Raw genomic sequence first — 144,179 nt, forward strand, 5'->3', positions numbered from 1 at the left:
AAAGTTGACTCATTCTAATTCAGGACAACCCCAATAATTGAACAGAAGTTAAACTAACTCTAGATTTCTTAACTAGATATCTCTGGATTTAAGGATTTCACTGCAGTTATAAATCTGAAATTTGAAGATACTCTTGATTAGAGATAAGTATTCCTAGTGATAAAAAGTAAAACATTATGGAATGATAAATGAACAACTGTTAGAAGCTTAAATATTAATCGAAGCCAGCTCCATTTCATAAATCAGATCACTGTGGATCAAAGGGTCATACATTTAGAACATTCTAATAGTAATGGTACAAGAACCAGGTCTCACTTTCATAATGGGGGATATTATCAAATACACCTGTGATTTTTAATTTTATACTTAAAATAGGAAAGTGATTTATGCTAATGGAGTTAGGCATATCTTATTGAATCCTTTCAAAAATCTAAATAAAATTATTGTCATTTTATAAATTAGCAACTATGGCACCAGATTAAATGAACAGGCGAGTGACACATCTATTAAACGCTCTCACACACCCACATCTGTACAATGTAGCCTTCTCTACAAAGGAGTCAAGGTCATTTTGAGGATGGAAATGTACAGAATCTTCTCTCTGAAATACTTTTCTCATGTTATTGTAATCACCCCAAACAGAAATGGGCCTATTTGAAGATGGCATATGAGCCAATTACAAATAAACCCTTGAGAAATGAAAGCAGTTATACTTAAAAAAGTGTTTTTAAACTCTTTTAATGTTAAAAAAATTAGTTTATGAAAAAATATTCCATTGCTTTATTGTTTTAACTAAATACTTCTGCCATTACCTTGAAAATTACTATATGTAGCACTAATCTGCATTCAAAATTGCAATATTAATTGTATTTTATGTCATTGAATGAGAAATTTTTAAAAATATTCATATCCCCACTCCTACTATACTTTATTGTTATATAACATATGCATATAATCATGTACATATACAGCACTTTTCTTATAGTATATGAAATTCATTTGTTATGTAAAAACCTTATTTTGCATCATTACAAACCTTTAGGTTTTCTATATTTTTTTTAAAAGGGAAACCACAAATTTTTTTATATGCTATGAAAATCTTTGGATAGACATGTACATTTTTATTTCATTTAAAATATTTCCCCAGCATGTGTAACTTGAAGAGAGATGGCTTATCCTATGTCTTACCATTTATTTTCTTCTTCACAAATATTGCCAAGTAAATTTTTGCCTTCTAAAAAGGCTTCATGTCACCAGCAATGTTCAGTACTACTGTACCTTTATCAGCACTGGGAATGCTCATGAAACAGATGAATGGATTTCACTAAAATATTGCCACCTGGTAACCATCATAATTTACTGTCTTCATTTGCAAGTGCTGAAATGTGTGGTATTTGTTGGCAAGTCCTACTGCTCATCTATACATTTTCTGTTCATGTTTTCTCTTTTTTCATTTAAATACTGGGTGCTTATCATGTTTCTTTCTCTTTACAAAGAGTTCTCAGAATAGGAAAAATGGATTGACTTTTATATTATCTACAGAGGATTTCCCACTATTTATTTTAAAAGCAACAGTTTGCGGTGATTCTTTTCAGTGCTGCTTCCTACCCTAACTTTTAGTGATTGGGTCAATTATAAGTTTATTTTCTCAATTTCTTTGTTTGCACAAATTTTTACTAATTTTTTAAAATTTATCTTTCAAATAAAATGTTTTAGTCTCAAAAATTGTGTGCACTTTTTTCTTTAGTATATAAGTTAAAAAAAAACAATTTGCAAAATAACCAATCTGCATACACAGGCCATAAAGCATATTAAGCTAACAATATGGCAGATACCTTGTAAAGATTTGCTTTACTATCTCAACATAACTTGGGTTACTTCTTTCTGCAATGTGTTAACATTTTTTTTTCCAGCAAGTAAATGAACAGAGATCAAAAATTTCTTTTCTTCTTTGAGACCCAGATGGAGAATGGCTGAAGTTCAGATTAAATGTTCCCACCAGCAGTATGCCCAGCAGGTGAGATGAGTTCTAAACCAGAGCATGAAAGAGATGGTAGACAGAAAAAATTGAAATTGCAAAGCTTACAAAAATCAATACCGTGTTATAGTCTGTGTGAGAAGCAGCAGAAAGTATTTTTAGACAAACTATTGGAAAGCTGTGTTCGAGGACAAATTAGCCTCACTTTTAAGAGCTAAATGGCTTGAAGGTATTCATTTAATACTTCTTTATTTAGGCTAGGTCTAAGTTAGCTAAGTAGTGGAGAATTAAGCCTTGCCCAACCATACATCCATTATCCATTATGCCTTGTCTGAAATGCTTTCCCTATGCTTTCAGGCAATCCATTTCTTTCTCTTCTAAAACACAGCTCAATAAGCAAATACTTCAAGAAACTTTCACTGTTTAAACTCATTCGACTCTAGTGATTTCTTGATGACATTCCTCATATATATCAACATACATAAGTATTCTATTTGTTATCTATTACAATACCTATAGGCTATTACTATACCTGAATATGGTAGAAAGGAGATAATCATTACAAAATATTTATATTGATAAGCCAGGTGAAACAATACTATTGCATTTCAAAATGGCCAAAAGCTACTTTGTGTTGAATTATTGGGATTATGACTGTAGCTCACAAGCTTGTTTTTCCATACATTTTAATCTACAGATTCTTAGGCAAACTTATTGGTAAAAAGAAAAAAAAAATGTGCCATCCCTTTATCCTTTTTAAAGTTTACTAAATCTGTCTTTAATGCAATGTTTACAACTAAGAGGATAATTTAACATAAAAAATCAAAATTTTGAAATACGGGCGTATGTAATGATTCACAGTTTAATTTTCTTTCCTTTTAGGTGAAGAACACAATAACAAACCACTGAAATTACATTGCAAACAACCAAAATAATAGTTATTTAGACTTCATTGTCATCAAGAGTTGGCCAACAGCCAGCATGTTAACTTTGGTTCTAATTTCTTTTGCTTTATTTTTTGTTTTCATCTCGGAAGTAATACGTGACTAAGAAAAGAAACATACAAGTGTTTCATCATTCATGCTATTTAACATGAAATCTATTTTTCTCTAGGTCTTATCATGCTAACTTTAAAATTCCCATTCTTTCAATTTAAAAGATAGTGAATGCCTATTGTACTCTCTAGCAGAAGTTAGTAGACTCTGGCCCACCACTAAGTGTTTGTGAATTATATTTTATTAAATCGAGTCAGATCCATTCAGTTAATCAATGGCAGTCTTCATCTGGAATATCAGAGTTGAGTTCTTGTTACAGAGTTGTCATGACCTGAAAATCCTAAAATATCCATCATATAACTGTTAAAAGGTTTTTTTTTAAACTATGCTTAGCTGTTCACTCTCAAACTTTACATTCTTATAGAACAGGGCATCAATTAAAAAAACTTTTAACAGTTTTTTGATTGAAGAACAAAATAGACCTTTTCCTAGTTTCTATGCTTCTATCCTGGATTATATGCCTAAAATAAAGAGAAGGGGTGGATGACTGTCACAGATTTTTTCTTTCATTAATAATTATTTTATTTATAGAATCATTTCCAGAATAGATACTTATTTGTGAATGACTTAAGTTTTATTTTGCTTTATATCTTGATGTATAAATATTTATTAATTGCAGCTTTTTTTGTTGTTCAAACTATTTCTATAATCTAATACTTTTTACAATTTTTTTTCTTCAATGGCTTATAATGTTAGATAACTACAAGAAGTAATGTGATAGAAATAGAAAACAAGAGCCAAGGAACATGAGGATACAGAATGGCAGTCATGATATCAGGTCATGATATGCCTTTAAATTTGACTCTGGGATTTCTTGAAATTATACAAAACAGGAAAATAGATTGCTAGAGAGTTCTCCAATTGGACAGAAGAAGCCAACCAAAATCTTAGAGTAATATAAAATTTCTCTAGAATAAAATTATTTTTTAAAGTCTTTTCCTCTGTAGTTAAAATGAAATATTTTAAGACTTTCATCTTCATTATCTTCGATATAGAAAAGTAAAATATTTTGTGTACATTTTTGTATATTACACTTACAAAAATATTCTTCCATATATTCCATATTATAATACACTTATGAATAGTCTGAATATCTATAAAAATATATACTTGACTCTTCCTACATAGCTCTTGCTATAATCATATTTATTTTTGTGATTTTTTTGTTTAATATCTGCCTCTATTTTAATGAGTGAAGTGGACACACACACATACTACATTATATTGTATTATCTTCCCACATTGAAAAATGTAGTTTTTTGGGGCCTCCCCTGGTGGCGCAGCGGTTGAGGGCTGGGCTGCGAAGCTGCCCGCAGCCTCTGCAGCACCGGTTCGATCCCCAGCCGCCGGTGAGGGTCCCACGTGGCGCAACAGACCTCTCCTGCTGTGCCTGCTGCTCCCCTCAGCAGTGTATTTCATCACTCTGCCTGTTCTGTTCCCCGCTCTGGCTCTGATGAATTCTCTCACCCTCCCATGCTTCTGACTGTACCCAGTGCTTGCATAAACAAACAAACAAACAAACAAATAAATAAATAAATCTTTAAAAAAAAAGAAAAATGTAGTTTTTATCTGTCAATGATATCAAGATAGAGGAAGATCTCAAAAATAACTGGTAAATTATTCTTCAATAGTTTTGTACAAGTTTTTAAGATGATACCACTTTTATGGATCCAAAGCAAAGAGCATCAGTGGCCTATTATTTCAATGCTTAGATTCTCCAAGATTTCATTGCCTAGCATATTCTAAAAGAGGCCTTCTCCATTAGCTCTAAGTTGGAAAGATCACTTTTCTTTGATTTTTTTTTAGTACAGAAATGAATTGCTTCTGGGAATCTGATCTGTACTATTAAAACAAGTATCACAAAGTTCTGCCATTTGTTTGCATTGAGTATCTATAAATGTTTTCATTCTCTTGCTTCAGATATAATATGTCAGAGAATCCATCATATTTTCCAACACTTTTTCTCCTCAACTTTAAAAATAAGGATTCCGGGATAATCCCTTCAGAGAAGCAGTCTCTTGAAAAGATCAGCATTCCCTTAAATAATATTAAATATAATTTGTGTAATTTCTTTTACTTTACATTTTGTGTTGTTCTTTCTTATAGATTAATTGCAATGATTTTTTTCTGCTTAAACTAGGAAGACTCCTTCAGCCTATATTTGAATGTGAAAATTTTGATTTATGGGGTAGCTATTTTTCATAGTATCACTTATGGCAGTCCAGAAAATTTAGACTAAAACCACGTTTCACAATAGAGCATTATTATTAAAACTAAACCAAAACAAACCATAGAAATCTGACTGAAGAGCAGAGGCTACCAGAAGGGGAGAGTAGAGTTTAAGAGCAGAGAGGGAACCCAACAGAAGGTAGTAGAGGGTTGTGAGTGCTTTGGTGGTGGGTATGGTGTGGCAACATATATTTGAAGAGGTGGAAAGCTATACCCCTAAATCATACAGAGTGCTGTAAATCAATGTTACCTCACTAAAAAATAAAATAGTGGAAAAAATAGAACATTTTTAAATAAATCAAGGTATAATGATATCAGAATGTTTAGTGTTTAGTAACATTAATATAAGGATCTCTAAAGACATATGAGTATCTAATGATGAAAGAAAATGTCATTTATGATGTGCCGTTTCTGTATGTGTACATATGTGTGTGTGCAAAGATTTTTTTTAATATCAAAATTAGACTCACTAAATACTGACTGGTAAGATTTTGATTAACAATTATTTTCTCCCTTGTACTTTTCTGTAGATAATAAATAAATATATTTTCCACCTGTAATAAGCGGATTTTTTAAGGGACAAATTGAATTTAGAAAATGATGTATTTAGGATACTTATTGAACATGGTTGTCATGTAGAATAAAACAACTCTGCTTGAGAAAAAGAGGTTATTTTGCTTGTAAGAGTGAGGAGGAAGGGTAGACACGATGAGGAAAGGATCAGGGAAGATATTGTGAGTACATTTAATTTCAGAAGAATGTACATGTTCACAGCATGAAATGTCATATGTTATTTTCAGAACTTTAAACAAATGATCAAGTTGGTTAAAATTCTTCGTGAGTTTATGGGCCCCCCTGGTGGCGCAGGCAATTGAGCGCCGCACTGTGAAGCTGTTCTCAGCCTCTGCAGTGCAGGTTCGATCCTGGTCTGCCAGCAAGGATCCCACATGGAGCGGCAGACCTCTCCTGTCTCACCTGTTGCTCCCCTTAGCAGTATATTTCTGTCATCTCCCTGTTCTGTTCCCCACTCTGTCTCTGGTGAATCCTCTCATCCTCCCGCACATCTGGCCTGTACCCTGGTTCTTGTATAAATAAACAAATCTTTTAAAAAAACAATTTTTGGTGAGTTTATACTTCTGTACAAACTGCTCATACTAAAAGATTTGGACCTGGTCTGGCTTGGAATAAAACTGGCACAACATATTAAGATTCATAAGCCAAGACTTAGGGACCCACAAGAACAGAAGAATCATGCAGAGAATCATGCAGAGAATATTAGAATCTCTCCAGATTATAGAATTAGTGATACAAGGCACTGTCTTCTGATCTGAAAGTTGCACAGGATCAGCTATCACCCATGTTTGATAGGCTCGTTCAAGAAATGTAAATTTAAAGTACACTTCCCTGCTTTTTGTCAGGTGAAATGTCCTATCAGTCCCCCAGATGAGCCTTGTCCCCATGACTATAAAATAGTAGGACATATGGATTTAAGAAAAAACAAAATGGCCCTTTCTAGGTCATTATGATTCTAAAATGGATGTTACTTATTATCATACTTCCAGTTTTGAGAGTTTGTTATCCATAAAGGTCAGCATTATACTCTAAGAAAAGTGACAAAATTTACAATGGTTTCTCCTGAAGAAGCAAAGAAGCATTGAGCATTAAGTGATACGTAATTATTACCTTTAAAAATGAGTTTTCATAAGTGAAGTAAGGAGGTCTATGGCTGGCATTTAACACCACCAATGGTCTTTGTCTTGCTTTAAGGACAAGACAGAGTTCCCTGGAAAATGGGTGACCATAATGGTTCTGTTGATTTTTCATTATTTAGAGTATTTTTCAGTAAGAAATCCAAGACATTCACATCTAGGGCTGTGTCATAGCTTGGAGACAAAGATTTTAATTTGGGAAGAAAACAGGATTAAAATATTACAGGCTTGATAGTTTGCAGAGATAAAGAAAAGATCATTGGTATAAAGTTTTAGAAATTATGCTTAATTATTATGAGGTCACAAATTTAGGAACATATCCAGCTCTTTCTGATAATTCCTGACCATACTCCTACTGGTAGCAATAATACAGAGTATCTCAGAGACTTGATACCCAATTTCTAACCACATTCTCTCGTCTATGTAGGAGAAAATACATCTGCAGGTAAAGTTAAATTTTTATAACCCCATATAGACTCACGATTAGTTGAAGCAACCTCAAAAGGCTAAAGTAAGGGAAGCAACATTAACTTCCATGTGGGTAAAGTCCCAGGGTAGAATTAGAACTGCAGGCATCTTTCACACTTGGAAGTTAATGCGATGGGTACATTCAGCCTCTGGAAGTTGAATACACAAACACAAGGTGGAAGGAGTCCCCACCTCCAGTAAGACAACCCAATAAAAAGAGCCTGTGCTGGTCTCAGATTATGCCCAGCCATTTGCCTTTCACAGGGAGAATATCATGAGGAACAGGATCTTCAGAAACAGTGGACATGTATCACCTGGTATTGGCAGGCTACCATCTGCAAGAGGCAGATGGAAGGAAAAGCACAATACTACCTAGTGCTCTGGTCACAGAGTGGGTGGGGTGCCTGTGGAAATCTCCATCACAATTGCTAAATGGCAAAGCTGGAAACAGAAGATGGGGTCTGGGAGAAGGAGACTTTTCTGGTCCCTTCAGTAGGAGATTCACATGCCTCATTCCCTTTGGCTCATTTGGGAGTTGGATTTAAGAGTTTGGTGTTCATTCAGTGATTAGAAATAGTGTGTTAAAAGATTCTAAACAGGAATTTCTCTTAAAATATTTTTAGACTTAGGGCCTCCCCTTGTGGTGCAGTGGTTGAGTGCTAGGCTGCAAAGCTGCCCACAGCCTCTGCAGCACCAGTTCAATCACTGGCCGCTGGCGAGGGTCCCACATGGTGCACAGACCTCTCCTGCTGCACCTGCAGCTCCCCTCAGCAGTGTATATCGTCAGCCTACCTGTTCTGTTCCCCAGTCTGGCTCTGGTGAATTCTCTCACCCTCCCGCGCTTCTGACTGTACCCAGTGCTTGTATAAATAGATAAATAAATCTTTAAAAAATATATATATTTTTAGATTTAAATATGAAATCTGAAATCTCTTTTGCTTGAATTAAATACATGTGTAGAATTTGCAGTTGGCTTCAGGCACCACTGGGCACTTAGACTGTTTCAGGTGGAGGGAAGCTAGTGGCTTAACTGGAATGCAGAGCAGCATCATTATGGTTAATTAATGCCCAAAGAGAAAGTTAGTAATCAACAGGAAAAATTATGAAAGCAACATTCTACTGGGCCATACACAGACCTTAGATTAGAAAGAAAGGAGATAGGCTGGGCCTAGTGATTGGACCTGTTTGTCATTGTGCTTTTTTTCTTTTACTCACCTAAAGTTCAAGGAGATTATTTTATAAAATAAATTTGCAGGGAGCTGTAACTATTTTGCTCATGGGAGAATGTAATGAGGGGGAAAATTGAGTTCTCATAGCTGTTAGGAAAAGTGACTTAAGGATCAAGCTGCCTTTGTTTGGAAATGCCTTGATTAGACCACTTGGGCAAATAAGACTCTGTGGGGCCTGGGTGTGACCTAGTACTAGGACTTCACAGACAGGAGGAGGAACAGAATTATAGAAAGGATAACCTGCTTTACCATGTGACCCTGCCGACCTCTACCTCCACATCTGTTAAGTTTTATTAAGTTTACAACAACTGTATGTGTGTATGTATGTGTATATGCATGCATGTATGCCAATAAAGAGGAATAAGCTTTGTATAAGGATCAGCATAAGATAGAAAACATGTAAAACAAAAATGAGACAGAAATTGAGGAGAACCATAAAACACATTTTCATAAACTAGCACAAATTTTGGGGATGGAAAGTGTTTTGAACATTGCCATACTGTTTAATTGAGGGTTTAAAATTATTCTACCTATATTTAATAAACTGAGAAGGTAATTTATTATGTCTAGGTTAAACCTAAGCAAGTATATCAAATTAAAAAATTTTCTAGTAAAAATTATTTAAAAAAAAAATCTGAAGGTATGTATTGTAATAAGGTCCATTTCCGGAAAAAGAACTGTTTGCTCATTTGTTCAATTAGTCAATACACAGAGCATCTACTATGTACTAACACTATTCTAGGTGCTAGGAATATAGCGAGGAGGCAGCTGATGGAATTTAAATCAGCTTACAAGGTATAGATGTCTGTACTTTAGTAGATGGAAACTTCAGCTATCGGTTGTCCTATTCTATATCTCAGAAATAATGGAGAATGGAAATTTAAGATAATAGCACATTTGATGCTATATCCAAACACCAATTCTCTGACATCAACTGGATGTTCTACATCTCAAATAAATTCTGACACTAACTATCCACAAACAGCACAGGCACCCCCAAGTTAAGGGTACATGACTGTCCCTACTTCAGACACCAGCTAAGAGAGGTCCTCTTATATTATCATCTGCCAGGCTGCTGTAACAAAACACTACTGCTGGTTGCTGCTGAGGGCTGTCTTACTGGCCATCACAATATAGGTTAAGCTTCAACATATGAATTTTTAACACAATTTAATATATAGTACACTTCCATCTTACTTGGCAAAATTCAGGGGTTTCCCTGAACTTTAAGTTCAAAAATTCACTAGAACTCACAGAAAACAGGAAAAGCTGTACTTGAGATTATTCTGTTATGTTTACACTCAGGAATAGTCAAGTGGAGGAAACACATGGGACAAGGTCTAGGGAGAATGTTATACAAAGAACTTCCATACCCTCTCCTTTTGGAACCCAGAATGTCACTCTCTAGCACATCAACATGTTCACAAACCTAGAAACTTCACTGAGTCTTACGGTCCTTGTTTTTATATGGATTTTATTACATAGGCACAATTGAGTAAAGCATGGGCTATTACACCAAATTCAGTATCCAACCTTTCTCCTACCATGGAGGATGGGAAGGAGATCTGAAACTTCCAACTCTCTAATCACATGGTTCATTATTTTTAGTGAATACCCCCATTTTGCAGCTACCTAACTAGGGGCCCAGCAGGCAACATCTCATTAGCATCAACTCAGAGAAGGTTCAATGGTCTAGTTATGAATAACAAAAGACAATTTTATCAGCAAATTTCAAGGGTTTTTGAAGTTCTATCAGGAACTGGGGACAAAGACCAAACATACTCTTTATATCATAGATATAGAGCTAAAATAAATCACTTCTGTGACCACAGAGCATGCTAGCAGGAGAGTTATCTGAGAGCTCAGTGAGGCAGCTCTGCCTCTGGGGAGATGCACTGATAAGAAGGTCAGATCAGGGCTTCATGCCTTTCCCTTAGAAGCTGCTTCACCCCTTCACACCAGCACCAGGAGGAGGACTTTCTCACCCTGCCCTGATCTCCTGAGTATCTTGTCCATTCCATGAGGAAGAGGCTGCAAATGGGAGTGGTCACCCTTTGTTCCTAAATTTGTTCCTTATTTGGTCTTGTTGGAACTATGTGTCTTTCCTTCTATTTTAGGAAGTTTGGTTAGTCTTCAATCTCATATTTCTTATGGTTTTAAGAAAAGACAGGCTCTCAAACATCATCTATGTGTGGTTAATATTTCAATTGGCAGCTTAAAGAGTTTGCTCATACTTCTTTCCTCACTTGATTCTAACAATGGTTAAGAAAGAATATTCAAGTAGTTTTTTTTTTTTTTAAGATGTATTTATTCATACAAGAGCTGGGTACAGGCCAGAGGTATGAGGATTCACCAGAGACAGAGTGGGGAACAGAACAGGAGGACTGACTGAAATACACTGCTGAGAGGAGAAGCAGGTGAGGCAGGAGAACTCTGCTGCACCATGTGGGTTAGCCCCTGGCCGGCCAGGGATCTGTGCTGCAGTGGCTGCAGATAGCTTCATAGTGCTGTAACTTAACCCCTTGTGCCACCAGGGAGGCCTGATTCAAGTAGGTTTGGATCACTAATCTATAGATAGTATTATTTGTGACATATTATATTTCTCAAGCATCCTAAATGGTAGTGTCTCTTGCTGTTCCTCATGTCGGGTTCCTTATCACCCAGTGCTCATTAGTGAAAAATAAAAGGTATCGCTCAAAGGGGAAAATAAAAGGGCAGAAAGACATATGTTTCTTTGCTCTCCAATCAGAGTAACTTACCCTCCTCCATCTCCAGAATTAGTAACTGTTGAAATAAATTTGTAGGCCCAAGATGGAGTTGCTCCTGCCTGGTATCTGTCAGCAAACCAAAATTTAGATAGCTTTCACGTCCCACCAAATGCTCTGCTAGACCGAAAATGCTGTATGTCCAGTCAGTCAATCCCCAAACACCAAACCAACTCTGAATTCTGTACTTATTTCCTTGTTCCTTCTCATTCTACATGGTTGACTATGTTGTCTCAGCAAATAAAATATTTTTGTTTTTCTTTTCCCTTATTCATTTTCTAAATGTCTCTTCCTGCTCATGAAGGATTTGACAGGAGCAAAACTACAAATGGAAGAACAGTTAAAAGGTTATAGTCTTGGCAAAAGAGATACTAGGGTGGTAAGCCAGTGGAAAGAAATTATAGATTTTGTTATTGTCATAGCAGGGGGCACAAACCTGAGTCAACTTCAAGAAATGTAGTAAGCAGTTTTGAGAGCCAATGTTATTTTTACGGTGGTGGCGACTCATCTTTGATAATTTTCACAAATTACATTTAACTACTCCATGCATACAGTTGATTTTTATACATTTATACATTGTCAGACCACTGTGAATAAAAGGAATGTTAAAGTATTGGCAAGAAATTACCCCATATTTATCTATAAAGATTTGGTTTCCTGGTAGTGATAGGTTTTATGGCTCTACTAGCAATTCTATTTTGCTGTTCACTTTCTTCAATCTAGGTATTTCCCACCAGTTGTATGGGTAATAGTGATTTTTTAAAATCTAATAGTATAAATGGCTTCAAATCTTTGAATTATCCTAGATTCTGCTTTTTTCTCCCACATTCAATTTGTAATCCACTAGCTCAGGTTGACATCTTGAAATTTCCCCTTACTAGTTCTTCTTAAAGAAAAAATATGATTGCAGAAGTAACTGTATTAAACACTCAAGAATTTAGCACTAGACATTATTACCCCTTCCACAAAAAATGGAGTTTATGACATGCATCTTCTGGGCTCAATATGTACTGAAGTTATATTTTAGATCATAAAGGAAATGCACCTTATAGCTCTTCAACACTGCAGTAAAGTATGTTTACACTGAATTTCTGCTTCAAACTTTTAAAACTAATGAAATGGAATTAAATTATAATATTCATGGAAACATTCAGAAACCATGCGACAGAGAACATACTGCTCATCTGCAAAATAATCTGGTGGCACACATTTCTGTATCATTTGTTCTTATATAAAAGCTACCCTTCTAAATTCCAGTTATGCTGACAATATGTTAAGTCAAATAACTTTTATGGTGCACTTATTATGCGCAAAGTACTTTGGCAGATATTGGGGAAAATGCAATAATCTATCATACATAGTCTCAATGTTCAAGAAGCCTATTATATATCTGAATTATTTATAAAATATAGATACAATAATGGCTTAGAGATTTTTAAAAAATATTTTCTACAATGATTCCAGGATAGGCTCTATGATGTTAACAGTAAACTATGCAATATGAATTTATTTGGAAGGGGGTTGGGGGAAATGAAACATCCACTTCAGTCTAAGATGGTGAACAGTTGCTAACTCCCCCCCACACACACACACACAGACACATGGCCCTGCAGACAGCACAGAAGTAAATATTTCATTTATACCAGTCCTAATATTTAAACTGCAAAAAAGTACTGATCAGCTAGAGGCTGATTGAGTCCTAATATAAATGCAGGAAATAATAATTTGGGTATAAAGGAATGGGTGCCAAATAGATCCTGCTGGTTGCTCTTCTGATTCTGATCTGCTTCAATAATTTATTTTTTCTGCTCTATTTGAGGGCAGGGAAACATCAGACTCTGACTAGGAATACTAGGGTAGCATCAAGACTTACTAATGATCAGATCTTAATAGTTCTACATTGTGTTTCTAGGTTGGCAGCTCTTGACCCCTCCTCATCTACTGCACAGAGATGATAAACCCAAGGAAGTTCTTTGAGCAGAGACTTGAACTATTAAGAGACTGCCTGAAAGACAAGGCTGGTTGGTGGGGACAAAGTTAGATGGAAAAGTGTTAAAACTATTATACATCGTGTATCATAGTCTCTGCATTTAAGCAAATTCCATCAAAGTCTCTTAAATAGCCAGAAGTAAGGAGGTTTTTACCTCACCTTACCTCCTTTGCTTCCCACTATTCAGTACTAAATAATTTCAAGGAAATAGGAGTTTATGGGATTAAATATCTAAATATCAAGAAGCATCACATAAAAGACCCCAATCCAAACAATAATTAAATTTTAAAAGATATGTTCTATCTCTAAAGCTCATCACTTTGCTTCTAGACTTTGCTCCAAAGATGATACCAAAGACCTTATTCTAATTTAAAACTAACACTTATTCTGCATTTTTTTTATTTATTGTGGTTCATATAACTTTAAGTTGACATTTATATGAAAAGGAAACTATGGGGCCTTACTGGTTAAGAGCAGCACTATGAAGCTAATGGGTTAAGAGCAGCACTATGAAGCTATCTGCAGCCTCTGCAGCATGAGTTCGGTTATCTGGCCGGCCACAGAGAAACACACACAGTGCAGCAGACCTCTCCTGTCTCACCCACTGCTCCCCTCAGCAGCGTGTTTTAGTCAGTCTGCCTGTTCTGTTCCCTGCTCTGTCTCTGGTAAAAACCTCTCACCATCACCCCTACCCCCCACACCTCTGGCCTATACCACAATGTTTGCATGCATAAATTTATAAATCTTTTTTTAAAGGAAACTATGGTAGTTATTTTAACTGCCTGCAAAACACAAGGGAAAATATCTTAAAGAACAGAGAAGAGAGTTATATACAGATAAAAGTGAAACATTAAAAAAAAAAAAAGATGAACATTTTTGCTGGAAAAAAATAGTACTACAATGTAAAAAGCAACATGAGGCAGAACTGCACAGGGATATAAATGAATTTTTTTTGAATAGTAAAAGAAAAATCTGTTGCTTTTCTAGTCTGCCACCTCATTGCAATGGGAAATGGATTTTGTGACTTGAAGTTCTCCATGCAAAAGGATTAGCATAAGAAGGCTCTGAGTCCCAGCCATGGAGTGCCTACTTGTGAGTACTGATGCAGTAAGTAATGACTATTCCAAGACTGCACATATGAAAAGAAATCTGAGACTTCAATCAAGGGTAAGGACAAGAAAAAAGGGAAGGTTCATAGATAGACCAGCTCTCGAGCAGGATGCAAAAACTACTTTATCAAGGATTTAAGGAAAATTTGAATCCATTTAATTTTGTGATTTCAAAGATCAGAGCAGAGGGAAATGAAGCCTGTGCATCAACATTTCCAAGAAATTGGTACAATGAACAATTTCTAATGGACCTATGTACAAATTAGGTGCAGATGAAGATGCTCACTAGTTTTGCCAGAGCTTTGATATGATGCCATTAAGAGCTGAACTAGTCAAACTTGGCTGGTAAATTCAAACTAAATGAATGGATTCTGAAGATTATATGTAACAATCAGGTAAGTGGTCCTGAGAGAAAAGATAAATTTTATTCATTTCTAATAGCAACTTTAATTCTTTTTTTAAAGATTTATTTATTCATTTATTTATTTATACAAGAACCGGGGTACAGGCCAGATGCACAGGAGGGTGAGAGGAGTCACCAGAGATAGAGCAGGGAACAGAACAGGCAGACTAACGAAATACACTGCTGAGGGGAGCAGCAGGTGAGACAGGAAAGGTCTGCCACGCCATGTGGGACCCTTGCCAGCCAGCCAGGATTGAACCGGCGCTGCAGAGGCTGCAGACAACTTCATAGCCCTGCATTCAACACCTGTGCCACCAGGGGAGGCCCACAATTTTAATTCTAAGAATAAAAAGTTTTTTCATATTCAGTGTATCATGTGAAGTTCAGAATAACTATTGATACTAGGTAGGCACAACTATTATTTCTGTTACCGCTTCTTAGACAACTGATATTCAAAGAAATGAGTGGCATGCTTATGTTAACACAACTTGTAAAACTTAGTGCAAAGTCTGAACACATTTCTTATTCCTGTTCACTACCAGTTGATTTGTTCTTTATCACTTATTTTGAGTGCCTAATAAATCAGGCATTTGTTAACAAGAAACAATAGTTCCGTACACTTCATCCTGCTCTAAGTTCCTCTTTCTGCTAATACTGTATTCAAAATATCTCTTTTTTTTTTTTTTAACTGGGCCACTGGCAATAGTGACTATGCATTTATTGCACAACTGCAGGTGATTTCAAGACCTCAATGGGAAGTCAGAAAGTCCACTTAAGTCTAATTGTCTAGTTTTGTGGTTTGATAGGATTCCTTCACCTATACCAACAGTATATTCTTTAGAATCATTTCAATGGCAATTAGCAGCACCATCAAGGAGAGGATAAGGAAATACAATGGAATTCAAGTCCATCCACTTTTCCATTTGTTAGTAGTCCTGCATGAGAATAGTAAGGAGGCAGCTGGGACTAACAACAAAATGAGGTTCTTGGATCATATAAGGATATAGATTGTTCAGCCTAACTTGCCCCTCCCTACTCCACCTCCATTTTTATGAGTAAATTTGGAACTTCCTCACAAGAACAGGATTATTTGCTTTGATCATATGTTTTCTCATTTTTTTCTTCTATGTGAAAAATTATTAGGGTCTTCTCAAGGATACTGAATTACTTTCATGTTTAAAAAAAAGCAAATGATTTTAATTAATGGTGGCAGTGAGAATGACAGATAAAATAGAGATTCTGGAAATGATAGACCAATTTCCCATCAGAGAACTAAGGTCTATTAACCTTTATATTTGTTTAAAATGGAAAAACAACATATAAATTATCATGATTATTTTTTTTACCATAGATCAGGAATCAGTCTAATGTTCTCAGTCCTCAAAATTGACTTCTAATGGGAGAGTCTACAAGTTTATTCTAAATGACAATTTTTATAATGAATGTATTGATAAAACAGCCAATTCACACAAAGTCTTTAAGAGTGAAGAACAAGTCTTTCACAATATAATTTAATACAAATGTTTAGAAACCTCTGTCATAAAAAATGGAAAATTGAATTTAGAGAGATTCTCAGAAGCTAGATCAAATTATTGAAGGTGTTGCTTTGGTCTCTGGGAATTGTCTAGAGCCTGCCATCCAAGTTCCACTATGATTCCAACAGTCATAAGCTATTAGTTTCCCAAACAAGTCATTGACAATTGGCTTCTTTAAGGAAGGCAGCTGTTAGAAAATGCTGGAAAGAAAATGTGGTCCCCTAAATATACTTCTAAACAGAGGCTTGTGTTGGCCTGGAAGAAAATTGCAACAACATGTTAGAAAGTAATTTCCTTCCTTCATATAATTTAGATTGCCTATCAAGCATCTATCTGTCTTCCAATTGGTTCAGTCTTTCCTGACCTCAAGCCAACCCATTAAAATGCTGAAGAAAGGAACAATGAAAGGAAAACAGGTATTATCACTCTTCTTTATTCCCCCTCTCTTAATTAGGATCTTGGTTGAACAAAATGTCATTATACTTGGGGGTAGAGGCAAACCTGAAGAGGTCTATTACAGTGGGCTGGATTAAAATACTCCATTAATCCCCAACAGAAGGTTAAATAAAGGTGTGCACACACTGGAAAATCAAGCTCAATGAAGTATGTGGCCTTGATGTATTAGGCAAATACTTCAAAGGGGGCTGCAGGTTAGAGAGATAAACACTAAAATGTCAAGTCAATTTAACAAAATTAATCCGGATGTAACCATTCACAGTGAAACAGATTTCTTCAATCAATCTGATGCAATAAAGCCATCAGTTCACGACAATTTAAATATAAGTCATAGGAAAACAAGAGAATTTAAGATCTACTATATCAATTCAACTCATTTGCATATCCCCATATAGGTGTTCTCCTTGATTTGACTTATTTTTCATTGTTTAGCTATATAAACAGAAGTTTGTTTTATGAAGCATTTTAAATAGAATCACTGATGTGCATAAAGGCAGTATTTTTGCCATTAAACTTCCCATTTTTATATTTTATTTCCATCATCATTATTCTACTTTTTCAGTAAATTCTAAAAATAGCTAGTTTAGAAAGAATGTCATCAGTTCTTATATGATATTCAAAGACAAATTTCTGGGATGTTTCTCAAAAAGTGTTTATTTCAGGATTAGACAAACTGATGTTGTATTTTCACTTTAATGTGATAACAACTGTCTGATTTTCAATTTTGATTCTAATAAAAGCAGGTCAGTGTTGACAAAAGTTTAATTAATTAGTTTCTTTCACTATAGGACATCCTGAATGACATTTCAGAATCAATCTTTTATTTATTGGCTAGATGTCACTTACTTTGATATTTCTTGTAGATATTTACTAACTGCTTTCTGGCATCCACACTACGCCATTTAACACATTTTGAATTTTATCTTCTCATTTTCCTAAGCAATTGCATTTTATTTTACTCAGCTAGACTTATATTCTAATTATACAATTCCTCTATCCTTCATTTCCTTCCTCATCCTTTCACTCCCTCCCTCCTTCTCTCACTTCCTATTTTCTTCCTCCTTTCCTTATTTCTCTAGCTCTACTTTCTCTTCCCCTCTCTTTTATTACCCTTACTTTTAAGTTTTTTTTTCTATAGAACTACGTAATGAATTATGTACAGGATGCTATGATTGATTCTGGTAATGCAAGCACCGTCCTGTTCTTGAAGATCAGTAAACCAATATCATGTTGATTTGATAAGACCACAATAAAATATGCACAGGTACTTTGGGAAGACAAGACAGCTCCTTGGAGGGGCAAAGGGTAGAAGACTTGCTAAGTTTTCATGTTAATTTTTTAGGAATTAGTTTTCTTGGAGTTTATCAGACAAATAAGAAAGGAATTTTAAGCAGAGGGGAAAGCAAAGATGCAGACATGTCATATGCATAGTGTCTTGTAGAATCTTGAGTAGTCAATACAAGCGCATGCAATAGATAAAGTGTCAGAGTTTGTGGCAAGGAGGAAATCAAATGTAGGCAGAGAATTTAAAAGCCTTCTATCCCCTGGTAGGCATTATGAATTGTTTTATGGATACACTCCTTCAAGGTCTTCAAGATAACAGAATGACATCTTTTACTTTTAAAAACTAACTCTCATACAAATGGACTAAAGACTCCAAGGAAGTTTATGAACAAATGAAAGTCTATTTCTTATATCTCCAATTCCTTTAATTTTATAAAAGCCTGTAAACCCAGGAGCATTTCCTGCCAGGAGTGCAGACCTTTTCTCTGGACACCACAATCAAGGCTGTGGAAGCCCTCACTATTGAAGGAGGAGATGCAAGGTGTGTCCCACCAGTGAGTGAGTCACAGCTATTCCTGAGCCTCTTTGCAGGAATTTCTCAGAGCTCAAGTCCCTCCCTTCAGTATATATTTCGAGTACATCCAATTTATGTTATCTAAATCTGAAATGGTAGGAGAAAGGGGATTCAAAATAATATCAGAATAAATGTATTCATTCAGTTCTCCCTTTCAGCCAAAATGCCTAGGGCAACGCATTGCTTCTTGAGAAAGATTTCAGTAATTTGTTGAGATTGTGATCCACTTTTAGTGGACGAAGGGACAGTTCAAAATATTTGCCATTGAGTATTAATCAATGTCGTGGGAAAATTGTGAACATCTCATACAAAATTGTGGTCATCTTCTCTGACAGCTTTAGCAGAAAAAGTGGGAAATTGCAGAAAATTGTTGAAAAAATTAGTTAAAATGGTTGACACTTACAGACAACCTCTATCTCAAGTGCTGTTATTTTATCATTTTCCTAACCTAATCTATGATTTCAGCTACTAGCTTAAATTTTGCTTTCAATTTTCTCCCTTGTTTTAAGACTGTATGGCCCCTTGCATCTGGCATTCCAGCAGTGAACACACTCATTCCTGATTACCAGACACCTGGGCAGTTACATATTCAGGTCTACAAGGTGCTGAATGCTTATTACATACTGTAATTTATGCACATGTTTTGTGATTTTCTTGTATTCCATTAAATTGCCAATATGTCAATTTCCCTTTTAAAATAACTATAGATATTTGGTTTCTACTCATCTAGACAAGCTATTTGCTTCAAAATTTATATACTTTTAAGTTATAGAAAGTTTTGCTCTGTTATTTACTACAGGATTTTTTAAAAACAATTCAATAATCTCTGGTCCTTGTAATAAAACTCCTTTCTCTCTCAGGATTTAGAATTGTGATGTTTGAGTCCACTTTTACTTGTCTCCTAATCAAGTATGACCTTGCATTACCTCTTTCTCCCTGCACAATTATTTGTGTTGCAGTTTTCCTCACCACAAGTCAACTAAGTTTCCAGACGCATAGAATGTATACCATTCTTTCCTAGGCCCCAAATCCCCAAGAAAACCTCAATTGTTACTCAAAATATTCTTTATTAAAAAGCTCCCATTAGGAGCCTCCCTGGCAGTGCAGTGGGTTGAACACAGCACTGTGAAGCTGTCCACAGCCTCTGCAGTGTGGGTTTGATTCCTGGCCGGCCAGGGAGATACCCACATGGTGCAGCAGACCTCTCCTGCCCCGTTGGCTTCTCCCTTCAGCAGTTTTTGGTCAGTCTGCCTGTTCTGTTCCTCACTCTGTCTCTGGTGAATTCTCTCACCCTTCCGTGCCTCTGGCCTGTACCCCAGTTCTTGTATAAATAAATAAATCTTTAAAAAAAAAAAAGCTCCCATTAGGATTAAGTATTTTGATTAGATGTTTGCTTTTCTTTTAGTGCATTTAATATACAACTCAGGATTTATGCCTAAAAACTTATCTATTTATTGTACTTCCTTTTTTCCCTTATATTTCACATGCTCAATGTATATTAGTTAATATCTACTGTTAAATAGATATCTACAAAATATATTTTAGGCAATCCCTATAATGGAATGTAGGAAAACTGGCAGAAACATGGGTCAGGTAAGGTGGATGTTAATCTTAAAAACTGAGTGGAAAAGCCAGGAAACAGGAAGGAAAACAAATTATTCTGGTCAAAAATTGGGAAAGAATTTGATTGACTTACAGAAAAGCATAAGCTTAGAAACAAGTTAGAGGAAATATTAAAAAGTGAGTTGTGATCATATGGAGAACAGAGATCAACAAAAATATTCTAAGAAAAGGGATCAAAGTAATAAAACAATTATCTCTTTAAACCTAGAACTGAAAAACCACAATGTGTAAATTATAAATGAAACCTTATAAACAAGTAAGAGATACAAGAATAATAAAGAATCATGCAGGTAGACCCAAGATATATATTGAAAAGGAGCTGATATTATTCCCGAGAGAAACATGTTTAAGAAATAAGATACTTTTAAATAATGACAATATTTTTCAATTGTTGGAGTTAAAAAAATAAGACATTTTGCAACATCTAGAAGGTAAGTGATTCAATATTATTTAAATCAGTCAGGTAAATAAATATTCTCAAACTTCATAAAATTTGTAGTCTATCCTCTCTACCTTATTCCCAACTAAAATATTAGCATACCTAAAGGAAGGGTAACTTAGGTTTTCAAGAATAAAATAGAGTGTGGGGAAGCAAAAGCTTTCCAAAATTTAAAACTGTCAGCACAGTAAAGATACACAATTCTTCTCTCCCCCAATTGAAGGCTTACAGCATGATGGTTTGACTTACATATATTGTGAAGTTACCCAAACCCATTGTGGGAATCACATCTGCTTTATCATAGACCAAAAAAAAAAAAAAAAAAAGAGAAAAGTCTTCTTGTGATGAGAATTCTTAGGATTTACTCTCAATTATCATACAGATATATAGATATTCGAGCTATGGTCATCATGCTGCACATTAAATCTCTGATAGTTTTTTTTTTTTAAGATACCCAACTCTTTTTTAAAAAAAAATTTTTTTTTTACAATATTGTTCATTTTTAAACAATTTTCTTCCCCCCATCCCCTCAGGTGTAGTGCCATAGAGTTTCCTTCACCAATGCACCCATGCACCATTACCTCAGTCCCCTGTACTCCTTCCTCCCTCCTTCTGATCCCTCTCCCTCCTCCTCCCCTGCAGGATGTCTCTGATTTATAATTGTCTGTTTTTGCTTTGTTGTGTTTTGTACTGTTATTCTTTTTACACTGATGTCTTATTTTGTTACACTGATGCCTTATATTCCTGCTATAAATGAAACCATCTGATATTTTTCTTTTTCCTTCTGGCTTATTTCTCTGAGCATAATTCCTTCCAGTTCCATCCATGTTGCTGTGAATGTCATGAGTTTATCTTTTTTGATTGCTGAATAATATTCCATCGTGTATATATGCCACATCTTCTTGATCTAGTCATCTATTTTTGAGAATTTGGGTTGTTTCCAGATTTTACCGATCATAAATAGTGGCTGCAATAAACATAGGTGTACAGGTGTTCTTTTGAATCAATGTTTTTGTGTCCTTTGGGTAGATCCCTAGGAGTGGAATTGCTGGCTTGTATGGTGCACTCGCACCAGCAATGTAGGAGAGTTCCTTTTTCAACACATCCTCACCAACATTTGTTGTTGCTTGTTCTTTTTATATGTGCCATTCTTATTGTTGTAAGGTGGTATCTCAATGTGGTTTTGATTTGCATTTCCCTGATGGGAATGTTGAACATTTTTTCATATACCTGTTGGCCATTTGCATTTCCTCTTTGGAGAAATGTCTTTTAAGTTCTTCTGCCCATTTCTTGACTGGATTGTTTATTTTGTTTTTGTTGAGTCCTGTGAGTTCTTTGTATATCTTTGTGATCAGTCCCTTATCAGTTGAATGGAGTGCAAAGATTTTTTCGCAATCAGTGGGGAAGATACCCAACTCTTATCCACAATAAATACTCTTATAAATTGATACTATCTTAAAAATTGAGTTCTAGAAGAAATTCACATTTTCTGTTTAATTGCTACATTATTTATTGCAAATCCTTTCCATATACATACCAATGTTCTAAGTAGGCCAAGGTATTTATCTTTGTTGGTTAGACTACCTAGAAATCAAATATTGGACCTCACCATCATTTCTTGAATTTTGCATGACAGTAGTCAACATTATCACTTATTGACTTAAATATTAGAAGATTCATTGAACTAGTGGAGTTTAATCTTCTCCCCAAGGACTGAGGAATTATTGTTTATATTATCTTTAGAGGTAGTCTTTATAGAACCTGTTTAGCCCTAGGCTGTGTGGATTGGGTGGGACTTTGGCTGTTATTGGTCCTGACCCTCTTAGTATATACACAAATGTGGTAAAACTACTGATATTGGTGTTTTTTTTTCAAAGGCTTCTTTTACTACAAGGACTGTATGGTTGTCCTTGCAGGATGGTGGATATATGAGGTCCCTATATATGAGGTCCCTCAACATTTCTTTCATCAAAACTCATACAGAGAATTCATGGGTCAAATGCATGTAGAAAACCCAATCTTTTCTCCTTTTCCTAGTTATACCTGCTTATATCCTCTTTTATCAGTTTAATATTTTTAAATAATATCATGAATCCAAGCTAATATTCTCTTCAATAATCAATGTGCTTAAGGATATAAGAACTAAAATTTCCCTATACAGTAGCAGTATGTGATATGTCTATCTATCTATCTATATATCTATCGATAGATAGATAGACATATCACATATATATATATCTATATATCTATCGATAGATATATAGATAGATAGATAGATATTATTATATATATATTTCCCCATTAAAAATTTATGTCAGGCCTCCCTTGTGGCGCAAGGGGTTAAGCACTGCACCATGAAGCAATCCGCAGTCTCTGCAGTATGAGTTCGATCCCTGGCCGGCCAGGGAGCAACCCACATGGCGCAGCAGACCTCTCCTGTCTTTCCCACTGCTCCCCTCAGCAGTGTGTTTCAATCAGTCCACCTGTTCTGTTCCCCACTCTGTCTCTGGTGAATCCTCTCACCCCCTGCCACATCTCTGGCCTGTACCCATGCTCTTGTATGCATAAATAAATAAATCTTTAAAAAAAATTGTCTCTGCTTTTTCTACTTTCATCCATTTCAGACAATATGAGGCTAAATTTCCTGATAAATGGTTCTGTTAAGTGCATTCTCATCTAATATAGGAGTTGGGAAACATAACTATATGATATAGAGAAGATGATTTAGTCTTAATGGGTAAGTCAGTAATTTTGTTCTGCACTCATTTAAAATTCATATATGAAAAGTAGGAAGGAAGGAAACATTCTCTATTCTGATCTGTCAGAAGGTTTTACAAATTCTTTTAGGCTATTTCTTTATAATTTTGAATGGTCTTTCATCTCCATATATTTTCCATAACCATTTATGTCAATAACTTAGCCTTTTCCTTGTAAAAAGTGAAATCTGGCAATGTGAATGCTATTGTGAAAATCGGATAAAAGCATTAAACACCAAAAATCCTTAAAAACAATGGTTGCAAACAGGAAGATTTGGGAAGTTATCTCACCAAGATCAGGGGTGGAACTGAACAAATTATTTGGTGAAAGCTTACTGGATAAGATATAATTTTGAAATTATATGTGTGCTTTGGAATATCTCAACATGTGGGAAGAATCTTGAGATGGTGTTTTTTATAATTGCATACATTTATGTACAGTTGTGCACTGGAATGAAATAAGAAGGTCTATGATTTTACAGCATTTAAAGTTCAGAAAGCATTCAAAAATACCATAAACAGAAACAAATTATTTTTGTTTTGCAAAAAAATGATTGTAAAGTTTCTCTGAATGGAGTCAAAAACCAATACCTGTGAAAATACTATAACTGAAATATTTATACATTTTAATATTTAAAATATTGAAAATGTTTTACCTAGCAGAATTTGTCCCTGCAGAGTGAATTATACCTCAATTAAAAATATGCTCTACAGATAAGAGTCAATTGAAAGTTTCAACAATTTCCATTTTTAGCCATAAATTTCATCTTAGAAGAAAATTACTATTAACATTGATGGACCTCCCAGGTGGCACAGCAGTTGAGTGGTGGATTGAGAAGCTGCCCGCAGCCTCTGCAGCGCTGGTTCAATCCCTGGTCACTGGGCGAGGTTCCCACATGGCACGCAGACCTCTCCTGCCGCCCACTGCTCCCCTCAGCAGTGTGTTTCATCAGTCTGCCTGTTCTGTTCCCTGCTCTGACTCTGGTGAATTCTCTCACCCTCCCACACTTCTAACTGTACCCAGTGCTTGTATAAATAAATAATCTTTAAAAAAAAAAATGTAAAAAAAAAAAAAAAAAAAGATTCCCATTTCCTAGCGCTTCCCTTCCAAGTAAGCACTCAGTATATGAAGTTTCATGTCTGGCTACTCCTGTGTTGTTTTGTACCTTCTGAGAAACAGAAAGGGTTCGTTCTCTCCTTAAAGTAATGGGTCCCACATTCCTCACATGAGTAGAAAACTCTAAGCCATTTCCTCTTCTATTCTACCAAACAGAGTCAGCAAGAATTAACCTCTCTGACAGAAGTCCCTCTGCACAGCTTCTTTCCCTGAGATTGTGACTATCTGGAAGGCAATTAAAGGGGTAGCACAAGAAGTCTGCAGGGAAGGGCCCATCTTCACCATGCTTCGCATTTTCACGTTTTTAATAGCACTAGCTTAGGCTTTATGCTTGATCTTTATTTTTTTTTTAAAAGTCCTATCTTGGTTGACATTTGCCCTAAATTTGATTTTTGAATCTCAAAATAGTTTTCTATTGAGAGAAGATAGTTTGGGGCTGATGTTTCTCTGAGAATGATCCTAAAGTAAAGATATAGGTCTTCTACAATTATCTTCCTATGGATTTTTACCTGGAGAAAAATAAATAGGAAGGGAAACTGAGGGCTCAAGAAGTTCTGATTTCCCTTGGTTAAGAAAAGTTGTACCCTATGTGGATTGCAGCTAGGTCCAAGCACTTTTCTGACTTGCAGTTAGATGAAAGATAGCATGAGTTTTCTTCAGGAAATATTGAGGTGAAAGTGGCTGGAGAGGCTGATTTATCTTGGGTGGCCTGATTAAAGTTCTATCCATTCATTTGAAGGTGGCTGTGATAAGAGATATGATTGCTAGAAGCCTGGCCTATCAGTCCCAGCTGTCAGACCATCCTTGCCTCCAAATCTCTTGGAGGAATATACCTACCCATCTTCTCAGTATTCTGTGGCCTATGTCATGACAAATGGTTCTACCACGGGATTAAATATAATTTTTTCTCTTGTCACTGTTTCAGCCCTTACCTTATCTTAACTGTTTAATCTCATTCCTTTCTTTACCATCAACTCAGATTTTGTACAGAGATAAACTCATCCTATATGTGTATACAAGTATATATGATTATTTTTTTTACTTTATAATTACAATTTACACATAGAAGTTTACACATATAATTAAAATGTACACTTAGAAGTTTTACCAGATTTGAGCTTCTTAAACTGAAGGGGCTATGTAAAGAAAAGAGAATGAACTGGGGGTAGGAGTGAAGTTCTATAGAACATGAGGGTATTCTGTTTTGAACAAACAGAATAGGAAAGAGGTCCTTAGAAGGGATAGAAAAAACAGAATGTATCCAAGCCAAAGTAAGACAATAATGGCATTTTGACCACAGGTTAGATAGTGTTATCGTGACAGGGAAGAAGATGATTCTACTCAGAGGAAGATGGGCTAAGAGTGGGGACATTCTTGGGCATCAGAATAATCTCAATGGAAATACAAGAAAGAGAATTCAGAGGCATATAAAATGGTATTTCTGCTTCTGTATTTTGGGCCTCAACTCAAAGTTAGTTTTAAACTGAATAGTCAAATAACTAATGTGGGTATACCATAATAAAAAAAATAGTAACATTAAAAAGCTAATTTCTCTAACGGTATTATTTTTGTGCTAATCTAGTTATGATGATACACCACTGTCATTAGAAACTTGTGTACACCATAAATGAGAACAAGATAATGGATAAAAATCAATTAAAAAGAGAGTCAATGGAAAGATTCTGATGGTTCAAAGACCCAGAGAAGTTGGTACATAGGCACGGGACAATGACAACTAAATGAGACTAAGTCAGTTTCCTACCAAGTTGCCCTGAGTGATAGTTGTAATACAGTGCAACTGCCAAGCAGCATCCCACAAACCTACAGCATAGACACAGGTGCAGCCACACCATGGAGTGAGTCAGTCAGTGAATTATATGCACAATTGTTTGCCTGATTCCACAGCTTTCCTTGGAAATTTAGAATATAGGCAGATTCCACTGTAGCTAAAGAACTTGATGTACTTGGAATCAGAGAAACAGGAATTCTCAGAACTATTATCATTAAACTCAAAATAAATACCAATAACAAGTATTTGTGTAAGAAGAGAAAATATAAGGGAAATTTGACACAGAAGAGAGGAAAGGCAGTGTGGTTTCAGGGGCAGAGAAACAAGGAGGCACTGAAGCAAGGAATTGAACTTATATTCCAAAATGAAAATCTAAAATGATCCTGTCTCATGCAAGACTATGAAGAAAATAAAAAGTGATATACTTTTCAATTCCTAAATTCTAAACACTGTTTCCTCTTACTGAGAAGCTAAAGTCAAAAAACGTAGATAATAGTAGACAAGTAAATATGAAGCATAAAGGCCAAACATTAAATTTAAAAATCTTTAAAAATATGAACCCATATTTTATTTTTAGCACATATTTTATTAATTTGAGAAATATATCATAATATTAAAAAGTTGTGATGTTGAGATGACAGTTAAAGAAAAAAACTACTGAATATAAGTTTGAGAGAAAATCATTTCTCTTTTAAATGTAAAAATTTTATTTGTTGTATCAGAAATACATTTCCCTGACAATATTTTTAAGTGATGAAGCCACAAGTCAAAAAATGCTGATGGGGGGCCTCCCTGGTGGCACAAAGGGTGTAGCACAGCACTGTGAGGCTATCCACAGCCTCTGCAGCAGAGTTCAATCCCTGGTGGGCCAGGGAGTGACCCTCATGGCGCAGCAGACCTCTCCTGCCTCTCCTGCTGCTCCCCTCAGCAGTGTATTTCAGTGAATCTGCCTGTTCTGCTCCCCACTCTGTCTCTGGTGAATCCTCTCACTCCCCCACACCTCTGGCCTGTATTCCAGTTCTTGTATGCATAAATAAATAAATCTTTTAAAAAATGCTGATAGTTACCAGAAGTTGGAACATATTCGCACAAACTTAGTGATTTAAAACACAGCACAGTTATTATTTTCTAGTAAGTACTCATCCTCTGCCTCCCTCTTCTACTTTTGCAGATCCTTTTGATTATTTGGAGTTATACCAATAATCTGGAATAACTCCCTATTTTAAGGTGAGCTGGCTAGCAGCTTTAACTTCATTTACAACCTTGAAGCCTCTTTGCCCTGCAATATAACATTCATAGCTTCAGAGAATAATGACATGGGCATCTTTGACCATCTTTAGTCTGGCTAGCCGTTCTAAAATGCACCCAAATTATTTTTAGGTTCTGTGTCACTTGAATAGGTAAGAAGCACTTTTTTCAGGAAACGTTTTCTACTTCTCAGTTTCGTGACTTCTTGTGCTCTTCTATCATAGTTGTTGATACCTTGAACTCTGCATATAGCATGCTGTATTTAAGACAGTTCAGTGTATTGCTCTACTTTCTGGAAAGTAACTCCTTCTAACTCTTAAATATAACTCTAAAAAAGGCTGCCAGTCTACTGTGATTCCATTTGCCTATTTGCATTTCAATAACTAATAATTATTTTCTCTCTCTTCATAAGTTTTCATGGTAGTTAGCTCATATAATGACAAGTACAGATATATTAAGGTTAATATTTATGGCATCTGAATTCAAATACACCTATTTCTATATATTTTGCCTTACCTATTCATTTCTAAGCTTTAAGAAATGGGAAATTCTAAATTGTCACTCTATTTAAGTGTTGGGTATAGAGTCCCTACTTATAATGATCAAATGCAGGTATGTGGTCCACATTGAAAGGGAGCACATTTTAGCAACATAGTAAAGCTGTTAGAGGATTAAAGAGTTCAGAAAAGATAGGGAAAAAATGACCCCTAGACATGAATAAGAAAAGATAGTGCCTAACTAGGTAGAGTTTTTACATGCACTGACTGGATAGTTAAACAAATATGTATGTACATCTCAACCAATTAACCTCAATCTTACCAATAAATTACTACACATTTATTTTTAATACATTTTAGAACAGATGTTTATGTAGACAGAAATCCCACAAAACAAAACAAAACAAAACATACCTAGGGATGTTTAATGTCTAGATCAGTGTCCTCTACTTCACTTCTGCAATCACATTTAAAACTATGAAGTTTTCACTATACTATATTCATACAATTTTTGCTGATTATATGGATTTTAGTGAACTATTGTTAGTTCCCTTCCTGAGTCTAATGGGGGAGGATAGGAGATACTGTAGGGGACAGAAATTTATCCTCTTTCACTCTTGGCAACCAGCATCTCTTCTTGAACAATCCCAACAGATGGGATTTTGCTCTCTCCCCAGAGGTTAAACACACACATACACACACTTGCATGTATATGTGTGTGTGTGTGTGTGTGTGTATATATATATGAATACATATGTGTATATATGTGTGTATATATTCGTGGATAGTGAAAATGTTGATTATGTATGTCAGCTAGATTGTTGTAATGAGAGATGAGAGAGTGAAATCCCCCCCACCCCAGGACTCGATCTGCCTAATTTAGAATTAACCAAATGAGATTGTCTAAAAGTATCTCTTGCTTCAAAATCCCTTGCATTGTTTTTTCCATATTTTATCTGTGTATCTTCTAGATAGTTAATTTAAAGCTCATGTTAAATGATAATATATTGCAGTGGTATATTAGAGCAGCTAGTAAGCATTTCTTTAACTAAAAGATGAACCCCTAAATAATTGTGACTAAACACAACAATGTTTATTTCTCACTCCTATAGGATACAGGTGTGGATACATAATTGGTTGGTAACCTTCATTAACTAGCCATTGGAACCCAAGCTGACAGTTTCTGCTTCTTATACCAAGCTGCAAATAGTAGGAGACAGAGAGGAAGAGAGATATAGAGGATTTTTGTGGAAAAAGGCTTGTATATATCATTTTCCCCTCATATTTCTTTAGTCAAAATTCAGTAGCAAGGCCAACCTTCAACTGTATTCCTAAATGCTATTTTCTTCTGCCATAATGGGAAAGGTAAGAGAATTAATCTGATACTCGTACTACTCAGTGCTAAATAATTTACCATATAAACAATAACAGGCAGAATTTACAAATGAGAAAGTTCAAAGACAGAAGTTTTGTTGATTTGGTAAAGTGATACACAATTAAGAAAATTCTGTCCCCATTTTCCTATGATACACCAAATAGGAGACAACATAAAGGTATTTTGGAGCTGGTAGAAGGGAAAAGCAAGAACACAACAGGCGTTGGAAATTTTCCTAAGAACATTCTTTTCCTACTTTTATATGGTCTCCCTTTTATACAGAAGGTGTAAGGAGTCCCAAATGATTGTGAATATCTACATGACAAAAGTCAATGCTTCCTTATATGGAAAAAATTATCAGATTTAAAGCTTTCCACTGATGGGGGCTACCATGAACACTTTGTCTGCATTCATACTTTTAACTTTCATAACTATATTTTGAGATATTTATATTTAGATCACTTTTACAAAAATAAAGTTGAAATTCAGAATTTAAGTGGACTGTACAATAATAACATACCAGAGAAAGTAGTGGATCTGGGAATATCTAGCAAAGTCCTATACTACTTCTTGTGATTTCACGAATATTGAAGCTATTAAACTTCAATCTAATTAATAGATATACACCTCCTTTGGGAAAGAAGAGAACTAAAGCTGTTCAACTTAAGAGAACTAAAAAACTGTTACTAGGTTGTACTCAGCAAGAATCAAATTACAAGTTTATTTTACTTTCTAAGGTAATTTATAAGAAAGCAGAAAAATTCAAATGCAAGAAACAAAGAATGTTTTAGAAAACTCCAATGTACTGAAACATCTCCCTATAACAGAAAATCTAAATGTACACATAAAATTTATCAACAGAACTCTATTACTCTGCAATACATGATTTTTATACATTTTTGCATATGCAATTTTAGAGGAGCAAAAATCTGCTACCCCAAAAACAGCTTTTTTGTCAAGAGATTTATTTTGTGAGACAGACTCCAAAGGCTAAGTGGAATTTGCTCTTGTATTTTAAACTTCTCTCTGTAAGGGCCTCTCCCAGGAAGATCTAATCTCCTTATCCCTTTTCACTGGAGAGGACAGAACTAAATCTTCCTGCCTCCTCAGTAAACATCCTAACTGAATTTCATCTTTCTTTCCCAACCTCCCTGTCTTAGCTAAGCTACTTCAGATGGATCTAATCCACTTGGGAAAGTTATATGGTCATGCTGGATCTCTCTTCTGTATACAGGAGGTATACATGTTATTATTAAAATTATTTTTGTTGTTTTTTTTCCTCTTATTAGTCTGATGATTATTAACCAGTCTAGAAGAATCCAGGAGTACAGGATAATTTCCTTTGCTCACCAAAATATTCTTAAACAATAATATTAAAAAATGAAATCTATATTGAATTTGTAGGGATAATTTCCTTGAAAGAGTTACTAACTTTGCTTTACTATAATCAAGATTACAAAGAGGGATTAATGAAAATTGGTGCATAGTTTCATGTGTACTACATTTGAAAAATTAATCCTTAACATATTCTACCCAAAATATATTTCAGAATATATATTTTTAATTATTTCTATTAATAACACATCTTGCTTTTAAAACAAAAATAGTGATTTCACTAAACATTGCTTTTTGCCTAAGTTAATTGAAAACTCAAAATTCTGAAGAGAGAAGAATATACACCCACCCCCCAAATATGCCACTTTGACAGAGAATTAAGCTAAAGGTAATTCAGAAGAAGCATATACAAGAAAAACTCTTTGCCTTTTCCCTATTTGCTCAAAAGCAGGAAATAAATGTCCTCTCTCTACCAGGAAGAAAGCAACCATGAGAAAAAACTCTAGATCCTTATCACCCAGAAATGGCACCAGAGAAATCTATTTAACCAGTATAACTAACCATCCCATGTCTGCCATTAGTTCTCCCATTTATTTGCCTTTCCACAATTTTTCACCCTTAGAAACTCAAAAGTCCTGGGCCTCCCTGGTGGCACAGCAGTTGAGCGCTGAGCTGAGAAGCTGCCCGCAGCCTCTGTAGTGCTGGTTCGATCCCCGGCTACGGGGCGAGGGTCCCACATGGCGCGCAGACATCTCCTGCCACCCACTGCTCCCTTCGCCAGTCTGCCTGTTCTACTCCCCACTCTGGCTCTGGTGAATTCTCTCACCCTCCCGTGCCTCTGACTGTACCCAGTGCTTATGTAAATAAACAAATTAATCTTTAAAAAAAAAAAAAAAGAAAAGAAACTCAAAAGTCCTGCTCTTTTGTCACTTCTATGACAATATACTTTTTTTTAAGCCCAAATTTTAACCAATACTTTGAGTTACTCACCACAGTGTACTTAGGTGTGTGTTTGGGCCACATATTAATAAACTTCTGTTTTTTCCTGTTCATTTGGTTTTTGTCTCTAATTTAACGGGCACCCAGTTTGAGCATCTAAGATGGGTAGAGGAAAGGATTGTTTTCCTCCTGGTGATTCAGACACATAAAATCCCAGAAGAGGTCTTCTAAGAAAAATTAATTTTGCAGAAGACTGGCATACTAATGGACTTCATTACCAGAAACATCAAATGAAATGCAAGTAGGTAATTCAGAGAAGGTTATGAGTAATAGTCTAAAATGTGAGATCTTGGAGAAGTAAAACTTCATTCTGTATGTTATTTATCTGAAAGATATATAACATAGGAAAGGTAGAAAAATGTGACAAAGATATTAAAAATGAAATTAAGAGTGCAAAACAGAATGAACATCAATGTTTAACTCAAATGGAAAGGCCAGAGGAAGCACCTAAATACTAGGGCTGCCAGAATACTGAAAACGCAGTTAAAATTGAAGATTATTTAAATACAAATTAATCTTTTAATATAAGAATGCCTTAAAATTACATGGATGAAAAATATTTCCTTATTTAAGACACAAATATAACTGATCATTCTTACTATTAGCTAAACCTGACAACTCTTAAGAACAGATCAATAGCTGTATCTCATTTTGATTATCATTAACTTATTCCCCACCTTTATATTTTAGTATGATGTTCTGATTTAACCTTCTTTTGCAGTAATTTATTTCTGCCTTGAGTTGGTACACAGAATTTTCAGGATGTTGTTGCCACAGGATTAACATTTTTGTAAGCATTTAGTTAAATACTTGAGCTTGGCTGCTTCAAGAAAAGAGCACATAGTCTTACAATGTGCTATGCACAGATAATGCGTTTTTAATTGTGAATGTATTTATTGAAGGCAAAGGAAGTATTAAGTGTGTTCTCATGGGTCAGTAATTGCAAATTGAGGAAGGCTTTTCCTAATCCTCACTTCTCATTCCATTTTAATTCTCCAGTTTTTCTCTTCCCGATTCCTGGATCTATCCCTTGCCAGCTCTCCTTTGCTTCCCATCCGCTACAGCTGAGCCAACAACTGGAAACTCTTAGGTAAATTTATTTCACAGTGCCCATCCTGTTGACCTTTTTTTGGCAGTTTCTCATTTATGTAAAGTGGCCCATAGTCAAAGCAATTAAAGTCTCTAAAAATGCAAATGTACCATTACAAATGTGTGCTGTGTTTAGGCTATTTTTCAGTCAAAGAATGGATAACAATATCTATTGGTTTAAAATATAATGGGAGAATGCTCAGAAAAAAAGATAAACTTCATGGTAAGTTTGCTTTTCAGCTGTGTCCAGACTGTAAGTATGGTCCGAAGCAAAAGGGGAGATTCCAGTTTCCCTGTGCCACCCAAAGGAGGATGGAGCTGAGCAGGGAGAAGAAACTGGAGAGGTGACTGAAGTAGGAAGGACACAAATAGAGAGCCAGAAAGAGACCTGGAAGATGCACATGGAGCAGAGAGACATGTGAAGAAACTACACTTGCTTCTTAGTCCAGAACTGGTTGAAACAGATGTGGGTGAGAGACCCATGGGGCGGTTAACAAAGGCGGCTTTTAGCTTGATTTTCATTTTGCTCTTTTTCTCCCAGACTTGTCTGTTTCTGATCCTTTTCTATGGGTCCCTGCTGAAAGGTACTTTAGACTTGCAGCAGGCTTTTGGGCCTTGATTTTGGCCAGCCCTGTTTGGCTTTACATTTACCCATGAGGGGATGGGTAACTTTAGGTGCTTGATTTGAAAACTATATCTATGTCTTTTCTGTATTGCACACTAATTGTATTAAAGTTCCTTTCATTAAAGGTCTATATGCTTTGTCTTGACGTGGTGGGTGACAGAACTTAGAGCAGGTAAGTGTGGGGGTTCTGGGGTGTCCCTCATCCTGCCCTATAACATACCATCTCACAACAGGCTAAGGTTGGAATAAATGTCTCTTTTATCAATGTTGTCTATACTCCCTATCTCGAGTTCCGCAATTTCCAATCTTTCTTGACCTCCATTCCTACCCACTCAATTCTGCTGCTACAAAGTCAGCAGGATGAACAGGACCTTAAATCCAGGGACATATTTTAAAATCTTTAAATTTTGAATGCTATGCATCATTTGACATTATCATTACTTGTTTCAGGAAACATTCACCATCAAATTATCCTCCTATGATACTTTTTTCTTTGAAATTATTTGTGAAATAATTTAAATTGTTAAGTGTTTGTAATACTAGGTGGAACAATTATGAGGTCACAACCTATCTTGTGAGTTAAAATATTTACAAATGCAGTTTACATGCCCTGTTTGTTTCCAATTGTATTTTTTTTCACTCCATTCCCTCTATATTCTCTTCCTTTATTTTCCCAATTTTTTTATGACATTTATATGTGTCCTTAAATAACTTCCTCTATTTGCAACTAAACTTTATAGAAATGGGGCTAAAATGTGTTTCTTGATAGCAGTTTCATTTTAATTTTTACTTCTTTTAATGAAAATTGTATGAGATTTATTCATATTGCCATGCAGGGTTCCATATCATTATTTTTTTAGTATATTCATTGTTTAAATATACTTGTTCACTACCTAAAAGACCTTCCAAAAAAGGCTTGTTGATCAAGGAAAGTTAAGTTTATTACCTTTACTGTGGAGAAAAATAATACAACATTTGTTTTCAAAGTATTTCTGAAGGAAGGAAGTGTTTAAAAAGGGAGAAGAACAGGAGAGTACTTACAGAGTTGTAAGTACCTAAGACCTGGGTTAGGTGGTTTTAAGGTGCGCCTTCTAAAACAAGAAACTGTTGGAACTGATGAGAGCTTATAATATACAATGTCTGGATTGGGGAGCACAGAGTGAGGGTCTTGAAGAGAATCTTGATTAAGTCTGATATCCTGGTGATGAGAGAACTACCAGTCTGTAAAGCAGGCTATTTTCAGTGGTTCACAGGCTTGTTTCCAGTAGTATTTCTTGGCACAAGTTAATTTATTTTGCTTGTTTTCAGTTTATCATCTAACAGGATAATTGTTAACATCTTTCAGTTTTACGTGACTGTGAGATAGGAAAGTATTGTTTAACTCAGCGTAATGAGATTGTAACTTAATTCTCACCAAAATTTTTTTTAAAGATTTATTTATTCATACAAGCACTGGGTACAGTCAGAAGCATGGGAGGGTGAGAGAATTCACCAGAGCGGGGAGCAGAACAGGCAGACTGACGAAGTACACTGCTGAGGGGAGCAGCGGGCACAGCAGGAGAGGTCTGTGCGCCATGTGGGACCCTCGCCAGCCGGCCTGGGATCAAACTGGCACTGCAGAGGCTGTGGGCAGCTTTGCAGCCTAGTGTCAACTGCTGTGCCACTGGGGAGGCCCATCTCACCAAAATTTTTAAAAATCTATTTTTTCTGTCATTTATTTCCAATGCTACCATGGACAATTCTGCAATACCATTTTTTTTCTTTTAAGATTATAAATCAAATAAATTGTTATAAATTCCCACTGGATCTTAAGAAAATTCTGTTTTCTGCATGCTTACCAAGACTTGTAACAGTTAAGGATTAAAAATTATCCCAAAAGATAAATGCTATTTTTCATAGGCTAGACCACTTTTCTTGGTTACCACTTGGTTTGCTCTCTGTAATTTTCTCTTCACATCTTCTGTCCTCTTTTCTACTGAGTCTGTTTTTTTTTCTATATTGATTTTATGTGCTCTATAGTTCTATAAAATCAAGTTATTGTATCATTATATATGATTGCAACTATCTCAATATTTAGCGTCTGTTTTACAGATTTCAATTCTAAAATGATTTTTCAATTCAGTAAAATTTATTATTTTTTCATTTATATTTATTTCATTCAAGAAATATTTCCCCACAAGAAATTTTTTTAAGATATCCTTCTATATTATTTTTTCTACTAGTTTTATAGGTTGGCATTAAACATCAGATCCTTAATTGACCAACCAAGATTAATTTTTGTGTTTAGTACAAGCCACAAATCAATTTCATTTCTGAAATATATGAATGACTAGCTTTCTCATCATAATAATTGAGAACATTGTTTCCAACTTTCTATTATATATCAAATTTCCATAAATGTACTAGTCTAGTCCAGCCTCCAAATTCACTTCCATTGTTCTGTTTGTCTATTCTAAAGCCAATACCAATCTTTCTTAATATACTATTACAATGTTTTGTTGTCTGGAGAACTAATTTTAAACATCTAGTTCTTTCTTCTTTGCGAGTGTTTTTTCCCCATTTGTCTCTTCCATATAATTTGTAGTCAGTCTCTTCCATATAATTTGTTAAGTTCTACCAAAAACAACAACAAAATTCTAATATCCTGTTGCCATTTTAGTTGGAATTGTGTTGATTCTCAGTTTGGAAAGAATTAGGATTTTATATAAAATCTATTCTGTCATGAAGATGAAATTGTATCACCATTCTTAACCCTTTGCACTCCAAACCATTTTACGATATTTTGATTTAATTTCTTGTACCATTTCAAGATAAAACTTCAGGGAAACATGCATGTCTCAAAAAGTTGCATTGAAATAACCTCAATTCCCCATAATCACTAATAAATTGCAATGTCTCCTGAGAGGGGACATCCGAGTGATATGCTAGAATTCCGATATCCCCTGAGAGGGGACAGCTGAGTGCAAAGGGTTAACTATGAAAATGCATTTCTCTGATCTCTTAGCTGACTGATGAAGACCTCAGTTGCTATTTCTCTGGATCCATCACCATGTCAGGCAGCTGACCTTGAACTTGCCCCACATTGCTCCAGCCAATGATTGAGCACAGAAAGGTACTGATGCAGGCCCATTCTTGCTTAATTCAGGTCTCCTTTGACAGATAAATTTGGTTCAGGGACTCCCCACTGGTCTGACAGAAACTTTCTTAGAAGTATTTTGTGTCTGAGCCTATACCTACATGAACCTTCTTCCTTCTCCCCACCCTTTCAAATATCAAACCTGAATCACAGTCTAAGAATCTCTTATATTCTTTCCCCTTTATTTTTCAGATGTTTTCCTAATAAATATATCCCATCTCTGTGCCTCCTTTTAGCAGACCCAAACACACACAGAGCCTTTCAAAGAGTTTTATAATTTTCTTCCAAAGTTACCTTCAGATTTTATGATATTTTTCATAAATATTTAAAGTTATAAAAGTCATATCTCTTAATTGTTGTGGGGGTAGCAAAATTAAACATAAGGACCAGCATATATCTTTTAGTACTTGCTTAATTCATGCTATTCCCTACCTAAAAGATGCAGAAAAGCAGCGTGAAGACTAACATAGCTGTGCTTCATTAGACTCCCTGTGGATACATGGAGTCATTTTGGCCATCTTCCACCACCCTCACACAGTTAGTATATAGGGAAAATAGCAGGATTCAGACACCTCCCTACAGAAAGAGCCAAGGAACAAGTTGAATAGAATCACAGAGAAACTGGCTAAGAGATGGCAAACATCTTGGTTCTGTAAATCTGGGACTGAAAAACTACTGTTCTAATGCCAGTGTCTTGGCTTCTCAATGTATCAGTCTCTGCATGTGAATTTTCTCAGAGTAAGACAGATTCTATGGATCATACCTCTGGGATTTTGGAGGTAGTGTGTCATTAATAACTAGCTGCCTAGATAAGAAACCACTGTAGTGTTAACACAGCCTAGGAGACACCACCTTAAAATTGACCCCTAAGTTGGCCTCCCTGGTGGCGCAAAGGGTTAAGACACAGCACTATGAAGCTATCTGCAGCCACTGCAACCAGTTCGATCCCTGGCCAGGGAGCTACCCACATGGCGGAGCAGACCTCTTCTGACTCACCCATTGCTCCTGTCAGCAGTGTATTTCAGTCAATCTGTTCTGTGCCCCACTGTCTCTGGTGAATCCTCACCCCCCACACCTCTGGCCTGTACCCCAGCTCTTGTATGCATAAATAAATAAATCTTTAAAAACAAATGGACTCTGGGACTTCCCTGGTGGCGCAAGGGGTTAAGAAGCAGCCTATGAAGCTGTCCACAGCCTCTGCAGCAGGAGTTCGATCGCTGGCCAGCCAAGGAGCAACCCATATAGCACAGCAGAGTTCTCCTGACTCACCCACTGCTCCCCTCAGCAGTGTACTTCGGTCAATCTGCCTGTTCTGTTCCCCACTCTGTCTCTGGTAAATCCTCTCACCCCCCACACCTCTGGCCTGTACCCTAGCTCTTGTATGCATAAATGGATAAATATTTATTTTAAAAAAAATGGACCCCTAAGTAATGAAGACCATTTTCTAAAGGCATGGTGGAGAAATACTTGATGAGTTTATCTATAAATCTAATAATGTATAAATCTAATAGGAAAGTCAACAATGAAAAATTTCCTCTACTTGTTGACAAAACAGCCTTTAGTTTGAGTACCATTTTAACTGTGAAGCAGGATGTTCTGAAACTATCTTCAGGCAGAACAGAAAATTCTGTTAGAATTAAATTCCTTCCTCTGTTAGCTTAAGCTGGGACATAGCAGCAGTGCCAACTCATTGGCTCTGGGGAGGTCTATGCTCACAGTCCTCCTTACTGCAGATCTCTGCGGCGCACTGCTTCCCAAGACTGAATGCTAGGACCCCAAGTTGCTCACCTCACGTGGGGTGATTCAGTTAATCTTGGATTCTGCCCCAAATTTACAGGCTCCTAAGTGGCCCAGAATCCTATGCTTTTGTTCCATTTGTTAATACCAGGATAAGTTTCAATATGCCCAAACTTTCTGGTCTGAAAACATCAACCCTATTACTGATGAGAAAATATGCTACTCACTAGTCCAAGGACTGAATCAGTATGCGATGCACAATATTCAGTGAGGCTACCAATGAGTGAGGGCTTCAGATTGCCACGGTTCTGTACATTAATTATATTAATACAAGAGATTAAGACCAGTGAGTCTAGGGAAGGTTGAATAATTTCCCAAAGGTTACGCAAATTAGTAAACTCATAAAATGCCGAGTCAGGATTTAAACCCAAGTTTCCTACACTTCAGATTCTGTGTCCCTTCATTATGCCCTTTTACCTTCCATGGTATTTCACATAAATTCCTCATTGCTCTGTTCAGTCTGTGGACTGAATTATTTTATTAGGTTATTTCACATGCCACAGTACCAGGTGCGTGACTAAGCTTTGACAAATCAGTCTCAGTCAGACCTACCACTTGTCCCATTCTGCCCTGCCTGGGGCCTAGAGCAGAGATGCTAACTTACACCTTTCCCACTGCTCTGACTTATTGATAAATAAATTCTGAACACATTACAACTCTAGGTAATTGACAATTTTTTCTGTTTTACATTATTTATATTTATTGCTAGTTTCATCTATTTCCGTTAATAAAAGACTACTGATTCAGAGATACCACCATTATTATTTGAGAAAATATTCAGCTACAGAAAAGTTTTACAGGTAATTTATTATATTTTCTGTCTACCATTTAAGTTGTAAATTGTTTTCCATTAGCTTTAATTTACTGAAATATGCAGTGAGAAGTCTGAAAATATTCAGAGTCCAGTTAATATGGCCTGGCACCAGCCCTCAAAGAAGGTTATACCTCTTCAGCTAAGCAGATGCTTAAGTCATTTAAAGACTCATTTTGAAGTTCAAAAATGAAATTACTGCACAGAGACATCAACAATGTGCTAGATAAAGGGTATGATTGGAAACCAATGAGTGATACTTTATATGAACAAATACCTTTTTATGGTCTATTAGCAATTCTATGCTTGATTTAGTAGTTATTCATATTATCTTCCAAATGGGACATTGTTCAGAAGCATTGGACTGTATATTATGTATTACATTACTGGTAGAATAAAGTGATTTAGAACTGTTTTCACATGATAGTTGAAAAGATTCTATGGGATCAATGATTTTGGTTTATAACAGGAGTGGGTGAAGAGCCCTATCCTTTTTGAATGCTGATGCATAAAGAGGACTAGTATTTCAGTTGGATGCAAATAATAAGACCTTACACCAAAATTCAGATGGGGGGTGTAGTTTTTATGATCTCTCTTGATACAAGCAGGGATACATCATGTTTACTGGACCAGAAAATATAGCTGAACCACAAGGGAGAGGTTGTAGGCATAGACTAATAGGACTCCTGCAGGGAGCGGCAGGAGAGGTCTGCGTGCCATGTGGGACCCTTGCCTGCTGTCGGGGATGGAGCCGGCGCTGCAGAAGCTGCGAGCTGGTTGGCAACCCAGCGCTCAACCGCTGCGCCACCGGGGAGGCCCTGTTATTCTATTTTTGAAATTAAACTTTAAGATATAAAAGAATATTGCTTTAGCAGTTCATAACAGATCCTCTTAGAAAGAATGGTAAACTGTTAGCTTAACATTTGTTGGTAGATTTAAAGGAGGAAAATAAGGCTACTTGATAGGAACATAGTAGATAAAAATGAAGTTCTATATCGCACAAGCAATTAATAGGGGCACTGGATACTAAGCTAGAGCCTGAGAATAAAGAGTTGAGACGAGACACAGCTGAGAAATGGGAGGATGAGCCACTGAGACATTCCAGTGGTGCAGGAATCAACAACAGGGACACTTCACATTTGGTTGTGAGTTGTTTATGCTACTAGTAATCTTACTTGATTCTCTGAATTCTAAGGTTTTGTGCTCATGATATGTTAGGCATAATGGAATTTGAGGATGGACATGAGGCAGTACTGGAAAGAAGTACACTCGGATGTGAAGTTGAACCCTAAATTTAACTCAGAAGCAGGAATAGGAATTCTGGGTAGACCAAATGCCAAATGTCTTTTTTTTTTTATTGTTCAATAAAATTCCTAGAGACACAGGGGGCAAGGGAGGTGAACAATCAAGTCTCCCTTGCTGATTGGGAAGGATATCAATCAGCTTAGTGTATATATAGAGGATTTGTTAAATTTACAAAGCTACCGAATTTTAGAACATTAAGAGCAAAATTTCTCTACACATGTTGTCTTCCTACTTTGCAATTCAGCATGTACCCAACTTTACATATATGTGTGCACGTGCATGCATACACCCTTTATAAAACTTTAGACCACTATGAAAACATACTTATAAGCCTTCATAACGAATCCTTCAAAATAGCATCCTACTGTATACCTTCATATCCTAAAAGTATATGTTTTAATATTTTAGGTTTGGAGAGTTAGAATTATAACACAGAAGAATTAAAATGAGTATAAAAACTCCATCCATTCTCCTCCTTCCTAAAGCTTTTAATAAAGATTGAGAATTTTTTCCAAATGACTTTTTATATAATACAAACCTGTAAAAGTTGCCTTCAATTGCTCTTACATTATTTTATAACTTTTTTTTTTAATGTAGAGGCATGTTTTATTTATTTATTTGTTTGTTTGTTTTTGTTTATACATGCACTGGGTACAGTCAGAAGCGCAGGAGGGTGAGAGAATTCACCAGAGCCACAGCGGGGAGCAGAGCAGGCAGAAGCACCGAAGTACACTGCTGAGGGGCGCAGCGGGTGGCAGGAGAGGTCTGCGCGCCATGTGGGACCCTCCTCCAGTGCCCAGGGAGCAGCCGAGGATCGAACCGGCGCCGCAGAGGCCACGGGCAGCTTCGCAACCCAGAGCTCAATCGCTGCGCCACAGGGGAGGCCCTATTTTATAACTTTTAATAAGCACATAAGTATTATCTTATCCCCATCTACACATGTGAGAAAAGTGATGCTCATGGATTGATGTTTATGAAATTTTATATGTGGTGGAAGCAGCACCAGACTCACATCTGACCACAACAGCTGAAGAACAGGAGGTAGCTGAAGAATAGGAGGTACTGGTAGGTGAGTCAAGAATCCAACCTGTATGGTTCATGCTCCAAATTCTTTTCTTTCCTGCAACTTTTCACACAAAGCTGTTCCATTTACATACCAAGGTGGGCACTGTTTATGCCTTTTTAAAAAATATGGAAATTAAAGCAACCTCTATTACTAATGATTCTGGCACCTGGCATTGTCATAACATGAATTATACAGTAAAGCAAGATAATTAAGCCAAAATGATTAACCAGACTACTAAGAAACAATAGTATTATTATGCATTAAAAATTCATCCTACACAAATGTATAATTCTAGCCTCAATATCCCAAACCAGATTCACTGAGTAGAAAATAGAATCAAATTCTCTCTACCTTCTCTTCCCAGATAGCAATAATAATGCTAATTTAAATGTTATTAGACTGTGCAGCTTATGTAGATTTTCATATCAGAATCTAATTTTATCACAATTTTGGTGTTGTGCAGGAGTGAGTCCAGTGTAAATGTCTGACTTTTTAAAGATGAAAAAAATGTTAAGCATAGAACATGTTACTGCCTTGCTTAATTTCACACCAATAATCAGGGGTATTGAGAAGTTCTAATCCAGATTTTGTGACCAGCTCCAAATTACTGTGGAGCAACAGAAAGGAATATCACTTTCAACTTAAACAAGCCCCATTGTCAAGCTGAACAAATGCCTGGTATTCTGTTCAACCAGTCCCTCAAGCCTGCAGATAACCAGCTTCTAGCACAATCATCATTAGATATTACTTCCCTTTCCATGGCTTTATAGCGGTTCCCAAATGCCTCTTAAATCCAATTAAAAACTCCTGAGTTGGAGTTTCTGTTCTTCTAGCAATTGGTTTGCTTGTTTTCAGCTGTAAGTGCTCACACTCAGGTTGTTAAAGTTTTATCCTTTTGGTGGCACTGCTTATAAATATCTCCTATATGCCAAAACACTTTCTTCTCTTTAGATCAGAACCACTTCCCCAGTAGGGCATTTCTTCCTTTTTCCCTGTGTTTCCTGCTTCTCTGTAACTTTCCAGAGTCTAACTGGGATGATTGTTGCTGTGTCAGGTGCTGGCTGACTGACTTAATGAGTAAGTGGTTTGGATTAAGACCTTGGCAGGCAATCGCTAGGACTGGCCGGTTTCAGTCTAACAGCTTTTAAATTAAACCCCAGGCCTTTACTGGAGTGAGAGGGGAATGTGAAGAAACAGTGGAGTTAGAAGAGAACTGATGTGAAGAGAGAAAAACACTCAATAAAGGGACTGAAAGTTTGGAAAACAGAGGGTGAGGAATCAGTTGGAGAGTGTTTTTGCCAATGCTCCTTGAGTTGAGATTTCTGCTATGGCTCCATTTATAATCAGTGAAAAAATTCCTTTTCTCCCCTTTCCTTTCTTTCTCTGAACTCTGATGAAGGCCTAGAGCTGGCCCTCTCCAGTGAGCATGTCAAATAACCCCAGACAGCCTTGGAAATGTCCTCCTGATCGTTTTTCATTTTATGAGATAATTCCTAGCCACATCCTATGGCCTAATAAACATTAGCCTTTTCCTAAAACAACACACTGCTTTCCTTGGTATAGGAGAAGGCATTTGGTAAATAGTAGTGAGCTGTTAAAGTTTTCCTCTCCGTGGGAGAACATAATCCATAGGCAGAGAACATTAGCTATTTATGCTTCGTCCTAAAATGCTACAATTTTCCTCAGTGTTAATGTTTAAACAGATATTAGAATTTTACTTTTAATGAAAAATTATCACATGGTGTTTAGCACAGCAATGTTAGTTTTCTTGTCTCCATGTGAACATAATTTGAGTACACAGTCACAGGCAGAAAAATTTTATACCATAAATTCGTTCACTGAAATTGCTTGAGTCCCTTATTAACTGCAATGTAGATTGAATTCTGTTTTTAAGTAGAAAGTTGACTTCAGAATTTGAATATTGAGATAAAAATAACTATAATATCTCTAGTCCCAAAAGCCTTTTCCCACAACTAATTGGTTATTGCATTTCTTTAGCATAAGATGTTTAAAAATACCAAACTGACCTACCTCGTAAATCCAGTGAAGTGATGAGAAGCAGCGTCGCCATTCTTTGGATTCCTCCTTCTTTCTTCCCTTTTTGTAGTTCTAAACTCTCTCAGGTTATATCATTTACCATCTAATCACTCTGGCAGCTGATTTGGATTAGAACGTGTTGTCTACAAGTCTGTGGGCCTTACTTTCCTAAGAGACCCTTATTAAGAATAACAGCTGTGTTTTTATTTTCTTTTGCCATTTAACTTTTAGAGTAGAACAATTTCATGCAATTTAATAAAGGAAAATAAATGAGCAATTTATGTCATTAACTTTGCTCACCTTTTTAGGGAAATGATGTAAGTATTAAGCATCAGAGACTTTTTGGGAAACAATTAAAATGCTTTACAGCAGGTTTGATTGAACTTATTTGGCCTTAGGATGGTTTCTAATGGATGATTAACAAATGTATTTCAGCTTTTCTTTTAATCCAGAATCTAAAATTACTCTAAACATATAAGTCATAAAGTTTTTCAATCAAGAAACCCAAAGAGCTTTAAGTTCACATTCAATTCTAGAGTTGTTAAAAATGATCTACAAATTTCCCTTTCATCCTGTGAGCATAATCTATAGCAAAATCTATAGCACTTAACTGTTAAAACCTGAACCCTTATGTTTCAATATCAGCATAGCTACATCCAATGGCCTCCTAATAAATATTAGCCTTTTCCTGAAACAACACACTGGCTCTCCTTGTTTTTGGAGAAGGCATTTAGTAAATAGTAGTGAGCAGTGTAAGTTTGTCACTTCTACAGAGAGAGCTTAATCCATAGAGAATATTAGGTATTTATGAAGCACAGTTCAGCAATCAAAATATTTAAAAATAATTTCATTTTTTACTTGGATGCTTTATAAACTGCAAGAGTCTAAGTATGGAGCTCATAACTACAATTAGTAAATATCCCATTTTCTCCTGTCCACTTTTCTGCCCACAGTCACAGTCACAATATCCCAGAGCAAATCTTCCTTTGTTCCTTCAAGATATCTGGTCTTACTTAATTGTGGATTTTGAGTGCTGATTATGCAGTCTCTGCAAGTCTGTTGTTTTGAGCCCATTGCTGGGTCATCGGATTCAGCAGGATCAACAGTCTATAAAGGGAGATGGGCTGGGCCCAGGAGACAAGGACAAAATGGAACCCATGTGGATAAGCTGGAACCTGCATTAGTTTCTCACTGTCACTAACCTTGGTGATTCCAGTGCTGGTAAGAGAAGGTGAGGAGTTCATCATGGACTAAATGTGCATCTGGCTCAGAAATTAGAGCTGTGAAAGGAGGCTCGAATAGGAACTTCAGGAGTTACAAAATCTGCCATTCTGCAAACCAAAAGAGCCAGTAGACCAGTGACAATCTGTGTGCTGTCTGTGTTCTGATACCCCTGCACTGACTTTCTGAGCATAAAAAGAACTATGCTTAGACCACTGATAAGCTCTCAGTTACCCAATCCCACATAAAATATCTTCTGTGGTCCATGATACCTGAGAACAATGGAGGAAAGAGAATGCCGGAAAATGTAATTCAAGCAGAGCTATGTTGATATAATACCCAGCATAGTAGTGAAGGATTTCGTGTTGGTTTTATAGTAGATTGGAAGAGGAGAAAGCATCATAATTACTTTTGTCATGCATCACTTATTTAACACTGCATAATACTTTGTTTTAATGTCATTTTTACTTGCATTTGTTTTTATATTTACTGTGGCATTTCTGTGAAGGAGACAGAGATCATTGACTAGTTTCCCCCTTCTCATGTTTTATACTTTCTGATACATAGAACTGCACTCAAGAAATAAACTACATCTAGAAAATTATCTGCTCAGTAGCTTCCAGACAAGTCTATGGGAGAATTAACTATACATTCCCGTATAGTTGAAAAAATGATTGGGAATAAGAAAATTTGGTATCTTTCTCTAAAAAAACTGAGTGATCTCTGATTAAAAAATGTATTTTACTGTTCTTTAAGTGTACCTCCTAAAAAAGGAAAACAATGGACTACATCATTTCTCAGTTCATTTTTCAAATTATAAAAACAATCTGGTTATATAAATAATACATGTTTATTGCAGGAATTCTAGTCATTAGCAGACTTTTACTGGTGTAGGATCAGGAATGACCACTGAACAGGTTTTCTGATCCAGCAGACCAGGTAAAGGAGGAGTCAGAGTCCTCAGTGGCTTTTGCAGGTCTTTCATTGGGATTTACCAGGTACACAGCAGCAAGGGTGCTGGGGGGCCGGGAGGCTGGCAGTCCTCCCAGGCCCCAGCAAGTCTTCACTCTATCTGGGCTCTCTGGCCTTCTCTGCTCCTCTCGGCTTCTGCTGCTTCTTTCTCAGCTTCTCTTCTGGCTTCTGGTGGCGTCCCCGTGACGCTGCCCTTAAAAGTCCAGTCTCAGCCCAGGTGAATCCCATCTACCTATGCCCACACCCTACTCCAGGTGCCCACCATCAGGCATGCATTCAGGACCGCAAGGATCCATCATCTATCCTGATGGCGGGAGGGCAGAAAAGCCTGATACCTTTTACCTACCCTACAACTGGCTAAAAAAAATAAATAAATAAAATAAACCCACAAAAAAACAAGTTACTTTCCTGTCCCTGTTACTTTATTTAATTAATTAAATTAATTAAACACCAGTTAATTTCTGGTGTTCTGCATTTCAGTTGAAGGACTCCCAAAAATATTTCTTATAGGTCATCTTTAGAGGTACTAAATTCCCTTAATATTTTGTTTAATGTCTTGGTCTCGCCTTCATTATTGAAGCACAGTTTTGCCAAATATAGAATTGCTAGTTATTTTCTTTCAGCATTTTAAATATGTAATACCACTGTGTTCTGGCTGCTTAGTTTCCTATAAGATTCTGGTTGCTTCTTATTGTGGATCCCTTATACATAATGAACTGCTTTTTCCTTGCTGCATTCAGATTATCTTTTTGTCTTCATCTTTCAGGTTTGATTATAATGTGTCTCAGTGTAGGTCTTTTTGAATCTATTCTACTGGAGCTTCTTGTCTTTGTATATTCATGTCTTCTAGTAGATTTGGGGCATTTGCCTATTATTTTTTAATTATTCTTTCTTCTGTTTCTCTCTCTTTATCTTTCCCTCACTCACTTGTATTTCTGGGACTCTAACATTTTGGTCCATTTAATGGTGTGCCACAGGTACCTTAGGTTCATTTTATTTTTCTTTATTCTTTTTTCTTTCTGCTTCTCAGACTCAATAATATCAACTGTCCTATCTTCAAATTAGCTGATTCTTCTGCTTGTTCAAATCTGCTTTGAAATCCTTCAAGTAAATTTTCTACTTCAGTAATTACACATTTAAGATTCAAATTTTGTTTCTTTGTTTATGGTAACATCTAACTCTTTTGATATTCTTGTGTGCTTAATACATGAATTTTGGTTTCCTTTAGTTATTTTTTGGATAATATTTAATCAGTTGTTCCAAGATGTTTGTCAAGTCCAACATTTAGACTCTCTCAGTTACCATTCCTGTCCCCATTTATTTTTTTTCCTTTCAGTTTATTACTTTCCTGTTTCTTTGTATGTCTTGTGATATTTATTTGTTGGACATTAGTCATTTAAATTTTATAATATGGAAACTGAGAAACAGACTCCCACCACCCTGCTCCAATATTGTTTGCACTTTTGTTGTTGTTGAAGCTTGAAGTAGTTTATTTGTTTAAGTACTTCCCTAAACTACCTTTGCAAAGACTGTGTTCCTTTCAGAAGGGGTTATTGACGTCTCTGTTCCTTAGTTTGTGTTAGGCTAGCATTTTTGAATGCTAGAAGCTAAAGAATCAACAACAAATTGACAAAAGAAGATAACCAAACAAAAGATAACAACAAAACTCACTGCTCACAGTATTTGCAGATTGGCTCTGTTCTGGAGTTCTCCTTCCACACTTAAGTCAGATTTGCCTGAACCTAAGTTTCAGCTTGTGATAAAATCTAAGGGTATTCTCCGGCCTTTATTGTATATATTTTGCTATGGGCATTTGCATGGTTTTCTAAATCCCCTGTATACTTTACTTTTTAAAAAATCCTAATTTCCCAAAGAAACTCTTTATGGTTTTTACTAACAGGATTTATACAGTCTATTGTAAATTTCAACTGCACTCTTGCCACATGCATTGGAAGGTTGTTAATTCATTTATGCAGTGTGTTCAACAATGCTTGCTACTTTTTTAAGTTGAGTTTCAGGTAAGGCAAAACAGAGATGAATGCTTGCTGCAGCCTTCATGTAACCCTCAAACAAGTTAAAAGCAACCTATTCAATCAATTTTTCAGAAGGGATGCTCTGCTTCCTCTGAAACAAGAGAGCTGGATCCCAAAATGGGAACATAGGTTTCCACAGATAAAAGCTAAGATATCTGCTACATCCAGAAGTGGGTAGGGCAAGGGTGAATAAAATGGCCACAAAACTTTCGTACTGTTTGAAGTTGCTTTTTTCTTGACTCAGCATTTGCTTAGTTGTATAAAATTCTGATGACTTTCCAGAGTCCTGAAAAAGTCTGTTAGGACAGTATTTACTTGTTTTTCTTTGTTTCTGTGGAGCATGAGCACAGTAAAATGCCACCATTTTACTGGTCATGCACCCCAATTTATCTTTTTTGTTTATGTTTTAAATAATTACCTATATCTACAACAAATCCTTTGTTAATAAATACTAAAAGTTAAAAAAAAAAACTTTTGAAAATGGCATAAATAAAATCTTACCCATAAAGGACTCTGTAAACCAAGAGTTGATGAGTGTTAGAAATAAGTTTAACATTCACTGTGTATGTGACAAGAAAACTGATTTGATTAAATCAATTAAAACAACTTAAATATCTATTGCTTAGCATTCACTAAAGAAAAAGTGGAAGGAAAATACATTGTTTTAAAAAGTCAGGTTATATTAAGGTTATATGCTTGATAAGAAAAAAAAAAACTATGTCTTGTACTAGTTATTCACAAAATTACTATATTCCATTTCAATGATTTTTTTAAAAAAAATCTCAACATGACCATCTCCTAGTTATACTTTCTTTGAAAACCCTATTAAATGTCTACTTAACATTCATTCTCTTCTTCCTTCTCTTTGTGAGGATCTTGATTTCATTTGGAAATGAACTTTATAAACCTTGAGCTTTTCCAACATAGGAAAGTGAATAATACATACTTGTATCTCCTGCTAGTGATTGGTTTGGATATAAGGATCACTACAATCCTGATTACACATAAATCACTGAAACTCCACTTGTTCCATTTTCCTCTTAATTACAAGTATTACTATATAATTTTTATTATACATTTTCCTAAATTTGATGCTTTACATGAGAATAAACTACCATGGTTGATAAACTTTGGAAAAAAGCTTTGATTGAAAGCTTTGATTCAGTGTATTTATTCAGATAAATAAGTGAAACAACTTTGGCTATCAAATATCAAGTATTCTTATTTTCTACTTCACTTTTTCTTCTTCCCTTTAGGAAAAAAAATTCTAATGATGACCAAATGAGTAGAATACAATTGATTCTGCTCCAGTGGTTTATCTGCTAGAATGCCCTCTCTCTCTGCCTTTCTTTCTAATAGATCACAAATCACTGTTTCCATCAGGAATTAATGCAATTTACCAAACTAAGTAAGTAAGGTTCACAAATTACAGTGGCTGAGTTAATATATTTCTTAGACTGCACTGAATTTAATAGATTAACTTAATTACAAAATAATTTTTATATTATTTATTAGTTTTAAAGATGCAAATGGGAAATCAGTGGGAAATCACATGGGAAATCATATCAACAGCATATAGCAATATAATATTCATAACACATGGGCACTGATCTCAGGTATCTCATACAAGCTGCTTATTCTTTTAATACATCTTTTGATTATATGAAGGAAATGCCTAGACAGTGGACTTGAGCACAGAGTATTAATATCTACCTGAAGGTAGATCCAAGGTCTGTAAGTCTGACTAGATTCAGAGTTCATTATCTTAATCAAAAAACTACACTGCTGGAGAAAATCACCAATTTTCCAACCAATAGAAGAATATAATGCAATAAAAGTGCATTTTCAGCAGGGCATTTCCAGTAGTTTCAATTCAGACAGTCTTGCTTTTGCAAGTGAGAGGACAGTGGGTCTATTATCTGCTTATTCTTTCTGAAGAGAGACCTCAGGATATAGAAAAATGCTTAAACACATACTTTTGCTTATCACCATTAAAGAAAGAACAGCAAAGTCACTTCATACTAGAATTACTTTCTATTCACATGTTCCTTTGGGATGGGTTTAGGAGACTTGAAAATTATGTTCTTCTCAGGGTTGAGATTAGATTCAGTTGGACTTCAAGAGAACGCACAGGACTTTCTGCCTGTAACCCTAGACAGCAGGTTATAGTCACTGAGTTCTGGGGTGCCCTTTCACATGCTGGTATGTGCCCTGTGGATGGGCTATTACTAAAGTACTATTTTGGCATGTTTAGGATTATTAACCCTTCAGCACTGAAGATGCCTCTCATTCTGTCTACTTATATTGTTGGACTTCATGAAAAACTCCAAAAAAAAAAAAAAAGGTAGTTGAAACGTTCTTCTACTACAAGACATTTGTAAGCTGTTAGTTAAATTGTAGTACTTAGTTAGATATATTTACATTTTAAATGCAGTGTCCTAGAACTGTAACAAGTTAATTATTGAACTTAATTTAAAATGAACAACAACAAAAATGCACAACCAATTCCATGTTGAAAATGTCAATTTTCATCTACCCATTACAAGGACATATTTAGCAATGGTGGGCCTGTGTCTTTTTTCATATGTCCTGCTTCCAACTCACTTTAAGATTCCATATAACAAACAAAAAATTGTCAATACATGATCATGTAAAGTAAGCTCCATGGCTAAAAGATATCCTTAACATTGCTATTTGACAGTCAAGTGACTGCGCATTCAGACATCTTAATAACCAGATAAAATTTTTAATTTAAAAATGTAGAGATTGGAGATTTTGTAAAGTTGGCACAAAAGAAATATTCCCAACCCTCTTATTATTCAGAAAGTAATTAAAATCAACTAAAAAGATTATAAAGACAAAAATTATAAACTTGCAGTAAAGATGCAAATTGGACTAATGATTGGTGTATGTTTCAATTGTCATTGTCATTTGTTATCTAGAAACCTTAAACTTCAGTATATTCAATTGAATATGTGTCATTATATTTAAAAATTCCACGTAGAATCCTGTAGTAGTGAAAACAGTTAAAATATAGACAAATAATTATGAAGTCATTCAATATTTATCCAGTGATTTTTGTTAATATTCTATTTCTTTGCACAGTAATCTTAATCATTTAAATATTCATGAAACTGATTTTAATGGAGTAAAATAATAAAAATCTTATTTGCAACAATGAGTGTACAAATGTAAGTGAAAATGCGATACATTATAAAGTGCATATGACTCCAGCATCTTCAGAATGTGTGCAAGTTCTTGCTCCCCATTGTTTAATTCTGCACTCTTCAATAGATGATTCTCTTCCAAAACAAAATACTTCACTCAGCCAAATTGGGCCAGACCCTGCAAAATCAAACAATAGAATTAGTAAATATACATTCGTGTTTATATTTGAGAGAGATAAAGTCATTATTTCATTCACTATCTTAATAAAAATGTGTTAATCATATGTACAAGTTCTGTACTCTATTGGGAGTGAAAAATTAATTGCCTGCCCCAAAAAACTTTATACTCTGTCAATGTGTAAACTAATAAAATACAAAGCAATAAGAATTCTACATACATAGTTCTAGGAAATCATAGTAGAAACAATGACTGGCTTTCTCTAAGGATTTAAACAATTAATTTTGTTTTGAAATAAGCTGGGAAATAAACTTTAATCATAATGGATAAGTGCCATGTCTTAATGACTGAAGTCTATCTGTAAAAGACATATCTGTCACATAATATATCCTAGAGTTCTGTCCTTAGCTGCCAATGGATTTCAGCTTACCTGTGGCTAGTTTACTAACTATAATATCTATTTTTAATTAAACAGACAAATACAATCAGCAATGGATTTACAAAGTAAAAAAAAAAACATGGTTTGTTAATTGTAAATATAAGCAAACAAGAAAATGACAGAGCTAATATATTTCTCATTGTCTGAGCTCTTCCTCAGACACATTAGAAGGAAAAACAATGTCTGCCACAGTAAGCTACCTTGAAGATATTTAACTATCTAAATAAATGAGCTAACTCACTTTCAAGATAAGGACATTATTTCATCAATGACTAAGAAAACAACTGTTTTATTGAAAGGAACTCATGCCAAAGAAAGATAATTTAAAAAATTAAAGTTTGGAAATGTTTTTCTGATATTCTCTGAGGATTTTCTAAGTGTATCACATATATAAAAGTTCTCTTTTCTTTTATACTTAATGCAATTGGAAACAAAACCTTTAAAAAACTTCTATATGAATTATTTCATTGGATTTTGTTAAACATACAATATCACAAATCTCCTGATGAGTTTTCAAGAACATTTCATGCCATCAAGAAACTGATGATTTAGCAGTTAAATTTCAATGAACACCTTTGCACAATTGGTAGAAGGTAAATATTATGATTATACTGTAAGCATAATCAATAATGCATTTTTTCCCATTTGGATCAATATGATGTTGAAAGGTTCTCCTTCCGTCCCAAGAGCTACATAAAACATATTTTTTAAAAAATCAACTTAGGGCCTCCCCTGGTGGTGCAGGCGGTTTAGCGCAGCGCTGTGAAGCTGTCCCCAACTTCTGCAGTGCCAGTTTGATCCTGGCCGGCTGCCCAGGGTCCCACATGGCACGGCAGACCTCTCCTCTCTGGCCCGCTGCGTCCCTCAGCAGTGTGTTTCTGTTCCCTGCTCTGTCTCTGGTGAATCCTCTCACCCTCCCGTGCATCTGGCCTATACCCTGGTTCTTGTATAAATAAATAAATAAATCTTTAAAAAAATTAAATAAAATTAAAAAATTAAAAAAAAAATTCAACTTAGAAACAGATCTCTGTGTAACTATAAAACTTAAATGAAGTCTTGTTTTTCAAAGAGGCATATATAATGGTGCAGTGATAGTCTCACTTTTTTTCCAAATATTCAGTAAGCTCAAATACAAGTTAACAATATGTATGGTTAATAATGTGCATAATTATATAGTAGTATGTACATGTAAAATATGAATAAATTAGCAGATATTGGAGTTTTGTAATCACAATATGGATAACATTAGAGCTAACCCAAGAAAATGGATAGATGTTTTCCATATATAAAAAGTCAAGGCTTTTCCTCTCCCACTGCTTCCATTATCCCCTGTCAATTTGAGCCAGTTGCCCTCTAGCCTAGCTTCTCTTTCAGCATCACCCTCTGTGTTGCTGATTAAGCATATGGTGACTTTTACTAAACAAGAAGCCAATGAGAAAGCAAAGAATAGATGTGCAGGCAGAAGAGTTCAACACTGAGAAAAGTCAGTTGGCACAAACCCAAAGACTGAAAATATTGAATATTATCAGAAGGAAGAAAAGCATGTTTAGCAGCAGATGAAAATTCAGATATCCTATTTGATGAATCAAGCAAGTTTAAAGTCCTCAGAGGAAGAAATGACCTTATAACAGACCTACTAACTGAAGCAAAATAGACTCAATAAGGTGGTAAAAGACATAACCAGCTACCAAGTGTTGTTAGCCCTACAGGGTTTGTACCAATCGTTGGTGCTCTGAATGACTATTCCTTGCAGGAAACAGTATATTCCTTTGGTAAAGGCTGCAGTGCAAAAAGCAATACCTATGTACAAAAGATATTAACCCCCAAATTCATCAAAAGACATACCTGTCAGAGGAAATAACTGGTGAAGTTGAGATCTAAACCTTTATAAAATAAAGGTTTCCAATACCCTAGAAAGATGGGTGGATCTCCTAACTCAGCAAATGATGCTAGAAGTAGAGGGAGCCTTGGTGGGTACAAATGCCAAGAGGAAATTTTTGGACTAAGACTTTGGGAAATGGAGTCATCCACTGCTTTACTCCATGATATGGAAATTTCTGATATTTAAAGAAACAAGGGTATCTCTATAGTTTCTTCCTTGCTGTGCTAAAATTTTGTGCTTGTCAGTGGATATCCTTCTGTAACTAATGCCCTTGGCCTAATTGTTATCAACAATTGTTCACTAATATATAATCAGCTTACCTCTTGCAAGTTATCTGCCCATTCTCTAGTTCCAGTTATCTAGTCTAGAGGGTGATATGCATGGTGTTCTCTGCTGTTAAATCTCTGCTCTCTAGGTTTAAAATGCATGTGGGACATACATACCTCTCAGCAGTGATAGCTTTCCTCTTATCTGTTTGGGCCTAGAAGTTTTAATATGTAAATGTGATTTAAAATCTAAGCAACAGGGGCCTCCCCGGTGGCGCAGCCGCTTGAACGCAGCACTATGAAGCTGCCCGCAGCTTCTGTAGCGTGGTTTCGATTCCTGGACGGCCAGGGAGATTCCCACATGGCACGGCAGACCTCTCCTGTCTTGCCCACTGCTCCCCTCAGCAGTGTGCCTTGGTCCTTCTGCCTGTTCTGCTCCCTGCTGTCTCTGGTGAATTCTCTAACCCTCCAGTGCCTCTAGCCTGTACCCCAGTGCTTGTACAAATAAATAAATTTTGGAAAAAAAAAATCTAAGCCACAAACATGGCTATTTATTACAACAGTTTTCAAAATCAAAATCAACAGGCAACTATCAACCAGAGACACACTACAGGATGGAGAGAAGGGAGTAGGATCAAAACAAGGGGGACTATAACCAAGATGAAAATGCACACATTGTGCAAAAATGAAAAATGATGTAAAAAATACATAAAATTTAAAAAAAAGAAAAAAAAAGAAAATTTAAAAGAAGTCATCCCATGTAATGGAAGCAGCATGAAAATGCTTGCTGTATGAAGACAGTTAACATTCTCAAGCATCTAAAATACTAAGTATATTAATTAGGGGAGGAGGAATCATTGGGGAAGTTGGATAGGAAGCTGGAATCAAGTTATAAATTTGCTTGAATTTTATATTGTGAGTTACCAAAATAAATGCCATCATCAGAACTACCATACTATAGAATTATTGTCTGGCAGAACTGTAGACCTTAGATCTAAGTAGAATCTCTAAGTCTGAAACCTGTAGTTACTAGATGTCTATATACACATTCTCTATGAAGACATGCTTTTATTTACTCTTAGAGTTACACAGGACATTTTATTTCTACATATAAAAGAAATTGGTATATCCAGTTACTTTTTGAATAATTTGTGTTTTTACTAGAAAGATCCAAATAAGAGTCAAATTTTATTTTGTTTTGTAGGAACATTATACATACACACACACACACAAATAATGCATTAATTAATATTATGTATATATTAAATCATTAGAACACAATGTCTCTATTTAAAAAGCAATGATTTTCCCAGGCTGATTGAAGACTAGTAATAGTAGTCTGGAGAATTCAAGCACTTACTGAAATGTTAATAATAGTACTGAACTTTTTTGACTTGAAATTTTAAGGCAGATTAAAAGAGAAAAGGTTCAGATAATAGGATCTCAAAATCAGAAGCTTTGCCACAAACAATTTATGCTTTCCTTTTTGCTCTTGCTAAGTATAGCAAGGTTCCTTTTGTACTTGTGAGTATTTGTGAGTATGAGCATGTTTGTGTATGTATTTCTTTTTAAATATATACAGTAGATACAGATTTTTGGGAAGCCTCAAAAGGCTACTCAAAGATATAGACAAATAATAATTGCTCAAATAGTAAAATTAATCCCATGTTCACATGGAAGGGACCCAAAGTAATGGGACATTTATAAATTGTATTTATTGTATTTATGGACATTTAGAAATTGTATAAACAGAGCAAAGTAAAGTTTTTCATAAAAATCAAGGCTATAATTGGGCACATGAGAAAGATATGACTCCATGATCCCTATACCCAGGGGACTGGGATGCTTTCACTCTACAATTTAAAGATCTAGTCACAAGTCACAGAGATAATGCATGATGGAGCCAGCATCCCCACACTGTGTCTTCACGTAATGATTTACCCAAATCCCTTCCATTGTTAGATTTAGTCATTCTGCAAATCTGTTTTGAATATCTACATGGGGGAACAAAATCAAAATTTATTCTCTCTTGGATTGATATCCTTAGTGAGGACTTCCATTTTAGGTAAATGAAGCAATTGAAGTCCACATGTAATTAGTGGCAAAGATGATACTGGCATCTGAATCCCCTACCTCCCATTCCATTGATTTTCCTACCAATAATACATGGGTGTGATAAATATGTTATGTCATTCATTAACTCTGGTCTTTTGCTATGTGAGAAAGATTCAGAGATTGTCAACAAAGTCTTATATTTTCATATAAATAGTCTAAATTTACTTTTTATCAAACCTTGTAAGGTAATGGCAACTATTTTCATTTTACAGGTAAACTGAGACTCAGGGAGGATGAATGACCTTCTCAAAATTACAGAGAATAGAGGCAAGAAGCAGAACATGATAACATTCAAATTTTTTTGCTGTTCATTGACTACAAAGTAGCTCAAGTAGAGTTATAAAAATAATTTCCAAAAATTGGCTGTTGTATTTTTATATTAATATGTTCAGGACTACTGAGCCTAAGGGGAAAATTTATTTAATAAACATTTTCCATCTCATTCCAAATTGTTTTCTTCATTAAACATTAATGTAAAGGTAGCGTTAAATTCATAAAATTTTATCTTCCTGTAAACCTCCAAGATTAAAAAATAAATTTGCGTTTACTTCTTGAGGTAATAATTGTTACTCAAGGAATTTTATTGTTCCTGCTATCACTGCACATTTTTGCCTCTAAATTATCCCTTCTATTAGTGTAAAACTATGAAAAAATGATGTGTATATTTCAGATGTATTTTTATTTCTTCATCTATTTATCATTTATCTACTAATCTATATATCTATGATTTCCTTTACAACTTGAGGGTTGCAAAGAAGACAACTGAGTTTCTAAAAGCAAATGAAAAAGTGTTGTCCATGACTTCTGTAGTTTTATGAACTTCATTTGTGATACTTGAGCATATTTGACATATAATATCATTTTATCTTAATCTATTTTTAAAAATGAATATAACTATATTTATTTGAAGAATTTGAATTTCTTTAATTTGATCTCAGTAACCCACCACTTTTATGAAAAACAAAGGTAATCAGCTTTCATGCATTAGTCAAGTGATGAGACTTGGGGATTAGAATAGAAAAGTTGCTGAATAGAAAAGTTCTGAGGCAAATATCACAAACAGTTAAAAGTCTCTGCTCTGAATGAATTTTAACTAAATCCAGTTATGGTTGGGTGTCATGAATTTGTATCACTTTTAAGACCTTCTATTGAGAAGTGTTTGTCAAGAACCTCTCCTTTCAGAAAAATATCACATTTTGGATTAAAGTTGAAAGTGAAATGGGAATAAGAGTAGAGAAAGGGTAAACTTAGACTATAGTTCTAGATTCTATTTTTGTGGTTCTGGAGAAGCCACTTGTTTTGCCTTAATTTTATTATATTTGCAGAATTCATGGGATAGATATAAAATAGCTTTAAGATTTCATTTACCTTCAAAATTCTACAATTCTAAGATTCTCAAGAAGAATGAAATTATTTTTAGAAATGAAATTTTAAGGATAGAAGGACATTCTAACTAGCAGAGTCAGGTTAAGGCATGAATCTTAACCATTCCCCACCAACCACTATAATAACAATTTAAGTTTGACCCCAATTTTGTGAGATCTCTGTCAGCTTTATTTTCCTTCTCTAAAAAAACTGGAAGTGTAATATGCATTTTTTACAGACACTGAAAGCAATAAATGAAATCATGTAGTAAACATTGAAATATTTATTTTTGAGATTATTTTTACTCCCACGTATGAAAGGATAGTTCAGTGATGCAGTTATATGTTTGGTTTCCTTCAATTTATTCTTGTATCTTTTAGAATTCTACTTAGAAACTGATTATGTAATGTGAAAGGGGTGATGTATAAAAGATGGCACGTAAGGATAGAATTATCTTCTGTTTCTGCTTTGAAGTTTGAATCTTCACAGCACAAATGCCTGCAAGTTTTGAAGACAAGAGAACTACTCCAGGACCTAGTCTTACTTCCTGCTTCAATGTACAGACCCAGATACACCTGGAACAAATTCTGGGAGCAGGTAGCGCCATCATCTGATAAAGCTCATTCAAGTTTACTACAGGGAGATCTCTGGGACAAGAAATTGGAAAGCCTGCACAGGGAAAGAAGTAACTCAGTTTCCATGCTCTCACAATGCTTCCTTAATTTAACATTTTGGGGGAACGGGGGTGTGGAGGGGGAGGAACAACATTCTACTTTATGCAAAAGGTGTATCAAAATGGAAGAATCTATTTAAAGGAACATACTTTAAGCTCTAGTCCTATAAATCATTTTGCTAGCAGCTGCAAAGCTAATTGTTCTTAAAGCTAACAAGGATTCTTCTTTGCTAAGACTGTTTTGTTACTTTAAACCAGGGGGGAAAGGAGAGGGAAACTGTGTATGGAAAACTGTCTTCTTTCTTTAATGGTAGAATTATACAGAGGAGATAAGTTTGAAAAAAATGTTTTTTGTTTCAATTTTGGTAATAATATATTAGATAGCATTCGTTTGATTCTTCTGGTTTTCCTAAGAGAATAACAAATAATTAAAACCGTAACGCTTATCTCTTTCTCTCCCCTTGCTTTCCACTCACATATTTCTGAGTACTTTTTCCATCTCTGTTCTGCATTCAGATTGTGTTTTCTTTTCCTACTGAATGAAACTGTAAATTTAAGGTAGAGAAGTAGGGAAAAAAGGAGGAGTGTAAACAGCTTTATATAAAAAGGTTGTTGGCCATGTCTAATCCAAAATCAGCTTACCATGTTAAGTCTGTTTCTTAAAATACAAGGCGCAATGAAGCAGATCATGAAATTAGTTTCTCAGATTCCTTTTTTCTTCAGAACAAATAACCTCAGTTCTATTATTTCTCCCAGCTCATTGTGCTTTATTATTTTAAAATTCGCATAATCATTCTTCAATTGTTTAGTACTGAACACTACCAATGAGTGCTGAAACAAGAGCTGGGTCTATACTGAGTGGGGAGGATATTAGAGATCCCCCTCAGTCTGCTTCTTCTGTTATACTTCTGTACAAAAGAAAATCACATTCAACTTCATGACCCTTGCAACATCATCAATATCACCCTATAATATCATGCTGATCTGAGATTTCTGTCTTTCAAAAAGGATGCAAATAAATTGTAATTAACAGTTTGGTATTGTTGCTGGCTGTGATCTTTGCCACTCTTGAGCAAGGTTATGAGTCAGGCTTTGTATTGGGCACTTTCTATATGCCAGCTCATTTAAGATTCAAAATAAATCTGCTGGTTTGGTTTTATTATTCTCATGATATTGAAAAGGAAATTGAAACTCTGAGATATAAGTAGCAGAACTAAGGTTTCAACTTGTATCTACTTAATTATAAAACTCCTAGTCTTTCCAATTCATTTCAGTAGGCACTCGAAAATGTGAAAGAAAAGACAAAATCCTGAAATACCTGCTTCTTTTATTACAATAAAACTCTAGCATAATGTATAGAATCACAGTCTCACTAAAAATGCACACTCATCTTAAAGAAGTACTCAGCTATCTGCAGCAAAAACGAGAGAATAGCTCCATGTAGCCAGCTAACTTCATGAGACTAAACTCTATTGCTTGATTACTTATTTAAATAGAAAACATTTCTTGCCAGTATTTCAGAATAGTTATTTCCTTCCTTTCTTACCAATGCTTTAGTCCAGAAATCCCTGGAGATATAAGTAAGCATGAATAAAAGCTGTGGGAGAACGAGTATTTCACTTGTGAGACTAGGCGTTAAAGTTAATGCAATCTTAAGACAATAGTCTCTAACTGTGTTCTTGCCACTGGTGTTTGAACTTAAATTGAAAAACACCTTTGAAGTCTACGGCAAGTCTTTAAGTCAGAGAAGAAATATAACTGGATGGGATGTCTTGTTCCCTATCCAACCTTAATGGTATAATTTGCCAAACCTTTTAAGATTGGTAAGGTATATGTACGATGATTGTTGCTCTGAATTTGTTTTTCTCATTGCAATAAATTAGAGGTTTACTTCATGATATAAGAAATTAATAAACTGAAAAATAAAAATAAAATAATAAAAGTTACCACCAGACCTGTTTTTTCATACAGAGTTAAATCAAAGTTGTCAACTCTGGATAATGTAAGCTATACAACAATTCACCTTGATGAGAGGTATTTTAGGAAAATTTCTCTTTTTGGATTGCACTGTTCATTTACTCCATATACTTTAAATTATATGAATTGGCAAATAACATTTCGTAAAAAAAAAAAAAAAAAAAAAAACCTGCACAATTGAGAAGTCAAACAATCTATATGCTGTTATTTCTGAGACTGAGGAATTTTTAGCCATCCACCACGTGAGTAACCATGGATGAGAATTACATGTCTTCTATTAGAAGTCAATATATGACTTCTAAGAATCATTTGAAACATTTATAGAATTAGATATCTAAAATAAATGGCCTTTAATGCTATGAATCTTAGTTACCATACAAATGGATTCTCACCCTGTATAGCATTATGGAGATTCAGAGTGGTAACTTAGTCTTTTAAATGACTGACTAATTTGTTGATTCTCTAGTGACCAAGAATTGGTCTTTTTTTTTTTTTCTTTTTCCCTTCTGCAGGGAAAAAAAGAAGTCAGCTTATTATATTTAAACTATTTCACTTTAGCTGGTAAATTTTAGAGGGGTCAGATGATTTTGGTGCCACATTTTTCAACCTGGGGGAAAATTTCTGAATATGTAGCAGAGGTGGAACATTTGGAAATTTCAAAGATCTATTTGGCTATGCCAAATGATGGATCTTTTCCAGTTCTTTTATTTCTTCTATTCAATCCCTTAAGGCACAAATTAAAAAACAGGTTGCTAGGGGCCAAATCTGAGTATAGAAACTTTTAGTATCACTGCTTTCTATCTTCCCTGCTTTTCCAAGAAATTAAGTTATTTTTCTGGACTCTGAAGACCTTAGAATCTGGATTTCTGCTTAAATTCCTCTCTTAAATCTATTAGAGTGAGTTCATTTAGGAAGAGGATGAAGGATGCAGTTGTGACCTAAATAGCTACAATCTAGCTATTTAGCACAACGCTTAGCACATAATTACTGCTTAACAAGTTGTAAGTAGCATATTACTTAATCGTATATTTCATGAATTTAAGAATTATCTTATCTATCTTGTTCTAATGCTCTGATATGATAATTGGCATACTCTCATATTTTATCACTACAGATAAAATTATCTGGTAATGGTGCTATTTTATCTCTAAAATGTTGCATATGATTTCCTCTTGCCCATATCTAACTAGAATAACACATGAAATCAAAAAGTGAAATATATATTTGATATGTGAATTTTTTATCAGATCTAGACAGTAAGATAAATATATATGAAATATTGACTTTAAAATTCTAGTATAACAAATATGGTTACTTTTTTTCTAAAATCTCATGCAGAATTGAAGCATTTGTATATGTTTTATACACAAAAGCTTTGTAAGGGGCTGATTTATTTTTAAAATTAAGTAAAAATTCAGGGATATATGTTCAAATATTTGACCCATGCAAAATCTCTTCCTAGCTATTTTAATACAATGGAAGAAAAGGTTAGTGCATCATTAGGTGAAAATTCACAAATATGCAAACAGTAAAGAATAATTCAATGTTTTATTAACCTCAAATAGAGGGGAAAGTAACCTTTCTCTTCACATATTTTATGTGATACTCCTTAAAGGAAGGTAAGTCAGAAGTGGTAGATACACATAGCACATGTAATTGCTTCTTTCTCTTTCATGGATTTTCACTATTCTTTCAGAATATAGGTGTTTAATCATGAAATAATATATCTCATTCCTTGGGACATCACTAAAGTAACTGCAGAAGCTGTTACCCTCCTCTCTAGCTCCACAAAAGAGACAAACAAACAAACAAACAAATAAAAAAAAAAAAGAGACAATATACATGAAAACACGGTATTGCCCAGATACCTACAAGATGTAGATAAGTAAAATGAGCTTCCCAGGGTATGTCATCCCTTGTCAATAATTCACTTGCCCACATTTCTCTTTTCTACTTATCAATCACTCTATTTTCCTTTGTGTTAATATTTACAAGTAGTCAACTGGATCTAAATAATATTTAAATAATCATGGTTGTTTGAAAGCATATGCCACTTGTTTTAATATCTCTTTTTCTTTACTTCTACTTTCTAGGAAAAGTCATTTAAAAAATGACCCTACATAGAATTTTTTTCCTATCTTCTGTTTCTGTCTCTATTTGGTTCTACACTATTAGAGAATGACCACGTTTCATTAAAAAAAAAAAAAAGTAAATTACCTTGTCCAAAATAAGCTCCCTTGTGCACACTATGAACACCTGGGTAGCCCAAACTCCTACAGATGACCTGTCCACCACGCAATTCCCAGTGGTCATCACAAATTGTACCCCACTGGCCATTGTGGAAAACTTCCACTCTTCCCTCATGAGAGCCTCCACCACCAACCAGTCGAACGGTCTTAAATGGAGCTGCAACAAAAACAAGCAAGGGTTAATTATGTACACATTATTTCATACTTTCTTAAAAAAAAGTTTTTAGCACATTTTTCCAGTAAGTTCAACTATTGGAATAAATATTAAACTTTCTAGCACCACCTATTGGTAAAAAGTTTAATTGCAAACATATTACATGACTCAAAGCTAGAGTAAAATCCATTTTAACACATAAATTACATATATGAGAATACTTAAAAACTATTTTACAATGACTTGAAAATTCAGCAGTTACAGGTTTGTTAGTGTCATACCATTTTTCATACCATTTATAAAAACGTATAATGAAATGATTCATTATTTTTGGACACACTAACAAAGTGGAACATTCAATTGGTGACTTTCAATAGTATAAAGGTCAAGCAGAAGTATTTTGTAATATCATAAATACAACACTAGATAAACAAACAATCTATCTTTTAATTAGAATGCTAGATAACTACAGCAACAACATTCATTTAGAAATACCAAAGATATTCCTTGTTATAAGACCCTCAGATTTTGTCCCAAGGTGTTATTTTTTTTCCATTCTTGAAGAAAATCAGTGAGGTAAAAGTGAGACAGTTTTTGCATATATTGAAAAATCACTGAAGGAACAAACTGTGAAAGAGTAAATTATTTATAATTATAAAATAATTTTGTTCTGCAATGTCAATCAAAATTGCCATATATACAATAACATTTTATAAAATCTTGATCATGCACAGAGATGTGCATAAATATGGAATGTAGCTGTTTCCTGTTTTTAAAGGCCAACAATATTTTAGACCTATAGAATATAAATAAACATAAATTAATATTACAAAACAATTCCCTTGTAGAATCAATTTATTTAAATAACTTACACTATTGTAGTATTTGTTTAAAATTATTTGACTGAAGAACAGAATGAATGCAGAGACAAAGATTTTATTAAATTTAGTTAGTGCTAATTAAAAATAGTATGTTTTAATATTCATAAAAATTAGTGAATCGTTATTTAAAATATACTATTTCAAATGTAAGTTTGAGTGACACTGATTTATAGAGAGAAGAAGATGTGACTGTTACCACAAAAATATTTAACATGATAATGAAGTTTTAGGGCTATGAATTTTAGAGCTCAATTTATTGAAGAAAAAAATGCAGTAACAATTTTTTTTCTAATTGGAGTAAGTTTTGTTGAAACAGTAATCCAATAATGTATAAAGAAAATCAACAATTCCCTATAACAAAACTAACCAGCTAAACCACTCTAAAGACATAATAAGCTAACAAGTTAATAAGTAGTCCTACAATTTTAATTATTTCTTGATTTTTACAAAATGTAATTCAGTGCTAAGTATTAAATTAATGTAATCATGCCTTAGTGCATAAATAATTCTTCAGTAAACAAGAGTTTAAAAAATTTTTTAAAAGGAAAATAATTTGCTATTGTTGTACTCAAACTCTCAATTATCCAGCAAGATATTTTCATGACCCAATAATTCACCATAATTATCTAACAAAATAGGAAAGAATCATCCAAGAATGGAATGTGTAAAGTTTTAAAATATTAGAATCATGTAATAAATAGTGTCACCCCAATTTTTTCACAGAAGTAACACACTCAAGCATGATATATTTTGCATGATGCTATGACAAAACAGACAACATAGTCAAAAGTTTAGGTTATGTGAAACTGGTTGTCTTATTATCCAAATATATGTCAGTGTTCTCAGCATTTTTAATCCTCCCCAAATTATTAAAGAGCCTTGCTTGCCCTCACACTTCAGTATGGTTCTTAGCTCAGGCTACAATAACAAAATATCCTATATTGAGTAGCTTAAACAATGGGTGTTTATTTCTCACAGTTCTAGATTCAGGAAGTATAAGATCAAGGTACTGCCAGATTTGGGGTCTGGTACTATCACCTTCTTGACTTGCACCTAGAAGCCTGCTCACTGGGTGTTAATAGGCCTTTCCTGAGTGTATATTCATGAGAAGAAAGAGAACAAACTCTAGTCTCTTAAAAGGATACTACTACCGTCACAACCTCATCTAAATGTAATTATCTCCAAAGATCCCACCATCAAATATGATCACATTGGGGCTGCGGGGTGGGGATGGGGGGCATAATTCAATCCATAGCAGTATGTCAGAATCATATTTTCCTAACCGCATACCAAAATTTCTGATTCAGGTCTTAAATGAGATCCAAGAATTTGTGCTTTCAACAATTTCCAGGTAATGCTGATGATTTTGGTTCAGTGAACATACTTTGAGAACCACTAACCTAGAACATATTATATATTTAAATGAGGATGCATGCTATGTCAGAAACTGCTGCCAATGTTTTTAGACAACCTTTTGATCTCATTTATTCAAAAGAGAATAGGTGCAGATTTCCACTGAATCCCCCAGACTTCTGGGATTCTGCAGGAGAGTAAGCCCCTCTATATGAATTCTTTGGGGCTGAAAATGTTTGGATATGGCAATACTTGTCACCTAAGTATTTTTTAAATACATTTTTTATTGAGGTAACACTGATTTATAAAATATATGTTTGAGATATATAGTATTCTAATTCAACATTTGTTTACCATGTAGTCATTTTTTTTTTCTTTTAATTGAATTTAGCTTACAGAATGGTTGTAGTAGCCAGGTATACAGAATTATATGGGCCCAGCATGCTTCCGCTGCACCACTCTATATGGAATTATACTTTGACATCTGTATATGTTACATTATGGTCCCTACTTATTTTTCTATTATAAATCAATTACTGACAAGTGATCACACTTTGCTGATCCCCGACATTCTCAAGTTGGTACATAGACATTCAAGAGTTGTCACATACATTCAAGTAGTCTGTTTAAGTTATAGAGAAAAGTTCATTTTGTTATTTTGATCAGCCTCAATTACAGCATTTTTTTTCAATTTAACCAGCTCATAGTCATATGGATATAAATAATACCTATGAATTTTTTTGGCATTGAAAAATGATATAAATAAAAGTTGAATAATTTTTATCTTGTATCTAAAATTTTACAAGTGAACAATCTTCATATATTTTTTTTCTGGTTAACCGTCTTAATTTTCCTCTTAACTTTACATAGACTTTTTCCAGATTTAAATTAGATAAATGACTGATAAATACTGTGTGCTCACTAAATGAGACTGCATTATTATTTTATAATTGGTTAAAACAGAAATATAAACCAAAATGGAAGTGATAATGTATTTTGGGGACCACTGAATGCCCTATGGAAACCAGGTAGAAAGTTATATTTAAGAATCTGAAACAGCTGATTTAAGACTTGAAACCACTAAGGACTCTCCCTCTAACTTTAATCCAAGCATCTCTGTAAATTGCTTCAGTCTTCTCTTTTTTGCAAGCTGGATATTTTTGTTCTCTAGTCCACATGATAGAATATATCTGTTATAATCTCTAAATTTATATTTTAGTCTCTTTTATAGTGACTTTTCTAAAATTTCTAAGGAAATTCTTCTAGGACATAGTTTGGATCAGATACCCACTTATGGGCTAAGCAGCTTGACCAAAGGCAGTGTCACTTGTATTCACATGGCCTTTCTGGGTAAAGGTGGGAAGGCATTTCTTGTTGAGCAGACACTGAGTACATTCCAAAGAAGGCATCGTAATTTTAGTGTGTTTATGCATTTAATTATACTACATATTTAGCCATATGTTCTTTTTTATATCCATGAGTGTAGAGCATGACAGAAAGTTAAAATCCAGGAGTCTGATAATCTATTTTGTAGTGATGGCTCTGATACTGATTCTGCAAATTTCTTAAACCATGTAACCTCTCTAGGACCATATTTTTCAGCTGTTAAAAGAGAGAAAATGGCATTTACTCTTAATTAAATGCATCTGAACACAACTTTTCTGTGTCAGGCCTTTTTCTGGATTCTGGTAATAATTTAAATAAAACACATATCCTGCTTTCAAGACTCATATATTTTCAAGGTTTTTATGAAAATTAGAAGAAATAGTGCATTTTTAAACTATGGCATGCATATGTCAAGCAGCTACTTTTATTAGTTTTGAAAATTTTGAGGTTTCTACTTTGTGAAGAGAGCAATGAAAGGCCTATATTATCTTTAATATTATTGACCTTATTAAAATATCTTTTTTACTAATTCCCTATTTAAGGCTAATCCTTCTCAAAGAGGAGTCCTGAGCCAATTAGCATAAGCTTCTGCAGATAGATAAATCCTACTCTGTGATTTCAGATGTGAGTTTATTTGACCTTTGTTATTTCCAAACATTATTTTCTACTATTTTAAAGAGACCTCTCTAAACTAGCAATCAGTACCTGTAAGTACCGCTGAGCCAATTCCCTCTACTGTCCATACTGTAAATAAAGCTGTAATGGAATTCAGTTACACCTATTCATTTACATATTGCCTATAGCTGATTTTACCCCATAACAGCAGAGTTGAACAGTTATATCAGCGACCTCCTGACATGCAAAACCAAAAATGTTTATTGGAAAGGAAAGCAGAGATTAGTCATGCCCTTACTTGATCCAGGGATCAGAAAGAGTACCCCTACTGATACCTTCTAAGTTTCTAGTTTATCATGAGCAAGAAGTCCTTGCTCTTTATCAGTTATTTAATTACTCACATTTCACAAATAAACCTTGCTGTTCTTTATTTCTGAGGTTTTGGTTCCTAACTGGAATGTTCTCTCAACACCTCTTCCTGGCAGTTTATCTTCTCTGCACACAGACGAAGCTCATGCTTCTCCACTCTCAATCCCCTGGTTTAATGTAGGTTTCTCTTTTCAAGCTCCCTTTGTACCACAATCCCCCATAGCACCACAAAACACAGTCAGCTGGTATATTATTTCCACTAAACTCAAATCTTCAGTTATCTTTTCTGTACCTGACAGAGTATAGATTTTCACTTAGCAGACACTTGATGCAGAGTTATGTAATGAATGAATGATAGTCCTTCTTGATATGCAAACTGCATTACCTGAGTGATTTAATTGGAAAATACTTAAAATATCAAACAAAAGAAGAAATGTTACAGTATTTGACAAATCTCTAGAGGGAATATATTTCTAAATGTACAAGCAGTGAGAGAAATCACGAAAGAAAAACTGATCTGACATGAGTTCTATTATAGAAAAAAAAAACTACATGGCTGTCTACTGAGAGTCCGCCAAGCCAAGGTGGGAGGATTTGATCAGAATCTACTTATTCCCAAACCTGATTTTGTCCTTTTGGATGATTTATTACTTAGTGGCAGACTAATGTTAAGCAGAATCTTGGGACTAAATGTCAATTCAATTTACAATGAGAAATGTAATTGCCTCAAAAATTGGAATATTTGTATCAGCTTAACAGGGACATTTTTTCCCCTTGTGGCTAATCTGCATAGGAAGTCAAGTCACAATCAGAGAATTAGTAGTTTAATTAATTTATTAATTTGCAATGAGACATGGCAGCAAGATTTTACCTGTGGGACTGAACAATGCTCTTTGGCTAACACATTGTTCTTATATATATGTTAATAAATTCAGTAGGTTAGGTGATTTGACATATCTCCACTCTGACTCACTATAGTTCAATTTTGTAAAGGCACTCATTATTTTTATTCTTGTATATAGTGCTAATTTCTATGTTTTTAAGTTAGACATAAAATAATTATTACACAAAGCTCATTTATGTCTCTATAACTGTAAGACATCAAAAGAAAAATAATAGAGCAGGTGATTTACACAAGAGTGTTTTGTAACCTGACAAACCAATTCTAAATATAACAGAAGTTAATTTCTTTGGTTTTTTTTGCTTTGTTTTTAAAGCCTTATTTTTATTTTTTTTTAAAGATTGATTTATTTTTATACAAAAGCTGAGGTACAGGACAGTGCAGGAGGGTAAAAGGATTCACCAGAGACAGAGCAGAAGCAGAACAGGCAGACTGACTGAAATACAGTGCTGAGGGGAGCAGTGGGTGCGACAGGTGAAGTCTGCTGTGCCATGTGGGAATCTCCCTGGCCAACCGGGAATCGAACCTGCGCTGCAGAGACTGCGGACAGCTTCACAGCACTGCGCTCGACCCGCTGCATCACCAGGGAGGACCAAGGCTTATTTTTAAAAGTGAAAATAAAACATATTAACTATCTTACAAAAAGGAATAGCTTAATAATAGTAGTAGTTGGGGCCTCCCTAGTGGCACAAGGGGTTAAACACCACACTATGAAGCAATCCACAGCCTCTGCAGCACATGTTCGATCCCCCGCCAGCCAGAGAGCAACCCACATGGCGAGGCAGACCTCTCCTGTCTTGCCCGCTGCTCCCCTCAGCAATGTATTTCGGTCAGTCTGCCTGTTCTGTTCCCCACTCTGGTGGATCCTCTTAACCCCTGCATCTCTGGTCTGTACCCCTGCTCTTGTATGCATAAGTAAATAAATCTTTAAAAAAATGATAGAATGCCCATTAAGCAGATAGCTTTAGAGGCATTAAGCTGTCAAAAAAGGTCACATCACAATGGAAAAAGAAATTACAATGTGATATTAAGTAACTATACTAGGATTTTTTCTTTAAATTTTAAGTATATAAGCAAATTTGATAAATAAGGTCAGGCACAATACACCCAAGCATATTGAAAGTAACATTATATATGGGACCAATGGTGAATATGTAATCCTTTTCTTATTTTCTGTATTTAAATTTATGTTAAAAACTAAATAAAAAAAAAGTGGCAGCTGGATAGTCACCAATGTCTATGACACAAACTTAGAATAACAGAGTACAATGTCACTTATGTGAAATTACACACAAAACAATCCTGTCTATTGTATATGCATACATACTTATACAGTAAATGCATAGAAATACAAATGGAAAGAAACATAAATACAAACATAAAGGTTTATTCTGAAAAGTGATGGAGGCAGGCATAAACTTCAACTGTACTCGGTAACATTACACTACTTAAAAATACTAGTATCTATACTAAATGTGGTAAAATGTTAGCATCTTTAAAATCCATGACTATTTACTAGCGATTTGTTGTGGATATTCTTTCTTTCCTTTAAATTTGAAATACATTTATTTGAAAAGGAAGCAATACACTCACAACAATGTTAATGGATCCATATAAGCCCTAAATAAATTATAAAAGAGCTTCAAATGCAAGTCTTTCCTAAAAGACAAAATTTTAATTTGAAATTATTCAGGATACGAACACTGGAGGCTTCTTTGCATGTATCTAAAACTACTAGATTGAAAGTAAAGAGCAGAGGCTACAAATAACTTTTGAGGAGTATAGTTATTTCAGTTATTATATTGTTTACTGCATAGCTATGGGGTTTTTTAGTAGCATTTATTGGAATTAGGATCTAGGGTACAATTTATTACAATCATTTTTATATTTGAGTTTCAAATGTAACAGAATTTTTTTTTTTAAATCTGTTTGTAAGGACTGTCAAGGTTTTGCCATCTGACAAAAGTGAACTTATATTTTATTTAAGAAAATCAGTTTAATGAGGTATTTAGCCATGAAAGGCACAACATGGATATCAGATATTTGGAAAAACTTACATTTCCCTGGAAAAGTAATGTGAATAGATTTTGAATTTTAATATGGAAGTCAAGGGAGACAAATATTTTGAAAATCCTGAGACAAAGTAAAAGGAAGAAACTAAAGCGAGAGGATTTAGTGAACAGGGAGTGTGCAAATGTTATTTATTTATTTATTTATTTATTTATTTATTTTTTAGGGGCATGTTTATTTATTTGTTTGTTTGTTTGTCTGTCTGTTTGTTTGTTTATACATGCACTGGGTACAGTCAGAAGCGCGGGAGGGTGAGAGAATTCACCAGAGCCAGAGAGGGGAGCAGAGCAGGCAGAAGGACCGAAGTACACTGCTGAGGGGAGCAGCGGGCAGCAGGAGAGGTCGGCGCGCCATGCGCGACCCTCCTCCAGTGGCCAGGGAGCAGCCGGGGATCGAACCGGCGCCGCTGGTGACGCAGCGGTTGAGCACTGGGTTGCGAAGCTGCAAATGTTATTTAGAGGGCAGGAGAGAGATTGAGGAGAATAGCCAAATGAAGAAATTGTGGTTTCTAAGCATGCCAGAGAATTTTAAGACATTGAAGTGTAAGACTTAGCAGTAAGTTGTAGCATATTTTGTTTACATTTTCCTGTTGTGCCTAAATCATCAGTAAAGCTCTCTTAAATCCCAATGTGGAGTGAGGGCACGTCTTCAAGTAAAGGGAGAATTGTGTGAATTGCTGGAATAAGTATTGTTGAGGAAAAGCCTCAGCCAGGATGTATGTTAGTTTCCTTGGCTACTGTGAAAATGATCACAAGTTGTGTGGCTTAAAATAACAGAAATTTATTCTATCATGATTCCGCAGCCAACTCTGAAATCAAGATGTCAGTAGGATCATACTCCCTTTGAAAGCTGTAGGGAGAAATCCTTCCTTGCCTTTTCCTAGTTTCTGGTGGCACCCAAACCTCAGTGTTCCTTTGTTTGTAAGGGCATCACTCCAGTCTTCATTCCATATGTTCTTCACGGAGTCCGGACACGTCCTCCTCTTTTTGTGAACTTGCCAGTCATTAAATTTATGGTGTGCTGGAATCCAACATTACACTTTTAAAGACCCTACTTCTAAATAAGGTCATGCATTGAAGTTTCAGGTGCACATAATTTTTGGAAACTGTTAAACCCACCATCACTGAGATGAAGGAATTTGAATGAAGAGACATAAAGGAATATAATTTGGCTGTATTTTCATCAAGCTATTGTAAACAGAAGGCACTGGGATTGCCTTGGAACATGAATTTGGTGCCCAATTATATTTCAATGTTAAAGAACAAACTGGCCCCCATGATTGAGGATTGTGGAATAACTGAGGGTGGGAGTAGATATTTTGGGTTACACTGGAAATTAATTAGCAACGTCAACCATGTTCAATTGTATTGAACATCCACAGTTATACCCAAATGCTGAACAACTAAAACAAAGCTAGAAAACTTAAATAAGGGACCAGGAAAGAGAATAACTATCAGAAAGTAAAAATCAAAATCAACAAACAACTATGAACCAGACACTTTATGGGGGGTGGGGGGAGGGAAGGGGAGGGATTGGGGTCAAAATAAGGGGGTCGCAATTGTATGGGGAATATAAAAATAAAAAAAATTATATAAAAAAATTGGGAATTTCTTGCTTCAAAATGAACTGTACTAACTTCAGATGGTACTCTGTACGTCTAATTTTATAATGTAAGAAAAAATTACATCAGTGTATGAAAATTCACAAGTAGAAGGCTATTTTTTCCTATTTAAGTCAGTTTTTTAATAGAATTATTAGCTATGAATTGCTAAATCATTAGATAACCTTGTTAAAAGAAATGGAAAATATTTCAGAGGAAAGGAGAAATTGGTGATTAAAAAGAATATTTCACAAGTTGTACAGATCCCCCTAAGCGTGTGATGTTTAAGAAAAAGTCTATGTGGGCGAAAACAAAATAAAACTGAAAAGCCAAGTGGGACAGGAGAAGCAGAGTATGGCCATTAGTATAAGTTCTCTTCAGAGTACCATAAGCTATAATGTTGCCTCTAACACTGAATTTCACATTGCCGATTAAATAAAAATGCCTGCATTTCAGAGCATATTGTTTTCTTCAAGGCATAGTGTTCGTGTAGTAGATATCTGTTGTCATTTTAGAGCAATCTTATTATTTAATATTTCATTTCTAAGTGAGACTTAGTGTCTAAAGTTACTTAGAAGAGAACTTTCAAAAATTTATAAAGGGGAATTGTACATTTTTGCTTTTCACATAAATCAATAGGGCACAAAAGCAATCCAATCATCCATTGAGATGCTGAACAGAGTTTATTTAGAAAATTCCTATCATAAAAATAACAAATTGCATTATTATTCTTTCTGATTTCTGAAAATATGGACCTCTGGCACGGACCTCCTAAATGTCATCATGTCCCTTTTTATAAGCCTGAGACATTGATAAGTGATCTAATCTGTTGAGTCTTCATTTGCCCATTTATAAAATAAATAATATCTACCTCCTTTAAAATATGGCAATATATGAAAAAAATGTATTTTAAACTGTGAAATACTCTATCCATGGTACTAATAGAATTATTAATTATATTTTATTTTGAAAGTTATTCTGGGAATGTGTAAAATAATAGACTGTAGGTGATTTAAGTTGTGGATGTTTTGGAAAAATAAATTCCAAATTTGACCCACTAAAGTTTAATCTATCTTGTTATTGGCAGGGTTGACAACTCAGTACAGATTCTCTGAATTTTTATGATGAAAAAGTTTTCCAAAATAACTGAGTATTTGCACCTTGAATTGGATTGGGAGGTAAATTGAAAGACAATTTACATTCTCCTTGGCATTGTGTGTTATGTTTTGTTTATGCTTGTTACTGTTCAGAACTCTGCAAGCTGTTATCAGATTGACTTACTGGAATTGGTAGAGAAGACAATAGTGTGGATGATCTTTATTACCTCTGCACTCCACGGGAGAGGCCATAATTTGTGTCCAACAGTTTTGCCCAGAGGTGTTTCAGGACAGACGATTTGATGCCTCAGAATTCCAACAAAGAAGTTGTTTCCCTCCTCAAGAAAACATTGGTTCTATTTGCTTAGCTTCAACCTTGACTGTTTTTGTGTACTGAAAGGAAATGCTTTAAGAAACAAAAATATATGGGATGGCATATTTTGTTTGAGTAATAGGAAGAAACCTGTACAATATAGCTTATCTCAGTATGCAGTTTTTCCTTTAGTTTGAGGTATTATGCTTTATCTCAAAACAGAGGGTCAGCTTTCTTACTCATCAGGGAAGGGGCAGGGTCATTTTCATGAATGAGGTATTTCTCTAGAAGTCAGACCAGGCCTCCAGTCCCAGCTATACTGTGAACTTTACTTGATCACTTTCAACATATTATTTTGCTACTTAAACTGTAATTTCTTCATCTACTATGACACAGGACTTTTGTGAGAATTCTTTAGCTCAGGAATTTATTTTGAAGGGGTTTGAGAAAATCAGGTTAAGACACAATAGAAAGTTGTAACAATTTAAAATTAGGTAAACCAAGATTCAAACTAGAGACTCACCACCTGTATACTAGCTGTGTGTTGTTTTGTTACAGATTCCTTAGCTGTTACAAATGTTCAAGGAAAAAAGCAGCAGTGAGAGATTCTTTGTGAGGGTTACAGAGGTATAAAAATACCTGCAAAATGCCTGGCACAAAGGACTTACTCTAGATACTATAGAGTGAGTTTTTAATATTATTTCTTAAATATTTATGATTTGGAATGGACAATGGTAGGAAAAAATTTTCATATATTAAAGAAGAGTCTCTCAACTACTGTGCACTGCAGAGTCCCAAGGACACCTGTTGAAAATCAATTGTATTAGTCTACATCCCAAACCCCTAAAATCAAAGTCTCTCTATGTCAGGTTCAGCCATCTGTGTGTGTGATGAAGCCTTATAGATCAGTCTAATGCTCACCTAGCCCAAGGACTACTCTTAGGATATAGTTTGGTTACTTAGAAAGTTCTAAACCTTTCACAATATGGTATAACTGGACTGATACATTGTTGCCCAATGTATAATTAGCCATACTATAACATAATATATAGGAACCACACAGTGACCTTGATCCACTTTTTCTGAGCTCCTTACCTATACTTTGAGATTCTGAATGGGTGATCATACCTGACCTGTCACTTGGAATTCCCCTTACCTGCTGGACAATAAATGTGCTCCACTTTAAGACACTACTACAGTAGTCAAAGTAAAATCTGAGGATCCAAGCAAAGATAAGAGTTCTTCTGAAGTAAAGAAGGTGAGAGTCTTCCTGAGACAGTGAATATAATATATATGTGAGGGAAAAAGAAGTAAGGGAGAGAAACCAAATGATTTAAACTTCTGAACTCCTGGATCCTGCCATGCCTGAAATATTGCCCTGGTAATTTGAATACTTCATGCAAATGCCGTAATAGAAAAGAATGCCACTAAAATGTGAGAGCACATTATTGACAAGCAGCAAATAAAAATAAAATTTCTCTCATGCTTATAAAAAAAACAGAATGTCTCAAATTTATTTATAGTACAATTTAAATACTCTTTAAGAAAAGACAGAAAAGTAAGCAAAGACAACCAAGGCAGGATCCAGTTCTTGCCTTGAGCTGCAAAAATTGAGACATGGTATTGCACATGGACACTAAAAACTATTCTTGAAAACTTTGTTATGGACTGAATTGTATCTTCCACCACCCTCTAAGTTCATAGTTGAAGTCCTAAGCCTCTGTGTGTATGTGTGTGTGTGTGTGAGTGTTTTTGGATATAGACCCTCTAAAGAGAAAATTAAGGCTTGATGAGATTTTTTTAAAAGTGTAGCATCCTATTCCAATAGGACTAGTGTCCTAACGGCACCCTGATCTTGTTCTTCCAAAACTTAAGAAAATAAATTTTGCTGCTCAAGCCACATAATGTTTGGCATTCTATTCTGAAAGCTGTAGCAAAATAATTGTTCTTTTTTTATTTTTTCATTTATGTTCTTTGTTGATTTGCAGATAAAATAAAAATAGAGTACCTCAGGAGGTATAAACCAGAAAATGCAAACCTTTTCTCTAATTTATAAACAGGAATTAAGCAGCCAAACTTTCTATGATGTGATCTATATGAATTAAAAAATTCTCTTTCTAAAATTAATCCTTTTGTTAGTGAAGCTCAGTTTTTAAAGGCTTAGAAAACTCAACTTTAAAAAAAATCACAAAAGTAATTATTAAGGACTACTGGATGCCGCCAATAATTATGGTAATAATTATTCATTTGGGTAGTATGATTAATATTTTACAAGTTCCTTCAGTATGTATAGTAAGTGTAAGGATAATTTAGTAGGTAACAGGACTCAATGAGAATATAACAGAAGATTTAGGGTAGAGGCTGTTTTGAAATAGCATAGATAATCATTTAATACAGGACAAATAAATTATTCTCGAAAACATGGGGACTTTTTGTGAAAATATTGTGCATAGAAATTGAATATTTGTATTCAGAGAAAAGAATTTACCTATCTTTCAGCATTTCTAGGAAATGAAAATTATGAATTGTCAAAACATTGTTAGGAAGAGTGCTTTTCATTTGCTAAAGAACTTACATCAGAATTCCTTCCCTTAGCTCCCTATAATGAGCATCTGAAAGGTCACTGGGATTCAGGTGTTTTGCTTTGCATCAAGCAGCGTGTAAGAATTCAGGGGGAAAGGAGTAAGTAGCACCTCAGGAAAGCATCCAGATTGTAGCTTGAGTCACAATGGGAGGTATTCCGTGAATACTTCATTTGCACACAGGAATATGCCTTGAGATTCACTAAGGAATTTGCCTTGAGATTCTAAGGAATTTGCCTTGAGATTCACTTTGTAGGGCAACAGTTTTCCAGGAAAGCCAGGTTGAGCAGAAGCAAACAGTAGGCTGTAAAACTGTATTTGGAAGGTGCTTTCACTGGAACAAAATAAATAGTCTTATATAAATGTAAGATGAAATTGCAGAAGAACCAAGACCCCATTCTTTGAAGAAGTTAGGATAGCCATTTGGTCCTCTGAGACTATGGAGGAATGAGAAATGCCCAATCTCTCTATTCCATCTGTATTTCAAGTTTTGCTGGTGCAAAAAACCTAGCTGAAGTAGTATAGCTTGATTGTTTTCCTTTTAAATGACTCTTGTGACAGCTCAGCTATGGGATTCAGCTGGGATAGGACAAATGCTAGGTCCTTTACTGATTTAAATCTCTATTTCACTTTATAAGACATAGTAGTTGAATGCACTATTAAGGAACACATCTATTGTGTTAATGGCACACTATGTGTTTTTAGGCACAATTTATGGAATCACATAAAGCTGTAAATACCACTTAATTGTCAAGAATGAGCAACATTTATTTGAGTTACCTGGAGTCCCTGCTCAAGTGTAATCTGCTCTGGTAAATCATAACCCGTGCTACTGAGAAAAGTATCCAGTGAGGAGTTAGAGACACAATGAAGGAATGGAGATGTCAAAGCAGCCAAATTATATTGAAGAAAGTTAAAAATTGAGCCAGTTACTGAAATAAAGATAGAATATTAATAGGTAACCCTTCTTCCTGGTGCACATAGCAGCTTTGATTAATAACAACAGAAGTTCTATGAGTATTCCAGGGATACTATATTCTGAATAATATACTTGGTGGGGAGAATGGAGAGAATAAAGGTGGAAACAAACAAAGATTAAGAATGCTTTTTTGGGGGGCCTCCCCGGTGGCACAGCGGTTGAGCGCTGGGTTGCGAAGCTGCCCGCAGCCTCCGCAGCCCCGGTTCGATCCCCGGGCTACTCCCCGGCCACCCGAGGATGGTCCCGCATGGCGCACAGAACTTCGGTCCCTCTGCCTGCTCTGCTCCCCGCTCTGGCTCTGGTGAATTTTCTCACCCTCCCGCACTTCTGACTGTACCCAGTGCTTGTATAAATAATAAATAAATAAATCTTTAAAAAAAAAAAAAAAGAATGCTTTTTTGGAAGTTAGCCTAAAGCGCATCATCTACAAGCCTTTTTACTTTTTTAGGGCTTTCAAATATTAGGCCCATTCTAGAAAAACAAATTTCTCAAGCAAATCTCTTTCTCTTCTTCCTTCTTCCTCCCCTCCTCCCTCTCTTCCCTGCACAAACATACAACCTCCACACTACATATTTGAGGTATTTCTACATAAAAATACATTAAAACGTGGGAGTATTAATGAAGTTACAGTTACAAATTGGAAGTTTGGAGAGTGATACATCAGTTTTCAGTGTCTGCTATTCTACTTATTAGTAGTGAGCTTCAGTTTCTAATATATAAATTAGGAAAAATAATAGTACTTACCTCAGAGGCTCTTCTGACAATTAGATTAGATAATGTAACAAAGGCCCCTGGTACACAGCAAATATTCTCTAAATATCTGTTGTTATGATTATTTAGTTACTGAAGAAGGTTTTGCTTTGGTCAATTGAATGCTTTGAGAAAGAGCAGAATTCATTTAAGATTGAGCTGAGTTCTCAGTCAAATGAGAAGCTGATGTTTGTTACCACTCTGTGTTTCAAAATAAGTTACTTTAAAGTTCACATCGTAGTTATAGTCTCATTAGGCATAAACACAGTACAGCAAAAAAATATTGATGAACCTCTCTCTACTAATTGGTACGTTTAGGACAGAGCCTCATACAGTGTTTAATTGTATGGTAGGATTTATTTCGCTTGATTGAAACACTTACCCTTCCTAGTTAAGGTGACAGGACAGAAGACCAACCTTTATGACTAGAATTAGAGCTTGGTGCATACTTGTTTTGTCTTCATTATACATTATTAAGTTGGAACAATTTGTGCATTTGAACTGCACATTCAGCATCTACTTTTGTCTAAAGAAAGAAGTCCTTTTCACCTAATTTGGAAAGTCTGGGTTAGTATTTTACAAACTTTAGAAATCAATCTATAGTCTGGGGTATCAGATAACTTGTGAACTCAATCCCCTGGGATTGTCCTCCAGTAGCTTTGGGCTCAAGGTCATTCTGTGGCCAATGTGGACCAAGGCCTGTTGGCAAGAGTGAGGGTTTCAGACTCTAGCTAAGCCTCAGTGCAGAGTGCAATAGGAAGTTACATCCAATTAAACAATGGAGACAGATCCAAGTAATCTCTAGATGCTTACAGTATCTGCTGATACTGAGGACTATATAGACTAACTGGTTGGTCCCTTTCCCTCTCCTTTTCATCCTGGAGACTCTGTTGTCACGCAGGCACAGGTTCAGAGCACTACAGACAACTCTAATTTGTTTCAACCTTTCATGAAGCTTTCCCATCATCAGCATCTTGGGTTCATGCTTTGTCCTTCAGGGCCTGGACTCCTATTTTATTAGCATGACATTTTGTTCTGACCTCTGTTGACAGTTTCTGGCCTCTCCTGTGCACTTTGTTTAGTTGGTCCTTTTATTTATAACTTATGTTCTTCTGTTCAGTTCAGACAAATTCATTGATTTGTGATCTGGTCACACTTGCGTTGTTCTGTCTAATGTAAAATCTTATTTTCTAGCTAGTATCTCTCATTTTGTCCATGACATTTATTTGGCTTCTTGCATTTTCATTTTGCTCTCATTCCTATTCTGATTACAGATTTTAAATGTCTGCATTTTATCAGTGAGGAAAGCAGTTCCAGCTGAGAGAATCTACTGTGTACCACATTTTATGTCTTTAAAGCATTTTATGATTTTGCAATGCACCTTCAAACACACAATATCTTATTTGGTCCTCACAACAACCCTGTGAGGTAGGTGTTAAGATGTCCATTTTACAAGGGAAGAGACAGAGGTTTGGCAAGACAGACACACATAAGCACACTACTTAGAATTCTACTAGTATCTGAATGATATGAATCAGCAAACTATGTGTTAAATCTTGTAGGAAAGGACATCTATTAAAATGTGGTCTGCTCATTTACAGCAAGATTCTCAAAAATAACATGGAATCCCACATTTTTCCTATTCATATTTGTCTACATTTTCTTCTTTCTGATTTTCATCCCTTTATATACACAAAAGACTTCCAGTTATAATGAAATATATGTATATATAGTGCATTAGTATTTTATATATTCTATATACGCTACACCATATGTGTGGGACCTATACTGCATATTTATAGCATAAAATATAAAGAACTTTTTAAATTTAAAAAAACAGCATTTTTTTCTTTTCATGATCAAAATATTTGCTTGAAAGGGCCAGGTAATTATAGAAAACATGTTTTGTTTTTGGTTTAATGTGTGGAATGAACTGCCTAATCTCTCTTTTATTTCACCATAAAACATGAAAAACAGTGCTATTGTTTAGAGAATTAAAAGGAAAGGTAAATTAAGAAAATAAAAATCCATTTCCATTTTTAATTTTCTTAAGTATTTTAAATCTTGACCTCTGCTGAACACCTGTAGAAGCCTATTCTTCCCACAATACAGCTCTGCTGTTTATAAAATTTCCTGTCTGCATATCTATGTTTTACATGAACAATTAGCTCGATAAGGTCAAAGACAGCAACAATCTTATTTAACTGTTAATATTCAGCTCCAGGAGATACAACACAATGAACACAGGCTGAGTGAATGAATAAGTGAATGAATGTATTTTCTTTTGCCATGCCTAACTCTGATTGATAATAATGTTTTTTAGTGTGAAGCCTCCACATATAATCAATATCATGAGATTTCTCCTAGAAATGTATGTGTTAAACTGGGTTCAGCAAGACATTAGATGAGTGATGGCAACAGACTGAGTACTGGTTTGTGGAGCCTGACAGTCAGTACATGGGAGGTGTCTCAGCTGGAGATAAGAGATGGTGCTGATAGTGGTGTGCTGTACTGGGGAGAGGTCTGAGCTTGGGGGCAGAAGCTCAAACACCACCAAGGACCAGGAAAAATGCCATGCGGAAGCTGGGTACCACACGAGAGCCAACGTTGTTTGGAGGAGTCACAAAAGGATCTTGGAGTCAGTTGTGCTGGTGACTTGTCCAGAGGTGAAGGGCCTTTTAATGAGATGGCAGCAGAAGGTATCCTGCCCAACCACCTGATCTTAGAAGGGTCCTGCCCTAATATGATCAGGGGGTTGTACTGGTCTTGATACACATATAAAAGGAAATCGATGATTATTTTAATTACAGTTAAATCATGCCTGAAAAATATAAAAAAATGTATATTAAAATAGTTCAATATAAATGTTCATAAAACAGAATTAATTGAGGGTATGGGGAATCAGGCACGTTCAGGTAGAGTGAATTGGTGCAACCTTTCTTGTGCTATTTGCAAGAAAGACTCCATCAGGTTTTAACATGCATGTAGCCTTTCAACCACTGATTCTACTTCTAGCAAATTCTCTATTAAAAGAATTTTCTCAAGATCATATATGAGAATACTGAATGTGGTATTGTTTACTAAAGTCAAATCAACATAAACAAAAATCTTCAAGTGGTCATGACTAGGGGACTGAATGACTGTATTATGGTATAGCTGTATGATGGAATGTTGTACTAATGGAATAATCACTCAGTATAGTCATTGAAAGAGAGGAGGTAGACTCATATGTGCTGACATGGGCAGATGACCAGAATATTAAATAAGGAAAAAGAAGAACATAGTGTGTGTGTGTATGTATATATACATATATATGTATACATGTATATATGTATTCTCTCTTTTTGAAACACAGAGATCTATATTCCTCATGGGTTGGGGATGCAGGGAGGGATCTGTAGAATACAGACACTTATACACAGAAATATTTCCCATGACTTTTTCACAGAAGCAATGTACATAAACTTCAAAACAGCCATGAAAATATGTGTAACTGAAAACATTTATGAACACATCTGAAAAAAATGTTCAAAGCATTTAAACAGATTACAAAATAAAGAGGTCTCTTCTCTACCAAGTTTGAGCAGTCAAGGTTAAGAAGCTCAAAGAAGGTCTCAAGTAGAGGAGATAAAGAAACAGATAAAGACAAAAGTAAACATGAAGACAGGCAGCTCAACTGAAAATAAATGGAGTAACAAAGAGAAGGGAGGGTAAGTAGAATAAAAAGTATACAGCAGATAAAATGATCACATTAAAGAACAAAAGGGTACAAAGGAGGAAAGATAAACTAATGGTTCTACCAATTTTATATAATAGTAACACTAATAATCAGTGAAGAATATTAAAGTGCCTTGAGGAGATACAATGCTCAGGAGGCAAACATAAGTCAACAATGTAACAATTTGGAAAGCATCATGTGGTTATACCATACGCCATTGTCTGGCATTCACAAATTATGACCATATATTGCATCCACACATAATTATTTTTGCTAAGACAGAGGAATTGGTACTATATTTTAAATAATAATTACAACTGAAAACTGCTAATTTTTGGTACATTAAATAATTTGCCATTGTCTGTCAAAAATAGACTCCAGATAGGTAAATATTATATGACTATATCAGTTCTTCCCATAGCTCTTAGCAGTATTACATGGGAGGAAGACTTGGATTCTGAAGAGTCAAATGAAAAATTCTCATTGTTTATTACTACCCTTTCATTGTATCTATATAGAATTGGCCTGAATACACAAGAACTGGATTTGGTATGGCCTATTGAAGAACTTCTTATCTAATGTCTAGAATTTAAGTTCTAACTTATAGATCCTCTACACTGCAATGTGAGGTCAGCATTCCATCCACAGAGAGATCTGTTATGAAATTTATTCTACTGTGATTTTGAAGATCTAGGATACAGAACACCACTTTTCAAGTTTTTAGTAAAACAAAAGGCAAAAAAAAAAAAAATGCCCACCAGAGAGTTGGTCTGTCAGGTTCTTATATTGTCTATATTCCTATATATAGGACGTCAGTTATCCGGTTAGTAGGTAAAGAGTCTGTAATTGTTTGTATTCATAAACTTGATTTTCCTTCATCAGAAGAAATTGACTTGAAAATTGAACAATTTTCTACATGGAGTGTTTAAAAATAATTTTCATCAAACACAAAATACAAATGTATAATGAGAGTTAAAAATTTGTATAATTCAATTTATGTGTTTTATTTCAGTTAGCATATTTTATTTGTAGAAAACTATGGCTGACTTTCACGGAATCTCAACGTTTGTCACAAGCTCAGATGACTACCATCACAAGTTAAATTAATTTAAAAATATAAAAAGGAACTGTACTTACCTGTTACGCTTCCACCCCCTTTTTCCCCTTTCTGCCCTTTTTGTCCAGGATTTCCTTGAAAGAAAAGTAAAAAATATATATATTTGTTAATTAGGGCAACTCACAAGGTTTGCTTAAAATTGGAGAAAGAGCATCACAACGTAACATAGAAGTATATCAACTTATAACAAACCTATAGATACACAAATATAATAATAACATGGATGCTAATTATAACAGCAATCATTTTAGAAGCCTTATTATATATGAACCTGGCAGTTTTCTGGGTAGTTCTTTTACATATTATGTCTCAAATTATTTACAAGGGCATTAAATATTTCATTTTTCTAAAGGGAACAAAGCCAAGGTGCAAGCAGATAATTTTTGTGCTTATTTTTCCTTTTTTTTTTTTTTTTCTCTTTTTTTGACTATGTCTTCTTACCTTCCCCAGAAAGCTTTCTGGAAGATTTCTTCCAGCTTATCCTAAACCTTGTTTTTCTATTCTCACTGCCATTTATCTATGGTGTTTTCCATTTCTTTAGAGAAGAACGTGCTAAAGTCCTGGCTATGAATGACTCTCAGGAGTACTGAGATCCTGATTACCTCACTCCTGGGGGAAGCTAGGAAGGTCTGAGGGGTGTGCAAGCCTTTAGGATAGTTGTTACTTTGAGAACCTCATCTATTTACATAAGAGTGTGGTGCAAATATTGTAATTTTATATGTGGGCCAAGACATCAAGTAGATACAAAAGCATTTCAGGGATATTGGTCTTTGCATTGGGTTGCTTATTTCACCCACAATTCTATTATCAAAGGTATATCAAAAAGAGCTTCCTTAAAACCCATGAGGGATTTAATGGTGATGATTTCACCTCATGAGAATGGGGCTGTTTTTTGGTTTCTTTTTTAATATTAATTTATTTATTTAGTAGAAAAATTGGGGTGTAAGCCAGAAGTGTGAAGGATGTTTTGTTCTGTGGATTCAACTAACCATCTTGGGACATCTATTGTACAAGTAATCATCTTGGCATAAATGCAGCAGTGATCATAGTGCTATTGTTGCTAAGTCAATATCTTTGTTATTGTCTTGACTCTCCGCATCAAGAAGCTCTATCTTTCCATGCAGTGACTAGAAGATATAGTTTAAAAATCATGCACTTTTGAAATACTGCAATAATTTTTAAATCTCTATATTAAATTATTTTATTCTGCTACCTACTAGATACATGCTTCAGAACAAACCTTTAAATCTTTTTATCTTAGCTTTATTTTATTTTATTTTTAAATTTTTACATCGTTTTTCATTTTTAAACAATATTTGCTTCCCCCCCTCCAGTGTAATCCCCATAGAGTTTCCTTCACCAAGGCATCCACCTACCATCACCTCAGCCTCTGTGCCCCTCCCCTCCCTCTAATCCCTCCCCTCCTCCTCCCTTGCAGGATGTCTCTGATTTATAATTGTCTGGTTTTGCTTGTTGTGTTTTGTACTGTTATTATTTTTTTACACTGATGTCTTATTTGGTTCCCCTATATTCCTGCTATAAATGAAACATCTGATATTTTTCTTTTTCCTTCTGGCTTATTTCTCTGAGCATAATTCCTTCTAGCTTCATCCACGTTGCTGTGAATGGCATGAGTTTATCTTTTTTGATTGTTGAATAATATTCCATTGTGTGTGTATGCCACATCTTCCTTATCCAGTCATCTATTTTTGGGTATTTGGGTTGTTTCCAGGTTTTATCTATTATAAATAGTGCTGCAATAAATACAGGTGTATAGGTGTTCTTTTGAATCAATGTTTTTGTGTCCTTTGGGTGGATCCCTAGTAGTAGAATTGCTCCATTTTTAGTAGACTGAGGTACCTCCAGGCAGCTCTCCATAGTGTTGGACCCATTTGCACTCCCACCAGCAATGAAGGAAGGTTCCTTTTTCACCACATCCTCACCAACATTTGTTGTTGCTTGTTTTTTTAATATGTGCCATTCTTACTGGTGTAAAGTGGTATCTCAAAGTGGTTTTAATTTGCATTTCCCTGATTATAAGGGATGTTGAACATTTTTTCATATGCCTGTTGCAAGCCTTTAAATCTTTTGTGAGCTAAAGTTTATTCTGGTCTCTGGGCCTCCCCGGTGGCGCAGCGGTTGAGCGCTGGGTTGCGAACCTGCCCGCAGCCTCTGCGGCCTCGGCGCCGGTTCGATCCCCGGCTGCTCCCCAGCCACCAGAGGAGGGTCCCACATGGCGTGCAGACCTCTCCTGCGGCCCGCTGCTCCCCTCAGCAGTGTACTTCGGTCCTTCTGCCTGCTCTGCCCCCCGCTCTGGCTCTGGTGAATTCTCTCACCCTCCCGCGCTTCTGACTGTACCCAGTGCATGTATAAACAAAACAAACAAACAAATAAATAAAATAAATAAACATGCCTCTATAAAATTAAAAAAAAAATAAAGTTTATTCTGGTCTCAAACAAAAAAATAATACCTTCCATTATAGAATTTTCCTGGTGGTGCAAGGGGTTAAGCACTTCACTATGAAGCAATCCACAGCCTCTGCAGCATGAGTTCAATCCCTGGCCGCCCAGGGAGCTACCCACATGGCGCAGCAGACCTTTCCTGACTTGCCCGCTGCTCCCCTCAGCAGTGTATTTCAGTCAATCTGCCTGTTCTGTTCCCCGCTCTGTATCTGGTGAATCCTCTCATCGCCTGGATCTCTGGCCTGTACCCCAGTTCTTGTACGCATATATAAATAAATCTTAAAAAAAATTAGCAAAGTGTTCATAAAGTACATTGCCCATAAACAAGAGATGGTAATTCTTACTTTTATTATTTATTTTATATCTTCCAAAGATTAGTTAGAACCAGTTATGTGATTTTACTCTCAAGAGAAGATTGTTTCATTTTAATTGACATTTTATGGCACAATTACATTCAATTTCATTAAAAATTTTTAACCTTTACTTTGGGTTTTATCTTTTCATTTGTTTCTGTAGTTTACTTTGCAAACTACATCTCTTTTTTGTGTTTTGAACATTTGTCTTTACTCATCTCTTATGGAAGATATTTTATCGCCAATTTATCAAGTTAAATATATATATATATATAAATAACAGGTTGGTGACTTACAAGAGAACTGAGGTTTAGCACTTGAAAAGCATAAATTATTTCCAATTAAAATTTTATTTTGAAGATTTCATTAAATGCCAACCATTTCTATCAGCATATCATAAAGAGAATGCCTCTAATTGTTCTGCATATATGATTAATTGTACATCATTAAATTTACTTTTTGATTATGTTTCTGTCATTTTAGGTAATAATATTTGGCAAAAAAGTAATTTATTTCAAAGTACCCCAAATCTTTCTTATTCTTTATGGTATCTTCTTATGTGATATAGTACCAAAGATTTAGATTTCTCAAGAAGAAAAGTCTAAGATATATTTTAAAATGAGGGAAAGGAAGGAATTAAGTGATATAATTAATCAGTTCTAATTCTTTTCAGTGAGGATAATATAATATTCAAGCTTAATATTATTTTTTATTATTTTTAAATTTAATTTTATTTTATATATTTTTACATCATTTTTCATTTTTGCACAATGTGTACATTTTCATCTTGGTTATATTACCCATACAATTCCCACTCCCCCTTATTTTGACTCTAATCCCTCCACCCCTCCACTCCATAGTGTGTCACTGGTTTACAGTTACTTAATTGATTTTGATTTTTACTTTTTTTATAATTAGTCTTTTTCCTGGTCCCTTATTTAGGTTTTCTAAATTCCTGTTATGAGTGAGACCATCCAGTATTTTTCTTTTTCTTTCTGGCTTATTTAGCTGAGCATGAGCCCTTCCAGTTCCATCCATATTGCTGCAAATTGCATGAGTTTATCTTTTTTTGATTGCTGACTAATATTCCATCGTGTATATGTACCACATCTTGTTGATCCAGTCATCTATTTGGGGGCATTTGGGTTATTTCCATCTTTTAATGCTCTGATTTGGGCATTTCTCTTCTTAAAATATCCAAGACAAATTCCTTCATGAAAAGTCATATACAAATAACAAATGGTCTCTTCCCTTTTTTCAAATTATGAAATTAATGATGAAATAACAGCATTAGGACAATCTTAAAGTATTAATAATGTCTTATAGCATAATTCTTATAGCATTAAGAATGTCTTACAGAATGTCTTAATTAGGACATTCTTAAAGTATTAAGAATGTCTTATAGCATAATTCTTATAGCATTAAGAATGTCTTACAGAATGTCTTAATGCTATTATTTCATTATTAATTTCATAATTAGAAAAAAGGGAAGAGACCATGTGTTATTTGTATATGTCTTTTCGTGAAGGAATTTGTCTTGGATATTTTATGAAGAGAAATGCCCAAATCAGAGCACTAAATGAAGGACCCATAGCTCTATGGTTCTATGATAAATAAAAATTAGCTGTATGTTTTTATTTTACTTTTTGATCTTATTATCACTCTTTTTTTTTTCCTTTATGGTGTTGTAAAATGAAACTTCTTGTTATAAATAAGCAAGCAAAAATGTATCAAGTTATTTTAATATAACTCAGAGATGCCCTTACTGATGACACTTGGAAATCTCTTTTCACACTTGAACACATCAAAAACATCCTTTCCAGAGAACACAAATATACCCCTCCATTAGAATAATGACTATGTCTTAAAATGACCAAAAGCTTAGTCAAAACCTGGATTTCACCATCTCTTGTCATGTATATCACTCTTCAATCAAAAATAAAGAACATAAGAGGAAGTATAGTGCCCCTTCTATGACTTAGACAGTAAATTAGACACTATGCAAAGAAGCCACAATTTATCCAACCAAATAATTCTGCACTGAAGCCCCTCTGCCTTTTCAAGTCTTTATCTTCAGATGTGACCAGCCTCCTTCCTGAGTCTAATGCTTCTTCCTTTGATCCAAGTTCTCCACCTTCAATCTTCTCATTAACTTTCCACTATCTTTTTGCCATTCTTCTCTGCATCTTTAGTCACTCTGTTTACACTGCCATCAGCATTTAGATATTCAAATCTCTTGCAAAGAGATTTGAATCTAATGAAATACACTGTAAGCAAAAAACCTAACCTTTCTTTTCTGTGGAACCAGACTGCTCAGGAGTCAGTTCTCCCCTATTTGTAATATAATTCTTATCACCTGTCCACCTCAAAGCATTTCTCAATTTGGTCTCAACCCTTCTCACCATACAGAAAAGGCTCTCAATAAAGTAAACATTCTCATAGCAACAGATTCAAAGAGCTTTATGTAGACTTCATTTTACTTGAACACCTGTTGAAATTCCCGCTGTCTTTGGGTTTTCTTCCTCACTTCATCCATTCTGTTTAATTTCTGGCTTTGCTCTTATTACTAAGTCTATACTTCTGGAACGATTTAAGAATTAACTTTGGTCCCTTCTCTCTGTATGTTCTTTTCGTTGTCTACACATGAAATATTATTAAAATTATTTTTTTCAGTGAACATCAGTTGAATGTTATGATAGCTACAACTTTATCTCTGGCCTCACCACTGAACTTCTAAGTTACACAATTCAGTTATAAATATATCAATGAATGATATAGGAAAGCATTCATGGGATGTTTGCTGAATGAATGAGTGAATGAATGAATGAATAAAGTTACCCTTGGAGTCAGGCTGAGTGAACTGAGAGGATCTGACTGCAGAGAAGCATATGATTTACATGCTGAAAAATCTAGTTCTTTTAACACGATTATAGCCAGAATTCTTTGGGGATTTTGAAGATATGTAATGTTATACTTCAACTAAATCCCTATGGCTTTTTGAAGTAAATATATCAGATTAGAAATGTTCTACTGTATTGATACACTATATATCTAGAAAGCATAAATACTTTCCTTTCTCTTCTCATATTTACATGTGTTATTTAAGGACTATGTCATATTCACCTCTCATTTTCCTATACATAGCATTGTATCTTGTATACATAGTAAATATTTAATACCCATAAATGAAGTGGGCAGGGTAGGGATGAAAAGAAGAGCAAGAAAGAAAACAGGAGTAAATAAATAGGAGTGTTCTTTCTCGAACTTTTTGCTTTGAAATTTGTCATTGTTTTGTTATCATTAAGCTAAGCCAGACTATGTGGTTTAGTTAGATTATGAAATTATTGAATTTTATTTCTAACTATATTATCTTCTCAGAGAAGGGAGATATATTATTCGCTGTTTTAATCTGCAGTCTAACTAAGGTAGGCCCAGACACCACTACTCATATTTCAACCAAATTGAGTCTAAAAACAAGGAAGTGATATCCTAAGTATATTTTTGTCAAGGGATTTATTAGATCTGCCTTTGCTTTAATGCTTGCAAAGTTTCTCTTTTCCCACTCCTTTTCTTTACCTGAAGACATCGTTCTCAGTAGTTCCTTGAACATCATCATCAATCACCCAGGGACTTTGGAGGAATGAAAATTTTTGAGAGAAAACAACCCCAGACATATTCGATCAAAAACTCAAGGGGTGGAGCACAGTAAGCTGTTTTAAGAGGGCTGCACAGGTAATTCTTGCATCTGCTGAAGTTTCAGAACCTCAGACCTAAAGACATTTTATGTTTTTTAGACCAGCCCTTAACACCACTTACTCTGCAACACATTGACTTGCTGTATAGAATTAATCACTCTCCATTCTTAGAGCATTTTGTCCCACTTCATAAGTGTTTACTGCTTACCACATTGCATTAGAGCTAATTGCCTCTGCAGTTTTTTGCCCCCTGTTCCTGAGGGCAGTGGCTGTACTATAGTTTGTCTCAACACACAGCGAACCCTCATAAAACTGTGTTGACTACTTAAATGAATCAATGGATAATCTCCCAAGAGTTCTGAAAGGTGGGCATTTGTTGAAATTTAGGAGTTTGGGTATAGAAAGAAAAACTAGATCTTGTATAGGCTGCAGTTAGTAAGTGCTGCTTGCTGTGTCACAGGAATTGTATGAAGCATTTTAGGACAACAGCTTACTCATTTAAATTTTGCAGAAATTCTAAAATGTGCATCCACTTATTGATCCTGTTTTGCAGATAAGAAAACTGGGCACAGAGAAACCAAGTAGAAACTTGAACATTCAAGTCTAGAATCAAATAGGCACTGCGCTGTCTTTGTATTCCCAGAGAGGGCAAAGAAAATAATATCATAGAAAAACTATGTGCACCATGAAATTCAAGTTCAAACCACTTTGCTTGCTTGTTTTTCTATGTCAGTCTTTTCATTCTCTTTGTTCTAAGTTAGATACCATGCTTCATGGTGATTTATGGTTTTGTGTAGTTTACAAATCCTCTTTGTGTGTGTGTGTGTGTCTTTTGAAACTACTTTCCTTGGAGACAAAGAAACTTTCCTCAGATGGGCAGAAATCAATTTCAAAATAGTCAGACCATAAAATAACAGCATGTGAGTACTATATTCATACTATGATGATCACTGTTTTGTTATGAAGAATTTGAAAAAAATATATGATCTGGTGTTTGTTTTACATATTTTATATACAAAATATACATTATTCTAATAATACCTTGTCTTCCCGGCCTCCCTATTAGTCCTGGAGCTCCTGGAGATCCGCGAAAACCAGATACTCCTCGATCACCTTTGAGACCTGGAGGACCTAAATGGTTAATGAGGAAAGACACAATGGTAATAATTCATTATTCATATGGTATAGTAAGACAATCTGGTTTTATTAATGAACATAGTGATTCTCCAAATATAAACATAATATCTTTCCTAAAATTGTATGTGTGTTACTGGCAAATATTATACGCAATGAACATTGGCACATTTAACAAAAAAAATTATAATTACAAAATAAAAACACATTAGAAAAAGAAATCTTAAAGTGTTAACCAGAAGGTTTATGTAGTCTAATCAGGAATCTTCAAATGGCAGGATTTTGCAATAGCTGAAATGAAAACTTTGAGATGTTTAATCTAAAAATTGAATTCTTAAGATTTGTCCCACAAAAAGCACAACTCAAGTAATGAGAAATATCAGAGAGCATTTTCTTTTCTTTTTTTTTTTTTAGGATTTTAACCAATGTATATTTTAAAGAAAAACATAAATTAAAATAAATCTTACTGTTAATGAATATCCCACAAAATATATGACATATGCCCCCAATCAAAGTATCAATATCAGGCAACCCAGAAGTTATAAATTTTCACCAGGTTTGCCTCCAGTTAAAAAGAAATTTCATAAAGGGTTGTGCTATTCAACACTTATGTTAGCATGGGTTTTTTCATGAAGAGATCAATTTTATCTTAAAATAGCTTAATTATCATTAATATCAACATAGTTTAATAGTTACTGCTACATAAAGACATAATTTTATCCATTTTTGTAAGTTATTTCTATGTTAAAATTTTTATTCATATATATTTTTTATATCGTTGTTCATTTTTGTGCAATGTTTGATATCTCCTCTCAGGTGAAATATTTTAAAAATGGGACCAAATATTCACAGACTGTTTCTACATATCCCATTGAAACCCCAAACAATGTAACCATGTGTGTAAATGTGTGTGTTCACAAAGATTCATTTTGAAGCATATATTATATACATATACAAACCCATGGCTTTACATGCTTAAATGAAACATGATTTTTTTTTTACCCCAAATCACTGTGGTGATTGTTAAACAGCATAAAAGGCAAAGGTTAATTTCCTATGGAATAAAACACTTCATGCTGGAGTCTACCAATTAAACATACTATTGCAAAAATCTTATTTTAGGTGTCATCATCAGTTTACCTAACACAGCCTATTAATCCAATTTTCAGTTAACTCCTTGGGAAGCACATTATGAAAAATTGGTTAAAAATCATTTTCTAATGTCAATCTTTTCAAATATGCCATTAGTTTATAAGTGCCAAGAGATAGGACTTTATATAATTAATTCATAAAGAAATTATTCTTGAGGCTTATTTATATAGACAAGTGAAATTTGGTTTACTATACTCTATGAAATATTCTAATAAGTATATTATTGTAAAGAGTTGAGAAATATTCAACTCCACGTAAAATTTCATATAGCAGAAATTAACCAGATATCCAAAGCAAAATGTTGATAAATTATGCTTAGAAGTGTTAGTAAAGTCAGGCTATTTATTTAATCACTCAGCTAATTGCTTTAATTTAATTTTTATAGCTACTTTGTAGTACAGATCGGCTGGTCATCACAGCATACAGTCTAACATCAGTTCTCAAGATAGACAGATAGTAAATATATTTATACCTTTCTTCATTATCCAGGTGAGGCCGTCAAACTTTTGCACTTATTATTCAAATCTGTCCCTCTAATTTACAAATATAAACAATGACTTTGTTCTATCTATCTATGTTATAATATTCCTCCACCCTTTGTAGAATGTCATTCACTGATGACTTCCCCTTTTACCATTTTCCCTTAATTGAATGAAAATATATTAAACATGCATATTGTGCCACTCCCTGGATGTTCTTGGGGCTACAAAAGTTCTTATCAGTGTGGAAGATCAGTAAGGGGAGAGAGGTGACATGAAAGTTAATAAAAATGAAAATAATTTTGGAGATTATAATTTTAGAAAAATTGTCTGGGTTCAATTTAATAAGGTTAAACACTAAGCACCCACTGCTGGCCTAGCAGGCAGACCTGGGAATCTTGGATAAAGGAATTGATAAGTTTGCCTTGGGAACAAGCGTAAGTCCAACCACCGTGGGCCTCCCTGGTGGCGCAGTGGGTTGAGCACAGTGCTGTGAAGCTGTCCGCAGCCTCAACAGTGCTGGTTCGATACCGGCCGGCCGAAGAGAATCCCACATGGCACAGCAGACCTCTCCTGTCGTGCCCACTGCTCCCCTCAGCAGTGTATTTCTGTCGTCTGCCTGATCTGCTCCCCGCTCTGTCTCTGGCGAATCCTCTCACCTCCTGCGCCTCTGGCTGGTACCCCCAGCTCTTGTATAAAAATAAATAAATCTTTAAAAAAAAAAAAGTATCTCGGTCCTTAAAAAAAAAAAAAAAAAAGACCAGCGACCATGACCAGGAAAATCCAGCCCAGCTCCAGGAATGAAGAAGTAGAGGCCAAGACATGTTTCTGTGTCATAGGCCAGCACCCAAGACCAGACATCTCAGCACAAACTGGTGCAAACTGGTGCCCCAAGTTAGAAAGCTTGCGAAAACAGAGTATGAGAGAGCGCCTCAAATCCTCCTTCGTGTGCAGACTTCTCCCATCTCGCCGGATGCTTTTCTTTTCAATGTATTTCAAAAGATCGGTTCTCCACTCTTTCTCTGGTGAGTTATTTCACCCCCTTGCCTCCAGTCTCACCCCAATATTTCTCCTCACTACAGAGAATGCCTTGGGATCTGCTTTAGAACAAGGTACCAGAAAGAACCTCTCCGATGATGGTTCCTTGAGACAGAGAATATAATTGTGACACAGAGAATATAATTGTGACACAGAGAATATAATTGTTCAACTAGGAGTTATGTTACATTTTCAGTGGATGGACAAATGAATCTATAAATGAAATACATGTAATAATTTTCTAGAAATCACTTGATCATTAGATCTCTATTATGGGACATGTTGAATCAGACTTAGTCTATATAAATTATATAGACTATAGTCTATATAGTTATGTGACTTGTTTGTTCAATGATGTCTGAAAATGTGACTGCTAAATAGAAGCACTCCTTGAATTTTTTTCTAAGACACCAGATTCTCTGTGCTGTCAGATGGCAATTAGCTAATTTTCTGCAATAATCTTGGCAAGGGAGAAGGGTCTGGCACCTGCCTCTAACTCACAGGTAACAGAATTAAATTTTACACAGAATCTCAGCCACAGAATGTTAGAGTTTCAAGGGACCCTACACATTATCCTGTCTAAATCTATCATTTTGTAGCAGCAGGAACAGAACACCAAAGAGATCAAACTGTTCATATAAGGCCGGTCTGATCATTATTCACATAGCTGGTTTGCTAGCTTTTGATTCAGCCTTTTTTTCCTGAGGTCTAGCAGTGGGTTAAGAACATAGACCCTGAAAGCATGCCCATCTGGGTTCAAATACTCACCTGCCACTTATCAGCTGCTTATTGATCTTGAGGAAGTCGTTTAACCTCCTCCCTGTGCTTTGGTAAAATGGTTTTATTATTTGCCTGAATCATATGTTTGATAGGATGACTGAAAGAGCTAATACATGTAAAACACTTTGCAAAACACCAGCCACAGGATAAATGCTTTGTGTTAGCTCTTCTCTTTCCTTCTTGCTCCTCCTCTGTCCCCTCCTCTCTTTCTCCTTCTTCCTCATTCTTCTTCATCTTTATAGTAATATAATCATTATTTTCACCAGCCTTTTGTAAAGGCTGCTAAATTTAGTTTTATTTAATGATATATACATAGTTAACAATGACATTTTTGTATTCATTGGCACTTGTTACCTCCTAAAGAAAACTGCTTTCTCTATTCAGGCATAGAACAACAGCCTGCAGCTGGCAACATTCCCTAAATATACATTTAGGGAGCACTATCCTTGCTGATGCCTGGGGAGAGGGCTTTCTGGGCCACAGACTGGGAGGACAGGTGGTGCAAGGTAAAGAACTGCATGTATATAAACATTACTAAAATGCGGTTTCTGTCTTCTAATATCCACAGTTAGGATGGACTTTATATTTCCCTCCAGAGGCATGGTTCTGCCAGTAAAACATTCAGGTTATGTAAGAAAAGAAAAACAGCACTGGTTGATGATGGAAATTTTGCAGCCAAAGAAGCCTTTGTTTATCTCTCAAGGCACATTATGTAAGTAGCCTCTCTCATCACTACAAGTCAGGCAGTCCTGTTATTGTTCCCACTGGGCAGAAACAGCCCATTAAATGGCCTTGTAAAAGGTTCATTTTGGGGGCCTCCCTGGTGGCACAGGGGTTAAAGACAGTGCTATCAAGTTATCGCCAGCCACCACAGCAGGAGTTGGATCTGCAGTCAACCAAGGAGTAACCCACATGGCACAGCAGACCTCTCCTGCCTCGCCCGCTGCTCCCCTCAGCAGCGTATTTCAGTAGATCTGCCTGTTCTACTCACCACTCTCTCTGGTGAATCCTCTCACCCCCCCAAACCTCTGGCTTACACCCCAGTTCTTATATGCATAAATAAATAAATATTTTAAAATATGAAAGAAAATGTTTTCCTTCGGATTAAGGAGGTATCCTTTCTTTCCCGGGGGAATAACCCTAAAAGTGGCCCCCAAAGTATCTCATATGAAATCAAGAATCCTTGACCATGACACTCATCATTCTTATATAGTCAGTTGTACTGTTAGTACTGTGAAAGCAGAGACACTTTGTGTCTGCACATAGGATCCACAGGACCTTGTGGAGCACTGGGCACAAGAAAAGTACTCAGAACACTTTTTTTTTTTTTTTTTGAGAAAAAAGGTCATTGTACCTGGCATGCTTCCAAGGAAATGACTTTCTGAAATGAATTTTATTGTATTATTTTGAAATTGAAGCATCTGTTTACATAATATTTATCCCAGTACATAAGCAGCAATTATTTTTAATGTATTGATTACTCAGGACCACTAGGAAAGCCACTTGAAGTTTCTCAGATTATCATATCATGGTTGTGAGCCTCGGTGACTTTGGTTTTATCAAGCTAAGTTTAGTGGTCTCAATTGAATATATGCAGGGGGAGAAAGGGGTCAGGAACTTGCTCAAATAGGAAGCAGAATTATCAGGATTGTCCATTCTACACTTTTTACCTCCTGATTCCATTACAAAGTATGGGACAATCAGGCAATCTGACAAAGAACAAACTGAGCAGTTAAACAGGGAAGAATCCACTGGGAGAGATATTTAGTAGCGTGAATACTTTTGCTTTAGTGCAACAAATCAAATGACAATTTAATAATCAAAAAGGCAATTTATTACCTCAACAATGAAATATAACTCTTTTTTATGACAGACTGGAAAATGTGCATTTGTGGAAACAAGCAGTATCAGTAACAACAGACTGATGATGGAATAACAATAACAGGACTGCCTGACTTGTAGTGATGAGAGAGGCTACTTACTTCTTTGGCTGCAAAATTTCCCTCACTAAAAGAATCAAAGAAGTTATACAATGGTATGTGTTTATGGCATTAAGCATTCCAAAAGATACTCCCAAGATGAAGCTTTGTGTGCCAAGTTGTAGCCCACACTGAACTATGATGGAGTCATAAAGCCTGACAGTTGCAATTTATAATGGAGGAGCTGACAGACCTTTGACAATAGCAGCTCTGGCAGCTGATAAAATATTGGTTACTTCCCCTGCTTATAACATTACTGTACCATTGTTAAGATCTGCTGAGTGCTAGTCAAGTAGATTTTCTTTTATTAAAGAATCTTACCTGGCAAGTAGTTTCAAAGGTACACTGACAACCCACCAATTACATATGAGTGTGTAAAATTTTTAAAACATTTTTACTATAAATCTTATATATATATGTATATATACATCTCTACATAAATATTTATTACATATATATTAAGCACAAAGATGTAAAAGTCAGGCAGGTGTCAAATTCATGGTTTTCCTGAAAAATATATTTTTTCTGATGCAATCTGGGCTAATCAAAACATTTATCAGAAACAACATTTTTATATAATTAAAAGAAAGAAAAGATGAAGAATATGGTATTTAGATTTTTGGGGAAGCACAAACCATTCTGGTTATAATTAGATCATGCAATATATTCCCCACTCTCAAAAAACATGCAGTCATTGATTTGCAGCCAAAAACAACATGACAATCATGACTGTCATTGTCTTCTGTACTTTTTGAAAGCAAGGAAAGTTCTTGCTCTTTCTCTTTTTCTGTCTTCTATTATCTTCTTTCAAAATATTTTTTTCAAGATAACATAGATACAAATAATTTGAAACAATTTTGCTCTAAGTAAAATACAGAGAGCAGCTATTGGTAAAGGTAAAAGCATTCTGTATTCCAGTCAATATTTGCATTCATATTTTGTAGATTTAAGCAGATATATTAATGACTATATGCAAATACAATCTAATTTGACTTTAACTCATTGTGCTTTTTGTATCTTTAAAAAGATAACTTGAAATACACTTAATACAAATTTGATTTTCATATCCTTCTTCACATGTAAACTAAATGTACGTCTGCCATATACTGTTTGCAGTCAATTAAACAGAACACCCTTTACTTAAGAACATCCCCCAGGTAATGGTTCCAGCTAAATTATGAAACTTTCTTCAAAAATCAAAAGTATCAGTGCTCACCATACAATTTATTTTAATTAGGTGTTAGTACACTTAATATCCTCCTACACACATATACAATCCACAGCAAACACATCATATATCTATTTTCCATACACACATAGATGTGTGTTATCTAGTCTGTAGTATATGATTAAGTAGTTACTATCACCATACCTATTGCACCTGGAAGGCCTTCTCTACCAGTTGGTCCCATGGGGCCTCTATCTCCTTTTTCACCCGGGGGTCCAGGAGGACCTTTAAAAAATGAATAACAATTATGGATCATAGTTTAAAGCATAGTTAAATAAATGGCATGTGTTAAGACAGTTATATAAGTAAATACAAATACTCTGTTAGTTGTACAATAACAAAATGAATATTATGGCCCTTCCTGAATGAAACCACATTCTACTATTGAATAGTATAATATCTCTTACTGATAAGTATAACTCTAAATTAGATAACCTAATTAGGTATTAAAAACTTTTATGTGCTAAGCACTTTTGTAGGTTTTCAGAATCCAGGAGCAGAGAAATACTGAGTCAATGATAAAACAATTCTAGTATTGTTTCCAGTATTACTAGGCAAATTTCACTACATTATGTTGGATGCTGTGTATAAAATATATAAGTAGAGACTTAAAAATCATGTGTAGGAAAACAAAAACTGTATGTAACAGACAACCAAAAGCCATATGTTGGAAACAACCTTAAATGCAGATATTTGTTAGAACAATGAAGATGAACGTGAGTGGTCATTGTTCAAAAATTGTTATTGAGTAGGATCTGAAGAGTACTTTAAAGAATGAGTAAAATGAAAAGAACAAGAATTCTGAGTAAGTGGAAGAAATATGAGAAAAGGCAGGAAGGTCAAAATAAGGAAGATATTTTTAAGTAAAATGTTACGTAGAATTTTTATGTAGATTTTTAAAAAGATTTATTTTATGTATTTATGCATACAAGAGCTAGGGTATAGGCCAGAGGTGTGGGGGTGAGAGGATTCGCCAGAGACAGAGTGAGGAGCAGAACAGGCAGATCCACTGAAATACACGGAGGGGAGCAGTGGGCAAGACAGGAGAGGTCTGTTGCACCATGTATGTTGGCTCTCTGGCCTGGGATCAAACTCAAGTTGCAGTGGCAGCCTATGGCTTCATAGTGCTGAGACTTAACCTCTTGCACCCCAGGGAAGCCCAATGTAGATGTTACAAAATAAATCAAAGAGATTGCAAAGAAATTTTTGACCACTTGCCTTCACAAGCTCCCAGGTGTCCCCTGAGTACTAATTTAGTTATTGGCCCAGAAAATAGATATCCAGTGACCACCTCTATAGAATGATTGTAGTAGGTGTGTCTTTAGAATTTACAGGTAATCTTAAGTAGTATTCCCATTTTCATATGGATTACACAGGACAATTTGATACTTAATTTAATTCCTTTCATTTAAAGCAGAACACTAAACTATTTTCTTTTTTAAGTCCAAAAGAAGAAACAAATGTGGATGTACCATAGAATAATCAAATAGCTATGTTTTAAAAGAGGCATTTTCAAATTATGTGCTTCAATCACAAACATAGCCCAAGGATAATACATAATTATATTTAGCATCACTGGTTAAAGAGCACAAGTTTACAAATTTTAATCAGGTGGGGAGATTAACATATGAATAATTCTAAGATGAGGCCACATAAGTAGAAATGTCATTTCATGAATAAATACATTCTGTCTATTTTCTCTGCCTCTTTTGAATTCTTTGTCTCTGCTTTTGTCCATTTTCTAATCTGTTCCATTTTTCATGGTCCAAATTGGGTTTTAGGACCTTCTTTTCCTGGATAGTCAAATTTTCAAGATATCATTGCTCTTTTCAATGACAGATTGTTCCTTTTCTTCACATGCCACATTGGGCATAATGTTTTATTATATTTTCACTACAAAAGCAACTCTACTTATTATTGGAAATATATAAAGTCTAGAAAAATATGAGGAAAGCAAAATTCATAACACCTTCATTTTATGATAATAACAATTCTTATTTCTTGTGCCTGCATAATTTTTGAGTAAACATATTTTTCACAAAACAATTTGGAAACTACATACTAGTAGGCATTAAGTAACTAGCAAATTCTAAGCTATAGCATAATGTTGGAGACATATATTTAGGTGTTGCACAAGAAATGTCATGGTTCCTCATCAATGGAAATTTGTATGCATCTCTTATTTCATGCAGAATGCAGTTCTTACCAACAAAGGGTGTTTATCTTCTACACCACGAACACAGCTGCAGTTCATTCATCTCTACACAGTGACGAAGGAGGGGCAAGCAGGACAGAAAGATTCAATTTGCAGCCTGAATTTTGCTGAGTATATTGAAGGGAAGCAAATTCACAGTACTCAAGGATGGGGTTTTGAAAAAAAAGTGCACAAGCAAAGACTTTGATTTAGTAATTAAGGCTCGAAAGTAAGACACAGACATTCCAAGAAAAACTGAAATGTGTGAGACAGGAAACAAGGGACTCACAGACTAGATGAAGGCTCTTAGCCTCTGAGATTAAGAGTTTTCACCATTTCTTTCATAAGTAAAAAATGGGACTCTTTTCATAATCAGTACTTATCCTCTTAGTTATTTGGATGTATCTACATATGGTAACTCTATATAGCTCTAATGTTGAATTATTATTTCAATCATAACAAATGCTTCTGTGTTATTATAAAATTCCAAGTTAAAAAACCTCTCTGTATTTTTTTTAATAAAAATACTGATGCCAGGTATCTAAATCCCAAAGTAAGAAACCAAAAAAGGATTTTCTGTGAAGAATTCTAAGTATGTTACATTTTTATTGCTATTATACTCCATGCAACATTTATCTCACCCCTTTTCACTTTTATACACTATAATATCCTTCTATTGACTAGAACAAACTGTGGAGAGTATCACAATAAGCATTTTTAGTGTCTTTGATATTTTAGGGAGATAGAATTACACAAATGATATAATAATCTCAACTTCTCATATAAAACTTTTGTCACATTATCAAAATACTGTTGATACCTTCCAAATATTACCAATCTTCCAAACGTGGTCTTCTGCTGTAGCTCATATCCTCATCATCCTGCAGTTGGACTATTCTGGAGTTTATTTTTCAATCTGATATGAATGTATTTTATCTATTCTATTCTCATATTTTTATATTTCATTCTGTGTCAGGATAGACACACACACATTTCTTTACAGATAATAGAGATCATATAATACACATATATGTGGATGCATATGATATCCAACTATAAAGAAATGTAACAATCTATTCTGGCATATATTGGGGAAAAGAATGAGAAACTTAAGAGTCTATTGTAATTACCTTCTTTGTTCTGAATTACAATTTATACTCTTCAAAATTCTGTTCCATAATCACATCAGTAACCATCTCTGTGCATTAATAAATGGGCATAATGCTACCTGTCAGCCCCAGTGCTAATGTATATCAAAGGAAATAGATTAATATTGGCCAAAATGTATGACAGCTCTAATTCAAGCAGCCATAAAAATTCACACTATTATTTTTCATCTTTAATACCTTTTTTAACTGCAAAGTTACAGGAATAATTGGTAAATGCTCTAACAATAATTTGACATCAATAATTTCCTCTCTAAAACATATATATATATATAATCTACAACTTGGCTCCCACCCTATGTTTATATTTATGAAAAGGTAAGATTTCTATATATCTACAAGAAATATGCTGATTAATATATTCAGTAATAATAAATGTTATAAATTAAAATTAACCAATTTACTGGAAAAAAACAAACCCAGGCAGTTTGTTATCTAATCTTAACACTGACAAATGAAAAAATACTCAGTTTATACAATATGTCTCTTGGGTTATAGATTATTAAATATTTATCAAAAGCTTATTTTATGACTAGATGCTATAGACACTATAAAAAGAATTACCTAATATTAAGGAACTGTTTCCAAGAAGAAATAACATTTTACTACATGACAACATGATATGTATTATCTTAAGAATTCTCTTGTGAAAGAATACTTAATATTCCACATTGAGCAAATCATAAATATCAGCAGGAGTATGACTATGATGGAACCAGAGAAAGTTGTATATAAGAGGTTAAATATTCAATTAACATGAGAAATAGATAAAACAATTTCAGATACAAACCTAAGATGATAGTTGTTTCGAGTGAAGCAAAAGACAGAAAATAAAAAGGATTGGGAATATTAGAATAACAGTGACAACAATCAAAATATTTGGTATCAATATGGGAAAAGAAGGGGATGAAATATTCAAGTGTAGTTAAGAAACATTATAGAAGACCTTGAGTGCTACAGAAAGCAATACATGCCAAATGAGGAAGTAACAGAGAGACTTTTAGAATCGAGGGTTTCCCATTAGGAAAGCTGTATTCTAAAAGAGTGTAGGAAGCATTATAATCTGAAAGACTGAGACAGGAAATGATTGAGAAGCTACTTAAATCATCTGGCAGAGGAGTGACAAGAATAGTTTACACAAGAAAATTAAGAGAAGGGCCTCCCTAGTGGTGCAAGGGGTTAAGTGCTGCACTATGAAGCAATCTGCAACCTCTGCAGCATGAGTTTGATCCCCCCCCCCAGCAACCCACTTAGCACAGCAGACCTCTCCTGACTCCCCCGCTGCTCCCCTCAGCAGTGTACTTCCGACAGCCTGCCCCTTCTGTTCCCCAATCTGTCTCTGTGCCGTGGACCAGCACAGCAGTAGACGATGAGGCCACCTCAGAGTTGAGAGAAGCGTGCGGGGTGGTCAGGGCGTCGGTAAAAGAAATGACAAACAGACACACTTCAAGAGTGAAAATCTGAGTGTAATTTTCTTTGAGTTTGTGCAGTATATATATATGTTTTCCAAAAGCACAGGAACAATGAATATCAATGAAATCAGCTTGCTCATGGGCTCAGCCTATCACCAACAGGGCAGTGATCTACATCTGGATCTGGACTCAGCCTCATTCCTAAGTAGATAGACCATTAGTTTTGTTTTTAAACTATATAATCACATTTTTTATTAACTACTTTTTTACCTAAACTATATTTTAATTATTACAGGGTTTAGTAATGTTTCATTTGAGTCAGCCTTGTTTTAAGGATTTCATATGATTTTTTAATTAACAAGCAATGACCTTTATAGAAGAAAGAAGGAAGTTTAGAAAGACAATAAGGGATTAAAGTTTGTAGTTCTAGAAAGACTGGATAAGGTTTTTTAGCATTTTTGTAGTGGTTCCTGGTGGTCCTTATCTTTTGATAAGCTTCTGTCTTTTCAGGGAACTTCCCTGTACTTCCCCTGCTTCAGGGTGTTTTGCTGTTCTCTCTCTGCTCACTGGTTGCCCAGCAGGACCTAGGGACGGTTAGCCCTAAAGGTCACTGCAGGGGGAGGTGCAGCATCTCTGGTGAATCCTCTCACCCCCTGCATCTGTGGCCTGTACTCCAGCTCTTGTGTGCATACATAAATAAATCTTAAAAAAAAAAAAAAACAGAATATTAAGAGGTAAACAAGAGTACAGAGAATACAAAAAAATAGAACTAAAGATCCCAGGAGAAAGAATAAAAACAAACCCGGAAGAATGGCAATGCCATTACAAATAACAACTTATTAAGAAGGAAGTGCCAGTTTTACTATACATTCAACACATAAATAATCTGTTACTAGCTATATACTAGGTACTCTTACAGATGTTGGGTAGGGAGGGAGAGATAAGAGAGACAAGACCCATCTTTAAGGAGCTCACATTCTATTATAGAACACAAACCATAAGAACATGAAATAAACAAGCAATTGTGGATATAAACAATGTCAGGTAGTATATGTATGATGAGGAAATTAAAGCAAATAATGATAAAGATAGAAGAGTAGTAAAAGAAGTGGGAGAAATTATCTCTAAAAGGTGACACTGAGTGGAGTCAATGAGGAGCAGATATCCAAGAGAAGAACATTTTAAGAGAGAGAAGGAAACTAATGCATATTTTGAACAGCAAGAAGTGAAACTAGCACTTCCTCCTTACTGATTTACACTTTTTAGTGGCATAACATGTTTCCGGATTTCCAGACTAGTCAAAGGAATGCAAGACGGGAGATCAGAAAATAAGGGAAGATTAGGTAGTCAAGTGGCAGACCAAGTAATTCAGATTTTATTTCCAATCCAATGGGAATACACTAGAAGATCTTAAGCATTGAGTGAAAATAGGTATAACAATGTATATTTTATAGTACTCTTTTATTCTATCCAAAGGGATTAAGAAAAAAATCAGGGAAACCAACAGGGAAACTGATCAAGGACACTAGATTGAATTAGAATGGTAGTAGAGAAAAGAGTAAGAAGGGTATTTGAAAAATTGTATCAAAAAAAGTTAACAGGACTCAGAGGTGGAATTGATGTAGGGAGTGAGAGAGAAATCAAAGACAGTTTTCAAGGATTTGGAGCTGACAATGATGTAACTGGCAGATTATGATTATTGTTTCTCTTACTAGTAATATAAAATTTTAAAATTTTACTTTAGTTATGTGAAAACATAAATTCGTAGAGGTTTGAATCCATGCCCATAAAGGAAATACAAAGAATAAAACCAACTTTAATGAATGTAAAAAAAAAAAAAAAGAAAATGAGAAAACAGAAAACAATTTTATGGTAAACATACAAAACAAAACTTAATAGATATGGAAATTTAGAATAAGAAGATATAAGACAAATTTAATTAGAGTTGCATAGGAAATGTCAGAATTGTGAAGAAAAGACATTCAAGAAGATTAGAATTGATAATATTCCAGAACTGATGACAGATTTAAATATACAAATATAGGAATTAAAACAACTGCTAATTGAATAAAGAAGGTTGGTTAAATCACTGGTATTAAAGACAATGAAGGACCAGCACATTGGTAGAGGTCATTTTTAACACAGTAAGCAAAGCCAAAGCCTAGAAACAATATCTCTAAAATACTGATAGAAACAGCAAAAATAGCTCTCAGCTTACAAATGATGTATGTGGTCACACAATTTTAAAGATCAAGGACAAAACAGAGAAAATTAAATCAGAAGATCTTATCTGTCACCAACAGACTTCCTCTAGCTGAGTTTCCAAAATATTAATATATACTTCAGGAGGAAGAAAAGTATCCCAGAAATATGTCTGAGATGCACTTAGAAAGGGGACAAATTCATAAACTCATGGACAAATCCAAATACTATCTGTATGATGTAAGAAAAATAATATTGTCCAAAAACTTACAAAACAGAAATGAACTATACTCAGAAACAACAGGAAACCAGGAAAAGTGGTCATCGGCAAAGCATTTTAAGTTCCTTGTATATTTCAGGGTGAAAGTGAATATTTTTTGGTATACTTGGTACAGAGAAAAACTGAGAGAAAATATCTTAATTTATAAGTAGACAAGAAAACAAGGAAACACAGGACTAGACAAAAAAAAAGTACAAAATAAAAAAATACAGTGAAAAGAGATAATCAAATTGCATAATTAAAAACTATTCAAAATATTTAAGATGTAAATAATAACTAAAAGCTAGTGTAAAAATATATGAGTGTATATTAATTTAAAAATTTGTAAGTAAAATCCAACCATTTTACTAACGGAAACTGAAGAAAAATCAATAAATTCACTCTACTTTGGAGTGTTCAAAAGATAGTTCTACTAAATAAAGCCAGTACGGAGTAAGAAAGAAAGAAAGATTGGATAGTAAAAAAATAATAATGACAAGCTTGATTTATGGACAGGTAGAGAACTTGGTGTCTTATAGAAAACTCATATCCTTCTTAAGTGCATATGGGCTATGTGGAACAATTACTCATTAGATCTTGGAGAATTTTAAATTTTTATCCCTTTTTTTTTTTTTTTTGCGGGACCCTAGCCGGTGGCTGGGGATCAAACTGGTGCTGCAGAGGCTGTGGGCAGCCTAGCAACCCAGCGCTTAACTGCTGCAACACCAGGGGAGGCCCTATCCCTTTTATTTTAAGATACCAGGATACTATTACCATGTCTTGATATGATCAAAAGATTCCTTCCTCTGAATAATTAAAATAAATGCATTCTCCACAACTATTTTAAATCATAAGATTTTTGAATACCAAATCCTGTATATAACAGTATATTTTAATATATCATTTTCTGGAGTAAAGAGGAGATATTTTACCTTGAATTAAGCTGATATTTTTCAATGTCTGAGAATGTTCCCAGTCTTTCAGTCTGAGATCATTAGTGATGTTATTCAGTAGTTTTACTTCTCCTTTTATTTCCTGTTCCAAATGTTCTTGTTTTTCTTTCACAGACATAATTTCTGCTGATGCATTGTACACACGCTCCTCTAATTTTTTTATCTCCTGTGAAATACAAGTATCCACAATTCTGTTATACATGTAATTCTCAAATATTTAACTTTGAGAAGCTCTGAAAGTCAGGTTTTTCTTTTAAGATATAATACTACAGGTAGATTATGGAATACAAACATGGAAATTAAAGAATGCTTTAATGGTAATTCTTTTTGTTTTTTTTTTAATACAAGCACTGGGTTCAGTCAGAAGCGCAGGAGGGTGAGAGAATTCACCAGAGCCAGGGCGGGGAACAGAACAGGCAAACTGATGAAGTACACTGCTGAGGGCACCAGCGGGTCAGGAGAGGTCTGCAAGCCCTGTGGGACCCTTGCCCAGCGGCGCCACAAGGGAGGTCCGATAAATGTTTGGTTTTTAAGCATTTCCTTTTTGACTGAATGGCTGAAGTTTCACACACCTCTCCCTACAAATCAGTTGAATATATGAGAGCTATGTTTCTATTCCCAATTAGATAGATGTCAAAATACACCTGTGTTCTTCCATCTTGCCAATCTTTTCCCTCATCTCATTTCACTGTTCTGTTTTCAAGTGATATTTCTTTTTCTTTCCTTCCAACTGAATTAGTTACTACTTCTAAAACTGATATTTTATTTATGTCTGTCTCCACATTCTTCAAGACTATTGACAGTTTTTGCCTTTTACATTTCTCTAACCTTCCACACCCTCAGTCTTTGATATTTCCATAGCATTTTCAATGCTTGGATACTTATTAACCATATGGGAAACACTGACATTCAGATTTTGGAAGATGTGACATGAAATAAACATAGAATATCAAGGCTGGTATTGTGTTTGTAGTTCAACAGAATTCCCATATTTAAATATCAATGCCATGGCCTTCTATCATCTTATAAGAACCATGTAAAAAATGTAAAAGTTCTGAATGATTGCACTTTATAATAGTAAAGATCTAGATTATAATTTCCTTTATTTACTTTATAAATAGTAATTATGTAGATTATTCTTTGTCAACTTGTTTAGTCTACTCTCTATTCAATATTTTACTTGATTTTCATTTGACATTATTGATTTTAGAGACATATCTTTACTCAATGGCACCCATTTTTAAAAATCTCTACTGTATAATATTATATCTATACAGAAAATAAATCCATCAATTAAGAACGGGTCTATTCAAGTAATATCTACTACAAAAATCCCATCAGTGGTTAGCTAGTAAGGGTAATTTTGTACACTTTACATTATGATTTTAAACCTTACATATTTTGTAATATAAAAATTAGCTTTTCATATAAATAGTGAAATTTTAGTTATTTGTTAATTTTTCATTGAGATGAGAAATTGTAATTACCCAACATAAATTATAATTTTTCAAATAAATAGCTTGCTTCTTAATTTCTTTCTCATAAATACAAAGTAACATAAAAGGGTTGGCCACAGGATACTCTAGAGCAGAAATGAGAAAATAGGAAGCAATGGACTGAAGACTGTTTTTGAAAATAAAAATTAATTAGACCACACCTTTACACATATGTCTACATATTTTTTATGGTTGCTTTTGTGCAACAATGATAGAGTTGAGTTGCTGTAACAGAGACTGTGTGGTCCTTAAAGAGTGAACTGTTTATCTGGCCCTTTGTCAAAAATTGTTCTAGAATATGTCATGTTCTCTCGTCTTGTATATTTGATCCTATCCTGATAATAAACTTGTTTGCATTGTTCCAAATTTAATTCTGTAATATAGTTATCTTTACATATAAAGACTTACAGATAAATATTGGGAGTGGCAAATATACTATACAGAAACTTAGATTTTGTAGGTTATCCATGTAAGTAAGATTTCCATTCCTTTGATGAAGAAATTTTGGATCTGCTGTAAAGTTTACAAATACAGATAAAATTTACAAATCTCTCAAGATTTCTTAAGATGATATAAATTTGATTGGTTCAGACAGTTTAAAGAAGTATCTAACAAGGGCCTCCCTGGTGGCATAGGGGTTAAGACGCAAACTATGAAGCTGTCTGTGGCCACTACAGCAAGAGTTCTATCCCCCCGCTGGCCAGGGAACAACCCACATGGCGCAGCAGACCTCTCCTGACTCATCCACTGCGCCCCTCAGCAGTGTGTTTCAGTCAATCTGCCTGTTCTGTTCCCCACTTTATCTCTGGTGAATCCTCTCACCTCCCCATACCTTTTCCCTGTACCCCAGTTCGTGTATGCATAAATAAATCTTTAAAAAGAAGTATCTAACAAGAATTATAAAATTAAAATTCTCTAAAAGAGTCAATATCCTATTAAAAAAAATCCCCACTTTACTGGGAATCTAGAGAAGGCATTTGCTAAATATACTTCAAACCCTCTTATAAGCTTGTTAGAAGAGTCAACATAAATAAGATGATGTTGACAGAGGTTTTGCAACATTTGTTTTCCTGGACTACCTGAGAAGATAGGATCTAGACAGATTCAAACCCAGCAGGTGACCACTCTACACAAAAAATCTTACCTCTCCTTGTTTAAATGTATTCTCTTGGATTTTGCTATTCAGTGTTTCAATATTGAGTTGCAAATCAATCAATGTGGTATTCAGACTTATTAATGACTTGGACATCTCATCTATTGTGTTTCCATGTCCCTTGGCTGTGGAAACCAAGGTACTTAGCTGGAAGAAAAGATCATTAAATCTTTGGTCATTCATCATACTGAAATTCTGGAAATTCTCTGATTTGACGAGATTGGATTCTGATTCTGAAATATATTGGATTTTCTTTTCCATGTTGTTCATTTTCTCTGCAACTTGAAATCTCATTTCATCTTCATAGTTGTTTCCTATTCCAGTGAGATTTTGAGATACGCCATTCACATTCTTTGAAATGACTGAGCAATTCTTCATTTCCCAAGGCAGGAATTGAGCTGCATATTTAAGTAAAAGTAAACAGTCATGACCTACATCTAAATGCATACACCATTCCATTACACACCATTTTATATCATTCACTTTTTATCATTTCATTCCCATCCACTCTAACATTCTGAATACTATTCTAAAAGAGATTTATTTTTATTCTTTTAATATAAATAATCTGTATGACAATAGATATATTACTGAGAGTAAGCAGTACCCTTTATCCACTCTCATACAAATTTATTACAGGATTGTCATTTTTCTTTGAGTTGCTGCTTATATGAATCTTTTGGTCATTGCAGCTGACTCTTCTGTAAGAGAAAATTCTAGAGTATGAAGTACATTGTATCTTACTTCTCCAGCCTCATCTTAGGATAAAATGACTTAATGGTTAACATAGTATCTGAAATAAGCATGTTTGATAGGTTAGCTATTTAAAGATAAATGACGAAGACAAACATAATAGTATGTTGTAAAAATATAATATTAGTGTTCTCTATTGTATGAATACAGTTGTTTCATATTCCACATCCTATCGCTAAAACTGAAAGAGAACTGTCACTTACAGATTATATATGCCTAATTTACAGCAGGTAAAAATTAGGCAAATAAGTTTTCTTAAATATTATTTTTATAAGACTCTCTTTATTTATTGTGAAACATATATATTCCTAGCAGAAAAATTGAAAATATGAGTAATAGTAAAATACTATCAAGCTCACCATCTTGAGTTAACTGTTGTCATTTTGATATGTATAGTAAATCTGGCTCTGTTTCCAAAATCATAATATTTTTACAAAAACAAGATTACATTTAATAAGTAATTTGGAAACTACTTTAAATAAGTACTAACCTTAAAGAATTTAATATTATTTACTATTGTTTGAAAGTAATTTTAATAATTATATTTTATTCTGGGTACAGACCTATTTTATTTAATAAAGTGTAACCACTTAGTTTCCTTCTATTTTCACTAATGTAAATGCTTTGATGAACAAACTTGTGACTAATTATTTTCTAAAGAAAAAATTCTATTAAAAGGTATTTGGGGGATATTCAGAGGTATTGATATATATTTCCAAATAAGCAAGTGTTTCTAACTAATCATTCTGAAAGGATCTAGAGTAGTGTGTTCATTGTCTTAAAAAATAAAAAGCATAAACATTAATTTTGCAGATAAAATATAATTACAGGCAATAAAGAAAATGTTAAACATCTTTTTTATCACTAGTCAGTAAATATTAAGATTTGATTATATTGTTTTCCCTATCTCTTTGTATATTTATTGCTACTATTCCTATACACATATGAATTCATATACACATATGAATATATACATACATACACACACATACATACATACACATTTATATAAGCCTCTAATTTCTTTTTTGTTGAATTCCATATTTGATCATAATTGAGCTATAAAGAACAACCTCATATGGTTAAAAAATATGTGTTTTATAAAATATCAGCAATGCTCCCCAAGTGGCCTGGTAATGACAATGGTGTTGTGAATCACTGGTTTCTAAATTCTATCCCTACACCAGTGCAGAGAAGGCTACCTCAGAAAAAAAAAAAAAAAAAAAAGTCAGTTTTCTTAATAAAATTGTTATGGCCAGAGTACCAGTTTCATATGTTTTTCAGAATTAAATGACATAACAAGAAAACATTTAGTTCCACTCTTCACTCAGAGTAGTTGTAGAAACGAGAGCTTAGAGTTACAATATCCAGCTCCTGGAATGTAGTTTCACTCAATTATCATCTAGGTTATTCTGGGTGAGTTCCTTATCTTGTACTTTCTTAGGTTTCCTGAATGATCTAATACAATAACTATCTCAACATTGTGGTGCTGAGTGAGGATAAACGAGATAAGGCACATGAATCTCCTAAGATAAACAGGGTACAAGTGAAAACTATTGAAATTAAAGTACCAATATTTCAGGGAAGATGGTGTCAGAAGCTCCCTGTTTCACTCCCAGGAGGATAATCTAAGGTTGTTCAGACGAGCACTGACTTCAAGGATCCCATGACTTGGGATGAAATGGAGCACCTCCTGTATATTGGAGACCCCCACTGAAGGTGACGGAAGGGACACTAAGGAAATTCAACTTTACAAACAAAAGGCAGATAAAGAGGGGCTTCAGAGACTGCAGTCAGGTAGGAGGGTCTGCAGTGAAAAATACAGCATATGGGGTAGCACTGTCCCTCTCCACCCCTTTGGAACACAAACTGATCCTGTAAAGCAGCACTGAGAACCTAGCACCAGATGCAGACACACGTCTTAAAACCCAGAGAGGAGGGCTATTAGGGGTACCACAAATGCAAACTGCCCGTGCATACTACTTTCACCGGTGACTGGATACATCCAGGTCACTCACCCAAGGCCTGATTCAGCAGTTACAGATCAGTTCTCCCCAACATGCACCTCCATTTCCTAGAAAAGTGGAAGATCTGCATTCTGAAGACACTATGTCAACTTAAAAAATATGGCAACTTACATAACAATGAAATGCTGAAATGGAAAAACACAATACATGCCACATATAGTCCGCAAGGGAATATTTCGCCACAGAGAGAACAAATCTACAGAGTTCAACCACATTGATATGGAAGATCTTGCCTTCCTATCAGATAGAGAGTTCAAAATTGCCACAATAAAGACATTCAAAGGAATGGAAGAAAAGTGATAAAAGATATATAAGAAAACCCAGAAAAACAAATGAAAGTTTTTAAAAATAAAATGAACAGATGATTGAAATTGAATCTTTAAATAAGTAATTAATGGCAATGCAGAATGTAAAAGGATCATTAGAAAAGATTAAACAACTCTGGAGAAAGCTATGGAAGCAGAATAGAATAAATGGAAGATCATATCAGTTATCGCAAATGGTAATGCACAAAGTATCCAGGTGGAAGAAGAAAAACAAATGCAAAGAAAAAAAACATGAAGAAACACTTCAACAATTACCTGGCCCCATGAGGAAAGGCAATGAGAGAATGATGGGTATTCCAGAAAGGGAAAATCTACCATCTGATTCATCGTTTCTGCTCCTAGGTATCTATCTGAAGAATGCAAAAACACTAATATGAAGGGATATATGCACTCCCTTCACTGGGAGTTATTATAACTAGATATGTTCTAGATATAATATAACCTAGATATAACCTAGATATGTTCACTGCAGCACTATTTATAATAGCCAAGCTATGGAAACAAACTAAGTGACCAAAGACAGATGAGTAGATTAGGAAATTATGGTATACACAAAATGGAATACTTCTAAGCTATAAAAAAATGATAAAATTATTGACTTTTGCAACAACATGGATGGAACTGGAGGGATTATGCTAAGTGAAATGAGTCATGAGGATAAAGACAAATACCAGAAGTTGTCATTTATATGTGGAATACTGCAAACCAAAACAAAGGGTCAGGTAAAATCAAACTATTAAGAAATCCTAGAAGCCTGACTATAAAATTTACAATACCAGAAGGGGAAGAAGAGTAGGAAGAACAAAGAAGAGAGGAAAGAACAAAGTCACAGTGAACTATGGTGGAGGACTTTCAATGCCTTAGGACTTTCAACACCTGAAGTATGTGAGCCTGTACTTCTAAATCACATAAAATTTTGTAAACCAATGATATCTCAAAAGCTAAGGATCCTTACTAACATTAAATTAAATGAAATTGAACAGAACTACCAGGATATATCAACTTAGCATTGAGTAGTTTTATACCAGCATTTACATATATATCTATATATCTCTTCTAGGTATGCATAACTCTATTTCTTATTTTGAATTGTGTCAAAAATGTTGAAAGCTCCTGGCTGCGTGGATGCATGTTGTGGATATGTTTTAACCCCACAAATTCCATTTTTTAAATTAATTAATGCTTTGAAGTTACAATGCACTATAATATACAAGTTTCAGGTGTGCATTATTATCCATTCAGTTTTGAATAAAGAAATATTGACTGATTACAAAAGAAAAAAATTAAAGTATCTTACATATTTTTCATGAACATTATTATCTTAATCCTAGAGAACATTGTCTTCAACACCTTTAAAGAAACTGATTTATTATGGTTGCTATTGTAGATTTTATATACTACAAAGTAAGTATTAAGATATCATGCAAGTTAATCCCAATAAAAAAATCATATTTTCCCATTACATTGTTTTTAAAGTTAACATATTTAATAAAAGTATGTAACCACCTTTTTATATCATTCACAACAAAGACTACATTGAGTATGCATCATTTTATGTAATTTATCAGTAAATTGGACAGAAAATATATTTCTTAATTAGATCTCACCACATTTACTAAATTTAGAATGTGTGCCAGTTTTCACTGGACAGTCTCATTTATGTATCCATCAACTCTCTATGGTTTATTTCTTTATACTATATCTATATCTGTCTATCTATCTATCTTAGTACCATTAAATTAACTATGGGAATAGAACACTGATTAGGAATAGATTTTTACATTAATAATTGAAAACCCAAACTAACAAATTTTACAAAACTATTTCAAAATTTTCCCTTAAAATTGTCCTTTTATGATAATTACTGCTTCTTTTAGGTAGCAGTTACAAAACCCAGGTTTTGAATTAGAGTCTTGTGGGTTAGCAATTCTTGCCCTTTCCTTTGTTAAGTTGTGACCTTGGGTAAGTTATTCTGTCAGCTCTTCTGTTTAACTGTTTATAAAAATGGGATACTTATAGCTATGTTTAAATAATTATATGAGCTAATAGTTAAAAGTGCTGAGATCACCTCCTGGACTATAATAGGCATTTGATAATTTTCAAGTTTTTTGTTATTATTAATATTTTGGATTCAATATCTGTGATTTATACAGCTCTTTTTCCAATATTGGTAATGGCAGGAATTAATATAGTATAATAGAAAATTTTCCAATGAACATAGTAGTCTTTGTGATTTATTCTACTAAGCAGATTGATCTCATTGCTTAACAATATAATTTTACATTCACTGAAAGAAAATTCTATTTCATATAGTTAAAGCAAATCTTTTCATAGGACGGAAAGGGAAAACTTGGTCTGACAAAATATCACATGACCAAACATTTTTTTTTAGAAATTCATGAACACGTTTTTAGTGAGCACCTACTAAGTACACCAGTCACTGTTCACAGAGCTGGTGATACAGCAGAAGACAAAACATAAATAAAAAAAAATTAAAATTGGCCTCCCCGGTGGCGCAGCAGTTGAGCGCTGGGTTGCGAAGCTGCCCGCAGCCCCTGCAGCGCCGGTTCGATCCCCGGCTGCTCCCCGGCCCCCGGAGGAGGGTCCCACATGGCGCGCAGACCTCTCCTGCCTCCTGCTGCTCCCCTCAGCAGTGTACTTCGGTCCTTCTGCCTGCTCTGCTCCCCGCTCTGGCTCTGGTGAATTCTCTCACCCTCCCGCGCTTCTGACATTACCCAGTGCTTGTATAAATAAATAAGTAAATCTTTAAAAAAAAAAAATAAATAAGGAAGAGAAAATACACTTTAAAAAAAATTAAAATTCCTGCTCTTTCAGAGCTCCTGGAGCTTACAAGCTAGTGAAATTAAAAAAAAAAAAAAAAAAAAAAACTAACTCATGGGAGAAATGATCAAGTTATAAGCCAAAGAACAAATCTTCTGAAAAGAAACAAAAGGCATTCCCTTCATGTTTAAGTCAGGAAAAAAAAAATGAAGTCACCCCAAAAGACAGCTTCCTGACCCATGCCTGAGAACACAAAGGCTCGCTGTTTCCCCTCTACCATAGTCATGGTGGAGAGGACATGCACAGGGCTCCCCCAGGAGGGTACACCAGGGCATATATCTATCCCAGAACCAACAGCATTTCCAGTCAAAGAGTAAAGCAACGGCTGTGCAAGAATCAAGACAATCTCAAATATGAAACTCAATGAAGAGTTACATGACTTGCAGGTCACATAAAATAAACATGAAACCAATATTAAAATGTTTATAGCACATAGTCAAGATATTAAAATAAGGATGGGGAAATGATTTTTTTGCTGGATTCTTAGCCAAAAAAAATGATAAAATAGAAATTGACTATTTAAAGGTAAAATTTATGACTAAGCATTTTTATTTGACATCAAGTTTAACATGAATTGACAATAAAGGCTAGATTTTGTTTACAGATTGAAAACACAACATTACTTGTTTTCCCAAATCCAGAAATGAAAACTATTTTAATTCTTTCTTTAAAATTTGTAAACTATTATTCTGTTCATATTTTCAAGTGTTATTTCCCTTCATTATCTTAAGATAGATGGCATTTTGTGACTTACTTTTTATTTCATATCTGAAGAGACAAACTTGCATGGTTTGTAGAAAGAATGAGAGGTATATCTGCTTCTATAAATAACTTTACTTTTTCATGCTGCTTATATCTTCTATTAGCAACCAAAATTTTATATTATTTTGAGCTAAAGAATTTTAAGTATATCAATAATAATTTATGTATATGTATATAGTAATCCTAGGTCATACTTTGTTGTCCAGAGATATTATTATATTGTTATACTATAACAGAGACTCAACTTATTCATGAAAAGATAGTATGTGGAATAAATTTTATAATTAAGAAAACATCTTTCAATGTAAAAAAAAGGTAAAGAGTTTTTATTTTTACTTTTTTAAAGATTTATTTTTATTTATACAAGAACTGGGGTATAAGCCAGATGTGCAGGAGAGTGAGAGCATTCACCAGAGAGAGTGGGGAACAGAACAGGTGGAGTCACTGAAATACACTGCTGAGGGGTGCAGCGGCCAAGACAGGAAAGGTCTGCTGTGCCATGAGGCTATCTCCCTGGCCAGGATTGAACCCACGCTGCAGAGACTGTAGATAGCTTCACAGCACTGCGTTCAACCACTTGTGCCACCAGGGAGGCCTAAAGAGTTTTTATATGGAGCTTTTTCTTTCATTCATCAGTTTAAATAGATAAATTTCAATTATTTTGGGGATATATTTTGTATATATTTGTAATTTATGATATCAAGTAGAGATGAGATATGTATTGAATTTTACTTCCACTTTGGAAAATATTCTGATCTACAACTTAAATTTGTAAGTGGACCATCCGTTGTTTATTATTCAAGTATGACATGCACATTGAAATCTGTTCCAAATTTTGGTAAATTGGGTGCTAATGTGGACTCATAAGAATTGAACATTTTTAGCTTCTTGTCAATCTTACTGGGTACCTGTTGCAATTTTAGGGAACAAATTACTTCAATTATTTTCAATGCTAGAACAAGTTTGTTGACTTGGTAGTATTTTCTAATAGCTCAGAGACTTTGAACATGGCTAGAAAGCGGAATTCTTTTTTTAAATTATTTGATTTTTAATTGATCTATTATTTGGATACTATCATCAAGTATTACCACCTATAGTCCACCACCATAGTCCATTTGCACTTTCTTCTTTCTTTGTACTTACCCCTCCCCAATAAAACCCCTCCTTGAGTCTTCAGTTCTGTAGCCAGCCTTCAAGGGTTAGTTTTTAAGTGTGTCTTTATCTGACTCTTAGATTAGTTATTTTATATTCCACATGAATTTTTTTAGACTTCTGTCCTCATTCTGCAAGGACCATTAAAAGAAGTTGGACTCCCTGGGGTGGGCCATGGTTTGTTTAAAAATGGTACATGTGGGTCTCCCTGGTGGCTGAGGGGTTAAGTCTCAGTGCTATTCCCACTACTGCCTCAGTTCTATCCTGGCCAAGAAGCTAACAGTCAAATGGCACAGCAGACCTCGCCTGTCTTGCCCTGGTGCTCCCCTTAGCAGTGTATTTCAGTAAATCTCTGCTTCACATTCTGTCTCTAGAGAATCCTCTCATCCCCCACATCCCACAACTATGGCCTACACCCCAGTTCTTCTATGCAAAAAATTAATAAATAAATACATTTGAGAAACTGTGATATGTTTTCCTTTGATGCTCCCAAATACAAAAACCAGAATATTTCTTTTTGGTTCTACAATAACTAACTCCTGAGGTGAGATGTTGAGTTTCAGAAATCTTGAATACTGTACCTGCCATTATTCCAATGACAGGTATGAGTACTGCAAACACAAGGACATAAAGGGCAATTAGTGCAGCTTTGAAGGACTTCAGTTTCTCCTGAAGGGCATGGCCATTTTTAGGACCTGAAAAAACAAAAACACAAGATGCTATTAGAAAACTTAATTTTTTATAATCTTCAGTCCTTATTGTTACACTCAGCCCTATTGGAAGAAAAATTATATGTAACAATATGAGAAGCAATTATATTGTTACTACCAAAGCTATTGGGGACAAAGCAAAATAGGTCCTCATTTTTTTCAGTGGGAAGTAAGAGAGATAGTGACAAGAAAAGTCAAACATATATCACTGTGGACATCTGATTTACTTATCTATTAATTAAACATTCATGAAAATGGCACTATCCCCTACAAGTTGTCCTTGTCTCATTTTGAGGCATTAGTTGGTAAACTTTCATATTGATATCAGCATATGCAAATATATACTTTATCCCTTTTTCATATAGTAATATATTATGGGTGAAAATAAAATGGATCAGGTTACTATTCATTCTGAACTTTTTTTCAGATTGTAAATCAGGCAAGAGGAATATTTTCTTTCAATAATAAGTATGCAGGATAATTTTCTTTTCAATTCTATCTTAATAATTTTATATTTAGATATATTTTATGCTTTAAATACAATATAAAAATTAAATAACAAACAAAATCATTCACACTTTGACTAAACTTTGGAATGGATGAAGTCCAGTCTCTGGATATTTCAGAATATATTACTATTTTGTCCATTAAAAATTTCTCTCCTGTGACCATTGCTTTTACTGTTCAATAAGAAATAAATTTTATTTTTAAGTTGTAAACCCTTAAGTTTAAAGCCAAAATTTAGACATTGTTCAGCAAAGTTCTATGAGGGAATGAAAGAAATAGAGAGAAAATTCTTAAAATAATTTCTCTATATTTTACCTTTTAAATCATTCTCACAAGTCTCTGTTGCCTTTCCTCTGTTCCTAATTCTTCTGTCCTTCCAAAGCTCTCAACATCTCTACCTTTAACAGCTGTTACTATTATCTTTCCTCCTTCTTCCTCATACTCTCCCCTCTTTTGTTTGCATAGCACAAGAGATTCATCAGACCTTGAAGCTGCAATCTGTATTCTAGGTTTGTCTATGTCAGAACTCACATACAATCCTGTTACTTTGTATATGTGTCTCTATGGCCTCTCACCAACCACATCCCTTCCCCTTGTTGAAATGTGTTTTAGGCTTAATAAAATTATAAGACCTCTGTCCTGCTGTCTTAAACAAATCTGCTCTGATACAGCCAAATACTGTTTCTTAGGAGCTCTTGCTATAAACTATACCAGCATCCATTTCAGTTCTGCAGGGGTTTGAATTGTGTCTCCAAAAAAGACATTATTGAAGTCTTCATTCCAGGTACCACTGATTGTAACCTTAACTGGAAATAGAGTTTTTGTAGGTATAATCAAGTTAAGAAGAAGTCATACTAGATTAGGGAAGACTCTAATCCAGTGATGAGTGTCCCTATCATAAGAGGACATGTAAAAACAGGAAGTTCATGTGAAGACAGAGGAAGATATTAGATTGATGAAGTTACATGTCAAGGAACACTGAGTATTACTAGGATTCCAGTATTCCACTAGAAGCTAGGAAGAAGCAAGGAAAGAGGCAAGGGAAAATTCTTCCCTAGAACTTCAACATTAGTATGGCTTTGTTATTACTTTGATTTTGACTTCTGACCTTCAGAAATGAGATATTGATAATGTTCTGTTTTAAGCCACCCAATTTGTGGTAATTTGCTACAGTAGTCCTAGGAAACAAAAACAAGCACTTAATACCCATGTTTTTCAAGTATTAATTCATGGTGCTAGGGCATAGTCATCTCCAGGACTTAGTCCAGCAAAGAAATCAGTCCACTGAGAAATCAAAGAACTTAATCAATGTTCTGAACTACTTTAATCTATGACAATACTTTGTTACTTCAGTTAATTTTTATTCTGTCCCAGGAGAAAAGACTATTCATCCAGAAAGTGTTGTTTTAACATACATACACATATAAGATAAGTCTCAAGACTATCACTTCACATTGTGTCAATAACTTTAAAGACAATCCTAGGGCATCCTAACCTTTTTCTACTTACTCAGAGGAAGCAAAGCTGTCATTGTGTGAGCATCAAATTTCACAGAATCTGAACAGCTATCAATGTCCTCCTGATGGTTGGGAAAACCTTCCCACTGTTCCATATTGCTACAAAATACACAGAAAAATACATGGATTACACATTAACTGTCTAGGCCCTTTTGGCATTATGTCTCAAATTGAAATTCCTAATTAAAATACTATTTTAGCAATGCCACAAAATATGATTAAATTTACATATCTAAGTAAAGTTTTAATAAGTAAAGTTTTAATTTTAATATTAAAAGGCAGACTTACATGGACCCTACTCACAAATCTTTCTATATGTAAATGAGTACTTGAATTTATAGGTGTGAGTTTTTCAGAAAGGTAACTTTTTTTACTTACCTAAAGAAATATTTTTCTGTGACAGAAAACAATTGATTAGCTAAAAAGAAAAAAAAAAACAATTTCCCTTAGAACAAATAGTTTTGCAAAATTTGGAGCAAATATTTCCTGTAATCTTTTATTAGAGGTTCTAGATAGACCAAATAGTTATGCAAATTTTAAAGTAAATATTTCCTGTGATCTTTTATCAGAGCTGTATGAGCTAGATATTCTTTTGCCAAGCCATCTGTTTTATTACTTCAGAAAGATATAGTCACTACTCAATTACGAGCCACAGGAAAAATTTGCTTTTTTATTTTTCTATTTTTTTTTAATTGAGGTGACATTGGTTTACAACATTGCATATGACTTAGAGGTATGGCTCACACTCTTTAGGTGCATGATGCCACAACACCCCTCCCACAGAAACACCCAGAGTCCTCCACCATAGTTATTGTGTTCCCACCTCCACTTTGCTCTCCTCTGGTAGCCTCAATTCTACACGCAGATTTCAAGGTTTGTTACTGGATTGCTTTATATGACTCTTTGCTCCTCTGTATTCCACATTAACATGATACCATCCAGTATTTGGCTTTCTCCTTATTTCTTTTCTTTCTCGTATTTTTCCTCAGTTTCTCTCATATATTGGTGACATCACAGATATGTCCTTCCACTTTTCTAAGCACAATTTACATTGTGCTTATGTCACAATCTATGCCTATGTTTCTTTAAGATGCATCAGAATCATTTGGAAGGCTTGATTAAAAGTAAGACTGATGAGTCTCACTCCCGGAGTTTTTGACATTTGGAGAGGAGGGTCAAGAATTTGCAATTCTAATACAGTCTCAAAAACTGTTGCTGCTGCTAATCTGAAGAACACATTTTAAGAATATTTTCCATCCTAAGATATTATATGGCTTTTCGTTGGAAACAGTTCCATTTGTTTGATTGACAAATTTAGCATAAAGCCAACATTGTCTGATCATTTCTTATTTTCTCTAAAGCTGAATGATGAATTTAGCACAGCCAAAGTTTTAACTGAGTGCTCTGGCAGCCAGGATACCAAAACTACATCTTGTCCAGGAAATGAAGGACAAACATTCATATGCAAATGTTTACTCTGGGGAGAGGTATTGACAAGGCTATGACTTGACTTCTGTCAATATGTTTTAAAATATTACCCAGGAAATTATTTTGCCATTTTCAATGACAATCTTTGTATGTGTATCATTTTGTAGACTGGTTCTGCTACATATAAATCCTGTTGATCTGATCAAGGTCTGTGTTCCTTGAAGGATTGGGTCACCTTGGAGGAAGGAGGCAGTGAGGGAAAACATGGGACTTATATTCTCTTTTCTCAGGCAGAGACAAAGTAAAAGAAACAATTATCTGGGAAAATTGACTGTTATAAGAAACTAAATTGAGTAATTTATATCTGGACTCTCCTGGCATTTCCCCTTTTTTAATTTACTCTATTACTTGATTTAGATGACAGTTTTACTTGCCAAGCAAAACAAGTGAACAAATAAATGATTTTTAAAAACTGAGATGACAAGAAAGTTTAACTAAATTCATTTAAAAGCTGTAGTTCAAAGCACTTGGGAATACATGGCAAAGCTTTTTAACTTTGAACTCAGTTTTAAAGGATAGACTCACATAGTATTATTTATCTACATCTACTATGTAATTAGACATTTTTTTTCTTTTCTTCCTATTTACTGGCCCTTTCTTCATGTGTCTGTCTATGGCTCTGGTCCTAATATTTAAGATATTATTACTCTGTTTTCATCTAAATAAAAAGAAAACATCTCATATTATTGACTTCTATCTAGGAATATTTTTTATAAAAAGGTAAAACTTTTTAATCTGCAAATCTTTCTAGTCTGTGAAATATATAAGAGGAGAATCTAAACTGCTTCCCAATTCATTACATCCATGATACAGGAGTTTTTATTTCTGGTTCAATGACCAGAGAGTTCCTGGCATTTAGTAGATACTCATCAGATTCACAAATAGAGTACAAGAAATCATAATAGACTTTATTCACCATCTCCAGTTATGCTTCAATAAAAGTTCATATTTCACTAATGTGGAAATTTAAAAATTCTGCAGTTACATGTTGGGAAATAAGCTTTCTCTCGGAATTGTTTGTAAATATGAAATGGAAACAAACAAAAAGAAAACGTGGTTGTTCTAATTTTGTTAGAAAAGCTTTCATTAGACTTAATAGATTACCTCAATTATTCACTCTAATTATTATCAGTGTAATCCATTTTTTTGTCAAGAACATACACTTCAAGCTTTGTTAGCAGTTAGTGATGAATTCACACAATTCAAATGTACCTTTGAGTTCATTTCCAAAGCTTAGAGTAAAAATAACTTCACATAAAGTTACAATTCTTGCTAAATGTCAATGCACTGACAAAGGATTGCAAAATCTTTGGCGTCTGTATAGCCTAGTAAGAGCATGTTTGCATGAGAAGTGAAACACATCTCTGCAATATCAGCTTTTATAAAATGGGTCTAAAGTTTACAGAAGCTACAGCAGGAAAACCATAATGAAAGAATTTCCATGCAGATTTAGTTAAATTACAATCCATGAAAACATGACCTTTATTTGTTCCTGATTTTATTTCAATGATATTAAAGAATCATTGGGACAAATTTCTATCATCCCATCAACTTAATATGAGCGGAAAAAACCTTCAAATATATTCTTAATTATGTAGCCATTTTCCTATAATCTAATTCTGTTTTTAAATATTTTCCTCTTCTTTAGAGAGCAATGTTTTACTGATAGAGATAACGATGTTGCAAATATTTTCACAATTTAACTTATCATATGTTGAACTACATGGTGTTGGGAAAACTATTATAAAATTTATATCTATTTTCTGACTTCTCTTTAAAAAGACTACAAATTTACCAAGTTTCCAGCCATAGATAAGTATGGTAGTAGTTTTAAACCAGATTCACCATTGTTCATTAATAATTTTTTTAAGAATCATTTAGATTTTGATAAGAATTAAATGATATCTCAGCTGGCTTCTATTAGCATTTCTTTATTAGTGTGACAGAGGCATTTCCATGTAATTATCATTTTTTTCCTTGGGTTATTATTTATTCATATTTATTGCTTATACATCCCAAGGGTCTCTTTCTTTATATAAATATGAATAAACTTTGAAATGTAGTATATATCTAGTGCACATTCTTTCTTCTAAGGCTGTTTCCTATTCAAATTTGCCAAACTCTTATGGATAATTTCATCTTTAAGATTTGAGGTAAATAATTACTATGTAATCTTGCATATTATTGAAAGGCAAAAACTTTGATTTTTGTATAAGCAGTTAATATATATATGAAATGAAAATAAAAATAACTTATTGGTGAAACTAATAGTTCTCTACACAAAGAATATGTTCATAGAGCAATTATGAAATCAGACATCTATTCCATATCACCCCTGAAGGGAACAGAGCATCAATATTTTAATCTAAAGTTCATATATGTAGGAGGCATCTATTTTATTCTTTTTTTTTTTTTTTGCTTTATAGATTTACAACACTTTATGATTTAGGGGGACAGGTTCATACCTTTTCAGATGTATGTTACCATCCCGCCCCACCATTCTTTACCATAAACCATCGTGCCCCCTTCACCAGTCTCCCCACTCCCACCTTCCCTTCCCCTACATTACCCCAATTCTGCTTAATCTGAAGGTTAGATCTAAATATTGGCTGTGTCATTTGCTCCCAAGATACATTTGGCAAAAATGTTAATATGATTATAGTTTCCATATTATATAATATGATTATAATATTCATATGATTACAACATCAATTTAAAGAATTATTAGGAGGATTAAAAATAATTATTCTTATTCTCCTGAGATACAGACAGCTATCAACAAATGAATAACATTATTTTAAATTCAAAGACATTTTACATGAACTTTTCTTATTCCTCATAACAGTTCCATGAAGTATAGTGTAATATTTACTTCATTTTATGTGGTTAGGAAACCAAGACTTAAGTCATTTAAGTAACCAGTTAATGTTACCCAACTAGGGAGTGAGAAAGCTTAGATTTGAACATAGGCAGTGTACTTACAAAGTAACAACTCTCAACTACAGCATGAAGAATTTATATTCTTAGTACTGTGACTTTTCTATCACTAATTTCACATGCTAATGAGAATACTAAACCCTGTTTTTACGGTGTGTGAACCTTACACATTCTCAAGATGAACAAAATTTTAACATTTGTAAGGAGATTTTTAAATAATTCTTTCACTTTGCAGTAGTTGAGGCCTCTCCTTTATCCCCATTAGTAGTTATCTATAGCTACTTTCACACTCTACTTAAGGTGCACACGTTATATTACACATATTTGGCTATCTGCCTTAGATCAAGTACTTCCTGAAAACAAAGACTTTATTTTTTTCTTTTTGTATCCCTTTCCTACATCTAGTTCAGTGAGATGCCCAACCAGTAAAGGTAGTGAAAGGTATTAGGGTAAAACCAAAAGCATTTAGCAAATGAGACAAATTAACATGTTTAATCATATTTTGAATCCAGTCGATATTTTTAATAATGTGCACAATTATATCCTAAAATTTCTAGCTCAATCTTTAATGTTTTTAGTATATTTCATATCTATACAAGCACATAAATGTTTCTCTAATGAAAAACTTAGCTGAAATCTTTATTTTTATCATTGAGACAACCAAGTCAAATTACGAATAGGATGAAAAATTCTACCTGAAATTAATGATTTTATATACCTATACTATATACCTCACATATCACATACACTTATAAACATACAGAGACTAGACACATTTAATCAACAGAAGTAATTTTGGAAAAACATTAAAATAAACTCCTTTTACCTTTTGTCCTAAAGAAGAAGCACTGATATATCCACTTCCCTCTCTTTACAAGTGAAACCTATTATATTTATCACATAGCATTTCAGCATCTGGTCCAAGAGGAAAGGAAATGACACTTTGGCGTGTTGAAAATCATTCTTACCATTTCAATAGCACTCTCATCAATGTACAAGTTTGCAAAATCTAAATTTGTCAGATAACTCATTCCTCTTCCTATTTAGGACAAAAGAAAAAGAGAAGTAAAAAAAGAAGCAAGGGTTATTTTAACAAGCTATATAAATATATGGCAAATTATTTTTTTCCATTTTTATAAGATCTGCATGGCTTCCTCTAACATTCACTAATTCCCATTATCTCCTCTTTCATTCTGTATGGGACTACATGTTTAAGTGATTCTGATTTGTTTTTCTTAATCTTTTTGCTTATATTCCATATCTAGAGTTTAGCACAACACAGGATAAAAGGATTTGGATACCTACCAAGAATAAGTAGTAATTCAGTAATCCTCACTTGAGTTCTACCTATAATGCTGTTGGCATTATCAATAAACCTCTTTTTAGCACTTAACAAATTGTCTATTCTCCTAGGAGCATGCTGGAGAAAAGGGATTTCAGACATGGGATCAGAGGAAAAGAAAGCCCTTCACCTTCTGCCGACCTATCTGAGTTTTACATTTATCATCTAATTTATATAGTCACATTCACTAAGTTTCAATATGACACACATAAAAAAAGCCTACATTACATTAATGAGATAAATTTTTAGGTTAAATACTTTTTTGGGGAAGGTGTTTAGTTTATATTCTACAGCTACTTCTTAGTGCTCTAAATAGGTGAGTGTGGATCATAATCACTACCAAATATGGCCAAAATGGTCACACTCTGCCCAAGGGTATCTTAGAAGACATTATTGTAGTAGAAAGAATGTAGAAAGAGTGCACTCAGTTTGAGAGACAGAAAGTTACAGTATCATGCAGCTATCCATAAGATAAGCACTGAAGGCTAATAGCAATAATAACTGAGACACTAAATGAATCAAAAGTTCAAGCCAAGCTGCATTAGACAAAGAAATATAATCACAGAGTATCCAGGTTGGATCCGCATAGAATCTATTAGGCTATCTACCATAGTGGTTTTAGTTTGAATTCTGAATGAAGAACTGGAAATTAACATGAGTACTTATTCTATTTCCTTAATATTGGTGGGTATGTACATATTATAGTATATGATCCTTACATAGTATAGTATAGTGTAGTATAGTATATAGTATATGATATATATATTATATAATCCTTTTGGGTACATGCATATTATAGTATATGCATATAGAGTGTACAGATTTTATAAAATCTGGAGTTTAAGAACTCCTTTGTAATTGCTAAATTTGAATGCCCCTGTCAACACCACCTGCTTAAAAAGTCATACTTGAAATACTAGGTTAAGACATCAACTTCCCAAAATTCTATTTTTTTTAAAGATTTATTTTTTATTTATGCAATAGCTGGGGTACGGGCCAGAGGTTTGGGTGGGTGAGAGGATTCACCAGAGACAGAGCAGGGAGAAGAACAGACAGATGGACTGAAAGCACTGCTGAGGGGAGCAGGGGTTGCAACAGGAGAAGTCTGCCACACCATGTGGGAATCTCCGTGGCCAGCTGGGGATCGAACCTGAGCTGCAGAAGCTGCTGACAACTTCAAAGTGCTGTGCTCAACCCGCTGCATCACCGGGGAGGCCCCCCAAAATTCTATTTTAATGAGGATTAATTCTGTGAGCATGGGTTATAATTCTAGGATGCTTCTATACTGTTATATATATATATATTTTTTACATCCACAATGCTAGCCATTTCCATATATGGAAATGGTCATTCCCACTACCTTACACATGTGTGAATGTATGTGTGTATATATTATATGCATTATATTGCCTGATAATATCTATTTGGTCTTACTACATGTAAGAAACTTTTCCAGGGAACCAGGTATAAAGTCTTCAGGTCAAGCTAATAATACACACACTGAAAGAGGAAATAGCTAGGGAATTGGGGCTTTACAGTCATTGCTTCATTTGATTACATAACTTTGCCATGTGATTTTTCCTGATTAAGGCACTGAGACTTGGAGACACTGAATAATTGTCAAGATCATAGAGCTATGAGTCATCAGAATTAGTATTCAAGTCCAGTTAAGTCTCATTTCAAAACTTGGTAAATATGCATTTTTCTCAATCTCAGATTGCTTTATGTACTATCAGGAGTCTCTCTCAGAGATGTTATAATAAAACAAAACTACAAACATCAGCTAAATCATTTGGATAATGCTTTTTATCAGTTACGGCCATGGCATTCCAATGACTTCATTTTTGTTGCTTTTTGAAATGTCTCTAGGGTAAGGGATATTTAACATTATGCCCACTGTTCAGATATGTTCCACAATCAAATCAAAACAAGGAGGGTGGGAATTATATGGGGACTATAACCAAGATGAAAATGCATACATTGTGCAAAAATGAAAAATGATATAAAAATATATAAAATATTTTTTTAAAAAAAATGCCATAGAAATGGGCTGGAAATATGGTCTTAAGTCTCATAGGGCTTATTTGGATAAAGGCATGCACGTTGAACTCAAAGAAAAATATGTTTAACACTTACTTTTACATATCTGAAAATGAATCAGGTCATTAACCAGGTCATTAATTAATTTTTGTGATTAATTTTCAAAAACAGTATTTTTTATATTCTGAACTCAAAGAAATTTAGCTAGATATCAAAATATCAAAGAAATTTTTATATAAACAATGAGTTTTAGTAATGTTGCAATGAACACATCTCTTGTGAATATAATGCATTTGTAAAACTATCAAAAAAAACCTTATAAAAATTGATATTAAAATGTTGCATCTTGGGCCTCCCCGGTGGCGCAGCAGTTGAGCGCTGGGTTGTGAAGCTGCCTGCGGCCTCTGTGGCGCCGGTTCGATCCCCGGCTGCTCCCCGGCCACCAGAGGAGGGTCCCACATGGCGCGCAGACCTCTCCTGCCGCCCGCTGCTTCCCTCAGCAGTGTACTTCGGTCCTTCTGCCTGCTCTGCTCCCCGCTCTGGCTCTGGTGAATTCTCTCACCCTCCCGCGCTTCTGACTGTACCCAGTGCATGTATAAACAAAACACACAAATAAATAAATAAATAAATAAATAAAACATGCCTCTATTAAAAAAAAAAATTAAAAAAAAAATGTTGGCATCTTAGCAGAGCTTTTGCTTGATGACCAAAAATAGAAAATGAAAAAAGAAAATCCTTGATGTCATCAGTAACATTCTAGATAACATTCAGCTTTCTATGTAAATATTATTTTGGTGAAAATACAGAAATTATGCATATTATCAAAACTAAGCAGAAACTTCCTTATATTATGTCCATCAAAAATGTGTTGATATAACCACACAATCTTAAGTTGATATTGTTCATGAAAGTTTCAGCATTTTTATAGAATTCTAAATTTAATTTACAAATGAATTATATTTCAGAAATTGGGTAAGAACTATAGACTTGGGGAATTTAGATCTAAATTTATGTTTCTATATTTTACAAAACATTATAATAATATATCCATCTTCAGTGGAGTCAAGGACCAGTATTTATTTTCCTTTGAGAAACAATGTGCTTTACCATTCTGCTGATTTTTAAAAGGAAATATGTGGAAGACTTCTAGTTCCAGGCCTGACACCTAAAGAGCTTGGAAATCATCACTCATGTACCCACAAAAAGTAAAAAGCTGAACAAATGGAAAATAAATCACTTTTCTTGGAGCCATCAGAAAATTGAGTTCACAAGGAAAACTGCCACACAAAATTTAAAGCAGAGAATAAAAGACACTCACATGAGATCATTTTATCTGGAGTAGAAGCCACTGATAACAACAGTGAAACGGTAAGTGTGATGAATTGCAGGAGGCTGAATGTGAACTAGAGTGAATGTAAGAAACTCTTAGGGGGCCACAGTCTTAGGTGGACTCTCAAACATTCCTGTGCTTTACCTCCATGAACCCATGAAAGTCTTATCATGAAGTGCCAAAAATCACCTGGTACCTGACCAGAGCAAAGAAAAAAGTTACTGTGTTTAAGTACACCCTGAGCATTCACCTTAATAAAGTCCTACTCATCAGTGAAAAGACTAATCTAGGCAGCTGAAAGTCAATTTCCCAGATACTTCTAGTGTTCTACTCCATTTAAAAGGATATATGTGCACATATGTTTGTATGTGTATGTGTGTATGTGAGTGAGATAAGGGGGTGTTAAGGTACACTTGTGGAGGTCACAGTCCAGGGTCATGGTCCCACTAGGAAACTGAGATTAAATCATAAGATTATAGAGGCATTGTGGCACAGAGGGCACAATATGACTCAATGAGATTATGAAACACTTTCACTCCCCCATTCCCTACCACCCCACCAATGGAGAACGATAACTGTGGTGGGTTGCAGCTGAGTTTATGGGGCTCTTTTCTTTATTCCTAAGTTGCAGACACTGAGAGTGTTGCAAATCCTGTTTAAGGAGTCTGAACTTCATCTGAAGGCAGTTGAGATGGGGAAATGGAATTCATACTGGATAACAGGATTAGCAGTTGCTTTTAGGATCAGTTGTAGAATGCTACAGGATAGGGAGAAACTGTTGGCAAGAAGATGACTAAAGAGATACTTTCTTGTGAATTAATATTTAAAACCATATTTATATGAGTAGACTAGAAAAAGTATGCATAAATCAGAAAACCACAGCAGCCAAAATGCCTTAAATCTCCCACTGTTTCCTCTGGGTATGGAACTAAGAAGCTGGTTCTCCAAAAGTTATGAGTCTAGACTTGGATTTGTGGGATGTGCTTGTGGCTCTTGCTATGGACACACTCTTTCTCTTTTATTGTCTGGCTTTTTGAATAAACACTAATTGTTCTCCAAAATACTAATCTCCAAAATACTAATCAATCATCAACACATCAATCTATTTTACAGGTAAGGAGAGGCAGTACTGTAGGAGGGGGCTCTAACTTGTGAAATATTTTTGTGATGGAACTAATGAGTTTTGGTAACATACTGGGGTATGAGTAAAAGAAAGGGAAAAGGCTCAGGATATTCCCGAGTCTTTATATTTGGAAGGTCATCCTTAATTTTTTTTTTTTTTTTATTTATACATGCACTGGGTACAGTCAGAAGCGCGGGAGGGCGAGAGAATTCACCAGAGTCAGAGCGGGGAGCAGAGCAGGCAGAAGGACCGAAGTACACTGCTGAGGGGAGCAGCGGGCGGCAGGAGAGGTCTGCGCCCATGTGGGACCCTCCTCTGGTGGCCGGGAGCAGCCAGGGATCGAACCGGCGCTGCAGAGGCAGCGGGCAGCTTCGCAACCCAGCGCTCAACCTCTGAGCCACTGGGGAGGCCCCATCCTTAATTTAAATAAGAAAAATGGAAAGAATAGATTTTGAAATGGGCCAAGTGGAGTAAAACCAAAATCAGTCTGTTCATGTTCTGTGAGAAGAACCTGTGAAACTAAAAGGTAGATTTGTATATCTGGATCACAGGCGAGATTGGGACTGAGATGAAGATTTTAAACTCACAGGCGTATAGATAGTTTCTGAAATGATAAAGGAGAGGAGCTGGTTTAAACAGCGATGAAGATTTAATACATGGGAACCAGAGTTGTAGAAGTTAAGGCCAGTTAGGAAGCAGGAAAAAATGATCAGGGAGGGAGAAGAGAAGCAGGAGTTGATGGGACTCAGGAAAACAATGGAAGACTCCATCACTAGTAATAAATGCTGTAGAGAGCCAGGGAAGACAAAAACTTAAAATAGAGAGTTGAGAGTATGTATTTGTTAGTTTATTGTCATATATTTTTAACAAATTTGAAAAATAGGAAGTATCAGTTATTTTTAAATATCCAGATTGTACCCACATAACTTTCTTTTTGAATGTAACATTATGTGATTCAGAAGTACATGATCACACCTCTTCAGATGTGGTTTGCCATACCACGTCTAACATCAAGACACCCATAATCCTCTGGGCCCGCTCCATACTTCACTCTCCAGGCTCTTGCTCTCTGATAGCCTCAATTCTACACTAAGGACTCCAGGTGCCACTGTTGCATTATTTCATCAGCCCATTCTGCTGATTTATAGCTTGCTGTATTTTTTTTAAGTGTCCTTGGCAGAATTTCTCCTTTTCCAGTGGGTATCAGTGTGGTTTGTTATTTTTAGTATTTCCTGTCTATATGTGATTTTAGATGTTCCCAAACACTATCAGTCAGCTCTGCAGCTGTTAAGTAAGGCAGTTGGAAGGGGAATGAATACAGTTACTTATATTTGATGTGGGGAGTAACTTATGTTTGTCACACCACCTAACAGCCCTCATCTCTGAAGATCCAAATACCAACTCTCTGCAGTCTGTGCACTTCACAAATTAGTTCTAGTCTGTAGGGGTGTGGGAGGAGAAGCATAATCCAGTACTCAGGCCTTGTTGTTTTCACTTGGGGCCTGTTCCAGCAGGCACACCCTAGTTCCCTTGCATGTGTCTTCCCTCACTCAGGGGATGTGTCACATCACACAGTTCTCCCTTCCTCAGGGCTGTTGGCTAAGTAGGAGTGAAGCTCAGAGTTCTGCATCCCAGGTAGGTTTCTTCCCTGAACCAAAGCCTCCAGACATCTCTCTATACCCACCTTTGGTTCCATGGAGCTGAATCTCTTTAGTGCTCTCTCTGTTATGGTCTGTACTGGTCTCTAGAGTCAAAAAGATCTTCCAGTTTTGACTCAAGTCACAGTGTCCTCCAGGATAGATTTCAGATTATCTTCCCAGGAGCGAAACAGGGAAACTTCAATAATACCATCTTGGTCTCATCACTGAGAATTGGACTTAGCAATTAGAAAGTTACTGGGTATTTTAACTTATAGGAGTTTCAGAGAAGTGTTGAAATAATGAATCAGGGGGGTATCCTATTAAGAAAAAAGTAGCTAGTGATGATAGAACTCAGCTTTGACAAGTCTGGTGATAAAACAGTGTACAGCAATAATAAAGGAGGACCTCTGATGAAAATCATTGCTAGATTCAAGTAGCAACAAAGTCTTAACCTTGCAAAGGACTTGTGAGAGAGGTTTTTAAATATCATCACAGTGAAATCGTTCCTTAAAATTTCCTGGGATTTAACTAGTTCAATTGTTATAATTTAGGGGACATGAATTTATGCCTAGAATATCTAAATCCATTTACCAGGCATGTATATTATAAAGCAACTCTACATACATAATTTTAAGGTCAAGGTACACAAGCCCACTAAAAGACTGGGAATAAATCATAAAATTACAGACCACTCCTCCTCCTCTGCAAGGTTTACCATCCTATCAACAAAACACCAGAATGATAATTGTGGATTACAGTTGAAAAGCTACAAAAATCTTTTTAAAAGGAAGTGTGCAGGGAAACATGCCTCTCCCCCCGCCCCCCCAAAAAAAATAACAGAGGAGACAAAACTAATGGCATTGGAGGAAATTGTAGACTCTGAAAGCTACAGCAAACATTAAATACAATCTAACGCCTAGCCACATTATCATAAAGCCTTACACTAAAATTTCTACTCCAGTTCCTATTTCCTGATTTAGCATGTACAGCTTTTATGCAAAATTGCAAGGTATGCTAAAAAGCAAATGTATAACAGGTCCCAAAAGTCACGCATTCCTTGGACAGTTAGGGAAGTAGAAGAGGTAAAATATACATAAAATACTAGTGGATAATTTCCTTGTAAGTTCATCTGTCTCCTCAAAGTAACATTAATAATTCAACCTTTTCTTGTGATTCACTTCTTACTAAAAAGACACAAAATGCCAGTTAAGTAAAAAAAAAAAGTGAGTGTGAGGTCACTTTTTTAAAAGTGATATTTTATTTTTTTTATTTTTATAGAGGCATGTCTTATTTATTTATTGTTTGTTTGTTTGTTTGTTTGGTCTATACATGCACTGGGCACAGTCAGAAGCGCGGGAGGGTGAGAGAATTCACCAGAGCCAGAGCAGGGAGCAGAGCAGGCAGAAGGACCGAAGTACACTGCTGAGGGGAGCAGCGGGCGGCAGGAGAGGTCTGCACGCCATGTGGGACCCTCCTCCGGTGGCCGGGGAGCAGCCGGGGATCGAACCAGCGCCACAGAGGCCGCGGGCAGCTTCGCAACCCAGCGCTCAACCGCTGCGCCACCGGGGAGGCCCATTTATTTTAAAAACATAAATGAGCATTGCACTGAGTTTGGAGAAATACAGTTTGAGAGTTAAAGTGATCATGTAGTTAGGTTAAGTCTAAAAGTAGTAAGTGTCAATTTAAGACTGCAAAATTCACTAAGTAAATTCTTACCAATGAGTCTCTTGGAATCATTATGGGACGTCAGTATTTGGTTCTCTAAAGAGAGAACAAAGATTCATACCACAGCAAGTGGAATTGTCACAAAATGGTCACCACGAACTTCATAGAAATTTCTCATGCTCCATATCCTTTCTTCTCATTGTGAAACCTCCTCATTTTTAAACAACAGAATTGAAAGTATCTTAAAAAATATGACTAGGATCACCTGATATGTGACAGAACATGAACTAGAATCTATTTTCTGTGATGTTTATTCCACTATGCCACGTAGATTATGAACATACATAATTACTCCTTCTATGTCTTCATTTTCCCTTTTAATATTTTCAAAAGCTATGGGTGATTTCCAGAAATGCCTCAAAAACTCAAATCTGTCTTTGGTGCTGATCTACCTGCAGTAGTTTTGGAGAATAAAGGTTTATTTCTCTCTCCTTTTTTTTTAAGGTTTATTTATTTACACAAGCACTGGGGCACAGGCCAGAGGCATGGGAGGATGAGAGAATCCACCAGAGACAGAGCAGGGAGCAGAACAGGTGGACCAACGGAAATACACTGCCGAGGGGAGCAGCGGCGAGGTGGGACAGATCCGCCATGCCATGTGGGTTGCTCCCCCGCCGGGCAGGAATCAAACCCGTGCTGCAGAGGCTGCAGACCGCTGCACCACCGGGGAGGCCCCGGTTCTTTCTCTTTTACCTTCCAAATTTTTTGAAAGCATTTGTCCTTGCAAACTTTAACCAGGAACAACATAGCAAAAGTGATTCCAAGCAATGTAGTTCCTGGTAACTCTTCTGGGACAGATAAGACAGAAAAACAGGATTGAAGTGATGTGTAAGGAGACAATAAGTAATACTACATGCCTACATATCCTGGGAATTCAGAAAAGGATAATAATCATCCTAAGAATGAGTGGAGTTAAGCTGCTACAAAGGGAGAGAAAAGATCCTTCCTGGAGAAAGTGCATCCAAATGTCTGAAGAAAATCAAGAGCATGAAGATCATCAACAATCAAAGCAACGTCATTGTGACTCAATTGAAGAAAAGCAAAAGATGTAAACAAGGTTCTAGATAGTGCTGAGGGTTATGTAGGAGGTCAATGGACTGAAGAGTTTTTCTTGATGTTAAAAATAAAGGAATTGTATTAATAGGTTTGAAGCAACATGAATGAAACCTCTTTGCATTTTAAAAGTTGAGAGTAGACTGGGAAGTTAGATTGAGAGCAAATGAACTGATTAGAAGGCTATTTTAATAGTGCAGGGAAACTTGACAGTAGTTAGAACTTGAATGATGTTAGTGGTAATGGGGGGCAGTGGATAGAAATATCAAAAGGCAAATTCAATGTGACTTGAGAGTGACATAGATGATGAGCGATGTGGTGGGCTTTATTCTTTTTTCTTTATTAACCCAGATCAATTCTCCACTTTTCTTCACCTTTTTATTTTCCCCAAGAAGTTAACCTTTCTGGATTAAAAAAATTGTTCCCTTGACCTCTGGCTTATTGATTAAGTCTGGCAAATAGGCAATCCAGCAGATTTCTGAAAGGAAAGAGATTTAGTTCTCCATATTAATTGTCTGAAGTACATATTTACTGTCCAGGGATGTCGGGTGGCCTCTTGAGGAGGTACTAGACGTAAATAAGCCAAAAACATCTGTGCCTGGTTGGTAGAAACCCAACTCCAACTATTGTGGACATTTCGATATTTCACCCAATTCCAAAACTGTGTCAGTTTAAAAATCCACTTCACATTGAATGATGCTCCCCTTGAAGTACAATCCAGCAACCTGGTGATACGACTTTTGATAGGCAGAATAATTCCTTCCCTCCAAAATTTATCTACATCTTAATTTCTGGGATGTTACAGAGTAATTAAGGTTGCCTATGGTAGAGATTAGTCTGGATTGTCTGAATGTAACTAATGTAACAACCAGGATCCTTAAAAGTAGAAAAGGGATGCAGGAGAGTTGAAGAAAGTGATATAAGGATGGAAGAATGACCACAGAGATACAAGGTTGCTGGCTTTAAGGCTCAAGGGAGAAGGACACAGGGTAAAGATGAGTGCCTCTAAATGCTGGAAGAGGAAATAGATTTTTCCTTAGAGCTTCTAGGCAAAGTGCAGCTGTTGACAACTTGATTTTGGCCCTACAGAACTAAAAAAAAAAAAAATTAATTTGCTTTCTTTTAAGTCACTTAATTTGTTAAAGTGATAGTAGAAAACTAATACAGGACTGTAGTAGTGTATTAGGCCTTCCATAACAAAATATCAGTGTTTCACTTAATCAACAGAAACAGCTCATTAGTGTCCATATGTTATCTTCTATGCTATTTAAATAAGAACCTTAAATATAATAATGAATAAATTATGATAACAAAATAAAAATGTTTAGTTTCTGGAATACACTGAGGATTCTATAAAATGTTTCTTAAATAAAAATAAATAACACCATGTTTCTTGTTTCTTTATTGCTGATTTATACTCTATTATTAGAGTTCTTACCTGGCTCATTTTTTCCTATCTTATATAAATACAGCAAATGATTTCAATACATGGAGTTTATTTCAAGATGTAAATATAATAATGTTAGCAATCAGTTTTTTTAACAATTCTCCTTAGTTTATAGGTATTTTAAAATATAATAAATGCAATGTTTTGGTTTTAAAGACAGACTAGCATATTTGATATAACAGTATCTACCATAGTAAAACAAAATAAATGAACTACACAAAGTCTCTTCCATATGACATAAAAACAGGAAAGATGTTCCCTTTGGTTAAAAGCAGTGCCATGTGAAGTTTGTATAAATCTGTTGTAAGCATTATGACAGATGGGAAGCAATTCATTTAAATTTCAAAAAAAAAACTTTTGCCTTGCAAAGGAGTTTTCTTAAGATAATTTGTATTCATATTTAAATAATAGAAGACTCAAGATTAAACATTGCAATTGCCATTTGCTACAAAGAAAAATGCAATATTGAGCAGTTTATATTAATTTCTTCATTTTTCTGAGTCATCTTCTTTGAACTATTATTCAAGAGATAATTTGTTTTTCATCCTTTGTGGGGAATCCAGCACTTGGGGTCATCATAAAAATTTGCCTTTTTCTTTCATCCTCATTATCTTATTCATTGATCCCTTTAGATGGGTCATTTTTGGATTATATCATGTCCTACAGAGGGCTTCAGGGGTCCATGGGATCTATTTATAGGCACCGGACCCTAATTCATAAAGTTATCAGTGTGCTTTTTGCAATAGGTTTGGTAAATTAAGGTGTTTACCTCTGAGTCACTAAGGAATGGGTGAATATTTTTATGGTTATAACTAAAGATCACAAACCCTCTCATATCTATATTATATATCTAATGAGAGAAATAAAATGTGACCAATATTCATTTAAGAATCCATTTAATGCATACTGTTCATGATTCAAGAGAAATAGTATGCCACTCGTAAAGTTACAATTGGAATAATATAAATTTAAATTTTGAATTCCATACTAACTCAATTGGAAAAGAAAGAAAGATACAACATTCTGGACAATGCTGATGAGCCAGAGAAAAGCAATCAGTGTTCTTGAGATCATCTGCCTTTTCTATCTACATCAGTTTTCATCTGGTTATATCAAATATTATCATCACTGTAGTAGCAAGAACTCTCACTAATGTAAGCAGCCAAAAATTTACTGAAAGACTATTGTGTCCCTCACAAAATCAGTGGAAAGACTGGAAAAACCAATACAAGAAAATGGTATAAAGTAATGAAGACTATACACATGAATCCAAAGCCTCTCTCAGACAAAGATAATACTAACAACACCAGCCACACAACATTCTTGATAATAAATCTTCCTCTGGAGTTTAAAAATTATGAAATGATACTTCAACTAAAATTAAAGTCAGGAAGGCCTGTCAAGGAAGCTCTCGTTCATCATCATTCACCATCTTTTGTGTATCTACATCACAAACCACAATAGGAAGGGTATAGCCTTTTGCTTCCCAAAAGATAGAAGTCTAGTCCACTATCCAAAGGAAGATTTATCCTTCTCAGAAACAACTCCAGCAACATAAAATGCTGAGCCCATCAAATGAGAAGCTACCACCACCTGGAACTCCTGCTCTCCAGCAATTCACCTTCATATAGAACAGAGCCTCCCAGCTCCCTCTCTTCATCTACAAAAGCTGGCTTCCCTCTTTTTCTCTCTCTTCTTGTTTATGGTTCAGCCATAGGCTGCATTTCTCAAAGTGCAATTCCTCTGCTATTCCATAATAAAACAATTTTGCTGGTAAAATAACTATTTTATTTTTCAGATCAACAAATGTCATTCCTTTCTTTGTTATAAATCATTTCTTACTTATCCACTATGGTTTAAGATATGGAAACTTAAAATTTAGAAAAGAGAAATGAATACTTTTTTATAATTCAATATGAAGAAATGGTCTTTTTTGTGGTTAATTATTTTTACCTTCAACTACTCTTAAACATAAACAATCTAACTGCTCTGTAACTGTAATAAAATGTTTCAAGTTCTCATTTAAGTCTTAGAGGGTTGAAAACTTCTAAATTTCTTCTTTCATGGTTCAATAGTGCATTTCAAAGATTTGCTACATCAAACTAAAGTTCTTCTGAAAACTGCTGAAAAGACATCGTACTGAATGGGAAAAAATATTTGTACATCATACATCCAAAATGGGGTTTATATCCAAGTTTTACAAAGAACACATACACTCCAACAGACCAAAAAAATAGCAACAGGCATATAAAAATAATTGACATCACATATCATCAGGGAAATGCAAATCAAAACCACAACAAGATAGCACCTCACTCCTATGAGAATGGCCCACATCAAAAAGTCCAGAAACAACACGCTGGTGAGGATTTGGAGAAAAAGGAACGCTCATAGACTATAGGTTGGAATGTAGGCTGGCCCAACCCTACATAAAACAGTATGGAGATATACCATGTGATTCAACAATTGTGCTCCTTTATCCAAAGAATGCAAAAATGCTAATTTGAAGGAACAGATGCTCTCTTATGTTCATTACAACACTGTTAATTATAGCCAAGTTATGGAAACAGTCTAAGTGGCCAAAGAAAGATGAGTAGATAAAGAAGATGTGGTATATTTATACAATGGAATATTACTCAACAATAAGAAAATGAACTTTTGCCACTTGTGACAACATGGTTGGAACTGGAGGGAATCATGCTAAATAAAACAATTCAGTAGGAAAAAGCCAAATACCAAATGATTGCACTCATGGGGAATATAGAAAAACAAAACAAAGGAACACACCAAACCAATACAAATCACTAGAAATACAACTGCAGAATTGAGGCTACTTGAGGGGGAAGGGAGATAAGAAACAAAGGTGGGAGAGGGCCCAATAGTCTATGGTGAAGAAATATGGGTGCACTGAAACAGGAAAGGTCTCTCTTCCTGCCCCATCAGACAAGCATTCCTATGTGTTGCATTTTGTCTTCTGGCATTCTAAGGAAAAGGAAGGACATCCCTAAGAGGACAATAAGTAAAACATCTAAGTAAGTTAAACATTATGTCTACTCCCCGATTATTCCCCACAACGATTTTCCCCAGAGATAGCATCATATTCCCTAGGTTAAAAGTTCAATTACCCAGGGCCTCCCCTGGAGGCGCAGGCAGTTGAGCGCTGCACTGTGAAGCTGTCTGCAACCTCTGCAGTGCTGGTTCGATCCCACATGGCGCGCAGACCTTTCCTGCCGCGCCTGCTGCTCCCCTCAGCAGTGTACTTCGTTGGTCTGCCTGTTCTGTTCTCCGCTCTGTCTCTGATGAATCCTCTCACCCTCCCACACATCTGGCCTGTACCCTGATTCTTGTATAAGTAAATAAATAAATAAATAAATCTTAAAAAAAAAAAAAAGTTAAATCACCCAAAATGCACTCCACTTCAGATGCTTGTTGCAATTTCAGGCTGTTAACTGTGCTTCCGACCAACTTACTACAAATCAGGGTGTTACAGGGCAGGGAGAGGGGTACCCCTGAACCCAAACCTGCCTGCTCTAAATAGGCTCGGCCACCCGCCACATCAAGACAAACTCTAGTGCATAAGAACTTTAATAGGAAGGAACTTTAATAGAATTAGTGTGCAATACAGCAAAGGGAAAGAATAAAGTCTTCAAATCAAGCATCTGAAGTTACCCATCCCCTCTTGGGTAAATGTCCAGGCAAACAGGGTTGGCTCAAAGCAGAGCCTCTAAGATCCGAAAGCCTGCCACAAGTCTAAAGCACCTTATGGTGGTTACCCATAGAAAAAGGTTAGAAACAGCCAGACAAATTTGAAAGGAAAAGAGCAAAATCAAAATCAAGATCAACGCTGCCATTGTTAACCCCCCTTGGGTCTCTCACCCTCATCTGTTTCAACAAGTCCAGGACCAAAAAGCTAATGCAGCTTCCTCACATGTTTCTCTGTTCCATGGGCCTCATCCAGGTCTCCTGACTCTCCATCTTGCTTCCTTCTTTCTCCAGTCTCCTCTCCAGCTTCTTCTCCTCCCTGCTCAGCTACACCCTCCCTTGGGTGGGGCAAGGAACCTGGAGCCTCCCATTTTTCTGGGGACCACCCTTTTACAGGAGGTTTCCAGAAATGGCTCTTCAGGTTTAATTAATTTTCTAGAGCAGCTCATAAAACTCAGGAACTTATTTACTCACTATTCACTAATATTTTGATATAATATTTGGATATAACTCAGAAACAGCCAGATGGAAGCAATTATTAGGGAAAGTATGGGGAAAAGTAAGAGCTTTGAAGCCCTCTCCAGATACACCACTCTCCCAAATGTCCATGGGTTTACCAACCCAGAAGCTGTCTGAAGTCCCACCTTTTGTATTTGTATTGAGATTTTACTACATAGGCAAGATTTATTAAATCATTGGCAATAGGCTAATAATTTGAACTCAATCTCCAGACCCTCTCTGCAGTACCTTTGCCCTCCTTTCGGGCCTGGGTGTGGGACTGGAGGTTTCAATCCTTTAATCACTTGGTTAGTTCACCTGGCAGTAAGCCCCAACCTTAGGTGCTTCCAAAAGCTACTATATTTGCATAAGAAGAGAAACCTTAACCACTCTCAGCACTAAGGAAACCCCAAGGCATGTGTTAGCTGTGAAGGAGGAACAGTGGATGGAGAAATACCAATGTTTGGTGATCTGAATGACCAAATATATTTCCTATAAATCATAATATCACAGTAATCAGTTGTTGCTCTTTTAATTTTTTATAGTTTTCTAGTCTCTACTGTTTATACATTCCTGACATTTCTACAAGAAGAAATTCAACCACTAGAACTATTTGGTTACTAACAGTTTCATCAAACTTTCCTTTATAACTTTTGGGAGTTTGTCCTTCAATTCTCCAACTTCAATCAAGTCAATGACCTAAAGTCTTAGCTTCTGTTCCTGGCTTGCAGAGCTGGTGAATGATATGCAAGACACAGGAGAGAGCTACACTACAAATTCATCATTTCCATTTGACTGAGCCCCCATACCTGCCAATCTTTCTACTTGTCTTTATTTTCCTCTCCTCACCATCTAAGTTTTTGGTAGTCTTTTTAAGTTACTACCAAACCTTCCTTTCTCTTTATAGTCTGCAAAATATCTAATTGTATGACAATAATACTTGAGAGAGGAGGATCCTATACTCCCAAAATACAAGCAATAATGTGAACCAACATCACCTCAATAAAAAAATGAATAATTTAATAAACAAAAACAAAAATGAGAGAACTCTGAATTGCCACCAGTTTCTGACTTTAACATATGTCTTCATCAGGCTTGCCCCTTGTGTCAGCGGATGACTTTATCCCTACAATCCCTGCAGTTCAAAAATAATTTCATCTCTCCCCTGAATTCCATGCTGTCTTATAGCATTAGAGTCTTGTGCAATCAATTGTACTCTTTTCTATTTCTTTCAACCTTTCCAGCTCTTCTAGTACCTTCTTCTTAGTGTCAAAATATCTCAATAAAAACAAACAAGCAAATTATATCAAAAATTGAAAACTTTCCTTTAGTGTATCCTTCTCATTCTTTTGCCTTCTCTTTGCCTTTCCTTCCTTTAATTCTTACCAACATTATTTCCTCAACCAACTGCAATGTGTATTCACTGACATCATCAGAAAAAGTGCTCTAATCACCAGTGAGCTTTTGCTGGCTCAGTAAAAACTTTTTCCTTTGTGTCTATTCCTGCTGTGATACATAAAACAATCTTTCTCAGTCCATTTCAATATCTATTTATTGGCTTATTGTTTCCTTCACTTTTCATGAAATGCACTCTGCCTATTCAAGTTTAGTGACTCCATAATTTTTACAAGCACATAGAGGAAAGAAGCCTAATTTATATCTCTAGCCCACATAATAATGTCTAAATGCATACAGTTATACATTTTCCTGAATATCTTCACCTTTCAACTTCCTAGAAATACTTTTAACAGTTATAAAACTGAGTGAGGATTTCACGTGTAAGGGTAATTAATCTCTCTTTTCCTATAATCAATTACAGACACACTGCATTTACATCATAATAACAAAGCAGTCACGAATGCTAACTAAAATCTCTAAAGCAGGATCCTGAATTTTAGTAAACTTTGTCCTTAATGGGTGAGAATCCACACAAGGATATTAAGCAGCTCAGACAATATCCAAACACAGACTTTACATACTAAGAAACTCCACTGAGGTCTCCTTACTTGGAAAAATAAAATCTGGCTGAGTAGCAGTTGGGCTGCTGAAAACCAGATTATTATTTTACATCATTATTAGAAAGGTGAGAAACAAACAGGCACAAAATCTTTCCCTAAAGCAATCTGTTAGTATGCTATATTGGATACTATGGAAGGAAAGCTAGAATATAGGTGACAGTCACTTGCAGTCTTGTTAGGCATAAAAATAGCAAATATAGAGTAACCGGACATTAGTTAATTAATTAATTACTTCCTGGGAGGTTTTTAAAAACCAGACAATTGTAACAGGATACCCAAAGCCAAACGTAGAATAAACTTTAGAAAACACACTTTAAAATATCTGAAGCATGTTGTACACTTCCTTTCCATCCTTATCACATACTTTAACAAATACTGATCTAGAAATGATGACACTCATTGAATGATAAGTAATATCTGGAAAGGATCTGAAATGGGATGATTTTAAAGACCCTTAAAGAGATATGAGAAACCATGGAGATTTATGTTTGATGTACTTGAAAAGAAATACTAATAAGAAAACAGATGAATATGAATATGCATTGCTTCAAAAAATCTAATTAAGAAAATGGCGTATCTGAAATAAAAGTCAAAGTACACAAGGATTCAAAGGAGAGTTAATTAAAAACACAGATCATTACTTTGTTCTAATTAGTCTTTTTCCTGGTCCCTTATTTAGGTTTCTAAATTCCTGCTATGAGTGAGACCATCCAACATTTTTCTTTTTCTTTCTGGCTTATTTTGCTGAGCATGATCCCTTCCACCTCCATCCATGTTGCTGCAAATTGCATGAGTTTAGCTTTTTTTAATTGCTATTATAATAAAGTAAAAATCAAAATCAATAAGCAACTATAAATCAGAGAAACATGGGGGGGGATGGGTAGGAGGGATTACGGTCAAAATAAGGTAGGGAGGGAATTGCATAGGAACTATAACCAAGATGAAAAAGCATACATTGTATAAAAATGAAAAATGATGTAAAAAATATATAAAAGAAAAAAGAAGAAAAAGAAAAAAATTAAAAGAAAAGAAAAATACAGATCAGGGAAAAATCAGTAAGAAAATCATTAAAAATTAAGACAATTTCAAAAAAGTAAAAAAAAAAAATGACAATGTAGTCCATAGAAAGCATAAGATTTGTTTAAATTAAACAAGTAAAGCATTAAAAGTTTATACTGCATCTCTCTCTCTCTCTCTCTCTCTCTCTCTCTCTCTCTCTCTCTCTCTCCCTGTGTCTCTCTCCTCCTCATCTCTCTCTGCAGAAAAAAAAAAAAGCTCATACTGCAGAGATAACATGTATTCACTAAAAAACAAAATAGACTAAATCAAGTGACCAAAACATTCAGTGTTCTGATTAAAAACAGAAGATGATAGTTTGTAAATGTGTACTTTTCATAGGAAACACTGATTTTAAAAAAATGAACATCAAGACATACGCCAACAGGGCCTCCCTGGTGGCGCAACGGTGGAGCGCTGGGTTGCGAAGCTGCCCGCAGCCTCCTTCTGCCTGTTCTGCTCCCCGCTCTGGCTCCGGTGAATTCTCTCACCCTCCCGTGCTTCTGACTGTACCTAGTGCTTGTATAAATAAATAAAAATAAAAAAATAAATAAAAAAAAGAACCCTGCTTTAAAAAAAAAAAGACATACGACAACAATGATTATATCTGTTGTTATGCTGTACTAGATAGGATGGGGGAGAGCTAGGATATAGGTGATACAGTCGTTTTGTCCCTGTTAGGAATAAAAATAATAATTTTTTTAAAAGGACATTAGTTAAGTAATTATTACTTCCTGGGAAGTTTTTAAAAGCTAGATCATGACACCACAAAAGAAATCAATATGGTGAATTATAGTTCAGATAAAATTTTCAAATGCCAAAAATATTATGTAAGATTATTCCTGACACATATTTAAAATATATGTTTAATACAGAAAAAAAATTAGTTGTTCATTTCCTCTACCACTACTGTAAACTGTATGCAATATCTCCCACCTGTTTTGTTTTGTTTTTTAAGTTTAGTTTGTATCTGGCAATCAAAGGTTGTTAGACACATTTAACTGAGGATAAGCAGCCCAGTGTTAGAAAAAAACAAAGGGGAAAAAACATTTGCAAGAGAAATTCTTATTAGTGGTGCTGAATTTTCTTGCATTTAATGTCCATATTAAGTCACACAGTGTTACTGGCACATAATATATGCTCATAACTATTTAATAATGTTAATTAACATTTTTGAATACTTACTATATATCTGACACAATAGAAATTGATTTAATACTCATTATAGTTAGGAGAATTATGCTATTACTACTTTTACTTTATAAATTAATAAAGTGAGCCAGAGAGATTAATAAAACTCTCAGTTGTTAGGTGGTAGGCCTAACATTCAGCCCTGGAATATTTAGCTCAGAGGTTAGGGCAACACCATAGTATCTTGTAGTGATTCTGAGTATATGTTTACAGAAAGAAATAGAGACAAATGATTTTTTGTTATGTGTCTCTTAAAATAATTAGATTGTAAAACACTTTTCATTATCATGAAAATAATTATTTAACACAGTGATATAAGTAGAAATCACTCACTTTTGTTAATAAATCAAGTTTTTTGATATTATACAAACTGATAGATGACTGACTTTAGGCTATTGCTCTGGACTAAATTGTGTTCCCTCCAAAATCATCTATTGAAGTCCCAGCTTCTCAGTGTGACAGTTATTTGTACATGGGGTGTTTGAGAGATAATTAGGTTTTTCTTGCTGCCTGATTCATGAATCACTGAATAAAGCCAGCAAGACCACTGACATTAACTCCACTGATTCTCACTCTTTCATACCATGATTTACTTAAACAAACTTGGTGTTGCTTCCTCAACAGCATATTCTAATTTTAGTGACCATTCTATATTTACTGTAATTTCATAAAGTACATCTTTGATGCTACTTCTTTAATTCACAAATCACTATATTAAATATATACTTCCTGAAAAGTTTTTCACTGATTTATCACTTACATTTCTGTTAGTAATTTCATGCACAGACAGCAAAGTATGGAATTGCTTTGCCTCCTTGTCTTCTAGTAATAAATCCACATGACAGTTGACAAAAATGGTTATCAAAAAGAAAACTGATCAATAAAGATGAAAATGTAGTGATAATGCACCAAACAAAATTGGAATCAAATGTAAATGGCATTATTTAAGGAATAGTATACTGTGGGAATGCTGAAACTAGTAATGGTCAAAAGACTCTAGATTTGCAGCAACATAATAAAGGCAGACTTACCAATAAAACACTTAAACCTCCAAAGTTTTTCATGTTTTAATATACTATAATACACTACAATGAATATACAGTATATTAAATTACAGTAACTTGATGCACTGTAATTTAAAACACTGTAATTTAATACACTAATTTAAAACATGAGAAACATTGGAGATTTACGTGTTTTAGTGATAAGTCTGCCTTCTTATGTTCCTGTATATCTGGAGTTTCTTGACCACTACTAGTTTCAGCATTCCCATAGTAACCAGTATGGAGAGCTGTGTGATGGTTCCTCAAACTGCTAAAAAAGGAGCTTCTGGGCATCCCTGGTGGTGCAGGAGGTTGAGCACAGCGCTGTGAAGCTGTCCACAGCCTCTGCAGTGCCGGTTCGATCCCTGCCGGCCTCGGAGCAACCTACATGGCGAACAGACCTCTCCTGTCTCACCCGCTGCTCCCCTCAGCAGTGTATTTCATCAGTCTACCTGTTCTGTTCCCTGCTATGTCTCTGGTGAATCCTCTCACCCTCCTGCACATCTGGCCTGTACCCCGATTCTTGTATAAAAATAAATAAATCTTTTAAAGAAAAAAAAAGGAG

At 35.0% G+C, this 144,179-nt stretch overlaps 1 protein-coding gene and 1 pseudogene across 2 annotated transcripts; one reads left to right on the forward strand and one right to left on the reverse strand.

Moving 5' to 3' along the window:
- Window positions 1-51,265: 51,265 nt before the first annotated feature.
- On the reverse strand, window positions 51,266-118,076 carry MSR1 (macrophage scavenger receptor 1; the record flags this gene model as incomplete). The annotated part of the gene is made up of 9 exons (XM_084231389.1): window positions 51,266-51,399; window positions 62,334-62,522; window positions 82,271-82,324; window positions 89,803-89,892; window positions 96,696-96,776; window positions 104,717-104,903; window positions 107,378-107,784; window positions 115,829-115,942; window positions 117,974-118,076. The coding sequence occupies 9 exons, from the start codon at window positions 118,074-118,076 to the stop codon at window positions 51,266-51,268; spliced, it is 1,359 nt and encodes a 452-aa protein (XP_084087515.1).
- Window positions 53,270-53,844, forward strand: LOC311169842 (V-type proton ATPase subunit E 1-like; annotated as a pseudogene). Its single transcript has one exon. The product of its transcript is annotated as a V-type proton ATPase subunit E 1-like (transcript).
- Window positions 118,077-144,179: the final 26,103 nt, after the last annotated feature.

The sequence above is a fragment of the Talpa europaea genome (genome assembly GCF_964194135.1).
Source record: "Talpa europaea genome assembly, chromosome: 4".
In the NCBI taxonomy this organism is placed as follows: Eukaryota; Metazoa; Chordata; class Mammalia; order Eulipotyphla; family Talpidae; genus Talpa; species Talpa europaea.